The sequence below is a fragment of the Populus nigra genome, chromosome 11 (assembly GCF_951802175.1).
Source record: "Populus nigra chromosome 11, ddPopNigr1.1, whole genome shotgun sequence".
NCBI lineage: Eukaryota > Viridiplantae > Streptophyta > Magnoliopsida > Malpighiales > Salicaceae > Populus > Populus nigra.
This window is the reverse complement of record NC_084862.1, coordinates 14,141,917-14,279,190: the sequence shown is the minus strand read 5'-3', so window position 1 is coordinate 14,279,190 and position 137,274 is coordinate 14,141,917. Positions and strand designations below refer to the sequence as shown.

Genomic DNA, 137,274 nt, shown 5'->3' with positions numbered 1-137,274 from the left:
TTATTAATCCAATTGTATTGAATAATCTCTCAAAATGAAATACCTTAAAAGAATATCATTTCAAAGTTGGATTCCTACCGGTCTCTCCTGGGTGGCTCTATGAGATTCCATGTGTTTTCCTATGCTTTTAATATGATGAAAATTTAGCACATGTTGGTTTTCTAGTCCTCCACAATATTTGACCAAAATATTAAAAGACCTAGCTCTAATATTTCAAATGTAAAAAAATAAAATAGAAATTTATATGTATTTTTTATATTGCAATAGAAAAAGGGAGTTTTTATAATTAAGCTATTCTATTACAAGGAGTCTGAGTATAAAAGAAAAACTAAAAATAATTACAAGAAAATTATATTAAATAAAATATATTCTCTTTGAAAGAACATATATTTCATAACACTTAGAGCATTCTCAATCATTTTGTCCCTGCTATAAAACAAATGGTTGCCTAGATCGGTTTTCCTCCACCACTTGAATATAACAGTGAATATCATAATAATGAGGGATAATTCAACTAGTTAAGTCTTGGGTTTGTTTTCTAATGAACACGAGTTCGAGTCTTCTCAAGATCACTGAAAGTTTATATGATCATTAACTTAAGACCCGTGAGATTAGTCGAGATACATGTAAACTGATCCGGATATCCAAATTAATTAAAAAAAAACAGTGAACATCATAAGTTCAAGCAACAGCAAATGCATTGTGAAATGGATTGTTGAAGGACTAAATTGTGACTATTCTCATTGTTCAGGAGCAAATATTTACTTTACCCTCAAATCATAATCCAATAAAGCAGTCCTGAACAACCAAATTAAAGTAAGGCCGCGTTTGGGAACATGGACACTACTTCCCAAACAGAGTCTAAATCAAACACATCTAAGCATCTTGTCAACCATTTTAAACAAGCAGGAATAAGCAATGTATCACATGTTTATACATCGCTATGAATAGCAGAGATTATTAAATTCTTATTGATTGTTTTATGTAATTATCTTAACTGTGTTATTTAATAATTTTGATGAGTTAATATAAGAAAAACATTATTGATAAAAACAAATTTTTAAAATTAATAAAAAATTATTTACTTCGCCAAGCCTAAAAGGCTGATTGTTTCCATTATTATTATTATTATTATTATTATTATTATTATTATAATAATAAGACACTAAAATGGTATACAAAGTCAAAAGATCTTAATTAATACAAAAAACAAATTATAGCTACACAAAGAAAAGAATTGAAAGAAGTTTTTATAATTAAAAAATATTTTAAAAAAACTAAAATACCAAATACACAAAGCATTGAGAGAAGTTTTTATATATTTTTAGCTGAAAAATATTTTTGAAAAACCAAAATATCCTTCCATTAATGCAAGGAGATCATGTTCCTTGCCTTCCAGCTGCGAAATCACAAGTCCATAGCCAGATTCACAAAAACCTGCCATAGGCTGGTATGGAGACAGAAGGACAATAATGCATGAGACGTCGGCCAGTAGGGACTCAAATCTTTCAACTGATCATGCTTGTTTGATTTTGTGTTATATGATTTTTAAAAAATATATTTTTTAATAAAAAATATATTAAAATAATTTTTTTTATTTTTTATATTAAAATATTTAAAAACAATTAATTTAATATTTTAAAATAAAAAATACCCCATATCCCTGATGGCTATTGACTTCTATTGACTTGGTACAAGCGTTCAGATAAGTCTTGTCAATGCTCTCTAGTTAGGTGACATATAGAGTAATTAATGTTTGATTAATCTTATTCAAAAAATTAAATGAATGATTGATTTATCTGTGCAATATTTAAAAGATTTACTTTTTCAATCATTAAAATAGTAATGAGATTTTCAAGGTGTTTGTTCATGTGCTTGAACTGAAGTTTTAAAAAAAAATTTATAAAAATTGTTTTTAAATCATTTCGATTTACTAATATTAAAAATAAATTTAATAAATAAATAAATATATTTTTAAATAAATAATATTTTTAAAAATAATATTTATTACTGTTTCAAATATCCCCTTTGTCATTTCTTTTTAAACGAGGATTAAGGTTTCCAATTTTAGTTGGGAAAATAAGAGATATATAGATAACAACATCATTTTATTATTTTATCCTCCTAGCTCTATCTTCTTCTTGGAATCGTAAGTTTTGATTTGTTTTGAAAGAACAAATAAAAGTAAAAAGAAGTTATTCTAAGCTCCTAAAATAATATTTAATTGGGAAGGTGTTGATATTGCAAGTTAATGGTCATAGTTTGAATAATAGGTGCAGTGATTAGAGTTTTTTTTTTTAATTTAGGATGGTGAAAGGAAAAAATAACACAATTAGAGTAATTAAAAATAAACATAATTTAATAAGCTATAAGCATATTAACCCGCACTTAGAGTAGCTCATTAACAAATTTTTTTCACATATAAAATCAATATAAAGAGTATAGAAAATATTTTAAGTGTTTTGAGTCTGATGACTAATCCAGATCCAATAGACTTGGGTCTGGCAGTCATGTCAAGCCAAAATGTTATTGGATCTGACTGCGGAGCCACACTCAATAGCATTAGGTTCTGCGGGAATGCTAGACCCAATAGTATTGGGTCTGCTGCCAAGCCAAATCTCATATTCTTGGATCTTGCTGCCTATCGAGGCCCAATATCCTAGGGTCTGGCAACCGAGCCAGATCCAATAACTTTGAATCTGGTTGCGGAGCCGGACCCAATAGCATTGGGTCTGAAATTGTGGTGCAAAATATTTTTTTAAGAGTATTTGTTACTTGAAAATAATTCAGATAATTTTTTTTATTTTTAACAACAACACCTCAAAATTAAAAAAAAATACTAAAAAAATATATCAAAATATAATATTGTTTCAAGATAAATACACTTTTAAAATACAAAAACAAACAACTTTTAAAGCAAATATGATAGAAAACATGATTAAGTGTGTGTGTTTTAAAAAAAAAACTTAATCACATTTTCCATATTAATTAAAACAAATATGCATTGGGTCAGAAAATGTAAAAATTGTATATATAAAAATATCATTAGGTCCGGTTGGACAGCTAAGCCCAGCCAGATCCAATAGCATTGGGTCTGGCTGTCGAGGTAGGCCCAATATTATTGGATTCGGTTAGGTAGTCAGACCCAAGGTTATTGGTAGTTGGATTCAATTGCATTGGGTATAGCGGTCAAGTCAAATCCAACAACACTTTTTGACTAAAAAACAAAAATATAGTAGCATTTTTTGACTAAAAAATAGAAAAGACAACGTCCCCTGATTCTACAATATTGTCCACAGTGTAAATAATCCATGTCTATAGCGTGGTCTATAGTATAATAAATTTATGTACACAATAATTGTACAGTGTTTTTCCATGCATTTTAAAGTATAGTATAATAATAATGTCTTATTTGTGACAGAAAAGGCCTCTAAAATTATAAAAATCAATCTATAAAAGTCCAATAAGCTTCATAAAATAGATTTGTTATTTGTGAGATTTGTTTTAAATGTGGTCAATTGTCGTGTGGTCCCTCGAAACTATACAGCCAAAGCTAAAATAATGCGAACAGTTGTCGGTTTAACAAGTGGGCTAAAGGTCTCAAAGTACCATGAAAGACAAACAAGAAAGAAGATGGTTTTGGAAAAAAGTACACAAACCATGTGTATCATTATCATTATATAGATGTTATAGTTGTAGTGATAAACATTACAATAGCAGCAACCATAACTTTCGGAATAATCACAATAGAGTTTAAGTTTAAACCTAACAGAGTAAAGTTTGAAAATCAAGTATCCTGGTTTGTAGGGAGCACGGGATTGATATCCAACATCTTCCCTCAAATTAGTGGGTAAATAACAAACCAATAATTTATCGCACAGAATACAAAAATGATCAGCAGTGTGGCCCTTGGTGAAGATATCTGCAACTTGATTGCAGGTGTCGCGGGGCGTGCGATGTCATCTGGCGACGGTGGAGGCTCCCTGTCGTGCCTCCTGTTGTGAGGTGTTGTGTGTTGGGAAGAGTTTTTGGATTTAATCATAAAATTATGATTAATGTTTAGGAGTCGCCACCTAGTATTATGGTCACTAAGAACCTATGGTCTGCGAGAGTCTGAGTAAGGGATTTGTTGTGCAAGGGGAAGACGCATCACCCCCGGTGCACCCTACCTAAGGTACGCTGCATTGTTATTTGATTGTTTTTTCTAAGTCGGGTTTCTATTCGTTGGTCTTTTCTAAGGTTCAAGGCAGATCTCTCTTAATGAGAGAGTGTCTACCTTATTGGGTTAAATCCTAACCGTTCTAAAGTCTGAATTTTAGCATCGCATTTATATACCTTGTATCTTTAATATCTGAGGGTGTACTTTATCGTGTAATTTTACACCCTAAAAATATTAAAGTCTACATCTGGATCCTAAAAAAGGATTGGAAAAAGATTTTTGACATGTTGGCCAAATCCTAATGGATAATCATAAACTGGTTACGATATCCATTTTTTAAAAACATGAAAAAGATGCAATTTTTGTTTTTGTTTTTTTTTAATGAAAAATATGCTTGGAAAAAATTTAGGATTTGGCCGTATGCAACAAAATATTTTTTTCTTTTTGAAGATGTTTTGATTTATTTTTTTTAAATATTTCGGAGAAAACCAGGTATTTTAATACCGGATTTGTATTTTACAGTGTAAATATACAACCTGATATTATGCAAAATTGGTAGAAAAATATTTGAGAAAATCACAATTTTTTTGAAAGGATTTTTTTAAATATTTTTGGAATTTTTTGTTTTTGTTTTTTTTTAAAAAAAGAAATATATAATATTATATTATATATTAAATAAATATTATTAACAGATGGGCCGGGCTGGCCCAGATGACTGGGCCAGGCATAAACCCAGAAAACAGTGGGCTGATATCGGCCCAAAATGATTGGGCTGATATCTGCCCAACATACTTTCTTCCTCTCCTTTTTGGGGGCCGGGCCAGACCCAACCAAACATTTGGTCTGGGCCATAAACTGGCCCGGCCCAAGTGCGGGAGGAATTAATTGCAGAACGTGAATAGTAAGTTCACGTTCTGCATGCAACTTTGCAGTTGCAGACGGTAGAGTGAAGTGGGAGGCAACCTTGCGGGGTGGGGGGGGGAAGCAGTTGCTGTCACCGGCCTGGAGTGAGGTTGGAGGTGGTCTGTGTAGTCGCCTTGAAGTTGGTGGCGGCGTCTGTGGAGGACTCGGTGCTGCTGCTGCCGATACTGGAGAAGGAAGAAAACGAAAATGGTGGGGCTGATGGGCTGCAGCCGCTGTGGAGGAAAAAAGGAGGAGCTTTCGGTGGAGAGGGATAAGTGTGGTGGAGAGGGTGGAAGACGAGCTGGTGGCAGCGTGGCTTGGAGTTGCTGAGAGCACGGTGGAGAGAGAGTGTAGAGAGAGAGACTTGTTGCAGAAAAACTGAGGAGGCTGGTTTTTTCCGATTTTTAGACCCGATTTTCTCCTCCTCCAGGCAATCAAACCCGCCTCAATTTATAGGCAGTGGAAGAGGGTAATCTCTTCTACACCTGGGTAAAATTTCAGCCATTGATTCTGTTGGGAGAGATCCCAACAGTTGGCTCAAAGTAGGCATAGTGCACTGTCAAATCTGCAGAAAAGGCTGCCTGAGTTGGCATGTTTAGGCCTCCGCCGGAGCCGATTTGTTGTCATTAAGACTGAACTATTCACATGAAACTCTAGAGAAACAGAAGAGGATCCTTTTCGTGCAAGTTTGGTGAAATTTGGTTGACGTTAGGTGCATTAAATGCACCTGCAAAATAGGTAACCGGACCAGCCTTCTCAGAAAAAAATGAAGAAGATAATGAACAGTGCTGAGTTCTGTTTTTGGCCAAAGTTCATTTCAGTCCTCCATCTTTGAATTGCTATCAATAGAACCCCTAATTGACCCTAAACTTTTGCAATTAAGCCCCCTGATGAATTGCAATTGGAACCCTGGATTTACGCGCCTTTTGCACATTAGTCCCTCGTCTCGGATTTTTGCAATTTAACCCCTAATTGACCATTAAACTTTCAATTTTTTCAATTTAATCCCTGGTTTTTGTCAATTAGGCCCCTATATTCCGGCGCCTTTTGCAAATTGGTCCCTGGTCCCTGGTCTCGGATTTCTTCAATTTAACCCCTAATTGACCCCAAAACTTCAATTTTCTTGCAATTTGGCCCCTAATTTCAATCAAATAACTTGGTGAAAATTAAATTTGATCTCTTAAAATTCCAATCTCCTCAATTAAGCTCAAATTATGCTCCCAAACTTAATTTTTCACCAATTAAGCCCCAAATAAAATTAATTTGACCCATTTAAAGTATAATTAAGTCCTTGTACTTAATTAAATCCTCCAATTGGACCCAAATTAATTCTTAAACATAATTAAAATTTAATTTGGCCCATGATTAAATCAAATTGGCCTATTAAAAATTTAATTATGTCGTTGGACTTAATTTTTATGCAAATTCGTCCAATAATCATTTAATTTGACCTTGAATTTGCATTTTTTCCTCCATTTTTGGGCATAATGGGGTACAATTATCCTTGAATCTCCTTCAAAAATTACAGCTTGATTTCTCGGCCTGCTTTCTCCACATTACCAGCCTTTATTTTATTTTTTTGATTTTGATTTTGAAAAAAATGAATTTTCGGGGAATAACCCATGTCGCACGACAAAAAAATCCGCGCGGCGTCGGCTGGCGATTTTATCGTTGTTATTGCGTTTGCTTGAATTTGATTGGTTCGTTGGAGTCGCCACCTAGTATTTAATTGAGGGTTACTAGGAAACCGGATATACTGGTCTTGTCAGAGATTCGCGGGTAAGGGACTGGTTGTGGTTAGGGAAGGTATTAGCACCCCTAACGCACCCTACCTGAGGTAAGCTGCTTCGTGACTTTGATGTGTTAAAGAAGTTTTAATAATTGTATTTTCATCGGATATTAGAAATACAACTTACATGTAAGTTAATAAATCTTGACCGTGATCCAATCAAAATATTAAATTCTTCTTTAATCTTTGCAATTTCATCATAAAAAAAAATAAAACAAATACAAACACACACATTCACTCTTACTATATTTTGTTTCTTTTCTTTTCTTTTCCTTTCTTTTGTTGTTCTTTTTATACATCATATTACAAAATTATAAAAAATTAAACACTAAACAAAAATTACATTACATAATTTAAAATTACAAAATAGTCCCTAAACTCCAGAAATTGCAGGGAAACTCTTCTGCCACCGCAGGAATAGTGGCAGCGCGTTTTCCCACGCGCCACCGCCACTAGCAGCGCGTGGGCTCACGCGCCGCCGCTGGAAGCTCAAACAAACAGGGGATCTGCAATGTCCTCTTCCCCTCCGTCTTCCCACGCCGGCGGTGAGGAACACCACTACCTGCAATAACAGAAAACGCACAACACAGTCGATTTTAGTTTTTTGGTTTTCTTCATGTTTTGCAGATCTGCTTCGCTCTTAGCAAGATCAGTTTCTTCGTTTCCCCTTTGTTCTCTGTTTCAATATGGGGTTGTCGGCAGCTGTGCTTCTGTTGAGTCTGGCCGGCTGTGGGAGATGAAGACTTGGTTCGGTCGGCGGGTTTTGTGATGATGGGGAGGAGATCGCCGGGTCTGTGCAGTGAGCGGCTGGAGGAGCAGAGGGAGGAGCGGCGGACCGATCTGGGTCCGTGGGGGAAGTTGCTGCTGCTGTGTGGCTTGATGGAGGGAAATCGGAGAGCTTGAGAGAGAGGGGCTCTCGGGTGAAGAAGGAGATGGGGCGATGGGTGTGTTGCTGGAAAAGAGAAAATGGAGTTGCTGTCTTGGAGAAGGAAGGCTTGTGCGGGGAAGATGAAGAAAGTTGTGGCCGGCTGTGTGGTCGGCTGAAGAGGTGAAAATGAAGGCAAATGTTGATGGGAAGGGAGATCAGGTGAAGGGCTGAACTAGGTTGTGGTTGTTGCTGCTGGGGTTGTCTAGATTGCCGGCTGTCACTGGTTGAGGGAGAAGAAAAATTCCAAAGCCTGGAGGGGGGCCGGCGGCTTCTTCTTTTTGGGGTTAGAGATAGGTTTAGGTTTAGGTTGTTTTTTTTTGTATTTTTCTGATATTTCCAAAATTGACCCCCCTCAAACAAATCAGTGTAGCTTAGTATTTATAGGAAAAGTTTTGCTAGGTTTTCAAACTAGTCCCTCAACTTTTCCTTTCCTTCTCTTTTCCTCTTTTTTTTGTAAATTTTGATTTTTCTTATTTTTTTGTATTTTTGAAAGCGAGCAAATATCAACATCGACTCAATGCGGAAAATCAATGATTTTAAAAATGACGCGTGAAAAGTTGAACGCGTTCCAAATATCTTTGAAAATTTAAATTCTTTTGAGACGATGCTAAAAATAATAAAAACGATGCAAATGTATTAAAAACGTATTTTTTTGGATTTTCAATGCTTTTCACTATTTTTGGATTTTTCTGAAAATTTATTAAAACATGGGTCAAAAATTGGGTAGCAACAGATGCCCCCTCTTTACAATGCTTACGAAGCAAAACTCCTCAATGTTTTGCATAGTAAGCTTTGTAAAGAAAAACTTGTCTTTTTGTCTTCCTAACTTGCTCAATATCCACTCATCTAAAGACCTTACTTCTCTTTTTTTTTTCTATTTCTTTCTGTTTTCCTTCTTTTTTCTCTCTCTCTCTTTTCTCTCCTTTTTTTTTCTTCTTTTTTCTGTTAATCTGAGATCCCATCGGGCGATCTCCTTGAACCAAAACCAAAATCTATGTGGTTGGGCTAACCTGAGATCCCGTCCGGCGATCCCCTTTAACCAGAACCAATATCCTGTGTGGTTGGGCTAACCTGAGATCCCGTCCGGCGATCCCTTTTAACCAGAACCATTATCCTGTGTGTGGTTGGGCTAACCTGAGATCCCGTCCGGCGATCCCCTTTAACCAGAACCAAAATCCTGTGTGTGGTTGGGCTAACCTGAGATCCCATCTGGCGATCCCCTTTAACCAGAACCATTATCCTGTGTGTGGTTGGGCTAACCTGAGATCCCATCCGGCGATCCCCTTTAACCAGAACCAAAATCCTGTGTGTGGTTGGGCTAACCTGAGATCCCATCCGGCGATCCCCTTTAACCAGAACCATTATCCTGTGTGTGGTTGGGCTAACCTGAGATCCCGTCCGGCGATCCCCTTTAACCAGAACCAACATGAGATCCCATCTGGCGACCTCGTTAAACCAAAACTAAAAAATGTGTGTAGCTCGGTCAACCTGAAATCCCATCTGGCGATTCCCTTTAACCAAAGCTACATGAGATCCCATCTGGCGACCTCATTCAACTGGAACTTAAAAAAATGTGTGGTAGCTCGGTCAACCTGAAAGCCCATCTGGCGATTTCCTTTAACCAAAGCTACATGAGATCCCATCTGGCGACCTCATTAAATCAAATAAAAAATGTGCAAAAAGTGGTCTCATTGTAATGGGTGACCTACCTAGGTGGAAGATAGAAAAAATATGAAGTGGTCTCATTGTTATGGGTGACCTACCCAAATGAAAAGAATGCAATGTGCGGTCTCATTATAATGGGTGACCTACCCAGATGGAAGATAGAAAAAATATGAAGTGGTCTCATTGTAATGGGTGACCTACCTAGATGGAAGATAGAAAAAATATGAAGTGGTCTCATTGTTATGGGTGACCTACCCAGGTGGAGGATAGAAAAAATATGAAATGGTCTTATTGTTATGGGTGACCTACCCAAATGAAAGATGTGATGTGACAAGTGTGAAAAATAGGACTTACCTGGCGAAGTCCTGAAGGGATGATAAAAGAAGGGCCGGAAAACTTGGTGCTTCTTGATAATCCTTGATCGCAGGGTTTGAAAACTCGATGCTTTCTGATTGCAAGGTTGATCTTTTCATTTCTTTGAGATTTTCCTAACAGTAAGGCTTATCTCATCTTCTTCCCGTTCCAAGGTCACAACCATAATTCTCTGTCATTATCAGCTCAATGATTATCCATTTTTCCTTTTTTTTTTTGGTCCCCAATCTTGCTAAGCTACATTGAGGATTTTTCCTGCAAAAAAAATAAAAATATGTACAATGTTTTAACGTTAGCTGACATGCATGCATCCTTACCTGATTCGAAATATAGGTCCCCCCTCTTCGATGTTCCATCATCACAGGGTGCCTTTGTTTGCATTCCAAAGCTTTATTTGTTCTTTCGATGCATTGGCTCATTCCTGGGCTGTCTTTGACGGTTACTGCTCTCGCTGTTTATCAAGCTTGACCATGCCCCCAAGTGTGGTGTTGCTTGATTCATCATGAATAATTTTCTCTTTTGGATTCTTCTGAGAATTACCCTCTGATTGATTGTGTGCCTCATGCCAACACCCATCAAGATTGTCAACCAGTCATAAACTTGCCTCAAGTTGAAACAATACTCTTCAAGTATATGTTATCACCAGTCTTCATGGAAATCATCTAGTCGTCCAGACATACATCTCATACCTTGCAGTAAAAGGCTCATCGTTGTAAGCTCCATGTTCTTCTCCATGGATTCCTCTCAGCTTGTCAAATCAGATCATGAAAGGAAATGCGTTGGCATCATCAATGATGTTCATCACCCATATTCATGCGGTGAAGTGCGCATTTGAGCTTCAGAATAGATGGTCCCACAGTCAGTCTTGGTGGTGCATCCTTCCAATATTCCTTCAAATACAACTATGCGATAACATCGTTCAAAAGTCATAGCCATGTTGGAGATGATAATATGACGTTATCCTTCAAGTACAACATTGTTCCACAATCAATCTTGGTGGTGTGCATCTTTTCACCATTCAATTACATTTATTCATGTATCCTCATCGATTGCTAGCCATGTTTCAAAAGATGATGCTATGAAGATGTGCTTCAGGTACATCTTTGATCCACCGTTAGTCTTGGTGGTGTGCATATGTTAGATGTTCATTCAAATGCACTCACTTGGTAACATCTGTCAGGAGTCATGGCCATGTTTTAGAGGGTAACCCAAGTTGACGATAATAAAATGCCCTTCAAGTGCAGCATTGCTCATCAATTACTGTTGAAGCTCACTAAATCACTGACTGTCTTTGAACAACATTGCCCCCAGTAATGATCCGAATGCTTGTTCTGCTGATTAGCTTTCTTTAAACGCCATTGTCCTCGGTGCATTGATTCATCATTTGATCATCTTTAATTGCCCCCAGTTGATTTGAATACTATTTGTTTTCCTACTTAGGATCCACTGTATTGCCCCCAGGTGGTCAACTTTTCAAGGAGTGTCGAGAAATGTTGATGTCATTCTTGTCAAGGATTTCACAGACTCAATCGATGTTCTTCTTTGTTCGACAATCTTTGTTGTTCTGGAATCAAATCTCATATTTCAACGGTCATGTCTATTCAAGTCTAATTGTTGAAATGAAATAAAAAAGATGTCAATTTTTGAAAGTGTTTTTGGAAATCAAGCTTCTTTGGTCAAAGACCCAACACACACTATTCAATGTAATCTTTTGACTGTCTTGTATTTTGAAAACAGAAATGACCCGTTGTAAGATTAAAATGACTTTTTTCATGGTTCTTTGTATTAGTTTTAATCTTTGATCTTGGGTATATCTTTTGATGGTCTGCGATGAGGTGACCTTCTGTTAATTTCCAGGAAAACAAGAGTCTCAAGTCAAAACTCGAGGATTTATCAAGAAATGGTTGCTTTTCTTTTGAGCACCAATTTTATCAACATCCATAATAATCAGTAGCTTAATTCATGAAGTCACGACCCTTATGGAAAAACTTTTCAAGTTTTGAGAGCGCCATTTATCGGTTCAGATTGCTTACTTGATCAAAAAGGGCTTTTAAGAGCACGTAATGCAGGCTATGGTTCATGGCTATGAAAGAAAGGAAAATTCAGGTTCAAAAGGTGTTTGAGGGTTTCAAAGACCTAGGATCAACATCAAACTATTCATCAACTCTTTTTCTATTGTTGTCATTGTAGAGAAGTGACATTTGACCTTGTTAATTTCAAAGATCAGAATTCTCTTAACATAAGTCATAATGCAAATCCACTTTTTCTTTGATGAATAATCAATCTAATCTCTTTGAAGACATTAGAGGCTTTATCATGAAACCTCTTTTGCCCCTCTTAGAATTGATAGACATTCTCCTTCAATTCCACTTTTTCTTTTTCATAGCCTTCCTCACAGTTTTCTTGGATGACCCTCAAACTATGGCTTCTCTTGTTCTAGCCCATTCTCAATCATTGGACTTTTATTCTAAGTCTTTCTTTTATCCATTAATCCTATCAGTGTCTTCAAAATATCTCTCATTTGCCCCCAGTGTAGGGTGTGATCCTAGTCAAGGTTTCTTTTGAAAAGAAATATTCTATCAGGCTCAAAATGGGACCGCAAGGGATAATATTTCAAGAAATGTGAAAGGATAACAAAAATGGCCTTTTCTCATCTCAAGCAAGGTTGGTTAGAACCGATAAATTTTGACCTCATCTAGTGTAATGATTAAAACTTGTAAGAGTCATGATTCACGAGTCCATAACTATTGAATCCACTACATGTCATTATGCATACTGCTAAAATTTAGCTACAAGTGTGGTTCAGTTTCAGGAGGTATGAGTTCAAAATTGTTTGGTCACCTCATGTAATTTTCAAGCATCGAGTCATTTCCGCAATCAAAACACTTTTAATGTTCAGGATTAAACTTTGCATGTTGGAGTTTGATCAAGCATCTTTTGTCAAAATACCCTTTGAAATAAGCATCTCTTGATTTCAAAACAACAGGAAGATAAAGGAAAGACATGTTTCGTTCAAGGATGAGATGTGACCCCAAAACAAAATGCAAGATGGCAAAATTCATGACAAAAATGATTGACAATTCAACACCATTCTTGGATCAGCTTTTCTGGCAATATTTGTGTTTGGCCAAGCATTTCTGATCACTCATCATTCTGAGGATGTTCTGGTGACAAAATGATCGATGACATCATCTTTCACAAACTGAGCTCGATTCTTGAAACTCTTGCATTTGTTGAACTGAAATGGCCGAGGACCCCACCATGACAACACATCTCTTGTTTGGATTGAACCACCTAGAAAACGGTGGTTGCACAGGTTTTGTCGGAGTCAGGCAAAATTCTAGAATCTAGCAGATGCTAGTCGACAAACTTAAGTGGCAGAGGGATGTCAATCCTGACAAAGGTACTTGAGCAGTTGATGCTATAGTGAGACCTGGCTAAACCACATGAATAAGGTTTTCCACCTTCAGAGTTATCTTCTTATTCATTTCTCTTCATTGTTCTGGAATTCATGGCAGAATCTTCAATCTTTCACTTCTTCATGGCTAGCTCAATTCTTTTGGCAATCCACACAACTTCATATCAATATTCCAATGTTGTTGTGGTCGTTTGTGGATTGTTGGAAACCTTCCAACAGCTAGGTAATCTTGGCAGCACCCAAAGACTTGCAGCATTGTCACTGCCGACGTGTGGGATCACGCGTTGTCTCAATTGGAAGAGAAACTGATGAATCTGAAACCCTTTTTGTCTCCTCTTTGATTCCTCACTGACGGTGCAACAAACAACCACCTGTAGAGGGAGTTCTGCTCTGTGAAAGTTTCAGCCTTCTTCATGTTTTTCAGTCTAGGCATGTCTCTTCTCTCTACTTTTTCATTTTAATACTGACACTGTAAGGAGGAAAATCATAGATGATCTGAAACTATTATATTCTTTCTTGAATTTCCCACTTGCAGATCCATAAACAGATTCCTGTTAAGAGAGCTCTGCTATGTTGAAGTTTGATGCTTGCCCCTGTTTTCAGACTAGGTCTGGCTTTTCAACCCACTACAGTGTCTTTGTACTGAAACTGGTGGTGTAAATTTTCATATCATCTGACACTACTACATCCCCTCTTGCATTCCCAACTTGCAGAGCCACAAACGGGTTTTTGTGGAGGGAGCTCTGCCACGTCAAAGTTCGATGACTGCTCATGTTTTCAGACCAGGTCTGACTCTTCTGCCTACTACAATGTTTTGTTGGTGCCACTCATGAGAGGAAGTTTTAAAGCATATGAAACTACTACACCCCCTCTTGCGTTCCCCACTGGCAGATCCACAAATAAATCTCTACAGAGAGAGCTCTACAACGTAGAAGTTCAGTGTCTAATCATGGGTTTTTTTTTCGGGGTTTTTTTTTTGTTTTTTTGTTTTTGTTTTTGTTTTTTTTTTTTTTTTACATCTTGCGCCGCTGAATTGGAATTGAGCTAACAGTTGGGGTAACGTCAAAGAAGGCTAACGCACCATGCATAGAAGGCTAGCAGTTATTTGGTGCCATTGAAAGATGTGGAGGCGATGAACAATTAACATTGCATTTGACCAAGAACAAAAGTTGTCATTAGTTGATGACTGAAGGCATTGTTGTCGTTGTTCATGACTGAAAAGGAGAGGTGTAACTTCAATGGGACATGAACAAGCAGTGTTCCCACAGAAGACTGTGTAGACATTCCCTTTCCCTTTGATGCTCTACACTTGTTCAAGCAGATCTGATTCTAGCTACTTCACCTCTGATGCTCTCAACTTTCTTTTGACAATGAGCCTCTCTCCGACAACTTTCTTTGCTTCTATCATCTTTCTTCATTCGCGTGTAACACAGCTTGTGTGGGGGAACCTATCTTTCAACCCGGTACATGCATGATAAATATATGAACATGTAAACTATATGAAGAACTCGCCCTTCGAGGGGTGAAAATATGGTCGTAACTCTTGTATGATGAAACAAGAATCTTGATTCTTGCCCAAACTCTACAATGAAAATATTCTGAGTGACGGTCATTGTGTCACCCACAAGTCTTGAGTTCAAGATGCTTCAAGAAGGGTTTGCCCCGATGCAAATAAAAAATAGCACATACAACCTAAGGACAAGTTCTATTCATTATGTGATCATGGGTAGGTTTTCTACCTGGTCTCAAAAGGGTCTCATATCAGCCCAGTGATGATCTTCGTAAAGACAGTATGGGGGCGTTGCAAGGAATAGTTAAGGTACGTCTACCCACCATTACCAAGCAGGCACTCAGACATGAGTTCGGTTTTTCACGCATCTGAACCCTGACCAATAGTCATAGGGCAGATCGCTAATTCACCACCTAACTTAGAAGCTTGTGTGTGCTTTCAAAAATAAATAGAGGTGATGCATGAAACAATTCTAAAAATACATGGATAAAACAAAAATAAAACAAGACAAAAATGAAAAAACTTAAACATATCAAATACACAAAGCTTAGTTCAATATTTTCAGAAACAATACCTTCCCCAGCGGAGTCGCCATTCTGTCGCACGTCAAAAAAATCTGCGCGGCGTCGGCTGGCGATTTTATCGTTGTTATTGCGTTTGCTTGAATTTGATTGGTTCGTTGGAGTCGCCACCTAGTATTTAATTGAGGGTTACTAGGAAACCGGATATACTGGTCTTGTCAGAGATTCGCGGGTAAGGGACTGGTTGTGGTTAGGGAAGGTATTAGCACCCCTAACGCACCCTACCTGAGGTAAGCTGCTTCGTGACTTTGATGTGTTAAAGAAGTTTTAATAATTGTCTTTTCATCGGATATTAGAAATACAACTTACATGTAAGTTAATAAATCTTGACCGTGATCCAATCAAAATATTAAATTCTTCTTTAATCTTTGCAATTTCATCATAAAAAAAAATAAAACAAATACAAACACACACATTCACTCTTACTATATTTTGTTTCTTTTCTTTTCTTTTCCTTTCTTTTGTTGTTCTTTTTATACATCATATTACAAAATTATAAAAAATTAAACACTAAACAAAAATTACATTACATAATTTAAAATTACAAAATAGTCCCTAAACTCCAGAAATTGCAGGGAAACTCTTCTGCCACCGCAGGAATAGTGGCGGCGCGTTTTCCCACGCGCCACCGCCACTAGCAGCGCGTGGGCTCACGCGCCGCCGCTGGAAGCTCAAACAAACAGGGGATCTGCAATGTCCTCTTCCCCTCCATCTTCCCACGCCGGCGGTGAGGAACACCACTACCTGCAATAACAGAAAACGCACAACACAGTCGATTTTAGTTTTTTGGTTTTCTTCATGTTTTGCAGATCTGCTTCGCTCTTAGCAAGATCAGTTTCTTCGTTTCCACTTTGTTCTCTGTTTCAATATGGGGTTGTCGGCAACTGTGCTTCTGTTGAGTCTGGCCGGCTGTGGGAGATGAAGACTTGGTTCGGTCGGCGGGTTTTGTGCTGATGGGGAGGAGATCGCCGGGTCTGTGCAGTGAGCGGCTGGAGGAGCAGAGGGAGGAGCGGCGGACCGATCTGGGTCCGTGGGGGAAGTTGCTGCTGCTGTGTGGCTTGATGGAGGGAAATCAGAGAGCTTGAGAGAGAGGGGCTCTCGGGTGAAGAAGGAGATGGGGCGATGGGTGTGTTGCTGGAAAAGAGAAAATGGAGTTGCTGTCTTGGAGAAGGAAGGCTTGTACGGGGAAGATGAAGAAAGTTGTGGCCGGCTGTGTGGTCGGCTGAAGAGGTGAAAATGAAGGCAAATGTTGATGGGAAGGGAGATCAGGTGAAGGGCTGAACTGGGTTGTGGTTGTTGCTGCTGGGGTTGTCTAGATGGCCGGCTGTCACTGGTTGAGGGAGAAGAAAAATTCCAAAGCCTGGAGGGGGGCCGGCGGCTTCTTCTTTTTGGGGTTAGAGATAGGTTTAGGTTTAGGTTGTTTTTTTTTGTATTTTTCTGATATTTCCAAAATTGACCCCCCTCAAACAAATCAGTGTAGCTTAGTATTTATAGGAAAAGTTTTGCTAGGTTTTCAAACTAGTCCCTCAACTTTTCCTTTCCTTCTCTTTTCCTCTTTTTTTTGTAAATTTTGATTTTTCTTATTTTTTTGTATTTTTGAAAGCGAGCAAATATCAACATCGACTCAATGCGGAAAATCAATGATTTTAAAAATGACGCGTGAAAAGTTGAACGCGTTCCAAATATCTTTGAAAATTTAAATTCTTTTGAGACGATGCTAAAAATAATAAAAACGATGCAAATGTATTAAAAACGTATTTTTTTGGATTTTCAATGCTTTTCACTATTTTTGGATTTTTCTGAAAATTTATTAAAACATGGGTCAAAAATTGGGTAGCAACAACCCAGAATTGGGTTATGACAGCAGGTGTTAATATATCGAACAATCACATCTTTGTTAACCACCTTCTCTCAAATAAAATGATAATCAATTTCAATATGCTTAGTTCGCGCATGGAAAATAAGATTAGAAGCCAAAGACATAGAACTGAAATTATCACACCAAAGTGTAAGTGGTGTAAATTAATGTGCAACTCTCGCAAAAGCATACAGATCCAATATACTTTAGCTGTCATTAATGCCAAGCTTCGATACTCTACTTCAGTACTAGACCTGGAGACAATAGGTTGTTTCTTAGAGGACCAAGAAACTAAACATTGTCCAATATAGATGTCATAGCCACTTGAAGAATGTCTATCAGGATTACCCGCCCGGTCTGTATCATAGAAAGCATGTAAGGCAACAATACTTGGCTTATAGTGAAGACCAAAATCAACAGTATGCTTTAAGTAACAAAGAACTCTCTTGGCTAAAATCCAGTGGGTACTAGTAGGTGCTTGCATATGTTGACATAACTGATTGACGGAGTATACGATATCAAGACGTGTAATGGTAACATACTGGAGGGCCCCAACAATATGCCAGTATTCAGAGGGATCAATCAAGAGATCACAATCAAATTTTGACATTTTCGACCTAGAAATGCATGGGGCCTTGTAAGGTCGAGCACCTACCATATTAGCACGATCAAGAAAATCAGCAATTTATTTAGATTGACGTAAATGTAACCCTGTATGATCACGTGCAACCTCTATCCCTAAAAAAATAGCTCAAGTCACCTAAATCCTTCATCACAAACTTAGATTACAGTTATGAGATAATAGAGAAAATTGTCGAATCATCATTGCCAGTAATGATAATATCTTCGAAATACACTAATATATAAATATGCAATTTATCTCTATGAAGAGTGAAGAAAGAGTAGTCAACATGTGAACCAAAGAAACCAGGATCAACCAGTGCATGTGAGAGGCGAGTGAACTAAGCTCGTGGTGCCTATTTAAGGCCATAAAAAGAGCGATGCAATTGACATACAAAGGTAGGATGTTCATCACTGATAAACCCTTTTGGTTGCTCCGTATAAACTTCCTTGTCATTAAGATATCCTTGGAGAAAAGCATTTGAAACATCTAGCTGCCATGTGGTCCATCAAAACTTTACAGCCAAAGCTAAAATAATAGGAACAGTTGTCGGTTTAACAATTGGGCTAAAGGTCTCAAAGTAGTCGACACCAAACCTTTGATCAAATCCTTTGGCGACTAACCTCACCTTGTAATGATCAATGGAGTCATCAGGTTTCTGTTTGATCTTGTAAACCCATTTGTTGCGGACAATATAATGGGAAGAAGGTCGTGGATAGGGTGACCATGTATCGTTGTCCAATAATGCCTTGAACTCAGATTCTATAGCTACACGTCATTCCGGTTTTGGAGACTGCCTCTGTAAAAGTGTTAGGCTCAGGATGGATGACAGCTGTATGGAATAGGTGAGGTGGATGTTATGAGGAATAATGTGTCACATAGTCAGGAAACTGGCGAGGCCGAGAATGCCCTGTTTGTAAGCGAGTAACAATATGGGGAACAGGGGAGTGCTCGACAGATGGGTTTGGATAAACTAAGGGATCAGACGATTCAATGGTAGTGGGATAGGGTGAAGAATTATGGGGCACAGTTGAAATTTGAATAGATGATGAGATGGGTGACACAGGGGAATCAAGGGGCTCATGAGGTTGGGGTAAAGGATGTGAAGTTGTTGCAGGTTGATTTGCAGAAGAGTTTATTCATAGGTAGGTGGTGAACCCAAAAACTTAGGGGAAGTTGGAATTGGAAGGGGAGAAGAAGACGTACCAGTAGATCTGGTAGGTGGTGAACCCAAAAAATTCAAAGAAATTGGAATTTGAAGGGGAGAGGAAGACATACCAGGAGGGATCACGACACCAACAGGGAAGTGATTTGAGATCTTTATTTTGGATGGAAAATAGTTTTCATCAAGCACAACACTGCGAGAGATGTAAACACACTCACTTACGGAATCAAGGTGCCTATAACCCTTTTGACTGGAGCAATAACCAATAAAAATGCACGCGATACTACGATATAACAATTTGTTTTCAGCATATGGACGTAACAAAAGATAACATCTACATCCAAAGTTTCGTAGAAAAGAATAATCAGGTGCATTTTTATATAGTTTGAAGAAAAGGAGTATCATTATTTAGAACTAGCGTAGGTAACCTATTGATTAAATATACGACAGTTAAAAATGATTTAACCCAAAATTTCTTAGCAAGGCCAGATTGTGCAAGTAAAGTGAGGCTCATATCAACAATGTGGCAATGTTTTCATTCTACAACACCATTTTGTTGAGAAGTATATGGACATGTTTGTCTATGAAAAAAACCATTTTATATGAGATACCGAGTAAAAAGTGAGGAAATATATTCTCCACCATTATAGGTTTGTAAACGTTTAATAAGGGATGAAAATTGTTTTTCCATAAGTAGCCGAAACTGAACAAAAGAATTGAAGACATCGGATTTATTTGCAATTGGATACAGCCATGTAAATCAACTGAAATCTTCAATAAACGTTAAATAAAATTTAAAACCACTAGGCGAGATAAGAGGTGCAACCTAAACATCCGAGTGGACCAGATCTAAAGGACCTGATGTCTCACAATGAGAGGAGGAAAAAGGTTGTTGAATGGATTTTCCAAGTTGACAAGATTCACATACAAAGCTCTTTTGCACTGAACCAACAAGAGGTAAATTAGAATTAGATAAGACATGACGCAAGACAGACTCAGATGGATGACCTAAGCATTGATGCCAAAGGGAGCCGGGTACCTTGATTCCCATAAAGGCAATTAACCCTTTGTGCTTATTATGTGATAAGTTGGCGAGATTGATAGGATAGAGCTCATTTTCACTCGGACCCTGAAGAAGCATGGTTCCTATCTAATGGTCCTGAACCAAATAGGCATTATGTGTGAGATGAAAAGTAACATCATTATCGACATAAAATTTGTTAATAGAAAAAAGATTAGTAGCAGCTTGAGGACAATGAATAATATTTTTAAGAAGAAAGCGATTGTTATGAGAGTGGACAATGGATGAACTAGTATTTTTAATAGACAAACTACCTACACCGACAATCTCATTACCATCAAACGGGCATTTGGAATCAAGATTCTCAACATTATTAAAGCAAATATGACAAAGAAAACGTGATTAAGTTTTGTGTGTGTGTGTGTGTGTGTGTAAATCCATATTAATTAAAACAAATATGCATTGGATGAAAAAAAAGCAAATATTATAAATATAAAAATGTCATTGGTCTGGCTGCCGAGCCAAACCCAATATTTATAGGTCTGGTTACCGAGCCAAATCCAATGTTATTGGATCCAGCTAGGCAGCTAGACTCAAGGCTATTCGTAGTCGGACCCAATAGCATTGGGTTAGCAGTCAAGTCAGACCCGACAACACTTTTTAACTAAAAAAAGAAATTCTGCAGTATTTTTTTTATTAAAAAATAAAAAAGACAACGCCCTCTAAATGTTACAATGTCATCCACAATGCAAATATTCTATGTCTATAGTGTTGTTCATAGTATAATAATAAATCTATGTATATAGTACTGCACAATGTTTTTCCACACATTTTATTAAAGTATAGTATAATAATAATAATAATATGTATTATCTGTGACAGAAAAAGCCTCTAAAATTATAAAAATTACTCTATAAAATTCCATTAAGCTTCATAAAATAGATTTGTCATTTGTGAGGTTTGTTTTAGATGGGTCAAATGCAAGTCCGTACTTCTATCGTGAAGCCTCTAAACTGCATATAGTCATGGGTTTATTGTAATGTGCATAATTATTAAACCTGCTTAATATGACATATTAACATGGAAAACTTAGAATCTGACCCAAGTTTTTTTTAATTAAATTAATCAATTTAACTAAATTTAAATTCAACCACAACTATATATATATATATATATATATATATATATATATATATAATAAAAATAAGAACTCCATGGACCCATTATCTTGTAAAAACGGGCTAAGGAGAAAATACAATAGGAACACATGGGCTTTGCCTTTCACCATTTTTTTCCCTTCAAAAAGGGTTAAGAGTTTTTGTATTTCCAGCATATAGTTGTAAAGCTTTCTGTGATTTTTTTTTTAAAAATTGTTTTTTGTTTATTTATATATATAATATTATTTTAATATATTTTTTATTAAAAAATATTTTACACTACAATACTAAACATATTTTATACTAAAATGATTTTCAGATTTATCTTAGAAAATTGCAGTGCTTGAATTAGATTAAATTTTAAATTAAATTGAAAAAGATATTTATCATATAAAAATCAATTGATTTTATTGAGCTTCCCTGACTTTATAAAAATTCAAAACTACAACGTTTTAATAAAAATATAAAAATAATTGCTCCGGCTTGACTCAATGTTCCAATAACTCAGGACCTTTTCCATATCAATTCTCTTAGGCATTGGGGGTGCTGATCCTGAACTTGTTTAAGCACAAGCAAGCAGGGCAACATCGAGTCTTTAATGATCCCAATAGTTGGGAAATGAAACGTTGAATAATAAAATTTAAAAAATATATATATATAAAAAATTTCAAAATAGAAAATATCAATTAAAAAAAGAGTTAAAATCAAAATAAAAAATAAATTATAGGGCAACAATAAATTTTCACTTTGAGAGTTAAATTGAAAAGAACAAAAATATTAACAAATAAAAAAAATTAATCAAAAGAATAAGGACCAAAATGAAAAAACAAATACACTATCAAATTGGATTAAAGGGGAAAATTAAAAATAATAAAAAGTTTACAAAGAGGTTAAGGAAAAAAAAATAAAAAATCATAAGAATAAGGATCAAATTGAAAACATCAATACATGATAAAAAAAAAAATAAACTTGTAGTATTTTTCAACGTGTTTTTTTATATTAAAAAAATCATAGATGTAAATCAAAAAATTTATGCACGCATTAAATTAAATAAATCATGAATTATTATGTAAATAAATAAATAAATAAATAATTCATTAATGATAAATAAAAACATAATTGAAAAATTGAGAAATAAATATAGATCAAGATATTTAATATCTCAACATGGGTTATTTACCTAATTGTGTTTAATGAATTTGTTTATTAAAATTAATTTTTAATAGAAATCGACACACATATAAAATTTATGGAAAATATTATGCAGGGCTGCACATATTAAAAATATTATAAAAAATAAATATATAATCTTTATAATATATATATATATATATAATAGATGCATTATAATAACCTTTTAAAAAATTAAACACACTCAATATAATAAAAAAACATTATCGCTATTTAAAAAAGGTTAAATAAGCCCCAACAAATCATTGAGAAGTACTATTAATTAATACATAAATTTAAAAATTATTTTAAAAAAATAACATAAAAAAGAGGTATTAATTAAAAAAAAAAGAATGAGGTCAAGACAAGAAAGGACAAGCGTGCGGACCTGCATGGTCAAGCTCACATGCGGGGGCCTTTAATCATTTTTCTTAAGTTAATAAGGGCAGACAACTTGTCATCTGTTCTAATTATTTGGAGAGAAAAAACATTTTTTTACTCAAAACACTTAGGAAAACATCCTATGAACCCTTGTTAAACCAATCTATGGCCTCCAAAAATGCAAAAAAGAGCCCTAAAACTCGAAATCAACCCAAAATCAAAATTCTTCTCGATCTTATATTTATTTTTGTAGATGTTTTCAAAGTAAAACAACACATAATCTTAACTTTTCTTATTATACGAAACTATTTGACACAAAAATATTATATTTTAGTGCTTAAAATCATCTCCATCAACAACTCTCTTTCTCTACGTTGGAATCCAACGATCCCCTCTCTCCCCTTCACCCAAAATGAACTGGAAAAAAAATTAAAAAAATGAAGTTTCGTATCAAAATTGAATTTTTGACAATTAGATAAACCAGTTACCTAATAGATAAAAAAAGACATGAGACTAAAATGAACTTCACAAACCAATTTAAAAGACATTATCTATTTTACCTATTTTTTTCACTTTAATCCTTTGCCTTTCAATTACCCTCCCTCCTAAAAAAATATGTAATTGGATTCTAATTTAAGTTAAAAATGATTCAATTGTGTAAAATGAACGTTCAAGGATCAGAATCAGAAATACTGAAAATAGCTTCCTATCTGGCAAAAGATGTAAAGGTTTGCAATAATGGAAATGTGTTGGATAGACTTCCCCACAGGTAAAGGATTTTTCTTGAGTCTATAAACTGTAAAGGTTCTGAGATTAGGGTAGAAGTATAAAATATAATTAAGGCTTCTTATGAATGATTTTATGTGGAGACTTATCACCGAATTGGATTGATTTTCAATGGGAACAATTGTTCCATGATAGATGGAAGCGGTGGTTAGGAATGCGATAGAAATCGTGTTTTTTAAAAATTTAATTTTTTTATATTTTTAGATTTTTTTGATACACTAATGCCAAAAATAATTTTTAAAAAATAAAAAATATTATTTTGATACATTTCCAAGCGAAAAATATTTTGAACCGCAACCACTATCATACTCTTAAATACTCTCATAATAAATAAGGAATCCAACTCCGGTTTAACTTAGCATTTCAGTAACATGTTTTTTTTATTATAATTATTATTTATTTTATATAAAAAAATAACATAATATATATCAGTCTTACAACTCTGACTATAAATATTTAAAAACAATGTTTTAATGCAATAACTATAAATACTCATAATTATAACTACTTTATAATTTCATTTACAAAATATTTATGTTTCAAAATTTTATATTTACTCTAGATTTATTAATCAAACTTAAATAATTATTATTATAAATAAAAATATATATTTTTGCATAAATAAAGTCAATATTACATATAATCACTCCATTCACTGTAGGATATATACAGTAACGATTCACTGTAGGATATAAACACTAACTATAAAAATTACTTTTGTGACTGTTTAGTTTTAATCTGTTTCTTATTCATGATTTTTCATGATAAAAAATTTGTGGTTCGTGGCATCAGCTTTTACTAATTGGATAAAGATCCTGGGCTGATGAAGAGGAAGAAGCAGTCCACGGTCCCTCTGATGACTTCACGAGGGACTGAGTTTCACTTAAACTTCCATTGACAGAAGATTGAGCGAACTTGTTATGTAAGGCCGTAGCATACCCTGATGGATCACCCAATGTGCTTGGAACCATGACTAGTTCCTCGACATCAGTTTTTCCTTCAAGCATGCTCACTACTGTAGACATTGTAGGTCTAAGTGCTGGAGACTGATTTGTGCATAGCAGGGCTACATTGATCATTCTAACCACTTCTTTCTTGTTGAATTCAGACCCCAATCTTGGATCAACCATCTCCATTATGTCCCCATTTTTTTGTAAATATAGAGCCTGAAATAACCAAAAAAAAATTAGATATATATCTGACTAAGAGTAAACATGAACAGACAATTAAGAGACTAAATGGGCATAACTTACCCTATCTAGAAGGCATACAAAATTTTCATCCCTCCTAAATTTGACGTTGTTCATCCCAGAAACAATTTCCAACGCTACAACACCAAAGCTGTATACATCTGCCTTGTAAGTTAAGTAACCATATAATGCATATTCCGGTGCCATGTATCCCCTGCACAGAAAGAATAACTCAGAGACATTTTACTAGTTTGCCTCTCTAAAACATGTAAAAAATGCTAAATGTCTATAGTTTGTTTTTGTTTTTGATAGGATTTCGAACCCTGGATGATAATGTGAATAGTATATTCGTTTACCATTATATGGTTACTAGATAGGGCATAACTTACCCTATCTAGTAACCATATAATGCATATTCACTAAAACCTCTCCAAGGGTTAGTCTTAGAGGAACACAGCCATAGATGGGGAAACCCTGATCCATGAGAACCCTGCGGTGTGTGATTTGAACCCTAGATGCCTGCCCACCACATATTTTTAAGCTAACCCCTTCCATCGGCACTTGAGCCCAGTTACAGCATCATACTGTTTAAGACTAAAAGCTATCTTAGATAAATGACAATACTTGTGTGTTTTCCTTACAGTTTGTTAATGTCTTCTTTTCAGGATTTTTCATGTGTTAATATCAGAAACTCACATTGTTCCAGCAACTCTGGTGTCGATGTGGGTGTTGTCCTCGTCATCAAGCTTGGCCATTCCAAAATCAGATATCTTGGCGTTCATGTCCTTGTCAAGAAGGATATTGGTACCTTTTATGTCTCTATGAACAATTTTGAGTGTCGACTCCTCATGCAGGAAAACCAGACCTTTCGCTATACTTACACATATCCTCTGCCTTGTACGCCAGTCTAGCTTCGTTGCCTTGATTTCCTTTGTCCCTGTAATCATCATGCATAACCCAACCCATCAGTTTCTTCTTCACTAATTCTATCTATATGCCATTCAAAGAACTTGTTTTCTTTCTCATTACTTTATATAAGATACTATGGGGAAGTGATCAGAGGCCTACCGAACAAAACATGCGCAAGGCTATTGTTTTCCATGTATTCATATACCAGCAACAATTGCTTCCCCTCAATGCAACATCCATACAATCTAACAAGATTTGGGTGTTGCAAAGCAGAAATCATGCCTATTTCGTTCACAAACTCGCGATTCCCCTGTTTTGATTTCGCCGAAAGCTGCTTAACCGCAATCTGAGTGCCATCTGATAGTACTCCCTGCAATGAGAATAATTTTAGACAAAGAAAATAAGTTGCTGATTTGATAAGAGAAAATAAATAATATAGTGGATAAATAGCTAGACGAAAACAAAAATCTGTACTATACTTTGTAGACGCAGCCAAAACCACCTTCTCCAAGTTTGTTTGCTGGATCAAAGTCATTCGTTGCGGCTTTGATTTGTCTGAAGGTGAAGATACCAGTAAGAAGATCTAACCCAACAAGTTCTACCCAAGGAACAAAGAGGATATGTATATGTTAGTTGTTCTGCATGAATGATTCATCAAAGGAAGAACACAGATGGTTTTTGCAGTCCTACAAGTAAACCATTGCTAGAGAGTAATATAAAACCATTCCTTTAGCTTCGCCAAGCAGTTTAAACCTTTGGATTGAGATAATTCTTTGACAAATATATACATTCATGGATAGACATACAGCAAATAAGATGCAGAAAATTGCTTATTGCCGTGTTATTTTAGTGGCTGGATTCCTCACTAGAATTCGCAAAATCAAATAAATGTATCAACTGTACCTCGATCCCTCGATTTCCTTCCTCCCAAATAACCTTTCCACCAAAGAGTGGATAGAAGTATGAGAATGAGGAATAATGGCAAAACCACAGCTCCAGCGACAATGAATCTCTTCCTCCTGCCTTTAACAGGTGGCTTGAAGTCTAGGCAGAAATAGAATTGCAGCAAGAGCAAGTATTGTCAGATCACAGTACTAATTATTCCTTCATTACTATGTCATTCCATTATATGTCAACCTACCAGATTCCACATCAATGGCTGATATTAGAGGACCATATATTCCTTTTTTGGGAGACATTGTTGTTCCTTTCCCGGCCCAATGAAGGCGGATCTCTAAAGCTCCATTGGTTACAGGTGCTGTATAATTATAAATGTATACCTTATCCACCCCTCCCACTGCCTTCACTATATCAAAATCCTTCAGCACAACAATGTCCTGCGAGAACAATTCTTCAATTAAACTGTCACCTATTGCATAAGGAATGAATCTATGATCTTTTAATTAATAGATACCTGAATATAAACATCAAATATCCGTCTTCCTAGACTGTAGTAGGATCTGTTATCCCTGATTACTATCTCTGCAAAGTGCAGCTTGATTTTGTAATTCCCATTTACCAGACAGGGAACGTGGTATGTGAGAGACAAAGGAGTGAGGCGTGCATTTGTGTACAATACAGAGTTGTCCATTCTGAGCATGGACTTGTTTTGTGCTATGTAGTTATCCAAGGAAGCAGGAACATCCCAGATATGTCCTGTGGTACTTGTTTGCCAATCCTCTCTTTTGGACGCATATTTTGCTGCACCTCCTGGCTCATTATCTGCTTCGTAGATGGTGTTTCCAATGGTGGCTTCTGGTCCCCCACAATTTATGTGCACTGAATATCGCTCTATTCATAGAAATAAAAATGGTCATGGCCACCGATATGATTAAACAAATTATAACACAAGAAATGTTAGGATCAGACCGTACGCTAAATCGGAGCAAACAGAACAGAAACAATTAAGATTTTGTGATGCAGGAGCATCCTTTTCCTCCTAGAGTGGAAATCGTGGTGGGACCCACGATGTAAATGCCCACATAATAGGACCTTTATATTTATTATATAGTGAAAATAGGAATAAGTTTGTCCGTTAACATTTGTCTAGGCTTTTGGGATCAACTGGTTGTTTATTCCTACACCAGTTGAAGGTCTTAGATTCGATTTCTTTCCAGAGGAGGATGATGCAGAGCATCATCTTCCTCTTGGGATGGTCGGATGCATGATGGGGTAGCCACACGCAAAAGGACCATTGAGTTTATGACTGAGATGCTATGATCCAACGAAAATAGAAATAAATATATAGTCTAGGCTGACAGGTTGTTCCTGCATCATTTTTCTGTCTACTTCCAGGTGAAATGTAAAAGCGGATAGCTTTACAAATTTAAGAGTACCTTCAGAACAAGCACTCAGGCACTCAACAGGTTTCCTGGAAAGATTGGCCAGATAGAATCATCAGCTTATTTAAAAGAAATGACAGAGAAGAAGAAAATAAAATGATCTATGTTTTAGATATTTATCAAAGTAGAAGCTTACGAATAGTTCCCTCCCCAAGTACTTTTGAACAGATTTCTGGCAAGACAGGAAGAGTTAAGTTTTGTAGGTTATGAAGTGAACGGTGATGTGAAAAGAAGCAGACTTTCAAAATCAAAGGCAAGGCAAGGAAAATGAAATCAATCTTACAGTGTTTCTCTACATTTTGCTTCCGAAGTAAAATTGTTGTAAGAAAGATCGATTTCGCTGCACACAAAGATAGCTTCCTTAAACATTCAGCCAGTATTTCTGATTTGTTTAGAAAATTGCATGCACATGTTAGCTTTTGGTTGCTATCTCAATGCAGAAGAGATGAATAGACAGGAGATGAAGACAGTTGGGATATAAAGAACATGTCCTCACCTCACGTCTTTTCTGATTTTAACAGATAAAAATTCAATCCAAAACTATACAAATTTATTTTTATATCTTCATCTTCGTTACTGTAACAAAACACATTTTTGTCCCTACTGTATTTGTCCTTTCTTTTCTAGGACAATAACTAAATGAAACCTTGGAGATAGTTTGATCATTCATGCACGCTGTACTGAAAACTATCTGGAAACTTCTCATCAGTATAGCTCTTCAAAGACTAGGACATATTATTAAACCTACAGACACGCATCTGTTATAGGATAAGGGAAACCTGAAGTTGATGATTAAGTTTTTGGGTTGACATTGTTCCGATAAAGGCGAACTGAAGTTGATCATTTCTGTCTTTCAGGGGAGAGTTAATGGATAAAATATTCAATAATTCTAATTGAGTAAAAAGAAAATATATCACAAACAAAAATCTCAAAAATCATAATTTATATACAGAAATTAAGAAAAAACTAACATACTAGCGAGTATCTCTTTTCTCGATCCAATCTGGGATGGGCCCTGTAAGCATGTTCCTTGTAAGATACCTATGCAGAAAGTAAAAATTGTCATTTGGTTGAACATTTGTCCAAGGCTATCATTGTAAAAGACTGTCTAGAGGACAAGTTTATCATCATAATTGCTGTACTCTACCATGAGAATAACTTGAAAAAGATTGAGCTATCGGGTCAGCTCTGGTCAACATTTTTATTAAAAAAAATTAATTTTGTTCCATTCTTTCCACAAGATATAGTATAGTTACATTTTCAGAAGGTAATATAATATAGTATACTTACATTTTCTCCAAGCTTTTTAGGCCATCATAATTTGTTGGAAGTGAACCATTTAATCTGTTGAAACTGAGATCCCTGTTTTCGAAAAGAAGAGGGAAAAAGAGGGTAAAGACCATGGTTCATAATGCATTTTGAAAGTTATTTACAAATAATAATGTAGCTCATGTAGATGATTGACAGAATGGATGATATACAAGGGATAGAGTAAATTACAAAATTTTCAGCTGTGCCATTCTGGTCAAATATATAGGAAAATTTCCTGACAAGTTGCAGTTGCTCAACATCCTGCAATATACATTAATTTCATGTGAGCTAAATATATACTGTGTTGTAAATTAAATTGATCCTGGTATGAGAGTATCAGCTGCAAGAATAACTCACAGATACTTAATGCCTGCTATAGATTCTAGGTTGGGAAACTCTGAACCATCTCCAAGTAAGTTACTTATTTTTCTGCTCAATATTAGCCGACATATAAATGTGAGATGTTCAGGATTAAAGTTGTAACTGAGACCATAAATTTAAAACAAATATCTTACAGATCAGTTAGATTAGTCAAGAGAGATACGCTTGAAGGAATGGGTCCAGTGAAACCACCAGCTTGGATCTCTCTGTTAATACAAAATTAAAGGGGGATTAGGGTTCTGCTTCAGTGATGAGATTCGGAGCTTGTGGTAGAAACTAGCACGTACAATATATCAAGTTGTTTCCAGCTCTGAATAAAATCAGGTATTCCTCCAGTGAAGTTATTGCTGCTAAGCCTTCTGCTTTCGCCGAACGGAAAACACAGAATCAAGAAACTTTGAGAGTAAAGACATGCATCTGTAATATCAAATGCTGCAACTAATGAGTATGATACACAATAACCATGTGAAATGAGAACCTACAGTTCCTTCAATCCGGTAAGATTAGTGAGAGCCTGGGGTAACTCTCCAGTGAGATAATTGGCACTGAGAGTTCTGCAATCACAAAAGGAGAAAAACACTTAGCATTCAATAATCAGTTAGGACTTAATTTCTAATACAAAAGCTTGAATGAACTGACAGATTCTCCAGGTTAACCAAGCCTCCAAGCTCAGGGGGAACAGTTCCAGAAAACATATTGTTCTGAACGTTCCTGCATAAATGCCATCTCTCAGGATTACTCCTGACTAGACAATTGAACAGATTTAAATAAAATAAAAAAGACAAGAAATTGACTAGTAGAAAAATGCATACAAGGATCTAAGTGTGGTAATCCTTCCCAGAGAGCTAGGAATTTTTCCTGTCAAGTTATTCACGCCGATAGACCTGTTGTTTATACAATCTATTAATTATGAGTAAGCAATTCCTTGGCTAGAAAACATGAAAGCAGTATTTTCTTACAATATTTCCAGCTTGGTATTAGCCCATTCAGATGGTATATTGCCACTCAGGTAGTTGGCCCAGAGATCTCTGCAGAGCAGATAGAGTTCTAATAAAATCGAATCATACGATGCAAATTCACGGTACTCAATCTGTAGAAATGTAGTAATTTGAAGCACTGCTTACAGATGTTTAAGTTGTGGTAGTTTCTCGATAGCTTTTGGGAGACTGCCATCAAGATCTTGCCTTTTCAGATATCTGCATTGCAAGAACACATGGACCCATCAATTCCTCAATACAAGGTAAGAATTCAAAACTTTCAACCATTGCAAATCAACAATCATATGTCAAGAATACAAGACATAACTACAACAGCCATTGGAATAGAAAAACAAATTTTTGACTTATACTAAAAAATTTATACCGTTCTCTAACACACATCTAAAATGAAAGCCTCGAGATTTGAGATTCATACAACTTTATGCTTAATTTTTATCAAATAAAATAATAAAAGTGATAAGATTCGAACTCATCATTACTTGATCAATAAGACTATGTTATTACGTTAAATAATCATTTTAGCTCAAAAATTTAAACTATTAAATGAGATTCTAAAATAAGGTTTATATTATTTTCCGACAAACTCACCTTTTCTTCAAACTCTTAAGCCTAAACTTCTGACAATTGCTCAATTTTCTTTGCTGGAGATCCTTTCTTTGCTATTCACGACATTTTCAGCATGATTAAGTTTTCCTTGAGATCCTTATCATACTTGTTTTTAGATAATTTTACTGCTAATGAATTTATCCGAATTTCTTGATATAAAATTCAACTATCGAATGGGGTTTCTGAAGAGACTTTATACACCACAACTATTCCTCCATTCCCTGAACTGGCCCCATCAGAATCCTTCAGACCTCAAATTAAAATTGAAAATAAAAGCATGGAGTGGTAAGTGAAGAGATATACATGGCAATAACGCGGCACAAACCCCCAGGAAATGAGCAGTTGCAAACAACTTTATTGTCATCATCTGGCTTTGGAGGTAAAATTGTATCATTGCACAGTTTCATATTGCGATTCCAGCCTTTTTTGCCCAGTTGTGTTGCTACTTCAAGTAGAGCTTCCACTGCATAAATCAAAATTAAATCTCAACTTCTAATTCTGGGATGATTAGTTGGTGGCTTCTACAATGCCTTGCCAAGAAATGTTTGCAAAAAACACAGAATTCTGTAAGAAAATCACTGCATGATGCCATTACTAACATGGTTACAGAATCCGGCAATACAATCAAGTTTGATGACTGCATTATCGACGAGTATATATGATGCAGTGAGGATTTTGCAGATAAAAAAACTCCTGCTAGAAGAAGGCATTACAAGTGTATGTCTTCCTCTAAACATTAAGAATCTGCCCATCTGAACCAAATTAAAAATATATATATGTACCTTCATCAGGAGCAAGGCTCCCAACTTGGGCCTCCAAGTTAATTGCTGCCATGCAAAACATTAGTAGCATAAGCATAAGTAAGCTAGACGTGACTCTCAATATATCAGAGAGTGCAGTAGCCATCTTCCTTAGTCTGCAATCCACTTTAAGAGTTAGTAGGCTGCCTGGAGAGAGCTTTATGCATCATTATAGTTGACCTTTCAGGATGATGTGGGGTCTTTCTTAAGTTGTCTTATATATATATATATATATATATATATATAAGCCCACACTTCTTCAAGTATACCTTTGTCTGTACTAGACCACTTGTGCCCTTGCATTTTATCTCTTAGTCAACGGGAAGATTGGTAGGTCCAAAAATAATAATAAATATCATTGGGAAATTGGAGAGGAAGTATCCGACTATAAGAAAGAAGAATTTTACGTTCACATGTAATTCTTTGAATCCACAAAACCATCAAAGAGACTCATTGTATATAAAGATCTCATATTCGAGCCCCACTCGTTGTTTCTTAAAAAATGGTATATCAACGTTTTTTATTAGATAATATTTAATTATTATCTAATGATAATAGGAACAATAACAATAAAACTAAAAATATATTTAGTTAAAAAAAATAGCCACATAAAAATAAATTTGTCTCTAATATAATAATTTTCCAATGAATTTTTATATTTTTAAAATAGAAAATACAAAGAAAAAATAACATATTTTCAGAAACGATATTTTTTATTTCTTATTATTAAAATATATTTATTAATCCAATTGCATTGAATAATTTCTCAAAATGAAATATCTTAAAGAATATCATTTCGAAGTTGGATTCCTGGGTGGCTCTATGAGATTCTGTGTGTTTTCTTATGCTTTTAATATGCTTAGATGAAAATTTAGCACATGTTGGTTTTCTAGTCCTCCATAATATTTGACCAAAATATTAGCTCTAATATCAATGTAAAAAAATAAAATAAAAATTTGTATGTATTTTTTATATTGAATCTAGCTCTAATATCAATGTAAAAAATAAAATAGAAATTTGAATGTATTTTTTATATTGCGAGAGTTGTTATAATTACGCTATTTTTAAAATATATTTATTAATCCAAACTTTTTCTTTTCTTTTCATATCCTAGATCACGACAACTATAGTTGACATAACTCATGTGACCGTTTGGGATCAAAGAATTTACATGAATCTAATGCTTGACTGTTCTAGCTCTTTGCTGCGATTTTAAGAACTCCATGGACAATCTAATTTACATCAAATTGTTTTAAATTTTTAATAAATAAAAAATATTATTTTAATATATTTTTAAATAAAAAGTATTTTAAAATGTATTATTTATTATTGTTACAAATACCCCCTTTTTCTTTTCTTTTTAAATGAGTGATGACTGCATTATCGAGGAGTATGGTGTAGCGAGGATTTTGGGCTCGTTTGGGAACGCGGCTATGGCTGCATTCTTAAAAAATTTAAATTTTTTTTTTTTGCTAAAATTTAATATGATTAGTATGTTTTGGATCGTTTTGATGTGCTGATGTCAAAAATAATTTTTAAAAAATGAAAAAATATCATTGGCATGTATTTTAGCACGAAAAGTTATTTGAAAAACACCCGCAACCACACTGCCAAACACGCTCTTTGCAGATAAAAAAACTCCTGCTAGAAGAAGGCATCACAAGTGTATGTCTTCCTCTAAACATTAAAGAATCTGCCCATCTGAACCAAATTATATATATATACACACACCTTCATCAGGAGCAAGGCTCCCAACTTGGGCCTCCAGGTTAAATGCTCCCATGCAAAACATTAGTAGCATAAGCATAAGTAAGCTAGACGTGACTCTCAAAATATCAGAGAGTGCAGTAGCCATCTTCCTTTGTCTGCAATCACTTTAAGAGTTAGTAGGCTGCCTGGATAGAGCTTTATGCATCATTATAGTTTGACCTTTCAGGATGATGTGGGGTCTTTCTTACCTTGTCTTATATGCTTTCAGCCAGGCACACCACTATTAGGTATTACGTGTTGTTGGGCAGCCGACCTCATATTATTGAATTTTATTAGGCTGTTAGATATTTTTAATTTTATTTATTTTTTTAGATTTTTTTTGTTATAGGATAAAGAAAATAAATTTATATTACTGTATAAAAATTAGGTAATGATATTTTTTTTGGTTTGAAGTTGAGTTGAATTTTCTTATTAAAACATGATTGTTTTTGTCTTTTAAAATTAAATACTTTAAAAAAATTTTGAATTTTTGAATTTTTTTATTTAATTCAAGTTAATATATTATTTATATTTTTGTATTATTTTGATGTGATGATATAAAAAATCAATTTTAAAAAAAAATATATATTATCTCAATATATTTTTAAAAAATAATCATTACGTAATAATATATCAGTTAGCATATTGACCTGTGCTCCACAACAGGTTAATAACAATTTTTTTTCTAATGTAAAAATGTTTGAGTTAGGTTAAAAGCAAGGAATGTATTTACATTATCACTATCTCTAACTAAAGTATTTTCTACAATAGCATCATGAATAGCGCATAACAGAGCAGCACCCAGTATACTGACAACTAATTTGTTTCATCTTTAATTTTTTTAAGATATTTTTAATTTTATTTTTTTTCCTCTTTAAATTTTTTTATTTTCTCTTATTGATTTTTTTTATATTGTAAAAAGCAAATAAATTAATTTGATTTTTTTTTATATTGTATAAAAGTTGAGTGATGATAATTTTTTGTTATTTTTAGATTGGATTAAATTTAAAGCATGTTTATTTCTATGTTTTAAAAATATTTTAAAAAAATTAAAATTTTTTAATTTTTTTTAATTTAAATTAATTTTTTTTTATATTTTTAAAGTATTGTAATATAATGATAAATATAAGGACAGCAACCAGAACCAAGTCTCTGCGGAACCGGATTTAAAAGTATTGGGTGTGGCTCTGCATCTAGATTCAATGCATCCAAAATCAATGAATTTTATATTTTTAAAATAAAAGATACAGAGAAAAGATGCTATATTTTCAGACATAATATTTTTTATTTTTTATTTTTAAAATATCCTTATAAAATATATTTATTAATCCAATTGTATTGAATAATCTCTCAACATGAAATATCATAAAGAATAGTCTCTCTTGGGTGGCTCTATGAGATTCCGTGTGTTGGTTTTCCAGTCCTCCACACTAAATTAATTATAATTAACTCTAAATTAATCTTTTGGCCATAATCAACGTTAAAGTTAGTAGCAAAAACTTAATGAGAAATAGGTGCCAATTCGATGCATTAATCATCAATGATAATTGTAAATTGTCAAATAATCATGAAAACTACTTAAGTGTTATGCAAAATCTAATTAATGAATTTATATTATTTTTTAATATATTTTGTGAAATAAAACTCTATTAGAATAGAAATTTTTATTACTATTTTGTGTTTAATTTTATTAATTTAATCAAGAAAAAAATAGGATAATAAAATTAAAAAATAGGTAATATTCGGTTGTTAAAATTATATTATTTTGTTAAAAAATAACCTCAATCTAAGATTAAAACTACTAGATAAAACCCAACAAACATTTTTAATATGAGAAATATTATTAGGTCTAAATTTAATGCCTTCCACCATGATCATATGTCGAAAATAAATCCAAATACCGCAGGAATATCCAATAGCAGACATGATATCATTTACCAACACGTGTACAGTTAAAGTTGAAGCTAATGATTTTTTTGTCGACGACTGGTGCTTATAAATTTCTCATCAATAATTCAGTGCTCATGCCAGGACAACATATCCTCCTTCGATCTAAATTCATGATAACCATTAACAAAAAAAAAATTAAATAAATAAAAACTAAAAGATCTGTTTGGAAGTGTAATCTTTTTATATACTTTTTAAAAATATATTTTTCTTAAAAAATATATTTTTTGTTTTTTTTATAATTTTAATGTATAAATATTAAAAATAACAAAAAAAATAAAATATATACTTATAAATCTATGTTTTCCTATTCTTAATTAAAAATATATCATTTTAAGCAAAAATTATTTAACTGATATTCATGGATTTTTTTGTATTTTTATTATTTTTTTCATAATCAAGTTAATTTTAAAGTAATTTAGTCATCTAACAAATATTAATATTAATAATACAAAGTGATTCACATGTGAATTGCACATATTGTGTTTGACAATCAAACAATGTCTTCTAGGGAGGCACTTGAGTCATCTCGATAGCCTCTACATCCCTAGGCAAAGTGTATGGCCAACGGATCTTTGGATTGGCTCATTCATCTTTTTTTTCATTTTTTTTTTTAATTTTCAAAGCAACCATTTAATTTGATTTTCCTTTAAATTTTATTTATTTATCAAATTTGATCGTTGTTCTTTTGATTGCTATTTATTTTATTTGAGATGATTTTTAAAATTGATTTTTTTAGGATTTCATTCTCCTTCAGTTTTTTTTTTTACCTACAAAATTTGATTCATATTCTTTTAATTATTATTTTTTCTACTGTGATAAATCTTAAAAATTATAATGCGACGCCTAAACTTTAATTTATTCTAATTAAAGCCTATATTAACTTAAAAAATCAAATTTTCTTGCAATTAAACTTTCCATAAATTCAATTAAACCTTAAACAAATTCTAATTGGTTCCTTAAACATTCAATTTTAAATTTTTCTTCCTCAAATTGAATTTTCTTTATCAATAGAGCCTTCATCAATCGAAAATTTACTGTCAAATTTTAATTTTTGTATTTTTAAATTTCCTCAACCAATCTTTAGTCATTTTCTGGGTGCCATCGTGTCCTCTTTTCACTGCTATATATTTTTTTGTTTTCTTCCGACAATATTTTTTATTTTTTGATTTTTTTTTATGTGGAGATCTAAAAATAGATAATAACAAATCAAATTGAAAATTTCAAAAAAATCACTATTAAAATCCACGTTGATGAACAATAATTAAAAATAAAAACACTACAATAAAACTTCTTTCTTTTTTAGTTTATACTATAATTTTGGAAAGGAATTTGGTCCTTTAGGCCATTCTAGGGACGAATAATGCTGAGTATTTGGGCTGTTGAATGGTTAAGAAACTACAGGTGCATGTAGTCTTTATATATATGTACATGTGAATAGAGGGGATATATATATATATATATATATATATGAAAAAGTTAAGAAATCATTCCGTTTTTTTTATGAATATATATAGTTATTTCACGTAGAAAAGTTAAAAAAAATTCCATGAAAAAACATTTCATAGAGTTATAAGTTATAAATATAGTTATTCCACGTAAAAAAAATTAAGAAACATTTTATAGGGTATAGGCTATGAAAAAAAAAAAAAACGTGAGAACAAGGATTTGAAACTACCACCTCTTTGGATTTTGAAAGATTAGGATCTGTTGATTTGTAAAGCTCAAGGTTACTTGTCTTTTTAGAATATAAAAGCATGATGCCTTTTCCTTTGTCTTTGTCTTCCTGTTTAGATAGCAAAAAATTCTCTTCTTGAGGAATTCTAGCGGGGAATTTGAATTTTCTTTGATACATTCAATATCAGAATCGAAAATACATAAAATAGCTTGCTGTGTGGCAAAAGATGTAAAGGTTTGCAACAATGGAAATGTGTCGGATAGACTAAGGTAGAGGATTTTTCTTGAGTCTATCATGTAAAAGGCTTGCAAATATGGCTGAGATTAAGGTAGAAGTATAAAATATAATCAAGACTTTCAAGAAATCTTTGTAATTGCTTGTTATGAAGGATTTGATATGGGGACTTGTCACCAAATTGGATTGACTTTCTATGGGAATAATTGTTACTGTAGGTTTATTAATCAAACTTAAATAATTATTATTATAAATAAAAATATTTTTTTTTGCATAAATAAAGTCAATATTACATATAATCACTCCATTAACTATAGGATATATACACTAGCAATAATAAGTACTGATTAATGAGTAATGATTCATACCAGGAAACATGAATCACGAATAAAAGATAATAGCAATCTGTTTCTTATTCATGATTTTTCATGATAAAAAATTTGTGGTTCGTGGCATCAGCTTTTACTAATTGGATAAAGATCCTGGGCTGATGAAGAGGAAGAAGCAGTCCACGGTCCCTCTGATGACTTCACGAGGGACTGAGTTTCACTTAAACTTCCATTGACAGAAGATTGAGCGAACTTGTTATGTAAGGCCGTAGCATACCCTGATGGATCACCCAATGTGCTTGGAACCATGACTAGTTCCTCGACATCAGTTTTTCCTTCAAGCATGCTCACTACTGTAGACATTGTAGGTCTAAGTGCTGGAGACTGATTTGTGCATAGCAGGGCTACATTGATCATTCTAACCACTTCTTTCTTGTTGAATTCAGACCCCAATCTTGGATCAACCATCTCCATTATGTCCCCATTTTTTTGTAAATATAGAGCCTGAAATAACCAAAAAAAAATTAGATATATATCTGACTAAGAGTAAACATGAACAGACAATTAAGAGACTAAATGGGCATAACTTACCCTATCTAGAAGGCATACAAAATTTTCATCCCTCCTAAATTTGACGTTGTTCATCCCAGAAACAATTTCCAACGCTACAACACCAAAGCTGTATACATCTGCCTTGTAAGTTAAGTAACCATATAATGCATATTCCGGTGCCATGTATCCCCTGCACAGAAAGAATAACTCAGAGACATTTTACTAGTTTGCCTCTCTAAAACATGTAAAAAATGCTAAATGTCTATAGTTTGTTTTTGTTTTTGATAGGATTTCGAACCCTGGATGATAATGTGAATAGTATATTCGTTTACCATTATATGGTTACTAGATAGGGCATAACTTACCCTATCTAGTAACCATATAATGCATATTCACTAAAACCTCTCCAAGGGTTAGTCTTAGAGGAACACAGCCATAGATGGGGAAACCCTGATCCATGAGAACCCTGCGGTGTGTGATTTGAACCCTAGATGCCTGCCCACCACATATTTTTAAGCTAACCCCTTCCATCGGCACTTGAGCCCAGTTACAGCATCATACTGTTTAAGACTAAAAGCTATCTTAGATAAATGACAATACTTGTGTGTTTTCCTTACAGTTTGTTAATGTCTTCTTTTCAGGATTTTTCATGTGTTAATATCAGAAACTCACATTGTTCCAGCAACTCTGGTGTCGATGTGGGTGTTGTCCTCGTCATCAAGCTTGGCCATTCCAAAATCAGATATCTTGGCGTTCATGTCCTTGTCAAGAAGGATATTGGTACCTTTTATGTCTCTATGAACAATTTTGAGTGTCGACTCCTCATGCAGGAAAACCAGACCTTTCGCTATACTTACACATATCCTCTGCCTTGTACGCCAGTCTAGCTTCGTTGCCTTGATTTCCTTTGTCCCTGTAATCATCATGCATAACCCAACCCATCAGTTTCTTCTTCACTAATTCTATCTATATGCCATTCAAAGAACTTGTTTTCTTTCTCATTACTTTATATAAGATACTATGGGGAAGTGATCAGAGGCCTACCGAACAAAACATGCGCAAGGCTATTGTTTTCCATGTATTCATATACCAGCAACAATTGCTTCCCCTCAATGCAACATCCATACAATCTAACAAGATTTGGGTGTTGCAAAGCAGAAATCATGCCTATTTCGTTCACAAACTCGCGATTCCCCTGTTTTGATTTCGCCGAAAGCTGCTTAACCGCAATCTGAGTGCCATCTGATAGTACTCCCTGCAATGAGAATAATTTTAGACAAAGAAAATAAGTTGCTGATTTGATAAGAGAAAATAAATAATATAGTGGATAAATAGCTAGACGAAAACAAAAATCTGTACTATACTTTGTAGACGCAGCCAAAACCACCTTCTCCAAGTTTGTTTGCTGGATCAAAGTCATTCGTTGCGGCTTTGATTTGTCTGAAGGTGAAGATACCAGTAAGAAGATCTAACCCAACAAGTTCTACCCAAGGAACAAAGAGGATATGTATATGTTAGTTGTTCTGCATGAATGATTCATCAAAGGAAGAACACAGATGGTTTTTGCAGTCCTACAAGTAAACCATTGCTAGAGAGTAATATAAAACCATTCCTTTAGCTTCGCCAAGCAGTTTAAACCTTTGGATTGAGATAATTCTTTGACAAATATATACATTCATGGATAGACATACAGCAAATAAGATGCAGAAAATTGCTTATTGCCGTGTTATTTTAGTGGCTGGATTCCTCACTAGAATTCGCAAAATCAAATAAATGTATCAACTGTACCTCGATCCCTCGATTTCCTTCCTCCCAAATAACCTTTCCACCAAAGAGTGGATAGAAGTATGAGAATGAGGAATAATGGCAAAACCACAGCTCCAGCGACAATGAATCTCTTCCTCCTGCCTTTAACAGGTGGCTTGAAGTCTAGGCAGAAATAGAATTGCAGCAAGAGCAAGTATTGTCAGATCACAGTACTAATTATTCCTTCATTACTATGTCATTCCATTATATGTCAACCTACCAGATTCCACATCAATGGCTGATATTAGAGGACCATATATTCCTTTTTTGGGAGACATTGTTGTTCCTTTCCCGGCCCAATGAAGGCGGATCTCTAAAGCTCCATTGGTTACAGGTGCTGTATAATTATAAATGTATACCTTATCCACCCCTCCCACTGCCTTCACTATATCAAAATCCTTCAGCACAACAATGTCCTGCGAGAACAATTCTTCAATTAAACTGTCACCTATTGCATAAGGAATGAATCTATGATCTTTTAATTAATAGATACCTGAATATAAACATCAAATATCCGTCTTCCTAGACTGTAGTAGGATCTGTTATCCCTGATTACTATCTCTGCAAAGTGCAGCTTGATTTTGTAATTCCCATTTACCAGACAGGGAACGTGGTATGTGAGAGACAAAGGAGTGAGGCGTGCATTTGTGTACAATACAGAGTTGTCCATTCTGAGCATGGACTTGTTTTGTGCTATGTAGTTATCCAAGGAAGCAGGAACATCCCAGATATGTCCTGTGGTACTTGTTTGCCAATCCTCTCTTTTGGACGCATATTTTGCTGCACCTCCTGGCTCATTATCTGCTTCGTAGATGGTGTTTCCAATGGTGGCTTCTGGTCCCCCACAATTTATGTGCACTGAATATCGCTCTATTCATAGAAATAAAAATGGTCATGGCCACCGATATGATTAAACAAATTATAACACAAGAAATGTTAGGATCAGACCGTACGCTAAATCGGAGCAAACAGAACAGAAACAATTAAGATTTTGTGATGCAGGAGCATCCTTTTCCTCCTAGAGTGGAAATCGTGGTGGGACCCACGATGTAAATGCCCACATAATAGGACCTTTATATTTATTATATAGTGAAAATAGGAATAAGTTTGTCCGTTAACATTTGTCTAGGCTTTTGGGATCAACTGGTTGTTTATTCCTACACCAGTTGAAGGTCTTAGATTCGATTTCTTTCCAGAGGAGGATGATGCAGAGCATCATCTTCCTCTTGGGATGGTCGGATGCATGATGGGGTAGCCACACGCAAAAGGACCATTGAGTTTATGACTGAGATGCTATGATCCAACGAAAATAGAAATAAATATATAGTCTAGGCTGACAGGTTGTTCCTGCATCATTTTTCTGTCTACTTCCAGGTGAAATGTAAAAGCGGATAGCTTTACAAATTTAAGAGTACCTTCAGAACAAGCACTCAGGCACTCAACAGGTTTCCTGGAAAGATTGGCCAGATAGAATCATCAGCTTATTTAAAAGAAATGACAGAGAAGAAGAAAATAAAATGATCTATGTTTTAGATATTTATCAAAGTAGAAGCTTACGAATAGTTCCCTCCCCAAGTACTTTTGAACAGATTTCTGGCAAGACAGGAAGAGTTAAGTTTTGTAGGTTATGAAGTGAACGGTGATGTGAAAAGAAGCAGACTTTCAAAATCAAAGGCAAGGCAAGGAAAATGAAATCAATCTTACAGTGTTTCTCTACATTTTGCTTCCGAAGTAAAATTGTTGTAAGAAAGATCGATTTCGCTGCACACAAAGATAGCTTCCTTAAACATTCAGCCAGTATTTCTGATTTGTTTAGAAAATTGCATGCACATGTTAGCTTTTGGTTGCTATCTCAATGCAGAAGAGATGAATAGACAGGAGATGAAGACAGTTGGGATATAAAGAACATGTCCTCACCTCACGTCTTTTCTGATTTTAACAGATAAAAATTCAATCCAAAACTATACAAATTTATTTTTATATCTTCATCTTCGTTACTGTAACAAAACACATTTTTGTCCCTACTGTATTTGTCCTTTCTTTTCTAGGACAATAACTAAATGAAACCTTGGAGATAGTTTGATCATTCATGCACGCTGTACTGAAAACTATCTGGAAACTTCTCATCAGTATAGCTCTTCAAAGACTAGGACATATTATTAAACCTACAGACACGCATCTGTTATAGGATAAGGGAAACCTGAAGTTGATGATTAAGTTTTTGGGTTGACATTGTTCCGATAAAGGCGAACTGAAGTTGATCATTTCTGTCTTTCAGGGGAGAGTTAATGGATAAAATATTCAATAATTCTAATTGAGTAAAAAGAAAATATATCACAAACAAAAATCTCAAAAATCATAATTTATATACAGAAATTAAGAAAAAACTAACATACTAGCGAGTATCTCTTTTCTCGATCCAATCTGGGATGGGCCCTGTAAGCATGTTCCTTGTAAGATACCTATGCAGAAAGTAAAAATTGTCATTTGGTTGAACATTTGTCCAAGGCTATCATTGTAAAAGACTGTCTAGAGGACAAGTTTATCATCATAATTGCTGTACTCTACCATGAGAATAACTTGAAAAAGATTGAGCTATCGGGTCAGCTCTGGTCAACATTTTTATTAAAAAAAATTAATTTTGTTCCATTCTTTCCACAAGATATAGTATAGTTACATTTTCAGAAGGTAATATAATATAGTATACTTACATTTTCTCCAAGCTTTTTAGGCCATCATAATTTGTTGGAAGTGAACCATTTAATCTGTTGAAACTGAGATCCCTGTTTTCGAAAAGAAGAGGGAAAAAGAGGGTAAAGACCATGGTTCATAATGCATTTTGAAAGTTATTTACAAATAATAATGTAGCTCATGTAGATGATTGACAGAATGGATGATATACAAGGGATAGAGTAAATTACAAAATTTTCAGCTGTGCCATTCTGGTCAAATATATAGGAAAATTTCCTGACAAGTTGCAGTTGCTCAACATCCTGCAATATACATTAATTTCATGTGAGCTAAATATATACTGTGTTGTAAATTAAATTGATCCTGGTATGAGAGTATCAGCTGCAAGAATAACTCACAGATACTTAATGCCTGCTATAGATTCTAGGTTGGGAAACTCTGAACCATCTCCAAGTAAGTTACTTATTTTTCTGCTCAATATTAGCCGACATATAAATGTGAGATGTTCAGGATTAAAGTTGTAACTGAGACCATAAATTTAAAACAAATATCTTACAGATCAGTTAGATTAGTCAAGAGAGATACGCTTGAAGGAATGGGTCCAGTGAAACCACCAGCTTGGATCTCTCTGTTAATACAAAATTAAAGGGGGATTAGGGTTCTGCTTCAGTGATGAGATTCGGAGCTTGTGGTAGAAACTAGCACGTACAATATATCAAGTTGTTTCCAGCTCTGAATAAAATCAGGTATTCCTCCAGTGAAGTTATTGCTGCTAAGCCTTCTGCTTTCGCCGAACGGAAAACACAGAATCAAGAAACTTTGAGAGTAAAGACATGCATCTGTAATATCAAATGCTGCAACTAATGAGTATGATACACAATAACCATGTGAAATGAGAACCTACAGTTCCTTCAATCCGGTAAGATTAGTGAGAGCCTGGGGTAACTCTCCAGTGAGATAATTGGCACTGAGAGTTCTGCAATCACAAAAGGAGAAAAACACTTAGCATTCAATAATCAGTTAGGACTTAATTTCTAATACAAAAGCTTGAATGAACTGACAGATTCTCCAGGTTAACCAAGCCTCCAAGCTCAGGGGGAACAGTTCCAGAAAACATATTGTTCTGAACGTTCCTGCATAAATGCCATCTCTCAGGATTACTCCTGACTAGACAATTGAACAGATTTAAATAAAATAAAAAAGACAAGAAATTGACTAGTAGAAAAATGCATACAAGGATCTAAGTGTGGTAATCCTTCCCAGAGAGCTAGGAATTTTTCCTGTCAAGTTATTCACGCCGATAGACCTGTTGTTTATACAATCTATTAATTATGAGTAAGCAATTCCTTGGCTAGAAAACATGAAAGCAGTATTTTCTTACAATATTTCCAGCTTGGTATTAGCCCATTCAGATGGTATATTGCCACTCAGGTAGTTGGCCCAGAGATCTCTGCAGAGCAGATAGAGTTCTAATAAAATCGAATCATACGATGCAAATTCACGGTACTCAATCTGTAGAAATGTAGTAATTTGAAGCACTGCTTACAGATGTTTAAGTTGTGGTAGTTTCTCGATAGCTTTTGGGAGACTGCCATCAAGATCTTGCCTTTTCAGATATCTGCATTGCAAGAACACATGGACCCATCAATTCCTCAATACAAGGTAAGAATTCAAAACTTTCAACCATTGCAAATCAACAATCATATGTCAAGAATACAAGACATAACTACAACAGCCATTGGAATAGAAAAACAAATTTTTGACTTATACTAAAAAATTTATACCGTTCTCTAACACACATCTAAAATGAAAGCCTCGAGATTTGAGATTCATACAACTTTATGCTTAATTTTTATCAAATAAAATAATAAAAGTGATAAGATTCGAACTCATCATTACTTGATCAATAAGACTATGTTATTACGTTAAATAATCATTTTAGCTCAAAAATTTAAACTATTAAATGAGATTCTAAAATAAGGTTTATATTATTTTCCGACAAACTCACCTTTTCTTCAAACTCTTAAGCCTAAACTTCTGACAATTGCTCAATTTTCTTTGCTGGAGATCCTTTCTTTGCTATTCACGACATTTTCAGCATGATTAAGTTTTCCTTGAGATCCTTATCATACTTGTTTTTAGATAATTTTACTGCTAATGAATTTATCCGAATTTCTTGATATAAAATTCAACTATCGAATGGGGTTTCTGAAGAGACTTTATACACCACAACTATTCCTCCATTCCCTGAACTGGCCCCATCAGAATCCTTCAGACCTCAAATTAAAATTGAAAATAAAAGCATGGAGTGGTAAGTGAAGAGATATACATGGCAATAACGCGGCACAAACCCCCAGGAAATGAGCAGTTGCAAACAACTTTATTGTCATCATCTGGCTTTGGAGGTAAAATTGTATCATTGCACAGTTTCATATTGCGATTCCAGCCTTTTTTGCCCAGTTGTGTTGCTACTTCAAGTAGAGCTTCCACTGCATAAATCAAAATTAAATCTCAACTTCTAATTCTGGGATGATTAGTTGGTGGCTTCTACAATGCCTTGCCAAGAAATGTTTGCAAAAAACACAGAATTCTGTAAGAAAATCACTGCATGATGCCATTACTAACATGGTTACAGAATCCGGCAATACAATCAAGTTTGATGACTGCATTATCGACGAGTATATATGATGCAGTGAGGATTTTGCAGATAAAAAAACTCCTGCTAGAAGAAGGCATTACAAGTGTATGTCTTCCTCTAAACATTAAGAATCTGCCCATCTGAACCAAATTAAAAATATATATATGTACCTTCATCAGGAGCAAGGCTCCCAACTTGGGCCTCCAAGTTAATTGCTGCCATGCAAAACATTAGTAGCATAAGCATAAGTAAGCTAGACGTGACTCTCAATATATCAGAGAGTGCAGTAGCCATCTTCCTTAGTCTGCAATCCACTTTAAGAGTTAGTAGGCTGCCTGGAGAGAGCTTTATGCATCATTATAGTTGACCTTTCAGGATGATGTGGGGTCTTTCTTAAGTTGTCTTATATATATATATATATATATATATATATAAGCCCACACTTCTTCAAGTATACCTTTGTCTGTACTAGACCACTTGTGCCCTTGCATTTTATCTCTTAGTCAACGGGAAGATTGGTAGGTCCAAAAATAATAATAAATATCATTGGGAAATTGGAGAGGAAGTATCCGACTATAAGAAAGAAGAATTTTACGTTCACATGTAATTCTTTGAATCCACAAAACCATCAAAGAGACTCATTGTATATAAAGATCTCATATTCGAGCCCCACTCGTTGTTTCTTAAAAAATGGTATATCAACGTTTTTTATTAGATAATATTTAATTATTATCTAATGATAATAGGAACAATAACAATAAAACTAAAAATATATTTAGTTAAAAAAAATAGCCACATAAAAATAAATTTGTCTCTAATATAATAATTTTCCAATGAATTTTTATATTTTTAAAATAGAAAATACAAAGAAAAAATAACATATTTTCAGAAACGATATTTTTTATTTCTTATTATTAAAATATATTTATTAATCCAATTGCATTGAATAATTTCTCAAAATGAAATATCTTAAAGAATATCATTTCGAAGTTGGATTCCTGGGTGGCTCTATGAGATTCTGTGTGTTTTCTTATGCTTTTAATATGCTTAGATGAAAATTTAGCACATGTTGGTTTTCTAGTCCTCCATAATATTTGACCAAAATATTAGCTCTAATATCAATGTAAAAAAATAAAATAAAAATTTGTATGTATTTTTTATATTGAATCTAGCTCTAATATCAATGTAAAAAATAAAATAGAAATTTGAATGTATTTTTTATATTGCGAGAGTTGTTATAATTACGCTATTTTTAAAATATATTTATTAATCCAAACTTTTTCTTTTCTTTTCATATCCTAGATCACGACAACTATAGTTGACATAACTCATGTGACCGTTTGGGATCAAAGAATTTACATGAATCTAATGCTTGACTGTTCTAGCTCTTTGCTGCGATTTTAAGAACTCCATGGACAATCTAATTTACATCAAATTGTTTTAAATTTTTAATAAATAAAAAATATTATTTTAATATATTTTTAAATAAAAAGTATTTTAAAATGTATTATTTATTATTGTTACAAATACCCCCTTTTTCTTTTCTTTTTAAATGAGTGATGACTGCATTATCGAGGAGTATGGTGTAGCGAGGATTTTGGGCTCGTTTGGGAACGCGGCTATGGCTGCATTCTTAAAAAATTTAAATTTTTTTTTTTTGCTAAAATTTAATATGATTAGTATGTTTTGGATCGTTTTGATGTGCTGATGTCAAAAATAATTTTTAAAAAATGAAAAAATATCATTGGCATGTATTTTAGCACGAAAAGTTATTTGAAAAACACCCGCAACCACACTGCCAAACACGCTCTTTGCAGATAAAAAAACTCCTGCTAGAAGAAGGCATCACAAGTGTATGTCTTCCTCTAAACATTAAAGAATCTGCCCATCTGAACCAAATTATATATATATACACACACCTTCATCAGGAGCAAGGCTCCCAACTTGGGCCTCCAGGTTAAATGCTCCCATGCAAAACATTAGTAGCATAAGCATAAGTAAGCTAGACGTGACTCTCAAAATATCAGAGAGTGCAGTAGCCATCTTCCTTTGTCTGCAATCACTTTAAGAGTTAGTAGGCTGCCTGGATAGAGCTTTATGCATCATTATAGTTTGACCTTTCAGGATGATGTGGGGTCTTTCTTACCTTGTCTTATATGCTTTCAGCCAGGCACACCACTATTAGGTATTACGTGTTGTTGGGCAGCCGACCTCATATTATTGAATTTTATTAGGCTGTTAGATATTTTTAATTTTATTTATTTTTTTAGATTTTTTTTGTTATAGGATAAAGAAAATAAATTTATATTACTGTATAAAAATTAGGTAATGATATTTTTTTTGGTTTGAAGTTGAGTTGAATTTTCTTATTAAAACATGATTGTTTTTGTCTTTTAAAATTAAATACTTTAAAAAAATTTTGAATTTTTGAATTTTTTTATTTAATTCAAGTTAATATATTATTTATATTTTTGTATTATTTTGATGTGATGATATAAAAAATCAATTTTAAAAAAAAATATATATTATCTCAATATATTTTTAAAAAATAATCATTACGTAATAATATATCAGTTAGCATATTGACCTGTGCTCCACAACAGGTTAATAACAATTTTTTTTCTAATGTAAAAATGTTTGAGTTAGGTTAAAAGCAAGGAATGTATTTACATTATCACTATCTCTAACTAAAGTATTTTCTACAATAGCATCATGAATAGCGCATAACAGAGCAGCACCCAGTATACTGACAACTAATTTGTTTCATCTTTAATTTTTTTAAGATATTTTTAATTTTATTTTTTTTCCTCTTTAAATTTTTTTATTTTCTCTTATTGATTTTTTTTATATTGTAAAAAGCAAATAAATTAATTTGATTTTTTTTTATATTGTATAAAAGTTGAGTGATGATAATTTTTTGTTATTTTTAGATTGGATTAAATTTAAAGCATGTTTATTTCTATGTTTTAAAAATATTTTAAAAAAATTAAAATTTTTTAATTTTTTTTAATTTAAATTAATTTTTTTTTATATTTTTAAAGTATTGTAATATAATGATAAATATAAGGACAGCAACCAGAACCAAGTCTCTGCGGAACCGGATTTAAAAGTATTGGGTGTGGCTCTGCATCTAGATTCAATGCATCCAAAATCAATGAATTTTATATTTTTAAAATAAAAGATACAGAGAAAAGATGCTATATTTTCAGACATAATATTTTTTATTTTTTATTTTTAAAATATCCTTATAAAATATATTTATTAATCCAATTGTATTGAATAATCTCTCAACATGAAATATCATAAAGAATAGTCTCTCTTGGGTGGCTCTATGAGATTCCGTGTGTTGGTTTTCCAGTCCTCCACACTAAATTAATTATAATTAACTCTAAATTAATCTTTTGGCCATAATCAACGTTAAAGTTAGTAGCAAAAACTTAATGAGAAATAGGTGCCAATTCGATGCATTAATCATCAATGATAATTGTAAATTGTCAAATAATCATGAAAACTACTTAAGTGTTATGCAAAATCTAATTAATGAATTTATATTATTTTTTAATATATTTTGTGAAATAAAACTCTATTAGAATAGAAATTTTTATTACTATTTTGTGTTTAATTTTATTAATTTAATCAAGAAAAAAATAGGATAATAAAATTAAAAAATAGGTAATATTCGGTTGTTAAAATTATATTATTTTGTTAAAAAATAACCTCAATCTAAGATTAAAACTACTAGATAAAACCCAACAAACATTTTTAATATGAGAAATATTATTAGGTCTAAATTTAATGCCTTCCACCATGATCATATGTCGAAAATAAATCCAAATACCGCAGGAATATCCAATAGCAGACATGATATCATTTACCAACACGTGTACAGTTAAAGTTGAAGCTAATGATTTTTTTGTCGACGACTGGTGCTTATAAATTTCTCATCAATAATTCAGTGCTCATGCCAGGACAACATATCCTCCTTCGATCTAAATTCATGATAACCATTAACAAAAAAAAAATTAAATAAATAAAAACTAAAAGATCTGTTTGGAAGTGTAATCTTTTTATATACTTTTTAAAAATATATTTTTCTTAAAAAATATATTTTTTGTTTTTTTTATAATTTTAATGTATAAATATTAAAAATAACAAAAAAAATAAAATATATACTTATAAATCTATGTTTTCCTATTCTTAATTAAAAATATATCATTTTAAGCAAAAATTATTTAACTGATATTCATGGATTTTTTTGTATTTTTATTATTTTTTTCATAATCAAGTTAATTTTAAAGTAATTTAGTCATCTAACAAATATTAATATTAATAATACAAAGTGATTCACATGTGAATTGCACATATTGTGTTTGACAATCAAACAATGTCTTCTAGGGAGGCACTTGAGTCATCTCGATAGCCTCTACATCCCTAGGCAAAGTGTATGGCCAACGGATCTTTGGATTGGCTCATTCATCTTTTTTTTCATTTTTTTTTTTAATTTTCAAAGCAACCATTTAATTTGATTTTCCTTTAAATTTTATTTATTTATCAAATTTGATCGTTGTTCTTTTGATTGCTATTTATTTTATTTGAGATGATTTTTAAAATTGATTTTTTTAGGATTTCATTCTCCTTCAGTTTTTTTTTTTACCTACAAAATTTGATTCATATTCTTTTAATTATTATTTTTTCTACTGTGATAAATCTTAAAAATTATAATGCGACGCCTAAACTTTAATTTATTCTAATTAAAGCCTATATTAACTTAAAAAATCAAATTTTCTTGCAATTAAACTTTCCATAAATTCAATTAAACCTTAAACAAATTCTAATTGGTTCCTTAAACATTCAATTTTAAATTTTTCTTCCTCAAATTGAATTTTCTTTATCAATAGAGCCTTCATCAATCGAAAATTTACTGTCAAATTTTAATTTTTGTATTTTTAAATTTCCTCAACCAATCTTTAGTCATTTTCTGGGTGCCATCGTGTCCTCTTTTCACTGCTATATATTTTTTTGTTTTCTTCCGACAATATTTTTTATTTTTTGATTTTTTTTTATGTGGAGATCTAAAAATAGATAATAACAAATCAAATTGAAAATTTCAAAAAAATCACTATTAAAATCCACGTTGATGAACAATAATTAAAAATAAAAACACTACAATAAAACTTCTTTCTTTTTTAGTTTATACTATAATTTTGGAAAGGAATTTGGTCCTTTAGGCCATTCTAGGGACGAATAATGCTGAGTATTTGGGCTGTTGAATGGTTAAGAAACTACAGGTGCATGTAGTCTTTATATATATGTACATGTGAATAGAGGGGATATATATATATATATATATATATATGAAAAAGTTAAGAAATCATTCCGTTTTTTTTATGAATATATATAGTTATTTCACGTAGAAAAGTTAAAAAAAATTCCATGAAAAAACATTTCATAGAGTTATAAGTTATAAATATAGTTATTCCACGTAAAAAAAATTAAGAAACATTTTATAGGGTATAGGCTATGAAAAAAAAAAAAAACGTGAGAACAAGGATTTGAAACTACCACCTCTTTGGATTTTGAAAGATTAGGATCTGTTGATTTGTAAAGCTCAAGGTTACTTGTCTTTTTAGAATATAAAAGCATGATGCCTTTTCCTTTGTCTTTGTCTTCCTGTTTAGATAGCAAAAAATTCTCTTCTTGAGGAATTCTAGCGGGGAATTTGAATTTTCTTTGATACATTCAATATCAGAATCGAAAATACATAAAATAGCTTGCTGTGTGGCAAAAGATGTAAAGGTTTGCAACAATGGAAATGTGTCGGATAGACTAAGGTAGAGGATTTTTCTTGAGTCTATCATGTAAAAGGCTTGCAAATATGGCTGAGATTAAGGTAGAAGTATAAAATATAATCAAGACTTTCAAGAAATCTTTGTAATTGCTTGTTATGAAGGATTTGATATGGGGACTTGTCACCAAATTGGATTGACTTTCTATGGGAATAATTGTTACTGTAGGTTTATTAATCAAACTTAAATAATTATTATTATAAATAAAAATATTTTTTTTTGCATAAATAAAGTCAATATTACATATAATCACTCCATTAACTATAGGATATATACACTAGCAATAATAAGTACTGATTAATGAGTAATGATTCATACCAGGAAACATGAATCACGAATAAAAGATAATAGCAATCTGTTTCTTATTCATGATTTTTCATGATAAAAAATTTGTGGTTCGTGGCATCAGCTTTTACTAATTGGATAAAGATCCTGGGCTGATGAAGAGGAAGAAGCAGTCCACGGTCCCTCTGATGACTTCACGAGGGACTGAGTTTCACTTAAACTTCCATTGACAGAAGATTGAGCGAACTTGTTATGTAAGGCCGTAGCATACCCTGATGGATCACCCAATGTGCTTGGAACCATGACTAGTTCCTCGACATCAGTTTTTCCTTCAAGCATGCTCACTACTGTAGACATTGTAGGTCTAAGTGCTGGAGACTGATTTGTGCATAGCAGGGCTACATTGATCATTCTAACCACTTCTTTCTTGTTGAATTCAGACCCCAATCTTGGATCAACCATCTCCATTATGTCCCCATTTTTTTGTAAATATAGAGCCTGAAATAACCAAAAAAAAATTAGATATATATCTGACTAAGAGTAAACATGAACAGACAATTAAGAGACTAAATGGGCATAACTTACCCTATCTAGAAGGCATACAAAATTTTCATCCCTCCTAAATTTGACGTTGTTCATCCCAGAAACAATTTCCAACGCTACAACACCAAAGCTGTATACATCTGCCTTGTAAGTTAAGTAACCATATAATGCATATTCCGGTGCCATGTATCCCCTGCACAGAAAGAATAACTCAGAGACATTTTACTAGTTTGCCTCTCTAAAACATGTAAAAAATGCTAAATGTCTATAGTTTGTTTTTGTTTTTGATAGGATTTCGAACCCTGGATGATAATGTGAATAGTATATTCGTTTACCATTATATGGTTACTAGATAGGGCATAACTTACCCTATCTAGTAACCATATAATGCATATTCACTAAAACCTCTCCAAGGGTTAGTCTTAGAGGAACACAGCCATAGATGGGGAAACCCTGATCCATGAGAACCCTGCGGTGTGTGATTTGAACCCTAGATGCCTGCCCACCACATATTTTTAAGCTAACCCCTTCCATCGGCACTTGAGCCCAGTTACAGCATCATACTGTTTAAGACTAAAAGCTATCTTAGATAAATGACAATACTTGTGTGTTTTCCTTACAGTTTGTTAATGTCTTCTTTTCAGGATTTTTCATGTGTTAATATCAGAAACTCACATTGTTCCAGCAACTCTGGTGTCGATGTGGGTGTTGTCCTCGTCATCAAGCTTGGCCATTCCAAAATCAGATATCTTGGCGTTCATGTCCTTGTCAAGAAGGATATTGGTACCTTTTATGTCTCTATGAACAATTTTGAGTGTCGACTCCTCATGCAGGAAAACCAGACCTTTCGCTATACTTACACATATCCTCTGCCTTGTACGCCAGTCTAGCTTCGTTGCCTTGATTTCCTTTGTCCCTGTAATCATCATGCATAACCCAACCCATCAGTTTCTTCTTCACTAATTCTATCTATATGCCATTCAAAGAACTTGTTTTCTTTCTCATTACTTTATATAAGATACTATGGGGAAGTGATCAGAGGCCTACCGAACAAAACATGCGCAAGGCTATTGTTTTCCATGTATTCATATACCAGCAACAATTGCTTCCCCTCAATGCAACATCCATACAATCTAACAAGATTTGGGTGTTGCAAAGCAGAAATCATGCCTATTTCGTTCACAAACTCGCGATTCCCCTGTTTTGATTTCGCCGAAAGCTGCTTAACCGCAATCTGAGTGCCATCTGATAGTACTCCCTGCAATGAGAATAATTTTAGACAAAGAAAATAAGTTGCTGATTTGATAAGAGAAAATAAATAATATAGTGGATAAATAGCTAGACGAAAACAAAAATCTGTACTATACTTTGTAGACGCAGCCAAAACCACCTTCTCCAAGTTTGTTTGCTGGATCAAAGTCATTCGTTGCGGCTTTGATTTGTCTGAAGGTGAAGATACCAGTAAGAAGATCTAACCCAACAAGTTCTACCCAAGGAACAAAGAGGATATGTATATGTTAGTTGTTCTGCATGAATGATTCATCAAAGGAAGAACACAGATGGTTTTTGCAGTCCTACAAGTAAACCATTGCTAGAGAGTAATATAAAACCATTCCTTTAGCTTCGCCAAGCAGTTTAAACCTTTGGATTGAGATAATTCTTTGACAAATATATACATTCATGGATAGACATACAGCAAATAAGATGCAGAAAATTGCTTATTGCCGTGTTATTTTAGTGGCTGGATTCCTCACTAGAATTCGCAAAATCAAATAAATGTATCAACTGTACCTCGATCCCTCGATTTCCTTCCTCCCAAATAACCTTTCCACCAAAGAGTGGATAGAAGTATGAGAATGAGGAATAATGGCAAAACCACAGCTCCAGCGACAATGAATCTCTTCCTCCTGCCTTTAACAGGTGGCTTGAAGTCTAGGCAGAAATAGAATTGCAGCAAGAGCAAGTATTGTCAGATCACAGTACTAATTATTCCTTCATTACTATGTCATTCCATTATATGTCAACCTACCAGATTCCACATCAATGGCTGATATTAGAGGACCATATATTCCTTTTTTGGGAGACATTGTTGTTCCTTTCCCGGCCCAATGAAGGCGGATCTCTAAAGCTCCATTGGTTACAGGTGCTGTATAATTATAAATGTATACCTTATCCACCCCTCCCACTGCCTTCACTATATCAAAATCCTTCAGCACAACAATGTCCTGCGAGAACAATTCTTCAATTAAACTGTCACCTATTGCATAAGGAATGAATCTATGATCTTTTAATTAATAGATACCTGAATATAAACATCAAATATCCGTCTTCCTAGACTGTAGTAGGATCTGTTATCCCTGATTACTATCTCTGCAAAGTGCAGCTTGATTTTGTAATTCCCATTTACCAGACAGGGAACGTGGTATGTGAGAGACAAAGGAGTGAGGCGTGCATTTGTGTACAATACAGAGTTGTCCATTCTGAGCATGGACTTGTTTTGTGCTATGTAGTTATCCAAGGAAGCAGGAACATCCCAGATATGTCCTGTGGTACTTGTTTGCCAATCCTCTCTTTTGGACGCATATTTTGCTGCACCTCCTGGCTCATTATCTGCTTCGTAGATGGTGTTTCCAATGGTGGCTTCTGGTCCCCCACAATTTATGTGCACTGAATATCGCTCTATTCATAGAAATAAAAATGGTCATGGCCACCGATATGATTAAACAAATTATAACACAAGAAATGTTAGGATCAGACCGTACGCTAAATCGGAGCAAACAGAACAGAAACAATTAAGATTTTGTGATGCAGGAGCATCCTTTTCCTCCTAGAGTGGAAATCGTGGTGGGACCCACGATGTAAATGCCCACATAATAGGACCTTTATATTTATTATATAGTGAAAATAGGAATAAGTTTGTCCGTTAACATTTGTCTAGGCTTTTGGGATCAACTGGTTGTTTATTCCTACACCAGTTGAAGGTCTTAGATTCGATTTCTTTCCAGAGGAGGATGATGCAGAGCATCATCTTCCTCTTGGGATGGTCGGATGCATGATGGGGTAGCCACACGCAAAAGGACCATTGAGTTTATGACTGAGATGCTATGATCCAACGAAAATAGAAATAAATATATAGTCTAGGCTGACAGGTTGTTCCTGCATCATTTTTCTGTCTACTTCCAGGTGAAATGTAAAAGCGGATAGCTTTACAAATTTAAGAGTACCTTCAGAACAAGCACTCAGGCACTCAACAGGTTTCCTGGAAAGATTGGCCAGATAGAATCATCAGCTTATTTAAAAGAAATGACAGAGAAGAAGAAAATAAAATGATCTATGTTTTAGATATTTATCAAAGTAGAAGCTTACGAATAGTTCCCTCCCCAAGTACTTTTGAACAGATTTCTGGCAAGACAGGAAGAGTTAAGTTTTGTAGGTTATGAAGTGAACGGTGATGTGAAAAGAAGCAGACTTTCAAAATCAAAGGCAAGGCAAGGAAAATGAAATCAATCTTACAGTGTTTCTCTACATTTTGCTTCCGAAGTAAAATTGTTGTAAGAAAGATCGATTTCGCTGCACACAAAGATAGCTTCCTTAAACATTCAGCCAGTATTTCTGATTTGTTTAGAAAATTGCATGCACATGTTAGCTTTTGGTTGCTATCTCAATGCAGAAGAGATGAATAGACAGGAGATGAAGACAGTTGGGATATAAAGAACATGTCCTCACCTCACGTCTTTTCTGATTTTAACAGATAAAAATTCAATCCAAAACTATACAAATTTATTTTTATATCTTCATCTTCGTTACTGTAACAAAACACATTTTTGTCCCTACTGTATTTGTCCTTTCTTTTCTAGGACAATAACTAAATGAAACCTTGGAGATAGTTTGATCATTCATGCACGCTGTACTGAAAACTATCTGGAAACTTCTCATCAGTATAGCTCTTCAAAGACTAGGACATATTATTAAACCTAGAGACACGCATCTGTTATAGGATAAGGGAAACCTGAAGTTGATGATTAAGTTTTTGGGTTGACATTGTTCCGATAAAGGCGAACTGAAGTTGATCATTTCAGTCTTTCAGGGGAGAGTTAATGGATAAAATATTCAATAATTCTAATTGAGTAAAAAGAAAATATATCACAAACAAAAATCTCAAAAATCATAATTTATATACAGAAATTAAAAAAAGAACTAACATACTAGCGAGTATCTCTTTTCTCGATCCAATCTGGGATGGGCCCTGTAAGCATGTTCCTTGTAAGATACCTATGCAGAAAGTAAAAATTGTCATTTGGTTGAACATTTGTCCAAGGCTATCATTGTAAAAGACTGTCTAGAGGACAAGTTTATCATCATAATTGCTGTACTCTACCATGAGAATAACTTGAAAAAGATTGAGCTATCGGATCAGCTCTGGTCAACATTTTTATTAAAAAAAATTAATTTTGTTCCATTCTTTCCACAAGATATAGTATAGTTACATTTTCAGAAGGTAATATAATATAGTATACTTACATTTTCTCCAAGCTTTTTAGGCCATCATAATTTGTTGGAAGTGAACCATTTAATCTGTTGAAACTGAGATCCCTGTTTTCGAAAAGAAGAGGGAAAAAGAGGGTAAAGACCATGGTTCATAATGCATTTTGAAAGTTATTTACAAATAATAATGTAGCTCATGTAGATGATTGACAGAATGGATGATATACAAGGGATAGAGTAAATTACAAAATTTTCAGCTGTGCCATTCTGGTCAAATATATGGGAAAATTTCCTGACAAGTTGCAGTTGCTCAACATCCTGCAATATACATTAATTTCATGTGAGCTAAATATATACTGTGTTGTAAATTAAATTGATCCTGGTATGAGAGTATCAGCTGCAAGAATAACTCACAGATACTTAATGCCTGCTATAGATTCTAGGTTGGGAAACTCTGAACCATCTCCAAGTAAGTTACTTATTTTTCTGCTCAATATTAGCCGACATATAAATGTGAGATGTTCAGGATTAAAGTTGTAACTGAGACCATAAATTTAAAACAAATATCTTACAGATCAGTTAGATTAGTCAAGAGAGATACGCTTGAAGGAATGGGTCCAGTGAAACCACCAGCTTGGATCTCTCTGTTAATACAAAATTAAAGGGGGATTAGGGTTCTGCTTCAGTGATGAGATTCGGAGCTTGTGGTAGAAACTAGCACGTACAATATATCAAGTTGTTTCCAGCTCTGAATAAAATCAGGTATTCCTCCAGTGAAGTTATTGCTGCTAAGACTTCTGCTTTCGCCGAACGGAAAACACAGAATCAAGAAACTTTGAGAGTAAAGACATGCATCTGTAATATCAAATGCTGCAACTAATGAGTATGATACACAATAACCATGTGAAATGAGAACCTACAGTTCCTTCAATCCGGTAAGATTAGTGAGAGCCTGGGGTAACTCTCCAGTGAGATAATTGGCACTGAGAGTTCTGCAATCACAAAAGGAGAAAAACACTTAGCATTCAATAATCAGTTAGGACTTAATTTCTAATACAAAAGCTTGAATGAACTGACAGATTCTCCAGGTTAACCAAGCCTCCAAGCTAAGGGGGAACAGTTCCAGAAAACATATTGTTCTGAACGTTCCTGCATAAATGCCATCTCTCAGGATTACTCCTGACTAGACAATTGAACAGATTTAAATAAAATAAAAAAGACAAGAAATTGACTACTAGAAAAATGCATACAAGGATCTAAGTGTGGTAATCCTTCCCAGAGAGCTAGGAATTTTTCCTGTCAAGTTATTCACGCCGATAGACCTGTTGTTTATACAATCTATTAATTATGAGTAAGCAATTCCTTGGCTAGAAAACATGAAAGCAGTATTTTCTTACAATATTTCCAGCTTGGTATTAGCCCATTCAGATGGTATATTGCCACTCAGGTAGTTGGCCCAGAGATCTCTGCAGAGCAGATAGAGTTCTAATAAAATCGAATCATACGATGCAAATTCACGGTACTCAATCTGTAGAAATGTAGTAATTTGAAGCACTGCTTACAGATGTTTAAGTTGTGGTAGTTTCTCGATAGCTTTTGGGAGACTGCCATCAAGATCTTGCCTTTTCAGATATCTGCATTGCAAGAACACATGGACCCATCAATTCCTCAATACAAGGTAAGAATTCAAAACTTTCAACCATTGCAAATCAACAATCATATGTCAAGAAAATACAAGACATAACTACAACAGCCAATGGAATAGAAAACCAAATTTTTGACTTACGCTAAAAAATTTATACCATTCTCTAACACACATCTAAAATGAAAGCCTCGAGATTCAAGATCCATATAACTTTATGCTTAATTTTTATGAAATAGAATAATAAGAGTGATAAGATTCGAACTCATCATTACTTGGTCAATAAGACTATGTTGTTATGTCAAATAATCATTTTAGTCCAAAAATTTAAACTATTAAATGAGATCCCAAAATAAGATTTATATTATTTCCGACAAACTCACCTTTTCTTCAAACTCTTAAGCCTAAACTTCTGACAATTGCTCGATTTTCTTTGCTGGAGATCCTTTCTTTGCTATTCACGACATTTTCAGCATGATTAAGTTTTCCTTGAGATCCTTATCATACTTGTTTTTAGATAATTTTACTGCTAATGAATTTATCCGAATTTCTTGATATAAAATTCAACTATCGAATGGGGTTTCTGAAGAGACTTTATACACCACAACTATTCCTCCATTCCCTGAACTGGCCCCATCAGAATCCTTCAGACCTCAAATTAAAATTGAAAATAAAAGCATGGAGTGGTAAGTGAAGAGATATACATGGCAATAACGCGGCACAAACCCCCAGGAAATGAGCAGTTGCAAACAACTTTATTGTCATCATCTGGCTTTGGAGGTAAAATTGTATCATTGCACAGTTTCATATTGCGATTCCAGCCTTTTTTGCCCAGTTGTTTTGCTACTTCAAGTAGAGCTTCCACTGCATAAATCAAAATTAAATCTCAACTTCTAATTCTGGGATGATTAGTTGGTGGCTTCTACAATGCCTTGCCAAGAAATGTTTGCAAAAAACACAGAATTCTGTAAGAAAATCACTGCATGATGCCATTACTAACATGGTTACAGAATCCGGCAATACAATCAAGTTTGATGACTGCATTATCGACGAGTATATATGATGCAGTGAGGATTTTGCAGATAAAAAAACTCCTGCTAGAAGAAGGCATTACAAGTGTATGTCTTCCTCTAAACATTAAGAATCTGCCCATCTGAACCAAATTAAAAATATATATATGTACCTTCATCAGGAGCAAGGCTCCCAACTTGGGCCTCCAAGTTAATTGCTCCCATGCAAAACATTAGTAGCATAAGCATAAGTAAGCTAGACGTGACTCTCAATATATCAGAGAGTGCAGTAGCCATCTTCCTTAGTCTGCAATCCACTTTAAGAGTTAGTAGGCTGCCTGGAGAGAGCTTTATGCATCATTATAGTTGACCTTTCAGGATGATGTGGGGTCTTTCTTAAGTTGTCTTATATATATATATATATATATATATATATAAGCCCACACTTCTTCAAGTATACCTTTGTCTGTACTAGACCACTTGTGCCCTTGCATTTTATCTCTTAGTCAACGGGAAGATTGATAATAATAAATATCATTGGGAAATTGGAGAGGAAGTATCCGACTATATAATTCTTTGAATCCACAAAACCATGAAAGAGACTCATTGTATATAAAGATTTCATCTTCGAGCCTCACTGGTAGTTTCTTAAAAAGATAGTGTATCGTTTAGTTATTGTCCCGTGATAATAGAAACAAAAATAATAGAACCAAAAATATATTTAATTAAAAAATAAACATATAAAAATAAACTTGTTTTTAAAATAATTTTATAGTGAATTTTTGTATTTTTAAAATAAAAATATAGAAAAGAGATGCTATATTTTCAGAAACAATATTTTTTATTTTTTATTTCTAAAATATTTTTGTAAAATATATTTATTAATCCAATTGTATTGAATAATATCTCAAAATGAAATATCTTAAAGAATATCATTTCAAAGTTGGATTCCTACCAGTCTCTCTTGGGTGGCTCTATGAGATTCCTTCTGTTTTTTCTATGGATTCTTAAGCTTTTACTATGCTGAGGTGAAAGTTTATCACATGTTGGGTGGCTCTATGGAATAATAATATAAACCAATGTTTATTAAAAAAAATTGAAGTTTAAAAAGAGAACTTGTTAGTGAGTTTTAAAATAATTTTTTAAATTATTAAGTTTAAATTTTTTTTAATTGAAATAATTATTTGATACATAAATTATATCATAAAAAAATTAAATAATTAATATAAGACTGCAAATCTTTTGACTCTGATAAAAAACAAATTAACATAGGCCTTAAAATGCAATCTAATTTCCAATTCGAGGAGGCATGCAAAATATGAGGCAATAACTCGATGCCTACATCAAAATAGAAGGGGTATCAGAAATGTTTTTCATTAATTAATGATTAATTAGAATTTAGTGTTTATTGTTTATTAAAATTAATTAATTAATCGCTGTCATATAAAAAATAATTAAATCATTAATGTTTTAGTGTTTACCATGTTTAATTTAATAGTATTTTATTTCAGAAAATGCCTTTTATTATCAAACTTTCTATCCTAAGTACTTATTTCTTAAAATAAAAAATCAAAACAAAATGAAAACGAATATGGCATGGACAAAAAGGATGAAATTATAAATGAATATAAAATATTGGGATTAAATAATTATTTCTAAAAATTAACCACGAAGATTAACTAATTGTTTTTATTAAACTACAAAAACTAAATTATAATTAACTCTTAATTAATCTTTTGGCCATAATCAACGTTAAAGTTAGTAGCAAAAACTTAATGAAAAATAGGTGCCAATTCGATGCATTAATCAATAATGATAATTGTAAATTGTCAAATAATCATGAAACTACTTAAGGAGTTATGCAAAATCTAATTGATGAATTTATATTATTTTTTAATATATTTTTCCAAATAAAACTCTATTAAATTAGAAATTTGTATTATTATTTTGTGTTTAATTTTATTAATTTAATCAAGAAAACAAATAGGATAATAAAATTAAAAAATAGGTCGAAAATAAATCCAAATACCGCAGGAATATCCAATAGCAGACATGATATCATTTACCAACACGTGTACAGTTAAAGTTGAAGCTAATGATTCTTTTTGTCGACGACTGGTGCTTATAAATTTCTCATCAACAATTCAGTGCTCATGCCAGGACAACATATCGTGCTTCGATCTAAATTCATGATAACCATTAACAAAAAAAAATTAAATAAATAAAAACTAAAAGATCTGTTTGGAAGTGTAATGCTTTTATATACTTTTTAAAAATATATTTTTCTTAAAAACTATTTATATTTTTTAGTATTTTTTATAATTTTAATATATTAATATTAAAAATAACAAAAAAAATAATACGTAAAAATATTATTTTAATATGTTTTCAAAAAAAAATCAGTTTTTAAAAGGTATGATACACTACATCATCAAAGAGGTAATGTTTTTACTTTATATCATCTCACAAAATTAATATTTTCTTTTGTTATTTTGTCCCTTTATTTTTTTAAAAAAATCTATATTTCCCTATTCTTAATTAAAAATATATCCTTCTAAGCAAAAATTATTTAACTGATATTTATGGGTTTTTTGTATTTTTATCATTGTTTTTTTCATAATCAAGTTAATTTAAAAGTAATTTAGTTATTTAACAAATATTAATATTAATAAAACAAAGTGATTCACATGTGCATTGCACATATTGATGTTTGGCAATCAAACAATAGCTTCTGGGTAGGCATTCGAGTCATCTCGATAGCCTCTGCATCCCTGGGCAAAGTGTATGGCCAACGGACCTTTGGATTGGTTCATTCAACTTTTTTTTCAATTTCTTTTTTCTTTTCTTCTTGGTTTCCATGTCTAACCCTTCAAATTTTCAAAGCAACCATTTAATTTGATTTTCCTTCCAATTTGGTCCATCTTTATAGAATTGGATTTTTTTTCAATTTCATCCTCCTTTAAATTATTTTTATCTATCAGATTTGGTCATTATTTTTTTTATTGCTATTTATTTTATTTGAGATGGTTTTTAAAATTGAATTTTTTAGGATTTCATTCTTCTTCAGTTCTTTTTCCTACAAGATTTGATTTATATTCTTTTAATTGTTATTTTTTCTACTGTGATAAATTTTTTAATTTGATTTTTTTTCAATTTCATCCTTCAACATTAAATTGGCTGGAAATTGAGCTTATTGATTAAGCATGGGTTGAGGATTTCATGAGTTGCGGATTTTGAAGATTAACTCAGGTTTAGGAGATTCTCTAGAATTTGCTTGGTTGTTTTTTTCAATTTTTAAGCTCATGTTTTTTTTAGTTTCATCCATTGATATTTATTTAATTAGAGATTAGACTTCGTTATTTTTTATTTTCTTTCTATATGAATTTTCACCGGGTTTGAAAATGACCAGGGTTTTTCTTTCTTATAGGATATATAGATGGTATTATTATAGGATTCCAATTCATCCCATAGTTGTTTTTTTAGTTTTCTGTATTAAGCCGCAACAATCATATGACCTTAAGTAAGGTAAGAAATATCTCATTCAATTTGAAAAATACAAAGAGCATTGCCTTGTGAAAAACGATCTCTAAGGTCTTTCTATACTTCTTGTGTTGTGGTTGAAAAAATAACATTGTCTGCAATGTCTTATGTGAGTGAATTAAGGATAAAAAAATCATATTATTGTATTTTTTTCATAAGGCATATTCATCTAGCTTGTTTGTTTCAATGACATGGAAATGGTTCCATTTATAAAACCTAGCTTGGATTTGGCATTCAACAAAATCATCGTGGTCTTGCACCATATCTAGATGATCTGAATGGTACAAAGAATATGGATTGTTGTTTAATGGTTGATGTTCTCCATGATGATTGATAGTAGCAGGAAAAAAAAAAGAATTACTAGAAAGGTTAGGGTATTAAACCTAACTCTAATACCATGTACAGAAAATAAAATAGAATTTTATATGTATTTTGTATTAGGAAACATTTACTTTATATAAGAGAGTTGCTATAATTATGCTTTTTTATTATAAGTAGTCTAAGTGTAAAAGGAAATTAAAAATAATTACAGGAAAATTACATTAAATAAAATATATTCTCTTTGAATGAACATATATTTTCTAATACACAGAGCATTCTCCATCATTCTATACTGCTATAAAACAAATGGTTGTTTGGATTAGTTTTCTTTTACCACCTTAACATATAATAGTGAACATCATAAGTTCAGGCAAGCAAACACATCAGAAAAACTGATGGGATTAGAGAACATCAACACCATAACAATTATAAGGCAAACCAAACACCAAGCAGTTTATCTTAGATAGGGCGTACTAGGGGTGCTAAAATCTTCTCTTTACGCAACTAGTCCCTTGCCTTAGAATATCTGAAAGACCAGTTAGGTTTCTTAATGATTATAATACTAGGTAGCGACTCCCTTTTTCACAAAACAAAGACCCTGACATCATTCCCTGCTCTCGGGAAGGGTCGCCGCAACGCCGCGCTCTTGCGATGGTGCGACAAGGGGGAAAAACCTTCTTGTCCTGCCTGCAACGCGTCTAGGTGAAGAAGATGGCAAGTAGTGCCATCAAAATGGCATCGTTTCGTCTGTCTTTTTTTATAACAGTGAATGAAACGACGTTATTTTGTACAAAATGTGTTGTTTAATTTAAAAGAAAATGACGCCAAAAAATCTTTGTTTCCAAATCAGTCCTCAATTAAGATTTTGGTTTTAATAATCAATTCAATTGCATCCCAGCCAAATTTAAATGTTAGCTTTGAAGTTAGTTCCCTTTTTCACTTTAATCCTTGGTTTTGAATTTGTGTATTTTGACCCTCAATTGTTCAACAAACTTTCAATTTCTTCAATTTAGCCCCTGATTCAGTCAATTTCAGCCCCTATATTAGCGTCTTTTTCAGTTTGGTCCTTAGTTTTGGATTTCTTCAATCAAGTCCCTAATTGCCCATCAAATTTCAATATTTACACAATTAAGTCCTCGATTTGACCAAATTAAATCTTATTAAATATTAAAAATTGTGATGCGACCCCTAAACTTTAATTTCTTCCAATTAAAGCCTAAATTAACTTTAAAAAATCAAATTTTCTTGCAATTAAACTCTCCATAAATTCAATTAGACCTTAAACAAATTCTAATTGGTTCCTTAAACATCAAATTTTAAATTTTTCTTCCTCAAATTGAATTTTATTTATCAATAGAGCCTTCATCAGTCAAAAATATAATGTCAAATTTTAATCTTTGTATTTTTGAACTTCCTCAACCAATCTTTGGTCATTTTCTGGGTGCCCCCGTGTCCTCTTTTCACTGCTATATATTTTTTGGTTTTCTTCCGACAATGTTTTTTATTTTTTGAATTTTTTTGTGTGGGGACCTAAAAATAGATAATAACAAATCAAATTGAAAATTTCAAAAAATTCACTATTAAAATCCACATTGATGAACAATAATTAACAATAAAAACACTACAATAAAATCTCTTTCTTTTTTAGTTTATACTATAATTTTGGAAAGGAATTTGGTCCTTTAGGCCATTCTAGGGACGAATAATGCTGAGTATTTGGGCTGTTGAATGGTTAAGAAACTACAGGTGTATGTAGTCTTTATATGTATATGTGATCCTCCATGAAAAAGTTAAGAAATCATTCTGTACTTTTTATGGATATATATAGTTATTCCACGTAAAAAAATTAAAAAAAAATTCATGGGAAAATATTTCATAGAGTTGTAAACTATAAATATAGTTATCCCACATGAAAAGATTAAGAAACATTTTATGGGGTATAGGCTATAAAAAAAATATATGAGACCAAGTATTCACAAATTAACTTTATATTTCTTGGGTTTATTAAACAAAAATATAAAGAAAAAAAAGAGTTCAGGTCTCACCCGGGTTATACCGAGTCACCCGAGTTTAAACTATTTAAAACCTGGCCGAGGCCCCGGATCGCCTGGGTCTCACTTCAACTCCCGGGCTAGGTCGGGTTTTATATTTATGGGTAAAACTCATGTCAAATCTTTTGAAAATTGTTTTATGAAAACTATTACTGAAAATTGTTTTGCTTTGGAAATTATTTTGAGGAGTTTTTGATATCACCGCCTCTTTGTTTGGGAAAACGGTTTGAAGAGGAGCATCTGGATTCGAAACTAGCACCTCTTTGGATTTTGAAAGATTTGGATCTGTTGATTTGTAAAGCTGAAGGTTACTTGTCTTTTTAGAATATAAAGGCATTGGGTCGTCTTCCCTGCAAAAACTACATAAAATAGCTTGTTATGTGGCAAAAGATGTAAAGGTTTGCAACAATGGAAATGTGTCGGATAGACTAAGGTAGAGGATTTTTCTTGAGTCTATCATGTAAAAGGCTTGCAAATATGGCTAAGATTAAGGTAGAAGTATAAAATATAATCAAGACTTTCAAGAAATCTTTGTAATTGCTTGTTATGAAGGATTTGATATGGGGACTTATCACCAAATTGGATTGACTTTCTATGGGAATAATTGTTAACGAATCTTTAACTTAGTTTTTTAGTAACGGTTTTTAATTATTATTATTATTTATTTTATAAAAAAAATAATATAATATATATCAGTCTCTATAACTTTGGTTATGAAATTTTAGAAACAATATTTTAATGCAATAAAAATACTTATAATTTTATTTATAAAGTATTTATGTGTCAAAAATTTTATATTTATTCTAGATTTATTAGTCAAACTTAAATAATTATTATTATAAATAAAAAAAATATTTTTGCATAAACAAAGTAAATATTACATATAATCACTCCATTAACTATAGGATATATACCAGGAAACATGAATTGCTAATAAAAGATAATAGCAGTAGTGTAATTTTGTGACTGTTTAGTTTCAATCTGTTTCTTATTCATGATAAAAAATTTGTGGTTCGTGGCATCAGCTTTTACTAAATGGATAAAGATCCTGCGCTGATGAAGAGGAAGAAGCAGTCCATGGTCCCTCTGATGACTTCACGAGGGACTGAGATTCCCTTAAACTTCCATTGACAGAAGATTGAGCAAACTTTTTATATAAGGCCGTAGCATACCCTGATGGATCACCCAATGTGCTTGGAACCATGACGAGTTCCTCGACATCAGTTTTTCCTTCAAGCATGCTCACTACTGTAGACATTGTAGGTCTGAGTGCTGGAGATTGATTTGTGCATAGCAGGGCTACATTGATCATTCTAACCACTTCTTTCTTGTTGAATTCAGACCCCAATCTTGGATCAACCATCTCCATTATGTCCCCATTTTTTTGTAAATATAGAGCCTGAAATAACCAAAAAAAAAAAACTAGATATATAGCTGACTAAGATTAAACATGAATAGACAATTAAGAGACTAAATGGGCATAACTTACCCTATCCAGAAGGCATACAAAGTTTTCATCCCTCCTAAATTTGACGTTGTTCATCCCAGAAACAATTTCCAATGCTACAACACCAAAGCTGTATACATCTGCCTTGTAAGTTAAGTAACCATATAATGCATATTCCGGTGCCATGTATCCCCTGCACAGAAAGAATAACTCAGACATTTTACAAGTTTGCTTCACTAAAACATGTAAAAAAATGCTAAATGTCTATTCTTTGTTTTTGTTTTTGTTTTTGTTTTTGTTTTTGTTTTTGTTTTCGATAGGCAAAATTATATTTCTTGCAGCCTAAACAGGATGTCGAACCCTGGATGATAATGTGAATAGTGTATTCATTTAGAGGAACACAGCCATAGATGGGGAGGCCCTGATCCATGAGAACCCTGCAGTGTGTGATTTGAACCCTAGATGCCTGCCCACCACATATTTTTAAGCTAACCCCTTCCATCGGCACTTGAGCCCAGTTACAGCATCATACTGTTTAAGACTAAAAGATATCTTAGATAAATGACAATACTTGAGTGTTTTCCTTACTGTCTTCTTTTCAGGATTTTTCATGTGTTCAATAAACCCCGTGTTAATATCAGAAACTCACATTGTTCCAGCAACTCTGGTGTCGATGTGGGTGTTGTCCTCGTCATCAAGCTTGGCCATTCCAAAATCAGATATCTTGGCGTTCATGTCCTTGTCAAGAAGGATATTGGTACCTTTTATGTCTCTATGAACAATTTTGAGTGTCGACTCCTCATGCAGGAAAACCAGACCTTTCGCTATACTTACACATATCCTCTGCCTTGTACGCCAGTCTAGCTTCGTTGCCTTGATTTCCTTTGTCCCTGTAATCATCATGCATAACCCAACCCATCAGTTTCTTCTTCACTAATTCTATCTATATGCCATTCAAAGAACTTGTTTTCTTTCTCATTACTTTACATAAGATACTATGGGGAAGTGATCAGAGGCCTACCGAACAAAACATGCGCAAGGCTATTGTTTTCCATGTATTCATATACCAGCAACAATTGCTTCCCCTCAATGCAACATCCATACAATCTAACAAGATTTGGGTGTTGCAAAGCAGAAATCATGCCTATTTCGTTCACAAACTCACGATTCCCCTGTTTTGATTTCGCCGAAAGCTGCTTAACCGCAATCCGAGTGCCATCTGATAGTACTCCCTGTCATGAGAATAATTTTAGACAAACAAAATAAGTTCACTGAGGCCATTCCTTGATGCTTCGATAAGAGAAAAGAAATAATATAGTAGATAAGTAGCTAGACGAAAACGAAATTCTGTACTATACTTTGTAGACGCAGCCAAAACCACCTTCTCCAAGTTTGTTTGCTGGATCAAAGTCATTCGTTGCGGCTTTGATTTGTCTGAAGGTGAAGATACCAGTAAGCAGATCTAACCCAACAAGTTCTACCCAAGGAACAAAGAGGATATGTATATATTAGTTGTTCTGCATGAATGATTCATCAAAGGAAGAACACAGATGGTTTTTGCAGTCATACAAGTAAACAGCATTGAGATTGATAATTCCCATTGAAAAAACCATTGTTAGAGAGTAATATAAAACCACTCCTTTAGCTTCGCCAAGCAGCTTAAACCTACTGGATTGAGATAATTCTTTGACAAATGTATGCATTCATGGATAGACATACAGCAAATAAGATGCAGAAAATTGCTTATTGCCGTGTTATTTTAGTGACTGGATTCCTCACTAGAATTTGCAAAATCAAATAAATGTATCAGCTGTACCTCGATCCCTCGATTTCCTTCCTCCCAAATGACCTTTCCACCAAAGAGTGGATAGAAATATGAGAATGAGGAATAATGGCAAAACCACAGCTCCAGCGACAATGAATCTCTTCCTCCTGCCTTTATCAGGTGGCTTGAAGTCTAGGCAGAAATAGAATTGCAGCAAGAGCAAGTATTGTCAGATCACAGTACTAATTATTCCTTCATTACCATGTCATTCCATTATATGTCAACCTACCAGATTCCACATCAATGGCTGATATTAGAGGACCATATATTCCTTTTGTGGGAGACCTTGTGGTTCCTTTCCCAGCCCAATGAAGGCGGATCTCTAAAGCTCCATTGGTTACAGGTGCTGTATAATTATGAATGTATACCTTATCCACCCCTCCCGCTGCCTTCACTATATCAAAATCCTTCAGCACAACAATGTCCTGCGAGAACAATTCTTCAATTAAGCTGTCACCTATTGCATAAGGAATGAATCTATGATCTTTTAATTAATAGATACCTGAATATAAACATCAAATATCCGCCTTCCTAGACTGTAGTAGGATCTTTTATCCCTGATTACTATCTCTGCAAAGTGCAGCTTGATTTTGTAATTCCCATTTACCAGACAGGGAACGTGGTATGTGAGAGACAAAGGAGTGAGGCGTGCATTTGTGTACAATACAGAGTTGTCCATTCTGAGCATGGACTTGTTTTGTGCTATGTAGTTATCCAAGGAAGCAGGAACATCCCAGATATGTCCTGTGGTACTTGTTTGCCAATCCTCTCTTTTGGACGCATATTTTGCTGCACCTCCTGGCTCATTATCTGCTTCGTAGATGGTGTTTCCAATGGTGGCTTCTGGTCCCCCACAATTTATGTGCACTGAATATCGCTCTATTCATAGAAATAAAAATGGTCATGGCCACCGATATGATTAAACAAATTATAACACAAGAAAATGTGTTATTATCCTCCTAGAGTGGAAATCGTGGTGGGACCCACAATGTAAATGCCCACATAATAGGACCTTTATATTTATTATCTAGTGAATATGGAAATAAGTTTGTCCGTTAACATTTGTCTAGGCTTTTGTGATCAACTGGTTGTTTATTCCTACACCAGTTGAAGGTCTTAGATTTGATTTCTTTCCAGAGGAGGATGATGCAGAGCATCATCTTCCTCTTGGGATGGAAATCCTAGTGGTCGGATGCATGATGGGGTAGCCACACGCAAAAGGACCATTGAGTTTATGACTGAGATGCTATGATCCAACGAATATAGAAATAAATATATAGTCTAGGCTGACAGGTTGTTCCTGCATCATTTTTCTGTCTACTTCCAGGTGAAATGTAAAAGCGGATAGCTTTACAAATTTAAGAGTACCTTCAGAACAAGCTCTCAGGCACTCAACAGGTTTCCTGGAAAGATGGCCAGATAGAATTATCAGCTTATTTAAAAGAAATGACAGAGAAGAAGAAAATAAAATGATCTATGTTTTAGATATTTATCAAAGTAGAAGCTTACGAATAGTTCATTCCCCAAGTACTTTTGAACAGATTTCTGGCAAGACAAGAAGAGTTAAGTTTTGTAGGTTATGAAGTGAACCGTGATGTAAAAGGAAGCAGACTTTCAAAATCAAAGGCAAGGCAAGGAAAGGAAAATGAAATCAATCTTACAGTGTTTCTCTACATTTTGCTTCCGAAGTAAAATTGTTGTAAGAAAGATCGATTTCGCTGCACACAAAGATAGCTTCCTTAAACATTCAGCCAGTATTTCTGAATTTTTTAGAAAATTGCATGCACGTGTTAGCTTTTGGTTGCTATCTCAATGCAGAAGAGATGAATAGACAGAAGAGATGAAGACAGTTGGGATAGAAAGGACATATCCTCACCTCACGTCTTTTCTGATTTTAACAGATAAAAATTCAATCCAAAACTATACAAATTTATTTTTATATCTTCATCTTCGTCACTGTAACCAAACACATTTTTGTCCCTACTGTATTTGTATTTGTCCTTTCTATTCTAGGACAATAACTAAATGAAACCTTGTAGATAGTTTGATTATTCATGCACAGCCGTACTGAAAACTATCTGGCAACTGGGAAGGATAATCTGATTTCCAGCTTCTCATCAGTATAGCTCTTCAAAGACTAGGACATATTATTAAACCTACAGACACGCATCTGTTATAGGATAAGGGAAACCTGAAGTTCATGATTAAGCTTTTGAGTTGAGAATGTTCGATAAAGGCGAACTGAAGTTGATCATTTCAATCTTTCAGGGGAGAGTTAATGGATAAAATATTCAATAATTCTAATTGAGTAAAAAGAAAATATATTACAAACAAAAATCTCAAAAATCATAATTTATATCAGAAATTAAAAAAAGAACTAACATACTAGCGAGTATCTCTTTTGTCGATCCAATCTGGGATGGGCCCTGTAAGCATATTCCTTGTAAGATACCTATGCAGAAAGTAAAAATTGTCATTTGGTTGAACATTTGTCCAAGGCTATCATTGTAAAAGACTGTCTAGAGGACAAGTTTATCATCATAATTGCTGTACTCTACCATGAGAATAACTTGAAAAAGATTGAGCTATCGGATCAGCTCTGGTCAACATTTTTATTAAAAAATAATAATTTTGTTCCATTCTTTTCACAAGATATTGATCCGATCAGGTTTGGACATGGTTTGGCCAGGTTGAATAGGTTTGACAGTTCAATGTCTTGTATGGTTCAATCCTGAATTTTCTTGGACTAGTTGTCTTACTGGTTTAGGTTTAATAATTATGCTTTCATATGGCAAACATTAATTTCAGAAGGTAATATAATATAGTATACTTACATTTTCTCCAAGCTTTTTAGGCCATCATAATTTGTTGGAAGAGGACCATTTAATCTGTTGAAACTGAGATCCCTGTTTACGAAAAGAAGGGGGGGGGGAAGGGTAAAGACCATGGTTCATAATGCATTTTGGAAGTTATTTACAAATAATAATGTAGCTGCAATCTCTAAGTATCCATGAGATTCACACTTCAATCTTCATGTAGATGAATGACAGAATGGATGATATACAAGGGATAGAGTAAATTACAAAATTTTCAGCTGTGCCATACTGGTCAAATATATGGGAAAATTTCCTGACAAGTTGCAGTTGCTCAATAGCCTGCAATATACATTAATTTCATGTAAGCTAAATATATACTGTGTTGTAAATTAAATTGATCCTGGTATGAGAGTATCAGCTGCAAGAATAACTCACAGATACTTAATGCCTACTATAGATTCTAGGTGGGGAAACTCTGAACCATCTCCAAGTAAGTTACTTATTTTTCTGTTCAATATTAGCCAACATATAAATGTGAGATGTTCAGGATTAAAGTTGTAACTGAGACCATAAATTTAAAACAAATATCTTACAGATCAGTTAGATTAGTCAAGAGAGAGATGCTTGAAGGAATGGGTCCAGTGAAACCACCAGCTTGGATCTCTCTGTTAATACAAAATTAAAGGGGGATTAGGGTTCTGCTTCAGTGATGAGATTCAGAGCTTGTGGTAGAAACTAGCACATACAATGTATCAAGTTGTTTCCAGCTCTGAATAAAATCAGGTATTCTTCCAGTGAAGTTATTGCTGCTAAGCCTTCTGCATTCTCCGAACAGAAAACACAGAATCAAGAAACTTTGAGAGTAAAGAGATGCATCTGTAATATCAAATGCTGCAACTAATGAGTATGATACACAATAACCATGTGAAATGAGAACCTACAGTTCCTTCAATCCGGTAAGATTAGTGAGAGCAGGGGGTAACTCTCCAGTGAGATAATTGGCACTGAGAGTTCTGCAATCACAAAAGGAGAAAAACACTTAGCATTCAATAATCAGTTAGGACTTAATTTCTAATACAAAAGCTTGAATGAACTGACAGATTCTTCAGGCTAACCAAGCCTCCAAGCTCAGGGGGAACAGTTCCCGAAAACATATTGTCCTGAATGTTCCTGCATAAATGCCAACTCTCAGGATTACTCCTGACTAAACAATTGAACAGATTTAAATATGAAAAAAAATGACAAGAAATTGACTAGTAGAAAAATGCATACAGGTAACTAAGTGTGGTAATCCTTCCCAGATAGCTAGGAATTTTTCCCGTCAACCGATTCACGCCGACAGACCTGTTGTTTATACAATCTATTAATTATGAGTAAGCAATTCCTTGGCTAGAAAACATGAATGCAGAATTTTCTTACAATGTTTCCAGCTTGGTATTAGCCCATTCAGGTGGTATATTGCCACTCAGGTAGTTGGCCCAGAGATTTCTGCAGAGCAGATAGAGTTCTAATAAAATCGAATCATACGATGCAAATTCACGGTGCTCAATCTGTAGAAACGTAATAATTTGAAGCACTGCTTACAGATGTTTAAGGTGTGGAAGTTTCTCGATAGCCTTTGGGAGAGTACCGTCAAGATCTTGCCTTTTGAGATATCTGCATTGCGAGAACACATGGACCCATCAACTCCTCAATACAAGGTAAGAATTCAAAACTTTCAACCATTGCAAATCAACAATCATATGTCAAGAAAATACAAGAAATAACTACAAATTTTATTATTTATTGTTTTTATATAATTTTACTGCTAATGAATTGCATCTGAATTTCTCAAAATAAAATTATTTTTTAACTTGAAATATAATGCATATTAGATGACATATTTTTAAAATATTTATACGGTGATATATTGGATGATATAAATTTTTTTCAAATATTAAGACAATGATATATTGAATCGATCTTAGTTAACATTTCAAATTTGTAACTAAGGATTATGTTAACCTTATAAAAAAAATCAAAATAAATTATGAAGATCAATTACTAATCAATTTAATGTTAAATGATAAAATAAAAAAAGCTACCCAAGTCAACCACGGTCAACCTCCAAACCCACAACTCGAGTCATGAGATCGGAATAACTCAAAAAAAAATTAAAAAAAATATGAAGCTCAATTTCTAACCACCCGATGTTGAAGGTTGAAATTGTACAAAAAATCAATTAAAAAATAAAAAAAAACCTAAGTTGATCGTGCTAATCTATTAAACCTGTAACCTGGGACAAGAGATAAAATAACTTCATAAAAAGCAAAAAAAAAAATTACAAAACTCTATTTCTAATACATCTAATGTTGAAAGTTGAAATTAAAAAAGAAAAAAACCAAATCATTTAAACCGAAATAACTCAACAGAAATCAAATTGAAAAAAACTAAAAAAACTCGATTCTCAAAAAGCCTAAGAGTGGAGGATAAAATTGAAAAAAAAATTGTTGTTGAAGGGTTAAATAAAAAAATAATTAAAAAATGACTAAAAAATGAACCGAATCAATCCAAGTTTACCTATCAAAGCCATGATCTAGATAATAAGATCGAGATAAATGAAATAAAAAAAAATGACTAAGCCCAATTAAAAAAATATTAAATTTAAAAAAGATAAAAAAAATTAAAAAAGTAAATTCGAGTTAATCTGTTAAACCTGCAACTTGAATCATAAAATTGAGATAAATTCATAAAAATATATATAAAATACCACTACCTGACCTATTTAATGTTGAAATAAAAAAAAAATATACATGATATTGGTATATAAATTAATAAAAGGAATCGAGCAAAATTATGAGTGTGCCTGCTTAGCCACACAGTTAGTAATTTGTTAATTCCCTGGACTGGCCCCATCAGAATCCTTCAGACCTCAAATTAAAATTGAAAATAAAAGCGTGGAGTGGTAAGTGAAGAGATATACATGGCAATAACGTGGCACGGTTCCCCAGGAACTGAGCAGTTGCAAACAACTTTATTGTCAGCATCTAGCTTTGGAGGTAAAATTGTATCATTGCACAGTGTCATATTGCGATTCCAGCCTTTTTTGCCCAGTTGTGTTGCTACTTCAAGCAAGGCTTCCACTGCATAAATCAAAATTAAATCTCAACTTCTAATTCTGGGATGATTTGCTGGTGGCTACTACAATGCCTTGCCAAGAAATGTTTGCAAAAAACACAGAATTCTGTAAGAAAATCACTGCATGATGCCATTACTAACATGGTTACAGAATCCTGCAATACAATCAAATGTGATGACTGCAGTATCGAGGAGTATGATGCAGTGAGGATTTTGCAGGTAAAAAAACTCCTGCTAGAAGAAGGCATTACAAGTGTATGTCTTCCTCTAAACATTAAAGAATCTGCTCATCTGAACCAAATTAAAAATATATATATATATGTACCTTCATCAGGAGCAAGGCTCCCAACTTGGGCCTCCAAGTTAATTGCTCCCATGCAAAACATTAGTAACATAAGCATAAGTAAGCAATCCACTTTGAGTTAGTAGGCTGCCTGGAGAGAGCTTTATGCATCTTTATATGTGACCTTTCAGGATGATGTGGGGTCTTTCTTACCTTGTTCTTTTATATATATATATATATATATAAGCCCACCCTTCAAGAATACCATTGTGTGTCCTAGACCACTTGTGCCTTTCCATTTTTTTTTTATATATTTTATTAAAAAAAATTTTAAAAAATTAAATTAATATATTTTTAGTATTTTTAAATTATTTTGATACGCTGATATCAAAATTATTTTTTAAAAAATAAAAAAATATTATTTTAATATATTTATAAATAAAAAATATTTTAAAAAATAATCACACCTCAATAATTCTTAAGTCGAAGGAAAGATTGGTAGGACAAAAAATAATAATAAATATGATTGGGAAATTGGAGAGGAAGTATCCGACAATATGAAAGAAGAATTTTACGTTCAAAAAGGGACAAAAGATAGGCTATATAATTCTTTGAATCCACAAAACCATCAAAGAGACTCGTTGTATATAAAGATTTCATATTCCATGCAGGCTCCCTCGTTGTTTCTTAAAAAGATGGTATATCAGCGTTTTATTATATATTATTTAATTATTATCACGTGATAATAGAAACAGTAACAAAAAAACCAAAAATATATTTAGTTGACAAGTAAAAATAAATTTGTCTCTTATATAATTTTATAATAAATTCACTACTAGAAAATTGATAAATATAAATAAAATTATCGGAAGAATATTTTTATCGGTAAATTTTTTTTATTACCAATAGACTTACAGACAAATAAAAAATTACCGATGAAAGATTTACCGACGGAACATTTTCGTTGATGATCTTGTTAATAAATTAATTATCAACAGTATGATAATTCAAATACCGATAGAAAAATCTGTCGGTAAATATAAAGATTGTGGTAGTGATTTTTGTATTTTCAAAAAAAAATTAAAAAAATAACATATATTTAGACATAATATTTTTTATTTTTTATTTTTAAAATATCTTTCTAAAATATATTTATTAATCCAATTGTATTGAATAATCTCTCAAAATGAAATACCTTAAAAGAATATCATTTCAAAGTTGGATTCCTACCGGTCTCTCCTGGGTGGCTCTATGAGATTCCATGTGTTTTCCTATGCTTTTAATATGATGAAAATTTAGCACATGTTGGTTTTCTAGTCCTCCACAATATTTGACCAAAATATTAAAAGACCTAGCTCTAATATTTCAAATGTAAAAAAATAAAATAGAAATTTATATGTATTTTTTATATTGCAATAGAAAAAGGGAGTTTTTATAATTAAGCTATTCTATTACAAGGAGTCTGAGTATAAAAGAAAAACTAAAAATAATTACAAGAAAATTATATTAAATAAAATATATTCTCTTTTAAAGAACATATATTTCATAACACTTGGAGCATTCTCCATCATTTTGTCCCTGCTATAAAACAAATGGTTGCCTAGATCGGTTTTCCTCCACCACTTGAATATAACAGTGAATATCATAATAATGAGGAATAACTCAACTAGTTAGGTCTTGGGTTTGTTCTTTAATAATCACGAGTTCGAGTCTTCTTAGAATCACTAGAAGTTAACTCAGGACCTGTGAAATTAGTCGAGATACACAACTCGAGTATCCAAATTAATTAAAAAAAAAACAGTGAACGTCATAAGTTCAAGCAACAGCAAATGCATCGTGAAATGGATTGTTGAAGGACTAAATTGTGACTATTCTCATTGTTCAGGAGCAAATATTTACTTTACCCTCAAGTCATAATCCAATAAAGCAGTCCTGAACAACCAAATTAAAGTAAGGCCGTGTTTGGGAACATGGGCACTACTTCCCAAACAGAGTCTAAATCAAACACATCTAAGCATCTTGTCAACTATTTTAAACAAGCAGGAATAAGCAATGTATCACATGTTTATACATCGCTATGAATAGCAGAGATTATTAAGTTCTTATTGATTGTTTTATGTAATTATCTTAATTGTGTTATTTAATAATTTTGATGAGTTGATATAAAAAAATATTATTGAAGCCTAAAAGGCTGATTGTTTTCGTTATATAATAATAATAATAATAAGAAGAAGAAGAAGAAGAAGAAGACACTAAAATGATATACAAAGTCAAAAGATCTTAATTAATACAAAAAAAAAACTTCATAGCTACACAAAGAAAAGAATTGAAAGAAGTTTTTATAATTAAAAAATATTTTTTAAAAAAACTAAAATACCCAATACACAAAGCATTGAGAGAAGTTTTTATATATTTTTAGCTGAAAAATATTTTTGAAAAACTAAAATATCCTTCCATTAATGCAAGGAAATCATGTTCCTTGCCTTCCAGCTTCGAAATCACAAGTCCATAGCCAGATTCACAAAAACCTGCCACAGGCTGGTATGGAGACAGAAGGACAATAATGCATGAGACGTCGGCCAGTAGGGACTCAAATCTTTCAACTGATCTTGCTTGTTTGATTTTGTGATGTATGATTTTTTAAAATAATATTTTTTAATAAAAATATATTAAAATAATATTTTTATTTTTTATATTAAAATATTTTTAAAACATTTAAAAACAATTAATTTGATAATTTAAAATAAAAAATACTTTAAAAAAATACCCCATATCCCTATCCCTATCCCTGATGGCTATTGACTTCTATTGACTTGGTACATGCGTTCATATAATAATTGTTCGGTGTGAGATATTAATCTGAGTCTTGTCAATGCTTTCTAGTTAGGTGACATATAGATTAATTAATGTTTGATTAATCTTATTCAAAAAAATTAAATGAATGATTGATTTATCTATGCAATGTTTAAAAGATTAAAATAGTATTGAGATTTTCAAGGTGTTTGTTCATGTGCTTGTACTGAAGTTTTAAAAAACAAATTAAAAAATTGTTTTTAAATTGATTTGATATACTAATATTAAAAATAAATTTTAATAAATAAAAAATATTATTTAATATAATTTTAAATAAATATTATTTTAAAAAATATTATTTATTACTGTTTCAAATATCCCCTGTCTTTTCTTTTTAAACAAGGATTGAGGTTTCCAATTTTAGTTGGGAAAATAAGAGATGTACAGATGACAACATCATTTTTTTATTTTATCCTCCTAGCTCTATCTTCTTCTTGGAATCGTAAGTTTTGATTTGTTTTGAAAGAACAAATAAAAATAAAAAGATGTTATTCTAAGCTCCTAAAATAATATTTAATTGGGAAGGTGCTGATATTGCGAGTTAATGGTCGAAGTTTGAATAATAGGTCAAGTGCTTAGAGTTTTTTTTTTTAAAAATTTAGAAGGGTGAAAGAAAACAAATAACAAAATTAAAAAATATTAAAAATAAACATGATTTAATAAGCTACTAGTATATTAGCTTGTGCTTCAAGCAGGTCTATAACAAATTATTTTTTAAATGTAAAATAAATGTAAAGAGTATAGATAATATTTTAAGAGTTTTGGGTCTGGCAGCCAAGTCAGACTCAATATCCTTGAGTTTGGTTATAGAGTCAAATTTGATAGCCTTAGATCTGACGATCATACCAGACTCAAATGATATTGGGTCTAGCGAGAATGTCAGACCCAATAACATTGATTTTATTGCAGAGCCAGGCTTAATATCATTAAGTCTTTCTGGCATAGTTTTGAAACCCAGACCGGCCCGAAGGGTCGACCCGGGACCCGGCTGACCCGAGCCTGGGACCGGTCTGGGTCTAAGTAAAAACCCGCCAAGGAGTTAGCCTGCCGAAACCCGGTCGAGCTGGCAGATCGACCCAGAACCCGGTTGACCCGGATAAACCCGGCTGAGACCCGACTACCTTCTTTTTTTTTATCAAAACAAGTATCCCCTGCCTCACCTGAAAACAAGAAGACAACCCTCCTTCAACAGCTAGATATCTTCAATCTGTACTTCAATATCTCAACAAAAATCTTGCAAAAGTTTTCAAATATTCTCCAAAATCCTCCAGCAGAAACTTCTCATATATGATCGAGTTCTTGTTTCAAAGTTCTGAGGTTCTTATTTCAAAGTTCAAGTTTTTTTAAGTTTTTGGTCTTGGGTTTTGAGAGACGATGAAGAATTTGAAGTGGGGTTTGATGGTTATTGACAAGAAGATTCGAAGCAAAGAATGAAAAGGCAATAGATTTTACGGTCACTTATTAGTTTAAAGTATGATAATTGTTTTTTTTGTTGACCTGGTTTGACCCGGGTCAACCTATCTGACCCGTGAATCGATCATTAGGTCGGGTCGACCATCAGGTTGGGTTTTAAAACTACACTTTATGGCAAGCCAAACCCCATATGCTTGGGTCTAACAGTCAAGTTAGATCTAATATTGGGTTTGGCTTATGAAGAGAGCCCAATAACCTTGGGTCTTACTCTGCAGTCAAACCCAATGCTATTGGGTCTGGCTATAAAGCTGAACTTAATAGCTTTGAATTTGAAATTGTTGTATAAAATATTTTTTAAGATTATTTTTTACTTGAAAATAGTTTAAATAAGTTTTTTTTTATTTTTAACAACAATACCTCAAAATTATAAAAAACAAATTACTAAAAAAATACATTAATATAATGTTGTTTCAAGATAAATATACCTTTAAAATAAAAAAAACAAACAACTTTTAAAACAAATATAACAAAGAAAACGTGATTAAGTTTAGTGTGTGTGTAATCCATATTAATTAAAACAATTATGCATTAAGTGAAAAAATTGCAAAAATTATAAATATAAAAATATCATTGGTTTGGCTTAGGTTTGGCTGCTAAGCCAAACCCAATATTTATGGATCTGATTGTCAAGTTAAATCTAATTTTATTGGATTAGCTAGAGTCAAGATTATTATTGGTAATTGGATCCAATAGCATTGGGTTGGCCAAGCCAGATCCAACAACATTTTTTTACTAAAAAAAAAATCAGAAGCATTTTTTGATTAAAAAATAATAAAAAAAAACAATAATTTCCTAGTGTTATAATGTCATCCACGGTACAAATATTTTATGTTTATAGTATAGTCCATAATATAATAATAAATCTATGTATACATGCATAATGTTTTTCCACATATTTTATTAAAGTATAATATAATAATAATAATATGTATTATCTGTGACAGAAAAAAACCTCTAAAATTATAAAAATCAATCTATAAAAGTCCATTAAGCTTCATAAAATAGATTTGTCATTTGTGAGGTTTGATTTAGATAGGGTCAAATGCAAGTCCATACTTCTATCGAGAAGCCTCTAAACTGAATATAGTCATGGGTTTATTGCAATGTGCATAATTATTAAACCTGCTTGATATGACAAATTAACATGGAAAACTTACAATCTGACCCAAGGTTTTTTTAATTAAATATATGATTAAACTAGTTTATCCTCATCAGGTTTTTAGTAATTCAATTAATCAATTTAACTATATATATAAATATATAATAAAAAAAATTGACTTAATAACCTCGGCGCAAATCCAAACTTTTTCTTTTCTTTTCATATCCTAGATCACGTTTGACAACTATAGTTGACATAACTCATGTGACCGTTTAGGATCAAAGAATTTACATAAATCTAATGCTTGATTGCTCTATCTCTTTGCTGCGATTTTAAGAACTCCATGGACCCATTATCTTGTAAAAACGGGCTAAGGTGAAAATACAATAGCAACAGATGGGCTTTGCCTTTCACCATTTTTTTCTCTTCAAAAAGGGTTAAAAGTTTTTGTATTTCCAGCATAGTTGTAAAGCTTCCTGTGCCTTTTTTTCTTTAAATTGTTTTTCGTGTATTTACAAGTATAGGGGGTGCTGATCCTGAACTTGTTTAAGCACAAGCAAGCAGATCAACATCGAGTCTTTAATGAGAAATTATGTAAATATTATATGTGTTTATCTAACCATTTTCTACTTACAATGTTTTAATTTAATCTTAAAACTAAAATTTTGATGATGGATTATTTTAAAATGAGCCATATCTCGTGGAACTCTCCTTGTGAGTAGAAAGCCAGAAAATGCAAGAAAAAAAACTAAAAAATGTGCATAAAACAATCTATGTTGATATATAATCTAACAAATTAATAAATCAATCCTTCCACATGGAGATATAAAGATGTCAAACAAGCTGAAATGAAAAGAAAAATCAATGTGTGAGAAAACAAGAGAAACAGACTCACAAAAGCAGCAGCGAAAGTACCATGGCAACCACCACATCACAGCCTTTACCCTGAAGTGTCAAGATCTATAGCTAAAATCACACTTTTGACATTACTTCCAAGACCTCAAGGAGTCTCTTCAGGTTTTTTCTGATCTCCTAATGTTTCAGTAGTTTTGGGCTCTGCTGCTGCTGCTGCTGCTGCTGCGACTTCACTTGTTACTTTTTCTGTCTCTACCTTTACAGGAGCATTTACATCTTTTGGTTCAATTACCACTACAGGTTCTTCCTTCACTGTTGATGATTCTTCTTCAGGCACTTCTGGCTCAGTAGGTTTTTTAGTTTCTGAAGTTTCTGGTTTGACTTCACTTGTTACTTTTTCTGTCTCTACCTTTACAGGAGCATTTACATCTTTTGGTTCAATTACCACTACAGGTTCTTCCTTCACTGTTGATGGTTCTTCTTTAGGCACTTCTGGCTCAGTAGGTTTTTTAGTTTCTGAAGTTTCTGGTTTCTCTTGTTCTGCTGATGCCTTGTCACTTTCTTTTGGCTCCTTCCCTTTTTCATTCTGCATAGCATGCAATTTTAACCATAAGATATCGCAGAATATACAAAATCTAACTAATGTGTTCATTTTACCAATGGCATTGTAGCTTATGGCAGCCCTGCAAAGCAAGAGAAGTGAGGGCTCAGGCTTGAGCCCCCTGTCCATGTCCCCCTCTTAGGGTGCAGTACTAGTTATATACAAGCAATGGAGACTCTATAGGTTCCAACGGGACACCATCAATAATTCTCTACTTCTGGGGCTGGTTGTGTCAGAATCATAGTTGTTAACCTTAGAAAGAGTTAGGCCGAAGAATAACCTATCCAGTTGGCTGTTGTGTGAACAAGGCGATGCAAATGTAATTGTGTGTATGGACTTGCATTGCATAAAAATAAAGTGCAGGGAACATAGCTAAGAGGCTGAAAGAAACGTTCCAAAATCAACGAAGAACACCCCACAATCTGACACGATTTAATCGAATTGGTAGGAAACAAATGATCAGAATAATCCAAGCCCCAACAACCAGTACAGCTAGATACAAGTCTTCTATGGATGTCAAGTACATTCAGCCATAAACCATCAATTTTGCCACGCTTTATGGCGCCCACCATCATTAGGGCCATACATATCCAGCCTATGTTGCTCAATAGTTGCTTTCCATTACTGTCAAGATTTAACATTCCTACCTAGATCCTTCATCATCACAAGATTTTCTAGATATATTTTTCTATCCCTCAATATTTTTAATTATATCACCTTTCTCACATCAAAACTAAGTTATCTAACTATGCAAACTCCGTTTTTTAATATATATTTGATACTGTTAATGCATGTAATTTTTAAAAATATTTTTCACTTTAAAATATATTAAAATATTTTTTTTTTGAATTTTTTTTGTTATGTATATAAAAATCATAAAAAAAAATACTAAAACAAATATAAATTTAATATTTTTTAAAGGAAAACATGTTTTTAAAAAGTACCAAAAAATAGAAGCTAATAAGATCGCATTAAAATAATAATATACTAATACCTTCTCACTATTAATATATAAATCTAATGTGGCAACAATTAAAAAAAAATTATCTCATTCAACTATTAAAGGGTATGAAAATGAAATCACAGAAAATATTGAGGAAAATCATGGAAGAACCAAACAAAAAATGGGTCCTTGATCGATAAGAGTTAATTTGTTTGTATGTCATCAAATGAATATGCAAAATAACAAAGTTAAAGATACCTGACCCCAACTTTCCTGTTCAAAGAAACTAAAGCTTTTAACTTTATTGCTTATAATATCCCAACAAATAAAATAAACCTAATACAAATAGCTGCATATACTTGAGTTTTTCATAGAGAAAGTGGGCTCAAGGGAAAAGTTTTACTTGAGCTTTAAACTTTATTGCTAAAGAATGTCTTAGAATAAAATAAAATCAAAATCTTTCATTTATGGTTGCACAAAAAATAAAATTAAAATTAAAAAAAATTGTATGGAAAATCTTGATATAAGAAATAAAATATAAAATAAATACCTCCTTGAACAAATTACTTAGAGATCGTCTCTTGTTGTCATCAACAATCTCAGTCTCCTCCACCTTATCACCGCCAACATCACCGATATCTTTCTCAAAGACGACTTTCTTTTCCTCTTCATCCACAGCGACAACCTTATCTTCAACCTGAACATCACCACCTGTTGCCACCACAACTTCCTCCTTGGCAGGCTCAGGAGTCTGACCCTCCTTCAACACCTCAGGCTTGGTGGCACAGGCTCCCATATTATCCTTCCTTCTCTCCCTTTAACGAGTAACTATTATCCTTTCTTTTGGTGTACGTTAAAGAAAGTTAAAAGAAAGATTCAAGAATTGTAGACAGACAAAGAGAGGAAAGAAAATATGGGAAACTTAAATATAAATTAAAGAAGATGAAGGAGAAACGCGGGATGCTATTTTTTTGGCTCCGGCATCCACTCTGTGATGGAGGGAAGCGTGTGTGTATATATATAGACAGAGAAGAAAGAGGAAGAAAAGAAAAGAAAGACGGAGAGACAAGAAAAACTGGTTTGAAAATTAAGGGTTTTCAATGTTTTTTTGGAAGTTTGGTTTTTGTGAAATATTTTTTAAGAATTTTCTTAATTTGGAATTACGGTAGAACAGGTGTCCCAGGCTGTGAGAGGGAGAGGGAGAGGGAGGGTGTTTCCGAGAAGAGTGAGGGAAGGGAAGGAGAGGGAGGCAGAGAAGGAAGGAAAATGGATGGTTTTTTCTGTTTAAGCGGGGAATTTGAGGGGTTGATAATTCATTTATTGCATTTAATTTAAATTTTATTATTCATTTATATTTTTGTGTTTTGTGTGGGTGTTAGTGTGTGTTTGGTATTGTAAAAGATTTTGTGGTTATAGTTTAAAAAAACAGATTAAAAAAATATTTTTAGTTCCAGTTTTAAAAAATAGGTTTAAAAAAATATGTTTTGTAGAAATTATTATGAAATTAATTTTTGTATGTAAAATAAATGAAAAACATGTTATTTAAATTTTTATATATCAAAATTTAAAATATAATTATGTATGGAATTCAATGTAAAAAAAAAAAACTATTGGATTGATGAAAGGGTTTTTTTAATTGGATAAAAATCTGAAGTTATCAGTATACCACATTACAAAAAGCTGTGATATTAGCTTTTAAAGTATTAATAAACACTTAAAAGCAAAAATCATGGTTAAAAGCTAAAGCCACATTAGTGATTCCCAGACAAACACTTAAGTTTTTGTGCTTTTGTGTGATGTTGTGTGGATGTTTTTCATTGATTTAATTTTCTAGTAATTTATAGAAAGAAAATGGGACAATTGAGTTGGCTATGGTAATAATGTAGGTCCCAATTACAGGTTGGCTCGACGACTCTTGATTTCACATAATAAAACCTACGTTTAAATTAGGGTTTCTTTTTGGGTTTTTGATAGTTTAAATATATGATTTATTAGAAATAAAAAAGGGTTTTTAAAATAATATGTGCGTTTGTTAGTTGTTCTTGAGATATATTTAATGGTTATCAAATCTAAATAGATATTTGAGTGGTGATGCATATTTAGAAATTTCAAAAGCAAAGAGAAATTAAAAAGATAGAAAATTATGTTTTTTGTCAAGTAAGAGTAAGGTTGTCAATTTTGTTCCATTTCGTCCGGAATGACCGAAACATTTCATACCAATTCAAAAAATAGAATAATTTTCATCTCATTTCAAATATCGGTCCGTACTGGATTTTTCAGCTAAATTTTGACTGGAATATTTCAGTTTTATTCCACATGTTCCATTCCGATCTTGAAAATCCATTGAATCAAATTAAACCTAGTTTAATGGTGATCAAATAATATATACGTGTGTATTAATTGTTTTTGAGATATATTTAATGGTGATCAAATCTAATAAATATATATATTTAGAAATTTTAAAGGCAAAAAGATTTAAAAAAAAAATCAAAGATTATGTTCATTGTCTAGCAAGAAAGAAAAATCAAGAGAAAAGTAGGGAAATTTGAAGACAAAAAAAATTTTGAAAGATGCAAAAAAGAAAGAATGTAAAGATAAAATTTGATTGTGGATTTATTTGGAAGGTAATTACAGCAAGAAAAAAAAAGTCAAAATTAGTTGAATTTTATTTTTATATAAATTGATAAATCATTTTTTTTTTTTTGTAGAGGTTTTGAAGAAAACAAAAAAAAAAAACCTCTTGCTAATTATGATCCCACCAACACAACTTTTTAATAATTTTGGTGCTTCAAATTCAGAACCCTATTGAAGTGCCAGAACTAGCATATCTTAATTAAAATTCTTATTTTACTAGTAAGAGGAGGGCACATTCTTGCATCCATTCATTTTCATGGAGGCCGAGCTAGAGACGTGGAGAATCTAGAGAAAGCCAGAATCTGGGCGAAGTTGTTTTGTTTTTGGACGGCCAGATTCGGTCTGTATTTATTTATATTACATCTGATTAAGCCTGGCGGGTCAATTTGTAATCTAAAAAATATTTAAGAGTTTGGTAATGGTTGTTTTTGAAGTATTTTTTGCTTCAAAATACATCAAAATAATTTTTTTATTTTTTTAAAAAATATTTTTATGATAAACATATCAAAATAATCTGAAAACACTAAAAAATATTAATTTAAAGTAAAGAGAAAAATAAAAATAAAATTAAATCTTTTCAAAAACGCTTTTAAAATACAAAAATAAATAAGCTCATAATCATGTCTTAAATTAAACTAAATAGAAATTAACCCGATCAAATTTAATAAATCGACTCACAATTCATAACCTGTTTGATCCAATCAAAAGTTAATATAATTTTTATTTTAAAAAATTAAAAAACAATGTTGTTTTAATTTTTTTTTAATCTAGAAACCATTTTGTCTTCAACTAATTTGGATCGATTCGAATTGTTCCATTCAACTCATGAACCGAAAACTTAACCCGACAGAGTTTAATAACTTTTTATATACATAATATACAGGTGGTATCAAAGATGCTGGTAGTTTTAGAAAAAATATAAAAAATAAAAGCAAAGAGCACTATTTCATGCACGCAGAGGTAGGGCAGTTGTGGTGCCCATATAGTTTCATCGTGTTGGCCATTAGAGAGAACTGTTCTATCATCAAGAAGTGTTTTGCAAGGTTTGAGTTCATTTTAATTATTAATGCTCTCTTGATCTTGAGACTATCCTTCCTTGCAATCACATCTTGTATCTATGTACTGTGGGGCCATCACGATTATTTAAAAAAGGGAAAATTAATCTGTGGTAATAGCAGAAAGCTAATTTTAAGCTCATGGATGGGTTGATGTTCCCACTCCACCTCTTGACATGACCACACTTGAATTTGCTTGGCAGTAATGTTAAATACGTCATTTATTCTTGGACCACGTCTATTCTATTCCTTCCTGTGATTTAAAAATATATTTTTTATTTTTATTTTAAATTAATATTTTTTTTATATTTTCAGATCATTTTTATATATTAATATTAAAAAAATTATTTTCATACTATTCTAAATAAAAATCAATTTAAAAAACAATTATTATTGCAATTTCAAATATACTTTTTATCTATTAGTTATTTTAATTAATTTGATTGTTACATTTTATTAGTTAGGGTTATAAATTAATACGTGTTTAGTATTATGATAATGATGCATATTTTTTTAAAAAAATAAATTAAAACTAACACATTAAAATATACTAGTTTAATTTTTAAATGAAAACAATTTGAAAAGGCAGGTTATAACACAAAAAACACTGATTTTGCTGGGTGCAGGGAAAGGTTTTTTTTTTAAAAAAAAATCTAATTCAATTGTACATAATTTGCTTAAACCTAATAAAAAAGAATTTAACTATAATTCATGAAAACTGCCAAGAAAAATATTGTATCTTGTGTACATTTATTATATTCTATTGAAAAATTATTCATGTGCAAATTTTTATATTAAAAAGAATTCATACGAATTGATATATCAACTAATAAATAGTAAAATAAAGATTCGATGAATTATCTAGCCTCCCATTCTATAATCACTTCCCAAAATTATTTTTCCTTTCCATATGCATGTATTTCTCTTCAACAGTGTAAAGGGGTAGAATAATAAATATAATTTAATCCTTATCACAAAGTTTTAAGACACGGCCCGGTCTAAGACCCAGGTTCCGGGTTGTGGCCAGGTCACCGGGTTTGACTGGATCGGCCGGGTCAATTTTTTTTTTTAAATCAAAACGACGTCGTTTTAGTAAAAAAAAAACAAAAAAAACAAAAGTCAACGGGTTTGTCACCGGGTCTTGCCGGGTTAGCCAGGTCACCGGGTCGACCCGCCGGGTCAGCCGGGTCACGCCGGGTTTTTCCTTCCCTCGTTTTTTCATCAACCCGGCCCGGTTCCGACCCCGGGTAGGCCGGGTCCCGGATTGACCCGCCGGGCCGGGCCGGGTTTCAAAACTATGCCTTATCAGAATAAATAGTAACATAAATTATATCAATCACAGATAAAAAAAAAAAAACTTTATTGTGAACTACGAAATGCCCAGATTTAATGTGAGGTGTGTCACAGATGTAAATGCAATGCACACAACTAACGGGTATTATGCTTTCTATACTAAAAAACTTGTGTATAGTGTATTTTTTATTATTATTAATGTGGATGTCCGAACCAGTTTGTGCGCACCTCGATTAATCCAACGGGTCCTGAAATTAACGACCATGTAAGTCTCTAGTGACCTTGAGATTTGTAAGATTCGAACTGGTAATCTCTAAAGAACAAACCTATAACCTGACCAGTTGAGTTACACCCCTCGGAATTGATATAACATATTTTCTTCACTAAGTTGATGGCTTCTTTCTTTTTGTTTTTGCTTTGTTTTCTTTTTCTCTCTCTTTATTTTTAGTTTTTTTTTAATTTTTTAATTTAATATTTGCTTGATTTTGAATTTATCTTCATAAATTATTTTGATTTTCTTTCTATTAGATTATTACAATCTTAAATAAATATTTTAATATTTGATTTACACTCAATTTTATAATAATCTATTTTTATTATTGTTTTATTAAGTAAATAATAATTTAAAAAATAAAATTTTTAAACTCAATAAAATTCATAATCTAGATAATGAATTTAGCTAATTAAGTTGTGAGTACCTTATTTAAAAGTCATTTTAATTTTTAAAACAGTTAAATCATATTTTTTATTAATTATTCGTGTTGATTGATTTTGAACTCTTCAAGTTGACTAAATTGGAAACAACTTCTGCACGAAATTTTCAACCATTGCTTTCTCTTGGGGTCTGTTAACATCGGCAACTTTTATCTTTATTTGGGCCTGAATTGTTGGGCCACATGGACCTAATGAAAAGTTATTGGGTTACACCAAACCTCTCAAGACTATTATTACATGGGCTTACATGATAAATTAAATTTGGAATAATGATAAGTGGGCTGAGCATTTAAATCCAATGCTTGATCTTTGCTTAGCCCACCTTGTGATTATTATTATTTTCGGGTTTAAAATTTAGGATTTTTTAAAGTAACACAATGCACTAAGAAATAATGATAAAAGGAGAAATTTTTATTTTTTTTTCCTATTATATTTTCAAATTTTGATTTTTACTCTCCGATTTCTTTTCAAAATTATCAATATAAAGTATCCAATGACACTTGTATATTTATACAGTTTTGTGGGGGGGAAAATAACGAGTATAAAAAAAATATTTTTATATACTTTTATTTTTTAAAAATACAGAGATTTACTATAAAATTATCTCAGATTAAATTTATTTTATCTTGTTATTTTTAATTTTATTTTTTTAACTGGACAATTTTTGTATCCTCTTAACTTATCCCTTGCATTATCAGACATTAACCAAATTGCAACATAAGACAAAAATAAATTCGATATAAAACCAATGAACCACCCCCTAAACTAATTTAGTTTGAATCGTTGAAGTATATAAACCAATTAATCTTGAGTTGAAGTTGTCATAACTAAGCAGATGTAATTGATTTAGCTGTATTAAGTATTATGATAATTTTTGTGATTATAATTTAAAAAATTTACAAAATCTAATTTTTTTAATCAAGGTTTTAAGATAAAATTACCAATAAAATCATATAAATCTATAAAATATATTGATTAATAAAGTACTTTCGAAACAAAACATATGAGAGCCTTGGTGAGTTCATATGAATCTTCTAAAAATGACATTTTTTATTTGAGAGTGTTTGGTTTGAAGGGAGTTTTTGATATTTTTTATTTGAGAGTGTTTGGTTTGAAGGGAGTTTTTGATATTTTTTATGAGATGCACATAATAAATATATATTTTTAATTTTTAAATATTTAATTTATATTTTTAAAAAATTATAACTTAAAAAAAAAAAACAACACACCTCCGAACCAACAAACTTAACCATCGGTTTATTAGAACACAAATCCTCGTTTATTTAGTTATTCTGTTAAATAAATAATCTTTTTGAACGCGGAAAAAAACACACTCTTATTTCAACCGTACCATTGGGCAAGGAGAGGGCTTCGCCGACGCCCTCACTTACCTCGCTAATCACCGATGCACAAACTCTCACTTTCACTCTCTCTCTCCCCCGCCTCGTTTTTTCGTGACACAAGAACATCACTTTCCTCCGTATAACAATAGCTCAATTACAAATAAATTCAGGAAAGCATTGAAATATTGTTTTTAGTCAAGAGTTGTTTGTTTTCCTATGATTATGCAAATGCCCAGATGGAGAAACGTGATTTTACTCAAGAATTCTTTGGTACCAGCTTCATCACAATCAATAACAACAAGGACCCATTTTGCTTCAATTCATTCTACACCTATTGCATGCGAGAAACGGAAGAGCAAACGGGTTGATGTGAGTTCAAATTCATTTTCTTCTTTGCAGTTGTGGTTTTATGTGGGAAATGTTTAGATTTTTTTATGAATTTTGGGATTTTCTTATTTGTTTTTGTAATTCAATTTTGGGAAATGTTAGTTTTTGTGTCCTTTTAGCTCAATGTGTGTGAATATATTCATTGGGGTTGTTTCTTTTTGAAATTCAAGATTGAAACTTTATGTTTTGTTTGTTGCTTATTAGTCATAATTCGTAATGGGCCAGCTGGATTCTACTGAAAGATCCCTATTTGTATTGGGTTAGAAATTAGAACCTATCTTCATTATGAACAATTGTCTTGAATGTTGGAAATTGGGAGCTATGCGATTGCAGTAGGTTATTATGAACTAAGTGGACATGTTCCATGTTCTGTGTCCCATGCTATGAACTGAACCACATGTCTTTAGGTGGGGAGGAATCATGAAGCTTTCAACAAAATGAACTGTACTATGACTATTACCTTGAGTTGAAATATGGAATGGGGAATTTTTCCTTGGGTTGAAAATGATTAAGTGGAAAATTTCTAGCAGTTCAAAAATTTCTTGGAGCTGAATATATCTAAGTCCGAAAACTTCTAGGTGTGCTAACTTGTTCTCGTAAAATAAATCTTGAACTCTTCAAACTCTTAGCAACTATAGACTCGAATGAAACTACCCAAATTCCCATGGATTCTGGTGAAATTTCGACAAAATTATGACAATATTCTGTTCTACAACCAAAAACTGTTGCCATTGACTTTCCCGTTGTCGCACAGATTCCAAAAGTATGAATCTTTCATCATTTAGATTTTAGATAAAAATTGTATAAAGTGTGTTTCTCATTTATCCCTGAGGAAATTATGAGATTTTTACATGCCTCTGATAAGCTGCTAGAAGCATATTTGGGTTTCTCTTGTTTGGGAGCATCATATGGCCAAACCAAATATTGGGACGGCAAATAACCAATTTTAAATCTGAATGTTCCTTTTCCAGTTTTTTGAATGTATTGGCCCACATGAAACAGGGAGATGATATTTTCTGGTATACTATTTCTCTTTGTAGTTAATTTCTTTATTAGATGTAAGTTAGAGATTCGTCATTGTTTTTGCTTGTTACATTCTTCATCTATTTGCTTATTTTCTTACAGCTGTGTGGATACTAAAGATTGCCTATGAGAAAGACTAACATTGTTCCTTGGCCAGGATAACAGAGGATCTCAAAAGCCATCTAAGGTAAAGAAAAATGTTGCAACTTCTGGTCAACAACATATGTTACTGTTTCTCTCCCTGCTTAGAAATTGAGATGCTAAAATTTACTTTTCACATAAATTTCAAAAGTCATAAAGCTTTTCTTGTGTCTCCTATCTTGATAAAATTTGCTTTTTTACCCTTTACATTTAACAAACTTTGTATGCACTTCCCTTTCCTGTCAGTGTATTTTATTCATTTAGTTCTCTTTTAAAAAAACAAAATTGTGACATGCAAATATAACTTCAGGATTACATAAAATTTGTAAGACGCCAAAAACGTGCTGATGAGAAGAGAGCATTGAAAGACCTTCTCTACAATAATGGACCTCTTAGAATATTTCAGGTAAACTTTTCTGTTACTTTGTCTGAATTAACAGAAATCCTTGGTGCAAACGTACATTATTGCATTGACATTTTACAGAGCATTTTAATTGGAGAACTCTATGAACAAGCAGTCAATCATTCTCAATAACTCAGTTTCACTGGTATAGCCTAGATTGCTTAAGAAGTCTTTTATGTGACTGTATATTGCATCCAGTTTTTGTCTTTGCAGAAAGGATTTACTTGACGATTTTGCAATGAGTGTATGGATACAATCAGTGTCTTCTTGATATGAACCTTCTTTTTCTAGTTTTATATCTATCTAACTCAAATTCTAGTTGTTTAATGAAAAGGTGCAGCATCATCATATCAGTCGTGTAGTTTTTTGGAATGGCAATCTGAATCATGAATCTGATTCTCCATTTTTTTCTTGACCAGAAACAAAAGCCATGAATTGTTCCCTGTTTGTTTATTATGTGAAGCATATCTATTTTCTCAGAGACAGAGCATGTACCTCAACCTTTAATTCTCTTTTTTTTTCTGGTCAAAAGTTTAGCTTACATGTTTTACAAGTGATACTGATTTGCATTTTTTATCCAGCACAAGGACCCAGTATGGTCATCCGATGCAGAGCCACCATTTGGCTCCAGAAAAAGGAATGAAAAGGCTTATGCTCGATCTGCTAAGAAATATCACCAAGACAAAATAAGAAGTGGGCTTTTTCCTTTTCCTTTCCTTTTGTTTATTATTTTCAGCCAACTAGCCATAGTACAATGTGAATTCCTCGCTTCTCACAAAAGGATGGACTCCTGACTTCATGAAATGACCAGGTAAGCTAAGAAGAGAGAGTTCTGCAGAGGACTCTGGCGATCCCGAGACAGTTTTTCATGCAACATTTGGAAACAGATGGTATACGTGGTCTAATAAGTCTTTCCAAGGAGAACCATCTGGATTTGAGTGGAGAGAGCCTCCAAAGTGGAAGGACCAAAGATACAAAGAATGGGATGCTAATCGAGAAACAGAGTCTGGCAACGCATCAAATTCTTTGGGATCACATTCTGACAGAACAATCCTTGGTCTGCCTCTAACCGGTCCTTTAAAGATTGAAGATGTTAAGAACGCGTAAGTGCTTTACTGCTTTTCTTGACCATAAAAGTAAGCATATTTTTTTTTCTTTGATTCAGCAAATCTTCCTCATTACACCATTATTGATCATTTCTGCCTTAATTATGCCTGCAGTTTCCGCTTATCAGCTTTAAAATGGCATCCGGATAAGCATCAAGGTGCTTCACAGGTCAGTTAATAAATTTATCCCTCCACCCATACCAGTATCCAGAAAATCGTGTTTAGTTTTTCCCTCATTAGACTTCGTTGTTTCTTGATCAACCAAGACATTGCCCATCTATAAGCAGGATATGGTATCAAATCCTCATTGCATCACTTTCTGATGATTATAGGGCACACCTATATCTATCAGTTTGTCTTGTAAGTAGTGTGTTTAGAAGTGCTAAGGTTTACAAAGGCTAGTTTGAAATAAGTATGTAGAAAACAAGACAAGGATTCTCTACAATGACATTGTAGACCAATTGAAAGGGATGCAGTGCAGCTTGACAGCGTGTTTGTTTTGGGTACAAAATATCACAGGTTCAAATCCTGTCATCCCTACTGACAGAGTTCTGATAATATGTTTTTGGATGCAAACATGACTTGAAGATGCCTAAACTTATATTAATGCAATCAAGTTTTTATAGAAATTAATTTGACATCACAAAAATGAATTTTATCCAAAATTATTTTAATTGCCAAAAATTCATCATCCAAAATAGCTTTATTGCCGAGATTTATGCATGGTGAAAAATACCTCATGAAAAACTCTTTTAACAAATGTTTTGGTATTTTCACTCAATTGTTTTAAAATGAAGAGCATGAACTTGATGACATGTGCTATTACACTTTTAATCATCAAAAAGCTTTTTATTCATTTCTAGCTAAAAAGACTTTATCACATGAGTTTTCGCATTTTTTATCCAATTTTAGCTAAAATAGTAAACTTGTAATTTTTGAATGAGTTGTACGTAACACTTTTTACACTAAAGAGGTGACAAGTGCTAACTGTCTTAAGAGATCAACTTATTTTTTACTAAAGCTTTTGCAACAACTCTTTTTCTTTCAAAAATAGAAATGTAGCCGTTTCTAACATAGATGGAAGAACACATCAAAAATCAAAATATTTTAACCCCATCTTGTTAGTGTGAGTAACAGCCACGTGTGGCCTTTTTGCCTATAAATATCACTCTTTCACTTTAAGTGTAGAACACACAACTCTATTTTTACAACACTTGATGCTTACAAATTCTGGTATCTAAAAACACTTTAATTATTTTCATAATATTTACAAAGCTTTCTTTGCATCAAATCCCTGTTTCATGTCAGATTACATTCATAAAGACTTGAACTCAATTTACTTTAATTTTCTTTTCATTGTAAGGTGTGAAAAATCCTCGGGGGAGATACCTATTGTAAAAGTGTAAGTGACACTTGAAAGACTTGAAAAAAACTTTGGTTGTGAGTCATTGAAAGGTTTAATCTTAAGCCTTGAAAAAGATTGTGATTGAAAGGCTTGATCGTTGAAAAAGATTGTGAGTGAAAGATTTTCTAATCTTGATCCTGTAAAAAGATTAGTGTATTGGTAAGGTCTTACTCGTTAAGAAGACCGTGAGTGGATAGTGAATGCTTGAATGAAGGTTTAAAGAATATAGTAGGTGATTGTATGAACCACTATAAATTGGTTTCTCTTACTCTCAATCTCATTTTATTTGTCTAGCGTGTTGTAGCCAAAATTGATATGTTAAATTTCTTGAAGCGTCAAACTTTTAATTGAATATCTAATTCACCCCTCGCAGGTGCTATTTTAGACTTTCAGGTATTATTAGCTTCAACTTCGATTTTTTTTTCCTTGTTTTTCTTCCTTTAAGCATTTATTTTCATGAATATTTGCAGGCAGCTGCCGAAGAGAGATTCAAACTTTGTGTTAACGCATACAAATCATTATGTGATGCTCTCGCCTGAGTTTAAGCACCAGGCTGCAACTGAATTCCTCACTGTTAGTCGCCACCTTTTTCTTACTGGAAGCAGCAATAATGGAGAAGAGGTGTACTATATCATTTACTTATATTTTCTTCACATTATTATAAACTAATTTTTTTGATTTTCTTTTTCGCTCTACCAACCAATTCCTTAACCCATTTTCAATAGCAAGGGTTCAATTTGAGATTTTGATCATATTAGATAAATGGACACAGATGGAATTTTTTTTAAGCTTTAGAGAAGCTTGAAATAAATAAATAAATAAATCCATGCTCTAAAATTGTTCATATTCGATGCCTTTGATTAAAATATATAAATATAGGATGAAATGGATAAAATTAATTGATTAGGCATTAAAAAGAGAATATCCCATTAGAGATGATAGAAAAATTTTTCCAAAAACATTTCTAGAAGATTCATCGAACTCCAAAAATATTTCACTTTTACCAGTTCTGCAGTAGAAGGTCATGTGAATAAAGAAAAAAAACAATAAATTATTTGATTTGATTTGGATTTGGCCTTCAATAGAAGAAGATTATCTTTCAAAAATAATATTCCATTTTTCCATATAAACAGCCTTCTTACATTGTAAAAAGCAAAGGCGTTCTTCGTTCTATAATCCATGTGGGACCCTTTAATTTGAACATAAGCCCTGAATAGTTTACTTGTGTTTGAGATACTGTGGGAGTAATTATTCTATAAAGTAGTTTTTATTTGAATACATATTAAATAATATTTTATTATTATTTTTTTAAATTATTTTTAATATTAGAATATTAAAATTATAAAAAAATTAAAATTTAATAAATTACCGTTTAAAATGCAATTTCAAACTCCATTTGATTCATCAAAGGATTCTAGCCGTGTTTGACTGAAGAAGTCAATTGTGATAGCATGAAATAGAAGTAAAGTCTATGACGTTGCTCAAATATGTCAAACATGTAGTTAATTTTAACAAAAAATAATCAAAAATTTAAATTCAAAATAACTATAATTTTAAACCCAATATTATTTTGATCTTATCACTATATTTTCTTGTTTCTATAATCTTCTCACTTGTGAATTCCATATTGGTTCTATTTATATATTTAGTTAATATATGCGGTTGAAAACATAGTTCTAAAACCCGGCCGACCCGGAGCTGAAACCGGGCAGAGTAAAAAAAAAAAATAGGGTAAGAAAAAACCTGGTAAGATCCGGTCAAAAACCCGGTTGCAACCTGTTAACTTTTGTTTTTTTTTACTAAAACAACGTCGTTTTGATAAAAAAAACAAGAATTGATCCGGCCGACCCGACAACCTGGTCAAAACTCGGAACCCGGACCTTGGACCGGGCCGAGTCTGAAAACTATGGTTGAAAGAGAGTTCCATTCCCTCCTTTTCTATTTTAGTTTTGTTTTTTTTCTTAATTTTATCTTTATTTTTTTAATTACATATAGTATTTTTAAATCAACTAAGTTGATTCAAGGACATTAAGATAATTTTTATATAATTTAATTTTAAATTTGAGTTAAATAAAGAGATGGGTCAAAAAAAAAAATTTGATAATTTTATTTTTAAAAATTTTATTTATCTATTTACGGAGTTGTTTTTTAACCAGCCTAGTCAGCTATAAATTTTAAACCCATGAATACTCACTTTCTGGCTACAAATTTTCAACGGGTAGTTTTCCTCCTCCATTCAAATTTCAAACTATAAATATTAATATTAATATTAACACAGCTGCATCTATTTATAGATAAATAAAAAACTTGAGTTTATTTTACTCTATTTTCTGTCTCCTTGAAATATAAAAACTACAATGTCACTAGAATAGTAAAAACTTTATTTTATTTTTAGTTTCTATGGTTTGGTAATACTTAAAAATTAATATCTAAACCCTTTATTTTATAATTATTTAAAAAAAAACATCAATTTATAGCTTTTGAACTACAATCAAAAGCCACAATCACAGCTAAAAATCATAACTTTTCTAAACAAACTCGTATTAAATTTTTAAAAACTTCATTAATCAGATCAAATCCAATTCAAACCCAATTAAGTCAAAAACCAACAGAAACAATTGATCTTCTCTCTCCCTGAAATGGGTGTAAGAAGTAGACACCTATTGATCTTACCCCCACAAAAAGAGAGAGTGTAAAAAAAAGGTAGCAAAAGTATTCATAATATATCTCTCAAAAGCAGTCCTCATCATGAGCAGTCATCATGCCCAAGACCAAGCTGCTAGCATCTTTGAATGACAATAAATAAATTATTTCCAAAGAGAATATTAAATTAAGTATATCTACTATGAGTTCCTCTCTTGTTTTTGGGTATGCAAAAAAAAAAGAAAAAAAAAAAGGGGGAAACAATAGCTTAGCATTAAAACCAGTCAAGGAAACAGAAAAATGGGATTCCAATTTCCAAATTGTAATTGAAATCAAGAATTTAATTCTCAAAAACGAAAACAAATTCTTTCTCACATCAAATTACTGAGATTTGAAGCTATTTCTTGCTCAACCTTCTAGCACTAAGCTTACACTTCTAAAAGACAACATGAATTTGACCAACAAGCAAGGTACTAAAAGCAAAGAAGCACAACTGAAGTGGATACCATGAAGGCATAGATGAAGATCAAGAACCCAAAATGCAAAGCCCAGTTCCTCTTGAACTTACCGAAGTAGCTCTCAGGCGGTTCTTGATAATGAATCTCAAGCTCACCCTCATCACTAACAACAACGTGATCGTGGCCATACTCGTTGCTAGCACTAGCTGTTCTCATCTTCAACTCCCTTAACTTCTCAGTAGCCAAGCCAAGAGTGAGCTTGTGACACCTTCTTTGGTACTTGAAACCATTGATGCACCTAAGGGTCTGAGCCACGGAGACATAGAAGATGAGGTGTGATAAAGAGAGGAGGATAATGGGTGCCCAACAATGGCGGCATTGAAGGCGATTGGGCTGTGCTTCAGCCATGAAAATGAGAGAAAGGAAGATGAAGAAGAGGAGGAAAAGCTTGTGGAGTTCTTTCTTTTGGAGGTCTATGGCTCTTTTCTTTTCAAGGGTCTTCTCAAAGTGGAGCTGGATTATGGTGTTTATAGCTTGGAAAGCTGTTTCTTTTGGGATTTGTTGGTGGTGGTTGCTCTGGTGGTGGGTTTCATAATCTGCCATTGTTGAGAGAAGGGGCGGTAGGGTGGGGGGGGACTCCTTGTTGTATGTGGCAGGGGAGGGCTATGGGGTTTGTGGAAAAGGCAATATTTTATAGTAGCTGTAATCCAATGGGACATAAAATTCTTGTAAGTATGTTCATCAACTGTTATAATAATGGGAAATTTGGAGCATTCAATTTATGATTTGTTAATTTTGTTTTCGAAGTGAGGGTGTCCGAATTGTTGAGGGAATTGGTATTAAACTCGGGGATGGATCATGATAAGGTTGTAGCTGTAAGTCGGGAGTACTAATTCCTATTTTATTTATTTATTATTATTATTATTATTATTATGATTGTTTTGATACACGCATCTCAATTAATTTTACTGATTATAAAATTAATAATCATATAAGTTTTCAGTAATTATGAGAGGACTCAACTCCTAACCATTAAAAAATAAACTCAAGACCTGACCAGTTAAGCTATCTTTTAAAGTTAATTCATTGTAATCTAGAAGGGTGATAGTTTTTATTTTTTTAATATTTTTTTATTTTTGTTTTTAAAAAATATTAAATTAATATTTTTTATGATTTTAATATGCTAATATTAAAAAATATATTTTAATATATTTTCAAGAAGAAAATATTTTTGAAAAGTACTTTATTTCATAATAAGAAACAAAATTAATTCAAAAAAGCATATATATATATATATATATATATGTATATATATTTAAAAAAAACAACATTATTTAAAAAAAAATCAACAATATTTTTAACTGTTCACATAGTCAACTTAGATATTCGATCAGATTCCGAATTAACTTCGTTATTATTATTATTTTATGAAAGTGAAATCTAGTTTAATACTTAAAAAAAAACATCAATTTAATATTAAAAAAATAATTTAAAAACCAAAAGCTATAATAATGCTAAACGGACACTAAACCACTCATTAGTTTGAGTTGACATGAAAGACTGAGTATAAAAGAAACTCGGTTCTTAATACAATCAGTAAAACTTGTCCAAATTAGCAAAAATCTTGCCAAAGATTGAGTTTAAAACAGAAGGGGGAGATGGTTTAGCCTCTTTTGATATAGTGATGTGAGTTTCTGGTCTCTTATTATATCTTTAATTGTAATAATTTAATCTCTAAATAATTTATTTTCCCTGTCATTTTGTCTGTTTCTTCATCTGAATTAGCATAAAAATCATATGATTTATGCATAATATATTTTGATATAAAAAATATCCCTTACTCTTAATATGATAAGTAATTTATATGTCTTTATATTTTACAAATTGTGTTCAATAACCCTTATTATTTTTTCTGTATAAAATTAATTTTTATTTATGTTTTTAGATCGTTTTAACATGCTGATGTTAAAAATAATTTTTTAATATATTTTTAAATAAAAAATATTTTAAAAAACAATCATTACAATCCTCCCAAAAATCACACTAAAATTTGGAAGGATTGGTAAAATTTCTTCAAGAAAATGTTTCAGTACTGGCAAGGAGTGCATTTGATTTTGGTAATCTACCATTTTCACAAAAAATACAAGAAAAAAAAAACTCAGTAATTTACCAGGGCATGGCCCAACTTTATAATATAAACTAAGCTCAATTTCATGGGCCAAAACCTAGCGTCATCTGTTAAGCTGCACTGCTGCATGTAATTCCTCGGAGGCTGAAATCTAATCCCATGTATACTCAGTCACATAATCACATAGGACAGGGAAGCCTGGAATTTTTTTATCATATAGTATAAGAATTAGCTGATGATCCTAATTAAAATATTTTTCCATTAAATCTTCACCATCTTGTTGCTGACATAACAATTTTCAAATCTTTGTATGACCAATTTGTAAGGTAATATTTAGTTATTATTTTGGATATAGAGATAATTATAATAATAAAAAAACTTGTTATTTAGTCCTTTTTATTTTTAAAAATAAAAATTTATTTCAAAAACTTATTTATTTTTATATTTGTTCATGTAACCAAAATGTTTTTATCCATTTTGTCAATATTAATCATTCTTCACATGCTTGATGGTGATCTCTGACTTCTTTAGCAAATTGTTAGCAGTGTTGAATACTTTACAAAGATTTTGTTAAGGGAGCCCAAATTAGTAAAGCTCATCTTCATGGCCAGTCTTCACAAGACTGGAAACCTCCTCATATCTTGGCATTATCAGAACTCTGACCTTCACACACCCCTTTCAACAGGAGTGTCCATTTTTCTCTACCATGATCACCACGGCAGCACCAATTTGCAGCAGTGAAACTTTCCAAGATCAAGAATGTTACACACATATGCCTAGCCTGTGGCACTGAAGTGGAAAGCATTTTTCTTCCAAGCTTCAGGATTGGAGGCCTGCCAAGGCCAAGATACAAGGATGGATAGGAGATGGCAGGAGTCAAAAGGTACTGCTTTTGCCAATCACACCAGATTAGCTTGCGCACGGGTGATAATGATAGGCACTAGTCAAAAAAGTGAATCACTTTCAACGTAGTGTTAGTGATGAGGGCAGTCTGCCATTTTTTTTCTCCCATAGTTTATCTCCTCTTTACCTGCTCCATGGACTGGTCCCTCCTACACAAAAATAACCGAACTATTTGCAATTTGTCATCTAAAAAAGTGATGCTAGACTGCACTGCTCATGTAACATTTGATTGATACAAATATGAACAAACATTTTCCCACCTTTGCATACATGTGTGAGCTTTCAAAAGCTAAAAAAGTGAAGTGTAAACTATTTTAGTACATATTAACCTACTACTAATTTCAACCTCTATATCTCTTGACATGTTTATTCAACAAATGATGACCATATACACTATACATATGCAAGGATGCCGCTTTCTATGAGATGTATTCCTAATTGGTTCTTGACAATAAGGTCTTCGAAACCGGAAAGTTCATGGAACCATGGAAGAACTCCATAATCACTTTGACCCACATCTCAGAATAAGGCAAACTAAGTTTAGCTGTGGAAAGAAATTCGTTGTCTAATGACTCCATAATTTCCTTTGAAGAAGGATCAATAGCTACAATTCCCTTACTCCATAATTTCCAATGAGGAGGGATCAATAGCTACAATTCCGTAACCATCTCCATCTTCTTTGCCTCTATAGTCTACTTGAATCTGATCAACATTTTCGCTTTCTCTGTCTTCTGTTGTGGCAGAATCTGGCAGTTGTTGATCTTCTTGGCCACCCATCATATGCATTAAAAGTTCTTCAGGCTTCAACTCGTAACTGGGATTATCAACCCTCCTAGTCTTCTCTCTGTATAGAGCATCTAGCTGCTGAAAATAAGGACAGGTCTTAGAATCCCCAGGTCTTTTTTTATTGCTATCTTTTACCCTCTTGAAGTACTTGTTCATATTCTCCCATTTCTCTTTGCACCTCTTTGCACTCCTATCATAACCGAGATTTTTCATTGATGTTGATATCTCCTCCCACAGCGGCCCTTTTGGTCCATTTTCTTGATACTGGAATTCAAGATAAGTTCGTATCTTGATCAAAGATTCAATTTCTTCTTTAGGCCATCTTGATGAGCTCATGTTGACAAAACTCTCAACACTGCTATTTTCATGTGTCTTCACTACATTCTCCACTGGAACTGCTTGGTTCTTGGACAGTTGCGCTGGAGATGTTTGATTGTCAGGAAATTTCATCGGGACTGTAGGGTTGTCAGGCAATTGCACCGGGATACCTTGCTCAGAGAACTTCTGTAAGAATGCAAGCACAGCTGCATCTTTCGCAGCTGCAATTGCTCTTTCGTGAACTAAAAGCTCTTGTTCTCTCTTAATCCTATCCAATTCTTGCATCTTCCACACTTCTTCTCTAGCTATCCTTTCTTGCTCGCATTTCTCTATTGCCTCTAGAAACTTATTTTGCAAATTCTCTTGCTTTTCTATCACTTCCTTCATCAACCTCTCAAAAAAATCTGTTAATCTCCTCTTCTTCTTTCTTGTTCCTTCTGATTCCTCACTCGAAGTAGATGCAGTTGAAGTAGAGGTGGCGTCAGTGCAATTCATTCTAGGACTCTGGATAGAACATGGAACATCATTTGGGATGAAGCTCACTGGGTTTACCGAGGCCGAAGGCATTAAACAATGATCTTTATCTGACGATGTAGGTGACACTAATGCATTGGTCTTATCTAAAGCTTGTAATTGTTCAAAAAACCTATATGTCTTGCCATTCGGCCTACCGGACTGACTTCCTTTGGTTCTTCTATGATACTTGTAAATATTTTCAAACTTCTCTTTGCATTTCTTGGCACTTCTGTTATACCCAAGCTCATTCAATTTCCTGATAGCAACAGTACCAATAGGAAAAAAAATAAATTCAATGGTCTCACTAACGGCTTAAACTTTGAATAAACCAATAAAAAATATCAAACATGATTCAATAACTAAAAAAATTGACAGACGCAGTAATTTGAGCTAAAAAGCCATCCTTATTAGACCCTTTTGACACTATACACAAAATTTAATGCTAATTAACTTAGACTATAAAAAATGAACACAATAGACAAAAAGAACGGTAATTTTGCAATTCTGCTCAGATGGGTACCTCGAGATTGATTATTATGCAATAATTTGCTAAAAACAAGGTCTTCTCCACCATTTTCTCAGCAACCAAACGTAAAATGACAAAAAAACATAAAGCTCAAAACTTTACGTCATTTTCTATCAAACTCTCCAGAAGAAGCTAAAAAACTCACCTTGAAACCTCTTCCCAAAGAGGAGCTTTAACAACAGAGTCTCTAAATGCAACATCCATATTAGACCTTATCTCCAACAAAGCTAAAGTCTCTTGCTTTGGCCACCTGTTAGCTGTTGAGCACTGCACACCCTCTTCAGCTTGCACCCTCATCCCCTCATCGCCTTCCTCGTCCTCCCAGTCACCGGCGGCGGCGCTTGAATTTTCCAGGAAAGTGTTTGACGCTTCCATGATTTTGATAGGATAAAGAAAAATTACAGCTTTAGACAAGAAAGGTGAATTCTTGGAGTTAAATTTTCTTTCCTTCTTTTTGGGTTTTTGTTTTTTAAAATAAAAATGGGGTTTTTAGCTTCTCTCTTACTGCTACTACCTACAATTCTACTTTGTGGTTATGGTTCAATACAATGGTGGTGAAATTAAATTAGGGTTTTTGGTTTTTATAAAGGGATAAAGCTGGGAAGGTGCAATCAAGTGGTGGGTACAACAAAATAACAAGCTTGATTTTTTTGACATGTGAGTTTTGGAAGTATTTTGGGGTTAAAGGAGATGGAGCTGGGGGTTGACTTTTGGTAAAAAATAGGAGGCTTGCAAATAATTAAAAAATTAATAGAATTAAAGGGTAAAATCGAAAAGTAAAAGGTAAAAGAATATGGATATGATTGTGGTGGCAAGTTGTCTGTTCTTGTCTTAATTGCTAAATAAGAGGCCTACCAAGCCCATTGTTTTCCCTTTTCAGTGTCTCCATTTTACATAATGAGACTAGAGAGGAGGAATCCATGCCTTTGGATAGATATAAAAAACAAATTGATGTTTAAGTTGTAATTATTAATATTTATAATACTAAAAGAAAGATAAATATAAAAGAAAGAAATATGAGAGAGGAAATCACACCCAATTTTAAGAATTCATTTCTCATATTTTTCACTCTTAATCCAAAATCTTGATAGATTTTGTATATCAATATTAAGAAAGTTAAAGAAATTAAGCATAAGTTTGTTTTCATATTTATCTAATCTTCTCATCTCAATAGCATAATTAATTTTTATTTGAAAAAATATTAAATTAAAATTTTTAGATATTTTTTTGATGATTTTAATGTGTTGAAATTAAAATTCTAAAAAATATTATTTTAATATGTTTTAAATTAAAAAATACTTTTAAAAACTACTCCCAATATAATCTAAAAATCATGTATTATATATATATATATATATATATATATATATATATATATATATATATATAAGGGAATGGAAAATGGAATCACATAGAGAGGCTGAAAATATTAAAATAAAATGAATGCTTGTGGGTGTAGACGAGGCTCCATGTCATGATGCCAGGTTTTCGAGATAAGCTGCATGTCACAATGATCCAGAGATCATTAAACAATTAGATTTGACAACTTTGCATAGGAAATTAGGACCTTACTTTTACACCAAGGAATATGAGTGGAATACAATATAATAGAATTTGCTCATCCTAATCATGCAAAGCTGGTGAGAAAAATTAGTTTTTTTAATTATATATATATATATATATATATATATATATATAAAAAGTGCTAGAATGGATTACTCAAAGTGTCTTTTTCATAATACTTGCAGGCTGATTTTACAAAAATATTTATAATTTTTTTTAATTTTTAACACACTAGTATATCAAAACCGTTAAAAAATACGTTAAAAAACATTAATTTAATATTTTTTATAAAAAACAATTTAAAAACCAAATCGAAACACAGGAAAAACCAACTCGGATAATCCTGGATGCCTTTTCATAGATACCAAGCAAGCAACTACACGAAACAACTCACAAAAGTCCAATTTTTCAACCATAGATTAAGGTGGTGAAATTGTGTTCTTAAACCACCAATGTATGTAGATAAATGGGACCTTAATTTGTGAGCGTGACCATCCATTTTTAGAGACCTTTTGTCCTCTACTTTGCTTCAAAATATCTTGAATGGATGCTTGCTGGAGATTTCGTAGTGTCAAAATTGAAGTAAAATGGAAGTTATTATCATGGCGCCATGCATGAATGTTTCAATTCTACAAGTAACTCTCTATTCTTGATGAAGACGTCGTGTTAATTTCTAGCATTTGATTGTGGTTTAAAATACATAATTACTCTCTTCTTGCGTGAGGGACTTCACTTTGTCAATAATTTCAACTAGCACCTATGTATGTGATTGTTACGAGGTAAAGGGGAACTTCTAGCTAGGGTGTTTTTTATTTTTATTTTTATTTTTATTACAGAAAAAATAATTATTTAAAAAATAACATCTAGAAAGTTGAATGACCTTTATATAAAAATAAAATATTTGCGTTATGTTATTATTAAATTTAAAGAAGAAACTAAAGCAAGTGGAAGAATTATTGTGAATCCTCTTTCATTTGTTTGCGCATTTTATTGTGTAGTATTGTGTTAATAATTGTTTTTTAAAATATGTTTTTATTTGAAAATATATTGAAATAATATTTTATTGTTTTTTAAAATTTATTTTTTATATCAACCATCAAAATCATTTAAAAATATGTAAAAATTAATTTTATTTTTTTATAATAAAAATACTTTTCAATCACAATAAAGTAAACTAGATGTTGTGTTGGCTTGGTGGCAACTTGGTTTCTTTGACTTTGACGATTTCATCTCAAATGCTTAATGCGGTGTTGGCTTAACCTAAAAGAGTATAGAAGATTTACCCCTTTTCCCCTTGTTTTTTAGTGTGTGTCATAATTTTTATTTTAATTTTTTAAAAAATATATTTAACTTATAAAAATAAATTAATGTTATTTTTAGTTTTTTTTATAGTTTTATAGTTTTAAGTAAAAAACATTTTTAAATGAACTCTACATCACAATAACATATACTCACTTAATCTAACACTCACCTTTTTTTTTTTCCTTTCACCTCACATTTAAGACCAATAAATACATGAAAAATTTTATGGTATTTAAGCTGTAATTAGTAATATCTTATAAATTACTAGATGAGATTTACTTTGAAAATAAAGACAGACACGAGTGAGAGAAAGAGAATAAAATTTATAACCTATCAAAAATGATAAAAATATCTAATTCTTCTATGTATATTTATTAATTTACTATAAAATGAATTCAATTAAGTAACTAATAGAACACTACTAGCTACAGCTTAAGCACCATAAGATTTCTCTATAAATACATGGTAATCTTTTCAACTTTTAAATTTTGATATACTTTATATTATGATTTATTAATACCCATAATTTCTCAACACTTACCAAAAAATTTAATATTTCATCCATTGATAGTACTTTCTTTAAAAATTCAGAATATTGGTATTGATGTAATTATGATGTGTTTATATCATTATATTCAAATAAAATAGTAAGAAAATATTAAATTTAAATCCAAAGTCAAATACTATCCTTAAAAATCTTATCTCTTAACATTTTTTTCTTAAATGTATTTCGATGTGCATATCAAACTTTTTTTATTATTATTATTAGAGAATTTTATGGATTGATAATAAATCAAAACGAATTTCCAAGTTCTTGGGCTATTTTCTCTAGACGCTTTATTTATTTCAGTGGAAATTCCACAAACAATTTTGGAATTTTGAAGAGAATGGTGACCTTATAGGACAAAGTAGTTGTTATGAAGTTTATCCAAGAGTCACTTTCCATGGCAGCAAGAAGGGAGTTAGCTGCCTCTTTCGCAAAGGAAAGAAATCCAGCTTACCTAATTAAATCATACATGTAGGTCAAGTTCAAATTTCTACCATGGAAAGTGAAAAGCATAGCTATCATCAACCACATGGAATGGAGGATGGAGGGTGAGAAGTATGCATATGAATGTGAAAGCTTCGAGGCTAAAATAAGAAAGGATTAAACTCAATGTATGTAATTATGTCTAGTCTCTTTTTTAAAAAAAAACACTGTATTAGATTCGAGTGTATTTGACTTGAAAAAGTATTAAATTAATTTATATTTTAGTGATTTTTCATAGGTCTTTGAAAGTATAATAAAAATTATAATTTAAAATATTTTCTGTTTATAAATATATCAAAATAATATTTATAGAATGAAGAATGGAAGATACAGCGTGAAAGGAAGTATATGAATGTTAAAGCTTTGAGGATAAAAAAAAAAAGGGTTAAACTCAATGTATGTAATTATGTATAGTATCTTCTTCTTTTTTGAAATTGTATTCGAGTGTTTGACTTGAAAAATCATCAAATTAATTATTTTTAGTGATTTTAATAATTTTAATATATTAATATTAAAAAAAATATTTTAATATATTTTTAAATGAATAATACTTAAAAAAAAATATTTTTCACTGTAAATAAAAGCACACACTTACGAAATCTAATGATTGAGGAATTGCTTCAAAGGTGGGTAGAACGCAAAAATTGGTTGGTAATCCTCAATTTTTTTTAATCAAAGTTTCAATAAGGGATAATTAAAAAAAAAAGTCTCGAATAGTTTGTTGATTCTTTTACTTTATCTTTATTTTATTTTTTTAAATTACACTTTGCATATTAAATCAATTTAAATTTTTAAATCAGATAAAATAATCAAATTACCGTTAAATATATAAAGCACAACTTCTACGAGCCCCAATTTAAGAATGGAGCTTGAAAAATTATCACAAAACTAAACGCCCTCAAGAGCCCAAAAGATTCAAATGATCACAAACCCCACCGTCATCCTTGTAAAATTATAGCTCAAAAACAGACATTATCACACTTTCAAACGAGGTGCGAAAGAATTACTCTCCACAATCCCAACTGTAAAATTAGTTCTCGGGAGCCATAAATGGAGAGATGACTCACATGAACCCCACCAAAGAATTCAAATGACTCGCATGAACCCCACCAAAATTCATTGTTTTGCAATCATTTTGTCAAGAAATTGATTAAATTCTGGGGCCAAACCACTCATCTTCTTTGCCAAGCCTTGCAAATCGAATCTGGCGCCCGAGGCAGGAGAGGGCGCCCCCAATAACTTTGTCATGTCCAAAAATAATGGCTTCAATTATTTCCAGTGGGCTTGATAGAGATTGACAAGAAAAGGAAGAAGAAAAAAAAGAAGCTAGCTACGATAGTGGTTAGAGTTTTTTGAGGTCATTGACAAATCTATGATATTAGAATTAAATGGGTTTTTTAGTTATTAAATCAAATATAATAACAATTATGTGTTGATTTTTTCTTGATTCGCTGACTTGAGAATATAAACTATAATATAATTTCTAAAAAAATAGACGCAAAGTAAAAAAAAAAAAAAAGTAAACTATATGATTTTTTTTGTAATCATCTCTTTTAATAATTTTAATAGCATTCCTTAAATATGTTTCCCTGTCATCCTAATTATTTTAAAAATACAAAAATTCACTTTAAAACTTTATAACTAAATATGTTTTCATATCCCAAACAAACCTTTTTTATAATTTGTTATGCACATTGTTTCACTAACTATATGATATATTTGTTTTGCTGCCCGGGAAACAATGACAGTGGAGGTAAAGAGGACATGTCACAATATCCTTTATTATTATTATTATTATTGTTATTATTGTGGATGTTTGATTCAATTTGTTCAGATTTTAATTAATTTTATGGGTTCTAAAATTAATGATAATGTAAGTCTCAAGTGGCTTGTAGATTTATAAAACTCGAACTGATATACCTCTAAAAAATAAATTTAAAACTTGATCAGTTAAGCTATATCTGAGAAGACATGTATTTGCTTCAAAATTATCTCGTTTGTATGTGTGTTTTTTTTTAAAACTATAAGACACTAACAAAACACAACCTAGAAGAACATGTTCTAGAAAAACTACTATCTTCTGCTCAACATCTTGAATCTGGATGGTTGGCTCGAGATCGCATATCCTTCTCGGCATTCGAATTCACTATTATGAATTTGCTTAGAAGAACACTCTTGTTTTAACTTTGTAGCTATGTGGTGGCGAAGAAAGCATTAATTGATCCTTGATTTGGTGAACACAGATCAACACTATTATGAATTTATTAAGATTTGTTGATGATAACACGAGGATAAGGAGAGATGGCAGTGGCAATAACTTCGTACCGAGAGAGAGATCCCGAGAATTTGAAGCTTATAGAGATCAAGAGTTGTTGCCATGAGAGCAAGTTCATTATTTTAGTGACACAATCTTCCAGAATTGTGCTGATTTCTTCATTGATTTCAGTTGGAAATTGACTCATTGCAAGCACAACACATGTAACATATCCCATTCTGGAAAAAACCAAATTCATCACTGTTAGGTTTTTACAAGCAAGCAAGAGATTGTCTCTGCAAACTATTGAAAAGGAAAAACCAGCCCAGCTGCATTGCACAAGGCAGCAAGAATTGCCTAATTGCTGTTATACGCAAATTTCCTCACCACACGCATCTTCTTTACAAAAATGAAATAATCAAAGTGAAAGATCATCGACTTTTTAAGGGTTTATGAGGAAAAAACTCTAAAACTTGTATACCCACACAATTCTCAATTACTTCTTGATCACAGAAAGTGATCCTAAAATTAATATTTGTATCTGTCAAATGCTAGAATGAACATTACATGCAATTGGTCTTCGATAGATCAGCAAAATAAATGAAAATGTACCATGATTTTGTCATAATCAGTAAATTCCAATCCAAGATGACAACATTATAAATGAACAATGATAGTTTGAGAAAAAAAAGAACCCACATATCACAAATAGAACCGTTAAAAAGTGTATATGAAACAAACTTACCAATCAAACTAACATCAAACTTTAACCTTACATCAATCGAAAACATAGTTTTTTGGATTCAAGAAATTAAACTAAAATGTAGTATCCTTACTGTAGACAAAATTTGGAACTTGAATTGTTGGGGGCCTACACAGAGGAGAACCCCTTCAAAAATAGAGGTACGCCGTTATCAATGGAGAGCACACGGTATTCTTTAGTAAAAGGCGAAAGAATAGTTCGCTCTGTGCTCACCACACGGCTCCATGGTTTCTGGAAAGGGCGATATGTTTTGTTATATAGAGATGAGGGCTAGCTGTTGTATGTTCCTTTTGTCGATGTGGGACTTGTCTTTTTGTTTCAAAACATTACGTAACTCCTCAACTATGCTTTCTTATACCGTTTAATCATACATCATCTTTTATATCTCATTTTAACCAGTGACATTTTAAATTTATTTTCTATAAATTTTCATTTGAAAATTTATAAATCTCAAGATTATTAAAACTTACATGGTTATTAACTTTTAAAACTTATAGAATTAATTAAAATACATATAATTAAAAGAAAATACATTTTAAGTATTAAAACATAGTTTAGAATGATTGCTGAAAGATACCAACTGGGTAAGTGTACTTCGTTTATAATTATAAAACCTGATGTGACCTCACAGTTTTACTTTTATCTTATGACTTGCTGACCGACCTTGTGTAAGGTCAGTGGAAAGGAATTAGGGAGAAAATATATAAAGATAAGTACAACCTTGTAATTAAAGTTGAAGAAAACAACCTTTGAACCTAATTCCTTTCCACTGACCTTACACAAGACGTAACAGCATTCTACGTTGTGAAGAAAACGAACCAGCAACGATTTGGTCTTTGGAAGAAGAAAATCAGCAGCTTGTAACAGACTCGAGGCAGCAGCAAGACTCCTAGAACATGACAGTAGCAACGTTGCAGTTGTAGGAAATTACAGTTGCAGAATCACGTTGGCTGCAGACTCATAGCAATAGAGTCTCCACTGAAGTAGTAGAAAAATCAGTTGCAGCAGTCATTGATTCCAGCTTCAGTTCCAGCAGAAATAAACAAACAAAGCAGTAGCTTTTCACGTGACAGAAAGTCTACAGCAGTCGCAGCTTGGAGCGCCAGCAGCAGCAGCAACAGACAAAAAGTTCAGCAGCAGTTGATTGCAGAAGCAACAAGTCAGTAGAACACACAGTCCTGCAGCAGTAGCATCAAAATTTTTGGTTTTCAAGTAGCCAAAACAACAGTAGCATAGGCAGCAGCAGACATGGGAAATCTTCAAATTGTTATCGGGATCAAAAAGCTTAACAATCAGAATTACACTACGCGGTCAACATGCATGATTTCTTACAATATGCTAAGCCAAGATCTGTGAGAAGTGGTCAACTGCAGTGAAAACACATAACCAATCGAAGATACTAATGGAGTCTTGCACAAGTGGTAGATTAAAGTTAGTAAGGTAATGTTTGCCTTGAAGACCACAATTGAAGAAGATATACTAGAAACATATTTGTGATGCTACAACGCCAAAAGAAGCCTGGGACACCCTTACTAGTCTTTTATCAAAGAAGAATGATGTCAGATTGCAACTTCTTAAGAACCAAGTTATTGTCGATGACACAATAAGACATGACGATTTCTCAGTACTTTAATAAGGTAAAATCAACTTATCATGAGATTTTTAAGTTATAACATGAAACGGCTGTTAGTGAAATAAAATGAAAAGAATAATAATTCATGGTTTAAAACTCGAATATCAGAGTTTTGTTACTGCAATACAAGGATGGTCTGCTCAACCATTATTAGTTGAGTTTGAGAATTTGTCTGCAAGTCAAGAAAATATAGCTAAACAAATGGCAGGAGTCTCATTGAAGGGTAATTAAAGAGTAAGCACTTCACAACAACAATGGCAGGAATAAGCAATGACGTACTCACGAAGATAGAAACGACAATTGCCACATTGATGGTGAATCCAATAAGAATGATTTGAACGTGGATGTCATAATTACGAAAAACATGGTCTCATGAAGAAAGATTGTTAGTTTAAGAAGCTCATAGAAAACAATGTTACTATTTAAGTTTAAAAAATCAGATTGAAGATGAAGAATTGGCATCGACAATGATAATTAAAGATCAAATCAATTATGTCCTTTATGTCTTGTTTGATGTTTAAAGAACTGCCAAATATTTAGAGCTTGAATTGTTGGGGGTCTACACAAAGGAGAACCCCTCCAAAAATAGAGGTACGCCGCTATCAATGGAGAGCACACGGTATTCTTTAGTAAAAGGCGAAAGAATAGTTCGCTCTGTGCTCACCACACGGTTCCATGGTTTCTGCGATTAGCGATATGTTTTGTTATATAGAGATGAGGGCTAGCTGTTGTATGTTCCTTTTGTCGATGTGGGACAGTCTTGATTTAACTTTAAAAAACATTTTTTAAAAAAATATATTAAAACAACTTCTTTTTAGATACATCATGCTGCTTTTTAAAAAAAAAGAAACAAAAATGGAGTTTTATATGATTTCAATTTATTTCTATATCATTTTTTCTGCAATACTCATTCTATACTGTGTTGCTACTACTTGTTTACCTTATCTATAGGATTGTGCAAATGGATCTGCAGTTCCCTCCAAAACCATTTGTCTCTTCTGCTGCAAAGGACCTTACTACTCAGGGAGCCTAGCGTGCTTGTGATCTGCGCTCATGTTCTCTTGTTTTTTTTCTCTCTTTGATCAATAGATGTTTGCCAGGGATTCTGTAGAGAGATCACCGCTGCATAAGCTACCTGAGCATCCCTGGATTGTTCAAAAGGTTGATCCCTCAGGGCATCTTTAGGGTTTGATTTGTCTTTATAAGATGCTTTGCTGCTTCAAGGGAATTGATGGCGTAAGATTTTGGAGAAGAACGCGAAGAACCTTCTGGCAAGTTCTATGAATTTATGAAGAACCGGATCACACACTTTATAAGAGTTCAATATTGCCCATGCTGTCTCCAAGCTCTGTAGAACTAAGAAATAAAATTGGTTTATTGAATTTATTTCGATTCAATTTTATGTTGATATGGAGCCCGTGTTCTTTTCTTTTAAGATCTCCTATTTCCATTTCTAAATCATACACTTTCTGCAACACCATGCCTGTTTCTTTTCCATTTTCAAACATCATGAAACAAAGACCTTGAGATTGTGATGGATTCTAGATATATGCCTGGTAAAAGTATTATTAATGCTAAATATAAATTATCAAGATATTTTTGTATTATTGAATATTCAAATAAACATAAATTAATTTTTAGATCCATATAAATATAAAATTTATCACTTGTTAAATTTTCAATATGGAGGACATCCGAGAAGCGAAGAACATTCACGCATGCACACCTACCGATATATAATGTGATTAAATGTATTTTTAGAAGGTGAAAAAAAATATTAAAAAATTTACAAAATATGTCCACTTCACCTTATAAAACACAAGATAAAATTATTGTTGTATCAATGATACTACATAACTACTATATAAAAAAAAAAAAGTCTAAGATGATCACATATATTTATAATTAGATCGTCATTTAAAAAATTTTATACCCAGTACTATTTTAATCAATGTTATGTAATGTTCATAAAGTCATGCAAATCATAGACCAACCTAAATAGATGATGTTGATGATGAGATTGAAATAATTAAACTAATTTATATTTAAGGATATTTATAAATAATAATAATATTTATATTCTTACTCGGATCAACTTCGCATTGATACATTTATTGTTAGTTTATTTTTTATATAACTTTAAATAACTATAGGTTCATTTTAGTTATTTTATTATCAATTGTTTTAATACAACTAGTAGCAACAACAAAAAAATACTTTTCTTGAACTTATTTTTTTCAAATCACAATGCCAAACACACACTTAAGTTAGTTTAATAACCTTGCCTTGGTTCATGCTAATTGATTTCAATGTGTTTTATTGTTTCTTATTGATTTCAATAGAAAAGCAAAGGCAGAGAGCGTTAGTCTAATATTGAAGTCATTTTGGCAATCGCTTGCTTTCTTTCATTTGCTTGTCTAGAAACAACAATCCTCCTCCCCTGTGGAACAACATTCGAATAGTGGTATTATTTTGTCATTTTCAGTTCATTTTTTCTCTCGATTTGACCAGTCAACTAAAAATAAAAATAGCTATCACAGTCATCCAAGTGGAATCACTTCGACCAAGCTGATCTCAAGTCAAACACCGCGGTATCCAACTACTAGTCCTACCAAACATAGCTGTCAGCCCCCAGTCCGACTCCAGGACCGCCCCTAAAAACACTGGGGTTATTAGAGCACTTTCGGCCAACCCCGCCAAGCCAATTTTGGTGTTTAGTAATGTACTTCAAAAACAAAGATTAAATTTAAAATACAAATGTATTTTTTTATTTTTTATACCATCGAATCGAATTGAACTGCCGCAGGATACTAAAAGAACCTCTGTCTAATTCCAATTGTGAAAATCTGTTTTGTAATATAATGCAGCGTTAGTTAAAACCATGATTTTGAAAACATTTTTAAAACCTTCATTAAAAAAAAAAACAATTTATAGCTTTTGCAAAAACTAACACAACACCATAACTCAATTTACCGCCAATCAAATGAGGTTGAAAGGCAACAGAAACTGATGACAAATTATGGATTGGATGCACCCAATCATAAATGGCACCAAGTATCAGCCTTTATAAACAGACGGGCTTTGTACGGGAATAATTATTACTAAGCTACATTAAAATTAGATACTTCTACTAATTATGTCCTGACAGGCAAGCCGGCCTCTTATACAGGAGACAGACATGATTAAAAAAACAAAAAAAAAACCCCGCAGCCGTGTAAAACGAACCAACAAAGATATTCTAGAAAGGACCGAGAGATCCGTTCAAAATTCAAACAGAGAATTAAGTACGATTTCAATAGGGTTTATGAAAGCAAATTGACACTAACACAAAATTTCTCATACAATAACTATTAACATTAATGTTCCCAAGGAAAAAAACACCTTCAAATGTTGAGATGGAAAAAAAATAAAAATAAAAAAGCATCATCACAACCACTCTCCGTCTACAAGCATCCTCCTACTAAAAAGACGCAAGGTTGAACCACAGATGATGTGAAGGAAAGCAAAGAGCTTGACTACCAAAGTGTCTGACCACCACATCGAGAGGGAGGACCATTACAGTTGCGCATCTTAAAAAGCAGCAATAACAACATCGAATCACAAGCCTATTCGATACATTGAATATCAGAATGTTCCCTCCTTCAATGACCCCCACCTCAACAAATTCTCCATATCAACTAGGACTTTGAGTTCATGACACCTTGACACGAAAAAAGCCAACTAAATAGAAAGAAAGAACTCACCATCACCGCACTGTTCGGAACTTAGAAGCACTTCCTGTGGACGATGGATGGGCCAGACTCGTCGTACTCACCCTTGGAAATCCACATCTGACACAACACAGGCCATGCACGTCAGTGTCGATCAAACACACATCCACACACTCAAGATATAAAGCAAAAGATAAAACGTTATTGAAATGAAAAATCTTCACCTGCTGGAAGGTGCTGAGAGATGCAAGGATTGACCCTCCAATCCAGACACTGTATTTTCTCTCTGGTGGTGCAACCACCTTAATCTTCATGCTGCTTGGGGCAAGGGCAGTGATTTCCTTGCTCATACGGTCAGCAATACCAGGGAACATGGTGGAACCACCACTGAGCACAATATTACCATATAGATCCTTTCTGATATCCACATCACACTTCATGATAGAATTGTAAGTAGTCTCGTGGATACCAGCAGCTTCCATTCCGATGAGAGATGGCTGGAAGAGGACTTCCGGGCAACGGAATCTCTCAGCTCCAATGGTGATGACCTGACCATCAGGTAGCTCATAGTTCTTCTCAACAGAGGAGCTACTCTTGGCAGTCTCAAGCTCCTGCTCATAGTCAAGGGCAACATATGCAAGTTTCTCCTTCATATCACGGACAATTTCCCGTTCAGCAGTGGTGGTGAACATGTAACCTCTCTCGGTGAGGATCTTCATCAAAGCATCAGTGAGATCACGACCAGCAAGATCCAAACGAAGGATGGCATGTGGAAGGGCATACCCTTCATAGATGGGCACAGTGTGAGACACACCATCACCAGAATCCAGCACAATACCTGTTCACATGAGTAGCCACTCAATACCAAAATCATTTACCCAACCAAAACAAATACAAAACAGATTTCAATAGAAATAGATACGAACCAGTTGTACGACCACTGGCATACAGGGAAAGGACAGCCTGGATGGCAACATACATTGCAGGCACATTGAAGGTCTCAAACATGATTTGAGTCATCTTCTCTCTGTTAGCCTTGGGGTTAAGAGGAGCCTCTGTAAGGAGGACTGGGTGCTCCTCAGGAGCAACACGAAGCTCATTGTAGAAAGTGTGATGCCAGATCTTCTCCATATCATCCCAGTTGCTAACAATACCATGCTCAATAGGGTATTTCAAGGTCAAGATACCTCTCTTAGATTGTGCTTCGTCACCAACATAAGCATCCTTCTGCCCCATTCCAACCATGACACCAGTGTGTCTTGGTCTACCCACAATACTTGGAAACACTGCCCTGGGAGCATCATCCCCAGCAAACCCAGCCTGCAAACATTACAACACAATATAACTTATTTAATCCAAACAAATTAAGAGTGATAAAATGCAAAACCGAATTTTCACAACTAGTAAAGCAACCAACCCACCTTCACCATTCCAGTTCCATTGTCGCAGACAAGGGGCTGAATATCCTCAGAATCGGCCATTTTCTACAAGTTCTGTGCAAAAAGTCAATAAATAAGTAAAAGAAACAAACTTCACACCAGAAAAATACATTCTACATAATTTACAAATACGTCTACATATCTATGAAGCATATAATCAAATACAACATATCTAGTTCCTCCACTATTTACAAATCAAAATAGACTAGCCAGTTAACTATTCCAAATCATTAACCATCCAAAGCTTAATCCAATCAGCATTATTATCTTTCGTTATCATTCCTGCTATAATAGAATCCAAATATCCATCGAAAATCATCTATTTTAAGCTTAACACGCAGAAATGTAACCTAAATCTCAATCAATTACCACATCATTTCCAATTTACCAATATCTTCTAATTCACACTGGCAGATTATAATCTAACAATGACCAAACGAAGTAGGTCAAAATCAAACAGATCTAATAACTTGTCACAAAAACATACAGATCTAGATTCAACACAATCAGATCAAGCTCTCAAATCAAACGATCCAAATCAAACCACCAAAAACCTCTAGATCTAACCTTCAACAGCACAAAAATCATAGATCGGAAACAAAAAAACGATAAAACTTACCGATTCCAAACCAGAAACAACAAAAAGACGGCGTTTAACCAAAACACGATCTAAAAAGCCCAAACCAAGACGAAGAGATAGAGAAAGGGATCCTTTACTTACCTTAATCAGAGAAGTATAAAAGAGAATGATCAGAGAACGAACCAAGCCAAATCTAGCTATAGACGTGGCCTGGCCTAAATTGCTTGTTTGTATTGCGGTTGCTGTTGCGAGAGTGAGAGAGAGAGAGAGAGAGTAAGGGTTAGCTGAGGAAAGGAGACGACGATTTTATATATAGTGAGAGAGAGATAGAAAGGAAGGGATTTTTGAAATGCAAATGAAATTAAGACTAAATTTTTAGGCAGAGGAATCATTTCCACCACGAGAAAAGATAGGGTGACCTGGCTGGCTGACAGCCTTTTTTTATTTTATTTTATTTATGACTTCACTTGTGTTACCTACATGTTCTGGCCTTGAGAGCTATGGACTCTTTCGGCTTTTGCAGACTTGGTTTTTGACTTTTGTTTCCTTATAATTTCAGCCGTCGGATCTTTATTTGGACGGCTTTGGCGGCTGGGATGGTTGGTTTGTTTTTTTCTTTTTAGTTTAACATTGGTTGGTTTGTTTTTTTTTTTTTTTTTTGATTATCTTGGGTGTCCGGGCCAGCTTGCGCGCACCTCGACTAATCCCACGGGTCCTGAAGTTAACGACCATGTAAGCCTCCAGTGGCCATCATATGAGCAACCACATGGTTCGAACCTGAGACCTAAGAGGGAGCAAACCCCTTAGTCCCACGCTCTTACCACTGAGCCACCACCTAGATGGTTTGGTTGGTTTGTTTTGAATGGTCGGGTCGGGTATGATTGGACTTCTATTTGAGATATTGTGTTTGTTTACGCGGCTTACTATGTTTTTATAAATTTTAATTTTTTTAAAATTAAATTTTTTATATGTTTAAATAATTTTAATATGTTGAAATTAAAATTAAATTTTAAAAATAAAAAATATATTATTTTAATATATTTTTAAATAAAAAATATTTTAAAAAGCAATCATTACTACAATACAAAACAATAAACATTTTATAAACCATTTATTTTTAGTTTTAACTTATTTGGTTGTAGATTGATTTTTCATAGTTTTATATATAGCTGTTAAACTTATCTTGATATGACAAGTTAATTTAAAAATTTATAATTAAAATGGATTTTAAATTAAAATATTTTTGACATTAACTCAGATAATTAAATTTAATCTGAACTTAATCAAGTTAGAACTAATAATAAAAACAAATAAAAATAATAAACTTAAGTTAATATAACTATCCTGGAAATGTCGAAACCTCCTACCAAGTTTAGTAATTATAATTATATTTAGATAAAAAGAAAACATAATAAATTATCTATAAAAACATGCAATTCATGATTTTTGTTCCAATTACATTAGCAATCATTTTGTAAATAAATTTATATTTATTTATAGGGTTTTATATTCTATTTTAGTGTGCAATAACTTGATACAGATTATTTACCTAAAGAAATTGGTTTTAAGGCACCCTCTTATTAAAAACAAATATGCAAAAAATATTTATGAATCAACATCTATTAATAGACATGTAAGATTTGTTTCTTTATAAAATTTTATTTGTTTTTATTAAATCAAGTAATCTTCCAACTTTCCTAAATCAGTCCAATTTTTACATATTTTCAATAAATAAAAATAAATGCTGCCAAGTTGAACGGTTTTATGACTTATAATTCTTTAAATATAAAAATATTTTACAATCCACCACCAACTAAATCTAAATAAATTTTATTATAAATATACGTTATAATAACTCTTTGCAGCTATTAGAATCTCTTTTTATAATTATAATTGTTTTTCAAAGTATTTTTTACTCAGAAATATATTAAAATAATATTTTTTTATTTTTTAAAAATTATTTTTTACATCAACATATCAAAATGATCTAAATACATGAAAAATTATTAATTTAAAATTAAAAAAATAAAAAATTTCAATTTTTTTAACTAAATCTAAATATAATTTATTATAAATATACGTTACAATAACTCTTTGCAGCCCTTAAGAGTACAAATCATCATTAGCAGCCCTTATAAACTGCAACAAAGTAGCCACTTCAAGCTTAGGAAAAAAAAATCGAATCAATTCCATTTCAAATAAAGTTGATGATATTTTTTTACAAAATTCTAGATTTTCATATTAAAATATATAATTGATCTAATATCTCATAATAAAAAATATTGATTCACTCCCTTTGTTAGATGCATAGTTAAAAAATTCGACCTAACCCAAAAGCAAGAATTATATAATGAGTCAGACAACCCATGGGTCAACAACTTAATCAAAGTTTATTATTATTTTTTTAAATCAAAACGTTATCATTTTAAATAATAATAAAAAGTTAACGAGGTGGGTTAATCTAATAAATATCATGGTTTGATTGGGTCAATTATATGAAAAATTTAAAAAACCAATCTAAGATGTGATTTAAGTTACCGGGTCATCGGGGTAGCCAAGTTTATTTTTTTTTTTTAAATTCAAACGTCATTATTTTAAATAAAGAAAAAAAAAAGTTAATGAGATGATTTTGGCAGTGGATTAACATTTGTATGTGTGTGTATATATATATTAAATTTTTGCCGTTGCATTTATTATTAAGCAGGGACACGAGGAGTCGAGTCTCAAAAATGGCAAGCCTGGGGTCGGCTTGGGCAGGCTTGGCTTACAAGTTTTTTTTTTTTTTGTCAAAAACTCGAGAATCTTTTATTTCTTTTTGGCATTTAATATTTTCTCTGATGTCATTATTGCAGACAGTGAAAAATCAAAATCAGAGGGAAAAAATGTAAGAAAAATTCATGCAACAGAAAATAGCTTGACATTTGGACAAAACCATTTCATGTGTATTATTGTCTTGTTTACAATTTGTTGTCATGAAACATGTAACCTGCGCACTTCTTTTCTTTTATCTGACACATTCAAGCGTTTGCTGCTAATTGTAGTTTTTGTTTTTTCCTCCAACTGCATATAAAAAAAACTGTTTCATGAGTTAAATAGTATACCGGGCTTTATATATAATTGTATTTTAAATTTTAATTTTGTAATAATTAAAATAGAATATTTTTTTATTGAGATTTATTATTTATTTATTTTACATGTAAAAATTCATCTCATGACAATTTTAATTAAATATATATTGTTTTAAATCATAACTAAAGATATTTTCTATATATTTTTAAAATTATCCAAATGCCTCACTTGAGCATTTGGATAACAATTAGGGTGCGCTCCCTGAGAATTGAAACTTCTAGCAATGTTGTGAGAAATCGGACTTGGAAAAGAGTTTGTATTACCGGGTTAATTTATATGATTTTGAGTTAATGTGGATTAATTATTTTTATTAAAATAATATTGTTTTATTTCGTTTTTAATTGTTGATCTGATTGGGTTTTGATTAGATTTGGTGTGTTCAACTAAGTTAGTACAAACACAATTGGTTAATATTACTAGTTTAAATCATCGTTGAAAGCAATTACAAATCTTGATGGATAATAGTCATATATCTATACGTATAATCGGATTATTAAAATAATTTTTTTTATTAATACACAAATTTATTTGTTTCAATTTAGAATTTTTTATAACTTTTAAGAATAAGTTTCAAAATTGTTAAATCGAAATCATAGAACTACCATGCATTATAATACAAGATATATAGCTATATGTGGCCAAAAAGAAATAATAATAATAATAATTGTATTTCGTGGTCCCTAAAATTTAATATGTAGCTCATTACACCCTTATACTTTAATTTTGAGCACCAAACATTCAATGGACAGTCAGACATAGTCCCTCCGGACGGACTACTCATGCTTGTTATTCGTGCTTACTGCTTACCACATCTACATATAAGAAGACGAAGAAATCACATGCGTCCACAAATTGAGAGCTCCAGGGTTTGCACAGCTATATCTAAAGGTTTAAAGTGATCAAAATCTAAGACTTTGAGCACAACAAGTGTAATTCACTCCCTTTGTTAGATGCATATTGCATAGTTAAGAAATTCAGCCTGACCCAAGGGCAAGATTTACATAATGTGTCGGTTAACCGTGAGTCAACGACTTCACCCAAATTTATTGTTTTTTTTTAAATAAAAAATCATAATGTTATCATTTTAAATAATAATAAAAAAAGTTAACGAAATCATTTTGGTTATGTGTTGATCCATCAAGTACTATGGTTTGATCAGGTCAATTATATAAATAGTTTAAAAAACTAATTTAGGACACGATTTAGGATTTAGGTTAGTGGGTCATCAGATTAGTCAAGTTTATTGTTTTTTTTAAATCAAAACATTATCATTTTAAATAAAGAAAAAAAAGCTAACAAGGTCATTTTAGTAGTGAATTACCCTATCAAGTACCATGATTTAATTAAGTCAATTATATAACCGGTAAAATCAATCTAGAACACAATTTAAATTAGTAAATCATCGGATTAACCAGTTAAACTAAACTAGATTTCATAACCCTAATTAGGGTACTCGAGAACATGTAAGAAACGAGGGAAAAAGTAGATGTAAATGGATCTCAAATATTTTCTGATTTGCCTCCAAACTTGCATGTGCTTACATGTGCAAATGCACAACTATTTCTTCCTAGACAGATTATCAATGAAGTTAGAGGGGGGAGCTGGGAATGGTCGGGGAGGCACATAAAATAATAGTGAATGTCAGGGGATATTGCTTGGGATTTCAGGATCTGCAAGAATATTAATCAAATCAAGGTGTTGTTGATCAATGCATGTTTGCACTGTCTAAATGTGACCTTTTTTGGCAGCCACATTTCCACACTAAGGAAGAAGAACTTTCGTGTGCTCTTAGTGGCATGCCATTACAGGGAATCGTGAATATTTATTCCTTGTGATAGAGCTTCCTCACGTGGATAATGTCGACATTACAAATCCATTTCCATTTTCCTTGTTTTTTTTATTTATTTCAGTTTTACTGATGGAATATTTTATTAACAACTCAAGTTCAAGCATTTTCGAGGTTTTTGTGTGTTTGATATTATACCACGAGTGTTTTTTTAATATTTTTAATTAAAAATATATCAAAATGATATTGTTTTAGAATTTTTATATTAGTACATTAAAATTATCGAAAACACTTAAAAAAACATATTTTTTTATACAAAAAACACTTGGAGAGTATTTAGCAGTGTGGTTGCGGTTGCTTTTCAAATAATTTTTTGTGCCGAAATGTATGTCAATAATTTTTTTTTTAAAATTATTTTTGACATCAGTACATCAAAACAATCTAAAACATACAAAATATATTAAATTTAAAAAAAATTAAATTTTTTGGGAACGCGGTTTGCACCGCGTTTCCAAACGTATTATTGAAAAACAAAAACTATAGCAATATGCTTATGATTAAAGAAGTATGCATCATCTCATGGTGTAGATAATCATGCATCCTCTAACAAGAGTTTGCAATTGTGTATTGATTTTGCTTTACAATTATTTTACATGGAATCACCAGGAAAAAAAAAAAAAGTGGATTCCAAGCAAAGACTCAATTATCACTTTGGGAATGTATGTCTAGTGTAATTCAATGCAATGTCAAAAAGTAAGGGTGTAAAATCAGTTCCTTGATCTCTACTCACCCACACCGTAACCTAATCTTGTCCGCTACCTAAGGAATCGAAAACAGAAGCTATCACCGCAATGCATTTTCCCACATTTGGTAGATCTAGTCATTTATGAGTCACCGAAAGCTTTATTGAGTTGCTGTAGCCTTGTATGGTGAGGATCAATCATCTATATATAGGTTAGAAATGGTGATTTAAGGGGTTTATATCCCAGATACGGTTTGTTTTTACATTTTAAAAATATTTTAAAAAAAATAAAAGTTTTATTTTTTTTATTTTAAATTATTTTTTTATATATTTTTAGATTATTTTGATATTTTAATATTAAAAACAATTTTAAAATAAAAAAATATTATTTTAATATATTTTTAAATAAAAAATATTTTAAAAAATAACCATTATAATTGCACGTGGCAAAGCCACAACTCCCAAGTAGATTTTAATTACAGGCATTGACTACGTGGATTAAAAAAAAGAAAGCAAGACTAGGCACTACTTGTCAAGAAATTCAAAAGTCGGTGCAGAAGTCCTGTGGTCATGTGTACTCTTCAAAAAGACTTGGATGTCATCTCTCCTTTCACAGTAGTTTTTTTTTTTATATATAAAATATTATTTAATATTCCTTAATTTTGAATTTCTCTTTATAAATTATATTAATATATTTTTTACTAAGTTATTACAGTTTCAGTTAAATATTAAGATATTTGATTTGTTCTTGATTTTATAAGTGATTATTTGTATTATTATATAATTAAATAAAAAAATTTTAAAAAATAAAATTCTCAAACCTATTAAAGTTCATAACTAGGATCATGAATTTAACAGGTTAAACAGAATCGACGTCTCAATATTAAAATAACAATATTATTTTAATTCTTTCTAAAATCAAATAATAATTTACACTAGCCATTTTTATTGTCTTAGAACCCGCTACTCAACTAAATTATATTAGAATAATTTTTATATAATTTAATTTTAAATATATTTTTTAAATTACTCAAGCAATAAAAAATCCATTAAAACTAGTTTGTACTATTTGATGAATCCCATGAGTGACAAAAGCCAAACAATCTAATTAGAAGTGTGGTTGAAGTTGTTTTTTAAAGTGTTTTTGCTTGAAAATGCATTAAAATAATTTTTTTAAAAATTTATTTTTAATATCAACACATCAAAATGATTCACAAACACATAAAAAATTTAATTTGAAAAAAAATCAAAATTTACTAAAATTCCAGTGCAAACACAGCTTCGAACATGCATTTAAAACACGTCATTTTCAACCCTGTTTTGGGGTTGTGGTTCAACCTGTTTTTCATTAAAATTTGAATTTTTTTTCGTGGCTTTAAATTAACATTTTAGTGTTATTGAATATGTACTTATATATAAAATGAATTTTAAAAAATAAAAATAAATATTATTTTAAAAATAACTTATAAAACTTCTCCCAAACACCCCCAAATAATATTTTTATCCCAAAAACGTGTAAACGTGTCAGAATCATCGAAGTAAGAGCAGATCTTTCACAATCAATGATGACTAGTGGTGAACATACCGCCATGTTAATTTGAAGAAGAGATGGTAAAGCAGACACCACACCATTTAAAATTCAAGCATTAGTGGTGGTGGAACTGGAGGCAATGCTACCCAACAACCGCGAGCCATGATTAACATATTTCAAACAACAAATATATCAAATGAAAACTCTCGTTTTATACTTCAATGCATGCGCAATTAGTAGTATAATTATTAAATCTAGACTTATCTGGGTAAGTTGATTTGATAACTTATTGATTTGAAGAATAATTTAAGTCTTATTTCATTTTAAATTAGTTTTGAAATTGACCCAAACAAATTAAATGATACCCAACCAAATCAATTTCAAGAATATTTTTGAAATTAATTATTTTTATATTTTTAATTCTGGTGGAAACACAGCTTCTAATATGCATTAAAAACATATTATTTTCAACTCCGTTTTGAGGTTTAAGATTGATTTTAAGAATTATTTTTAATTTTTTTATATTAAAAACATTATTGTTTTAAAGCTGATTTGACATACTTGCTTAATATTAAATAAAATTTGAATTCAAATGATAACATTAATAAATTAAAAATGAATCAGGAACGGCCCTTGTTTTTACATACAAGGTCAAGAAACTTAAACACCATCCTCACTGAACGACATGGGAGTTCGTGGAAGCCTCTACCTAACAATGGAGCCATTATGGCTAGTTGTGTCTACGATTGGTTTTGTTTGGCTACGAACTATTTGGACCAACTAAAGTTCTCCTTCACACTTCAAACCTAGAGACTAGAGTGGGTTATTTTGTGAGACTTGGTCTTTAATTAGACTCTCTACATGAAGCACATTTACTACTTTAGGTGTTAAATAGAGGGATAGACATAGATTGTTTTTCTAAATATTTTTTATTTAAAAATATACTAAAATATTTATCAGAACAATCTAAAAGTATTAAAAAAATATTAATTTTAAAAAAATTTAAAATTTAACAAAATAGTAATTACATCACGTAGCGAAACACTCCTAAATTCAAAATATAAGATCATCCACCCCGCATGGAGAAGGAAAGACCAAGGTCTCACGATCCCATTTGTTGCCTAAAAATAATCTTTTTGCTGGCAATTCTTGAATGTGGAAAAGGTTCAAAAAATCTTTGAGGCAAAAACAAGCAATCACTTGATATGAAATACCAATAGGGACGTAGTTTGGTAGTGGATTACCAGCTAACAGAGTACAAAATTGATATTTAAAGAGAACCTTCAAAAAAATCAGCGTAATTGATAAGTTGATTTTCAAAAAAAAAATAAATTTAGCGTAATTAATAAGTTGATTTTCTGCTTACGTTATAATTCAAGGTTTGGACCCTAAGAACGTACGGAGACAATAAAATAAATGAATATACCAACCAAGCTAAGATGCTTTATGAGAAATCTTGCCAAGAATGTAAAAGTAGTTTTGGAGCTTGAAAGCTGACTCAAGAATATTCTTATTGATAAAAAAACAAAAAAAAAAAAAATAGTTATGTTAAGATTTTTTTGGAGATTGTGGTATAATATATTTTTCAATAGAAAATATTTTAAAATAATATTTAATTTTTTTTTGATATTAACAAATTAAAAACATTAAAAATCACTGAAAAATATTAATTAAATGTTTTTATAAAGTTACCCTAAATATTTATTTGTAAAAAAAAAATTAATAGCAGAATCACTCTTGATTAGCATACAACTAAGAAATGCAAGCTTTTTTTTTACTATGAATATAATATATATATATTTTTGTTAATCATGAGTATTCAAATCAATTTACGCGTATCTCGATTAATTTTTTGACGCTCTAAAGTTAACGATCATGTAAGCATCTAATAGCCTTGAAGTGTGTGGTATTTAAATTAGTAATCTCTAAAAAACAAACTCAGAATCTGACCAGTTAAATTACACAGGATTATAAATATAATATTTTTCATCGATTAAAAGGCACGATTATTACTCACCGAATCTCATCCATTCTAAAAAAAGAGATATAAATTGCAAGAATTCATAACTTGAAAGATTGATTTGGACTCGTTGCCATAGTTGGAGGATCGATTTGTACATTGCCCTTACACACGCACACAACTAGTTTGAGCGCCACTATCTTTCGAATTAGGGTTTGGTGAGAGGAGGCCAGGGATTGTGGATTAGTGGTTCAAAATCAAGCGATACTCATTGGCTGGGACTTGATTTAGCTTCAACATCAAAATTTACTTTTGGATTTTCTCTTCGATTGACAAAGATGTTGCCATCACTTTCTCCTACAGGGCTTTGATTTGAGCCCCGATTATCTGCCGCCATGTTAAGGTGTGGGAGCTATCTTGAAGGCTGGTGCCATGTCCATCACAAGTTAAACTCTCATTTTCTAATCCCATGGAGTTCTTCAGCATGTTTGGTGACCACAATAAAAAAAGAAAAAAAGAAAAAAAAAAGGCATTTTAAGCTCAAAAGAAACGTCGCCGTCGTCAATGGCCCCCTTGCATCAGGCTTGTGTAATCACCAGCCTAGTTTACCTTCGTGTTTGGATCTCTTACGATATGCTCGCGTGTGGATGGAGTAGTTTTCACGGTTTTTTTTAAAATATTTTTATTTATGATTTTTGAAAATATATATTTAGTTAAAATTAATGAGATGGATTTTTGTTTACAAAATAAATAAAAAAATATTTTTTATAAATAAAAAATAAGTTATTTTAACTTTTATAAAATTAAAATTTCATATGTAATTATGCATGGTTCAGTGTAAAAAATAAAAAATATTGGCCGGGACTTGATTTTTTTCTTTGTAGATAGGCAAAATCAAATTAAAGCTACTGTAATATCTAAAAATATAAGATATTTTTTATAAAAAAAATCATCTTGAAACCATGTTTTTTTTATTAGAGGAAACAATAATTTTTTTTGATTAATTTATATGTAATTAAATCAGTTTAATGAGTTTTTGATTTTTTATTTGAGCACATGAGATTTGAAATGAAGAGGTTAAGTGAGAAAACAAGCTATTTTTTTAAAGGTGTTGGAGTTAATTCAAATGTTCGATGAGCTCTAAGAAAAGAATTTTTTTTATGAATAAATGAAATAAATAATTTAAATTTGGGTTGAAAATAATATATTCTTAATACATTAAAACTAATAAGATAATATAGGCATTAATATCAGAATTATATTTATGCAAGTTGGGCATATTGGTGAATTGGGCAAAGTGCTGGGCCCATTAAAAGTAAGCCCAGGTCCGTCCCATGAGATATTCAACACCACTGGGCATTGAAGCATAAATTGAGCTTCCCAGTGAACCAAGAATTTTCACCAGATATGCACATCTCATGTTGATTAAACTTTTCGTTTAATAACTTAAACTTTTCTGGATTTAAAGAACTTTAATAACTAATTTGTGAAGAGTTTGGATTTTATCATCTCAGATTCGTTCAAATTTCAAGTTCATAAAAAGTTTTATTAATTATGTGTTAATGAAAATATAAAATCATTCTCGAGAATTCATCAAATAACATGTTTCTTTGACAAGATGAGCGCTTGTCTACAGATTTTTCCCCCCTGATCACAATGTTTATCTGCACTTTCTCCCCCTATTCACCAGCTTCCGTTGTCTTTCTTTGTCTGATAGCAAGTTTATAATTTTCTTTGGTGCACTCTTTTGAACTGATAGCTGTCGACCTGAAGCCCCTCTGTGCTTCCTTCTGTGCCCTAAACATAAACATTCAGGCTTTTGCTTCCACTCTGGCATGGTTCTTATAATGAGTAGACCGATCCATCTCCATGATGATCTTGAATAAACTATGTTCTTGTGATTGGCTTGACTATCAGGTGTTCGTTTATGTCTACGTTTTTTTCCCGTTTTATTTCCCGTCTTAACTCTGTGAGAAAACGTCTAGAGTGACAAGGTGACTTTATAGACAATGTGTATGTATTTATATACATGAAATCTTTAATCTGTATAAAAAATCATATGATGTTCAATGACATTTATCTTTTCTAAAAAAGGTGTCTTGATCAGATGTCCTCTCTATGGCTTGATGATGCACCTTTATGGGCTAAAGATTAGATGATAATGTATCTTCAATAATTTAACAAGGCATCAAGAACGTGGAAGATCTTTGCTTCCTCGATTCTAGGCCTACCTCAAGTTGTAAACCTACCCGATCTTTGTTACTTGATGGCTTCAAGACTCTATACTTCATTTTGTTTTCTCGATATCGAACCTTAAATTTGTTAGAGGCATCTAATTATGAGAATGTTTCAGAAATTTTGTATTCACTGCAATGTGATTGCATTCTCCTTTGCGTTCACCGTGTTATAGTTATAAAACTCGATCTAAAAGCCTACTTGATTCAAGGCTTAGGAAACAGATTTGGGATTGACTCGGATCAACCTCATGAGGTTGATCTGCCTAGCCAGACCAGCCGAATCTTAACTAGTCACGGTGCCAATGCCTTAGCTTCTCTTTAGTGTCATTTAAGCATTACAGTCAATTCAAGGACCCACATTCAACATCCATAGCGCATTACATGATTCTTTGCAGCCAGGGAAGAGTGATTTTTCACTCTTCTCTACGAGTCGCTTTCATGCTAGTACTATGATACAAAACTCCCCTTTTATTTCATTTGGGAATATGTATTGCATTCATCCTCAGCTTCCATTGATCCTTGAAGCTCCTTTGATTGGATGAAAATATTGTTTTACACATTATTGCTATGTTTTTAAGTCTTTTCAAGTGCTCTTACAATGAGGCTGTTTCCCTTGCTGTTGATTGCTTTGAAGTAAAGCTAATGAAAACAATGAGCACTCGTAGTGGGTCAAGATTCTTGGAAAATAATTTGTGCTTGCTTACCATGAATATAGTATGAGGGATTTTCCTTTACTCTTTACACTCCCTCTTGACATTTACTCCTACGTTGAGCTGCTCCTATATGAATATTACTATATATTATACTGCTGCAATACCGTCCTTTGTAGGTCTAGCACTAGCACTAATACTGAGACTTGGCATTCTTTTATTATTAGTAAAGAGAAATCTTTAGCTAATTCACTCACCTTATTGGCCTTCCACATTAAGACAAGGGAGTTTTTCAGTGATTTTCCTTCTCAGTTTCCTATAGCCAGCATATTGAACCAGCTAGGTGTTTGAGGGATCCTACATGGTTCCAGGTCCTTCAAGTTCTGTTTTTGGCCTGTAATTCTGATTTCAGAACTACTGTTTAACACATTGTGAGGAAAGAAAAATTGTGCATTATGTAAGAATTTCAAACTGCTAAAAATTTACATGTTTACTGCACTTCTTGTGGATGGTAGCCTATAACCTGTGGCAAATTAAGGCCTTTTAAGTATCATCCTTCAAGGGGCAGGGCTAAACATATTATACAATAAAAAGTGAAAAAAAGAAAGGAAAATTCTTAGCTATTTGCCCTGTAATCTCGTATCAAACCTTCAGGTTCTAGTGGCAATATGCTCACAATGGTTTCTTGTACTGGTAGAGAAGGTCCTGATGTGCTAGCCTGGCTACATCCAATAATTTTTTGACATGTCTCTATCAGGCAGTGCCTGCATGTAGGGCAGGATGAGTGGGAGCTAAGCCACTTATCAATGCATTTGACATGGAATCCATGGTGGCACTTAGGAAGAAGCCGCACACGCTCACCAGGAGTGAACTCTGAGAGACATATTACACACTCTGTGTCAAGGCCAGGCAGGTTCAAGTCACTTGAGTAATTTACCACTGGGAAAGACTTTAATGCTCTTCGATTCACTCCAGTGTTTGCTGACTGAGTCGAGGGGTTCGCAGAAGATTCTGAAGCTGCTATGTTAGAGCACCTTAATGCACACCTAATGATGGAATTTAGCCCCAGTGAGCAAATCAGTGCACACAACAGAACTGAAAGGACCATAACAACATTCGCATCAAAGCTGCTGCCAGTGCCAGTGGAAGGTTCAGATGGGGCACTGTTTCCAGGAGCTGGAGGAGTTGCTGTGTTTGTTGATTGGTAAATAGGGTTATGTAATAGCAATCTTCTTGAGTAGAAGTCCCCAAGAAAATCTTGAAAGAGTTGAGTAGTTGAAGTAGAAGCAGACATGTTCAGATAGCTTGGACTTTGGAGGGTTGAAGACAGAAATGTTTGTAGGTGGTTGCATATTGATGTTATATATATATAGGGAAAGTTGAAAGGATCCAATTTTCCACTTGATCTTTGATATAATATTCACAATTATTACACTAATGAAACTATAATTTCGAATATTCTGAGGGTTTTAGCACGCAACAAGTCATTATCTCTTATTTTATGTAGGTCTCTGACATGTGGATGCTCCACTGAACCTTTTGTATTTTAATGGGTTTTCTTATCAAACTGGGGCCATTCCACTTGCTTCTGTTCAGACAACTACATGTATCAATTTCATTTCAGGAATCAAAACCTCAAAATGCTGTCAGGGACCCAGAAAACTCCAGGAAGGACTCACGAAGGTTCCTTGGCTAAAGGTGACATGAAAAATATGATTTCGAAGTCAATTCAAATGAGCTTTCATACACTTTTTTATAAGATAGAGGTTCTAGTTTTTCATTTTCAATTTGATTCCGGAATTGTTTTGAGTCAGACACAACTCAATTTTGATTGAGCACAAATCAGTTAACAGATATGCAGCTAGTCACTAAACTCATTGGTCTCTCTGTAGCAAATTCACTTTGTTTTTCCACCCCCTTTTTGCTTGGCCTTTAGGATCTTAATTTATCCTTTTCAGTGTGCTGAATCAACCTTAGCTAATAGATTAGCTACTGAGTGGTTTGCCTCTCAAATTCTAACTAGCTGCAGTAAACATTCTGTATGAAACCTGCTAATAAGAAGTTCATAGTTTTTTCCTTCTCTTTTAGCATAACCTGAGTGATCTGTCTGCATCTCAATAATTATGTAAACCTCCACTAATTGGGAGGACATGACACTCCCAACTGTAAGCCACAACCTTGTGTTCAAGCTCCATTTCACATTGGTAGCATCATGGCTACATTCTTATTATTACACTAACCTCAACATTCTTATATATCTGTTATATATATTGTCTAGATGGGCTACTGCGCGTCACCAGCCTTCGATTATACTTCGATAAGTATCATAAAAGTTAGATTTGGGAATGGTACTAAAGATCCCATGTTTTGTTGGTCTGCAAGCTGTGATCTTTTTCCACACAAGTAGGTTGATTGTAATCCAAATATGTTCTATTTATTAGCTTCTTCATGTGGCTGCAAATTAAAGCAATATTCTTAACTAGATCTTCAGCGAATCTGTGGTAATATAAAAAGTCATGTTAGTGCTTGATGAGAATGTTAAAAATTTGAAGGCTAATGTTAAGGCTAGTGTGAACCTATTTTGCATATTGCATTAAAATGCCAAAAAAGAAGCGACAAAAAAAACAAAAAAACACAAATTTGCAAAATCTACGTGTCAAAAGATAATCTGAACTGAAAAAGACTGCATGACCCAGGAAGATCCAAGCTAGGCCACAAAGTCACAACTTCTAGTCATACCTTGTTTTGCAAAACCATCAGCCATATGGTTAGTATCGTGCCAAACACGAGAGAAAGATACCGATCCCAAATATGAAGAGAATCTAGACGCAGAACTGTTATTTAACAGATACAATACTTTTAGGATTGATCTTATAGATTTATGTGTACAAAAAGTTGCTCGAGGGGGCCAAGAAAGCAAGTGGGGGAACACTTTCCTCTTTCTTTTAGCTAAATGGCAACAAGAGAGATACGCTGGCTTAAAGGATTTCTTTTGATTTTCTTTGTACATGAACTACCACTACTATGATCCTCATCTCTTTTACAGTTGAATTTTTTTTAAATAATAATATAAATTACATTTTAAAATTTTAATTTTTAAATTAAGATGATTATTAACATTAAAATCTTGTTGATCAAACGATTATGAGTTTAAATTTTATTACTCTTATTTTATTTGATAAAAATTAAGTATAAAATAAAATAAATTTTTGTAAGTTTCAAGTTTAAAAGGTTTTTATTTAAAAAATATAAATTATATATTAATATCTTATCTATACACTTAAATTTCTAGATTAAGACATTTTTTAACAGGTTTATTAGGTTGTTGTTGCATTGTCGTCCAAAGAAGTAGAGCTGGAGAGGTGGATCATCATGTTCTCTGATGCACGTTCTGTTCTCTTACTTGGGGCTCACAGTGATGAGCATTGATCTTGTTTACTTGATTGTTGGTTCTATGAATGTGGAAAGCAAAATTTAAGTGGGAAAGTTCTATTAGCAAACATTCTTGCATGCCATGTTTGAAATTGCTACGTTTCAAAGTGTCTTTTAACTCAAAAACTATAGGATTGATGTTCTTTTCATTCTAAATTAAGTTTTTTTCTGGATATTTTTTAATAATCTTGATATAAACATAATCATAAAAAAACCCTAAAAGTATTCTACTTGCATTATGTTATCAAACCTACAAAATTATACGTGCAAAGTTAGCAGTAGATATAGGGTAATTTGTTCTATTCTCTCATAGAGGTAGCTTTATTGAAACTTGAAACCTTATCTCTGTGTATAGGATGTCTAGATCATTATATAAAGAGTCCAAGGGATCAAACTTTTAGATCAGGCCATATTTTACAGCTGAAAAAAAAGTTGTCATAGTAAACAACAACAAAATGATTGAAAATTGTAAAATAACTAGAAATTGATCTTCAAATATATATTTTTTAAAATCTTTGAGGTTTTTTTCTAAATCCCAAGGAATAGGAGCAGAAAAATCTGAAACCATTCAAATGTGTTTATGCTTTTGTTAAATCTATTGTTTTCGTTGATGCCTTGTGATCCTTGACAAGGCAAAGTGTGTTGCAGTTTTAATGGAGATTGTGCGACTTGACAAATTTTTGGATCACTCTCTCTCTCTCTCTCTCTCTCTCTCTATATATATATATATATATATATATATATATATATATATCTCATGTGTTATTATCCCCATATTATAGCAAGACCTCTTAGTTGCATGCCCCGATCCAATGAGAAAATTTTGCTTGAAGGACTTGGCAAGAATATTAAAAGGAAGTAAAACATTTGTGCTGCAATCACCTTGGCTAGCTCTAGTTCGCTTGCGCCACCACAGGTTATGGGGGAAGATTTCATTGCATGTTAAGCTAAGAACAAGATCATGCATCACAGTCACAGATAACATGGCAGCCCACTAAGTTAATGGGGGTCAAACTTCATGCATGGCTGACATTAATTATTAAGTGAACAAAAACAGCTCAACAGAGAAGATGGGGGTTGACTTTTGGAGAAGACGAGCAATGAGCTGAGGTCCCTCCATGAAGACATGAATAGTGAGTCCATGCGCTGAGGCAATTAAATTGATAGGGCAAGTATTTGTGAGTGCTTGAAGTTTTAGAACACTTGATCGAATTATGGTTTTTGTGCTCTTAATCACATCAGCTAAAGTAGAACACAGAGATTGAAACAAGGAATTATTGGAATATATCTTTCAAGCTTTTATTAATCCGAGGCAGGATTCATGGCTTGAAATCTATCTCTCGTCCACCATCAAGCTTATCATATTGAAGGTATGTTCTTCAGTGGCGCACACCATGATTTTTCCAGTCAACAGAAGGGGATCTGTTGCTAGTTACTATTCCTGTAGGATTTTTTCAACAAAAATAGAATCATAAAAAAGTATGTACACTTCAGTGTCACTCAAGTGTATGGTCTGACTTGCCTTTTGAATTCTTATAGTCAAGTTCAAAAAAGTATGTGCACCAACAGGAGCTAGTGCTCTTGGAACGAAAGGTTGGTTAGTCAAGCTATTTTCTGAATTGAGATATTGACCATGACCATGAATGTCAGAAAATTGACTATAACCATATCAGTCTCTCTGTTTTTTGGGTTGAGAGAAGGGATGCACTCATTAATAAAACCATATGTGGTGGTTTTATTAAGACATATTAACCCATGAAATTATTAGACTCGATTTAAAAACTCATCTAAAAAAAATATAGACTTTTGGGTCACTAGGTAAATATATAAATATCTAAATCAAACCAAGTTAATTTTTTTTTTTTTATCAAAGTAGTGTGGTTCTACTCTCTCTACTTTTTTTAAAAATTATTTTCTTGATATTGACTCGACTGTGTCTAAACCAGGTTTAACCTGATTAATCAGATCCCAAATAAATCAAGTCGTGTTAATCAGGTTTCATCATATCAATAACTTTTCAATTCAATTTGAAATTTTATTTTTTTAGATCAACCTATCAAGTCAGGTTAGATTTAACAATTATATTAATTCTTATAAACAACAAACTAACCCTTATAATTATAGAATTGGTTAGAGTATTGATTAGAATTTTTTTTTTGGGATATTAGATAATCAAATCAACCTGAATTAATTATTTTTATTAAAATTATATTATTTTGTCCTTATCCTTTTAAAATATAATAAATTCTATCAATGTGGATTTAGATCTAAGCTTGACCACCAAATCAACCAAATCGGGTTAATATATTTTCAATTCAACTTTAAACTCTTGACCAAAAGAAGTTTAAATCAATTCACCAAAATTGAGCCAGGTGGGAATTTTTGTCTATAGTCATTCTTTGGATGTTTGCTTTCCATGGAATACATTATTCACTCTTCTTGTTAATGGTTGACTTTGCAATACTTTTTTATTCATTCTACAATGCCTTAAAAGCTTATAATATATTACTCCTTTCGTCCAAATATGTTCATCCATATTTCTTTTTGGGGATAAAAACTTGTCCTTCTTTCTATTTTGAGATATCCCACAACTAATTATGGCATATAAATATGTAAAAATAAATACAAAAACCAATGCATGAACTAGGATTCAACTTAATGGTAAAATAAACTCTTGACCATGAACTTTATTACATTAGTTTAATATGCATTTCATTCTAAAATAAAATAAAAAAATAACATTGAAAAGTAGTTTGAAAACAGATGATATCATACGCAATTAATTGCATTTTTTTAATAGAGAGAGTAATGTTTGTCTATTTTTCAAATGAAGCATATAAATTTTTGAGATTATTTAATTAATCACCGCTCTATTTCAAGAAATATTCAATTCTGATCAGACTATAATATCTTTGAGATTATGCACATAAAGCAAATAGATGAAAATTTTAATAAATAGATGGAAATCAAAGCGTGGACAAACTCAATGGGAGAAAATGGTAGGAAGATAGTATATTGGGTGTGTTCGGTAATGGGTTTCAATTGTTTTTTAAAGTTATTTTTAAACTATTTTTTCACAATAAAAAAATATTAGATTAATATTTTTTTTATAGCTTCGATGTGATTCTATAAAATAAGTTTATAAAAATAATAATATTATTTTAATATATTTTAAATTAAAATATAGTTTTAAAAAATACTCTGAATCACGTTATCAAAACACTATCAGAACATGCACTCTTTATTGTATAGTTGATTTAAAGGGTGTTTGAGAGTGTAATCCATTCATTTTTTAAAAAAATTTAGAATTTTTTTTGCTTAAAATTAATTTTTTTAATTTTTTTTAATTATTTTAATATACTAATATCAAAAATACACTAAAAAAATAATATCTACCACTGCTCCATGCCCCTCTTTATTTACGAACTAGCATGTTAACATTCCTACCACTATCAATCAATAGGCGAACCCACTAACATGTGTCTCGCTACAATAATACACTTCTCTCCCTTTTCATTTTTAAGGATTTGAAAAGTTTATAATTTAATTAATTTGTTACATGTATGTGGTACCAAAAATTATCTTAAAATCATATGTTTTGTGATGCCTCGAGTGACATTATGAAGTAGATGGATTCTCTCAATAAATGCCCCAACATGTAGGCCTAAGATTAAATATGGAGGAATGGGATTATGGGCTTTATACATAATGGGCATCCTTTAATGATGATGTTTTCTCTTACATTTATTCCCTTATTAAAACTCCAAAAATTATTTAATATACTTTAATTTTAGCTGGATTTTGGGGTCCAATTAGGAGCTAACATACCAGACTTTGGAATAAGACTTTTTTAAAAGTATAGAAAGCAATATATATTGGTGCGACCACTTGCCAGCCATCTTAGCTATCTCCTTGGTGCCGACAATTGATGATAGAAAGTCTCTATAATAAATTGGGTGAATAGGAGATAAACGTGTATTTCCCAGATTAGTGGAAAAAAAAAACTGAGTCTATATTTTTTTTTAACTCAAAAACTTATTTTTAATCCAATTTTAACCTAAAGCACCAAGAAAAAAGCTTAAAAATATTGGAAAATCCATAAATAGTCTTAAAAAACATAAAAAAATCAAAACAAAAATCTAAAATCAACCCGAAACAAAAGCTCTTTATGAGATTAGATCTGGTATTTAAAACAATTTTAAGGTAAAAACAAATATATAAGTTTAACTCCTCTTATCAAATAGAACATCATAACACCAAGATCGACCATTTTGATGGTTAGAATAAGTGTGAATGTTGATTTTTTCTCTTTACTGTTAGAATCTGGTGTCTTCTCTTTTCTTTCAATTGAAGGATTAAAAATAAAGAAAAATGAACTTTTATTCTAAAATTGAATTGAAAAACTATTGATGATCAAAAATGGGTAATTTGTAAAGTTTGAGGACTCAAGTATATTTTTTTATGATAACTTTGAAAGCATCACCCATTTGCGATGCATTTTTTTCACTTTGATATATCCTCCTTCTTTCAATTTTTTCTTTAATCAACAAATTTGTTTTAATTTTTCTTTAATTGTGCCAAAAAAGGATGCAATCATGCAAATTAAAAGTTTAAGGATCAAAATTAAAAAAATTTAAATAATAAATTCATAATAAAATATGAGAAGGTGAACAATGCATGCTTGCACAATGTTATTATAACATAACGTGTAGTCTTTGTAATAAATAAATGTTAAAAAAAGTACTTCATGGCCAAACCTGGCTTCATTGCCTAGGTAAAATATATGTTCTTGTTAAAGTTATTAAACTTGATGTGGTTTATGATATTGTTAAAGGTTCGGGTTATGAGTTGAATGGATTAATCTAGTTCAATTAAAATGATGTCATTTTATTTTTTTAATAGTTAAAATAATGTTGTTTTGATTTTTTTTTAAATCAAACTAGGTTTTGAAAGGATTGTAGAATGACTCACTAGGTTTGCCCTAATTTAACCGAGTCAACTCCTACTTTGTTTTTTTGAAACCCAACTCAGGTTTTAAGTGCACATGATCTTAGGTTGATTTATCGGGCT

The 137,274-nt window shown here is 32.4% G+C and overlaps 9 protein-coding genes, 2 non-coding genes and 1 pseudogene across 17 annotated transcripts; 1 reads left to right on the top strand and 11 right to left on the bottom strand.

The window, feature by feature from the left end:
• Positions 1-24,188: 24,188 nt before the first annotated feature.
• On the bottom strand, positions 24,189-32,162 carry LOC133668486 (probable LRR receptor-like serine/threonine-protein kinase At1g07650). Of its 3 annotated transcripts, XM_062088362.1 has the most exons (24): positions 32,005-32,162; positions 31,526-31,685; positions 30,743-30,814; positions 30,578-30,646; positions 30,431-30,502; positions 30,258-30,329; positions 30,101-30,172; positions 29,906-29,977; positions 29,753-29,824; positions 29,595-29,666; positions 29,427-29,498; positions 29,217-29,288; positions 28,902-28,967; positions 28,210-28,266; positions 28,063-28,098; positions 27,921-27,955; positions 26,999-27,375; positions 26,726-26,921; positions 26,488-26,628; positions 26,064-26,182; positions 25,744-25,954; positions 25,372-25,612; positions 24,739-24,889; positions 24,189-24,651 (listed from the first exon to the last, which is right to left on the bottom strand). In XM_062088362.1, exons 1-24 carry the CDS (start codon positions 32,126-32,128, stop codon positions 24,274-24,276), a joined length of 3,009 nt encoding a protein of 1,002 aa, XP_061944346.1. In that variant the 5' UTR covers positions 32,129-32,162; the 3' UTR covers positions 24,189-24,273. The 3 variants fall into 3 exon arrangements, with proteins under 3 accessions (XP_061944346.1, XP_061944347.1, XP_061944348.1); XM_062088363.1 differs by lacking the exon at positions 28,902-28,967; XM_062088364.1 differs by lacking the exon at positions 30,431-30,502.
• A 5,860-nt stretch (positions 32,163-38,022) lies between these two features.
• LOC133668185 (probable LRR receptor-like serine/threonine-protein kinase At1g07650) lies at positions 38,023-45,974 on the bottom strand. Of its 2 annotated transcripts, XM_062087930.1 has the most exons (24): positions 45,817-45,974; positions 45,338-45,497; positions 44,555-44,626; positions 44,390-44,458; positions 44,243-44,314; positions 44,070-44,141; positions 43,913-43,984; positions 43,718-43,789; positions 43,565-43,636; positions 43,407-43,478; positions 43,239-43,310; positions 43,029-43,100; positions 42,714-42,779; positions 42,022-42,078; positions 41,875-41,910; positions 41,733-41,767; positions 40,811-41,187; positions 40,538-40,733; positions 40,300-40,440; positions 39,876-39,994; positions 39,556-39,766; positions 39,184-39,424; positions 38,551-38,701; positions 38,023-38,463 (listed from the first exon to the last, which is right to left on the bottom strand). In XM_062087930.1, exons 1-24 carry the CDS (start codon positions 45,938-45,940, stop codon positions 38,086-38,088), a joined length of 3,009 nt encoding a protein of 1,002 aa, XP_061943914.1. In that variant the 5' UTR covers positions 45,941-45,974; the 3' UTR covers positions 38,023-38,085. The 2 variants fall into 2 exon arrangements, with proteins under 2 accessions (XP_061943914.1, XP_061943915.1); XM_062087931.1 differs by lacking the exon at positions 42,714-42,779.
• A 5,860-nt stretch (positions 45,975-51,834) lies between these two features.
• LOC133706310 (probable LRR receptor-like serine/threonine-protein kinase At1g07650) lies at positions 51,835-59,799 on the bottom strand (annotated as a pseudogene).
• Positions 59,800-66,191: 6,392 nt separating this feature from the next.
• Positions 66,192-74,977, bottom strand: LOC133706309 (probable leucine-rich repeat receptor-like serine/threonine-protein kinase At3g14840). Its single transcript, XM_062131816.1, has 24 exons — positions 74,900-74,977; positions 74,420-74,579; positions 73,042-73,113; positions 72,877-72,945; positions 72,730-72,801; positions 72,556-72,627; positions 72,399-72,470; positions 72,204-72,275; positions 72,051-72,122; positions 71,893-71,964; positions 71,725-71,796; positions 71,476-71,547; positions 71,028-71,093; positions 70,303-70,359; positions 70,151-70,186; positions 70,010-70,044; positions 69,144-69,520; positions 68,871-69,066; positions 68,633-68,773; positions 68,175-68,293; positions 67,838-68,048; positions 67,466-67,706; positions 66,859-67,009; positions 66,192-66,768 (listed from the first exon to the last, which is right to left on the bottom strand). Exons 1-24 carry the CDS (start codon positions 74,973-74,975, stop codon positions 66,391-66,393), a joined length of 2,961 nt encoding a protein of 986 aa, XP_061987800.1. The 5' UTR covers positions 74,976-74,977; the 3' UTR covers positions 66,192-66,390.
• A 6,063-nt stretch (positions 74,978-81,040) lies between these two features.
• LOC133667884 (flocculation protein FLO11) lies at positions 81,041-83,973 on the bottom strand. Its single transcript, XM_062087572.1, has 2 exons — positions 83,232-83,973; positions 81,041-81,723 (listed from the first exon to the last, which is right to left on the bottom strand). Exons 1-2 carry the CDS (start codon positions 83,475-83,477, stop codon positions 81,283-81,285), a joined length of 687 nt encoding a protein of 228 aa, XP_061943556.1. The 5' UTR covers positions 83,478-83,973; the 3' UTR covers positions 81,041-81,282.
• Positions 83,974-89,714: 5,741 nt separating this feature from the next.
• On the top strand, positions 89,715-94,868 carry LOC133668032 (uncharacterized). Of its 3 annotated transcripts, none has more exons than XM_062087770.1 (8): positions 89,715-90,089; positions 91,288-91,317; positions 91,582-91,677; positions 92,256-92,367; positions 92,486-92,777; positions 92,895-92,949; positions 94,559-94,578; positions 94,656-94,868. In XM_062087770.1, the coding sequence occupies exons 1-7, from the start codon at positions 89,937-89,939 to the stop codon at positions 94,568-94,570; spliced, it is 750 nt and encodes a 249-aa protein (XP_061943754.1). In that variant the 5' UTR covers positions 89,715-89,936; the 3' UTR covers positions 94,571-94,578; positions 94,656-94,868. The 3 variants fall into 3 exon arrangements, with proteins under 3 accessions (XP_061943754.1, XP_061943755.1, XP_061943753.1); XM_062087771.1 differs by lacking the exon at positions 94,559-94,578 and adding an exon at positions 94,144-94,182; XM_062087769.1 differs by lacking the exon at positions 94,559-94,578 and having other exon boundaries at positions 89,716-90,089.
• Positions 94,869-97,081: 2,213 nt separating this feature from the next.
• On the bottom strand, positions 97,082-98,073 carry LOC133668315 (uncharacterized). The gene has a single exon (XM_062088096.1). It carries the CDS (start codon positions 97,887-97,889, stop codon positions 97,302-97,304), a length of 588 nt encoding a protein of 195 aa, XP_061944080.1. The 5' UTR covers positions 97,890-98,073; the 3' UTR covers positions 97,082-97,301.
• Positions 98,074-100,518: 2,445 nt separating this feature from the next.
• LOC133667962 (trihelix transcription factor DF1-like) lies at positions 100,519-103,094 on the bottom strand. Its single transcript, XM_062087680.1, has 2 exons — positions 102,609-103,094; positions 100,519-102,193 (listed from the first exon to the last, which is right to left on the bottom strand). Exons 1-2 carry the CDS (start codon positions 102,836-102,838, stop codon positions 100,933-100,935), a joined length of 1,491 nt encoding a protein of 496 aa, XP_061943664.1. The 5' UTR covers positions 102,839-103,094; the 3' UTR covers positions 100,519-100,932.
• A 6,386-nt stretch (positions 103,095-109,480) lies between these two features.
• On the bottom strand, positions 109,481-109,597 carry LOC133668868 (U5 spliceosomal RNA). The gene has a single exon (XR_009833822.1). It is a non-coding gene; the product is annotated as a U5 spliceosomal RNA (small nuclear RNA).
• A 1,966-nt stretch (positions 109,598-111,563) lies between these two features.
• LOC133668859 (U5 spliceosomal RNA) lies at positions 111,564-111,681 on the bottom strand. The gene has a single exon (XR_009833813.1). It is a non-coding gene; the product is annotated as a U5 spliceosomal RNA (small nuclear RNA).
• Positions 111,682-114,323: 2,642 nt separating this feature from the next.
• On the bottom strand, positions 114,324-117,079 carry LOC133706182 (actin-7). 2 transcript variants are annotated; one of them, XM_062131658.1, is made up of 6 exons: positions 116,879-117,079; positions 116,140-116,211; positions 115,645-116,038; positions 114,943-115,556; positions 114,752-114,838; positions 114,324-114,577 (listed from the first exon to the last, which is right to left on the bottom strand). In XM_062131658.1, exons 2-5 carry the CDS (start codon positions 116,197-116,199, stop codon positions 114,773-114,775), a joined length of 1,134 nt encoding a protein of 377 aa, XP_061987642.1. In that variant the 5' UTR covers positions 116,200-116,211; positions 116,879-117,079; the 3' UTR covers positions 114,324-114,577; positions 114,752-114,772. The 2 variants fall into 2 exon arrangements, with proteins under 2 accessions (XP_061987642.1, XP_061987641.1); XM_062131657.1 differs by having other exon boundaries at positions 114,324-114,838.
• A 12,122-nt stretch (positions 117,080-129,201) lies between these two features.
• LOC133668828 (RING-H2 finger protein ATL78-like) lies at positions 129,202-130,209 on the bottom strand. The gene has a single exon (XM_062088844.1). The coding sequence runs from the start codon at positions 130,064-130,066 to the stop codon at positions 129,389-129,391; it is 678 nt and encodes a 225-aa protein (XP_061944828.1). The 5' UTR covers positions 130,067-130,209; the 3' UTR covers positions 129,202-129,388.
• Positions 130,210-137,274: the final 7,065 nt, after the last annotated feature.

Bases quoted from the DNA above. Each gene is read 5' to 3' on its own strand.
- LOC133668486 (XM_062088362.1), bottom strand. From the start codon at position 32,128: ATGGCTACTGCACTCTCTGATATATTGAGAGTCACGTCTAGCTTACTT. The intron at 26,183-26,487 runs GTACAGTTGATA...TTCCTTGGGTAG, and splicing joins AAGGAAATCGAGGGATCGAG to AACTTGTTGGGTTAGATCTT. The intron at 25,955-26,063 runs GTATAGTACAGA...TTCTCATTGCAG, and splicing joins GTTTTGGCTGCGTCTACAAA to GGAGTACTATCAGATGGCAC.
- LOC133668185 (XM_062087930.1), bottom strand. From the start codon at position 45,940: ATGGCTACTGCACTCTCTGATATATTGAGAGTCACGTCTAGCTTACTT. The intron at 43,311-43,406 runs GTGAGTTATTCT...TGTATATTGCAG, and splicing joins ATAGCAGGCATTAAGTATCT to GATGTTGAGCAACTGCAACT. The intron at 39,995-40,299 runs GTACAGTTGATA...TTCCTTGGGTAG, and splicing joins AAGGAAATCGAGGGATCGAG to AACTTGTTGGGTTAGATCTT.
- LOC133706309 (XM_062131816.1), bottom strand. From the start codon at position 74,975: ATGCTTATGTTACTAATGTTTTGCATGGGAGCAATTAACTTGGAGGCC. The intron at 72,471-72,555 runs GTCAGTTCATTC...TTGTGATTGCAG, and splicing joins TTGGTTAGCCTGAAGAATCT to AACTCTCAGTGCCAATTATC. The intron at 67,010-67,465 runs GTGAGTTTCTGA...CTTTCTGTGCAG, and splicing joins ACCAGAGTTGCTGGAACAAT to GGGATACATGGCACCGGAAT.
- LOC133667884 (XM_062087572.1), bottom strand. From the start codon at position 83,477: ATGGGAGCCTGTGCCACCAAGCCTGAGGTGTTGAAGGAGGGTCAGACT. The intron at 81,724-83,231 runs GTATTTATTTTA...CATGCTATGCAG, and splicing joins TAAGTAATTTGTTCAAGGAG to AATGAAAAAGGGAAGGAGCC.
- LOC133668032 (XM_062087769.1), top strand. From the start codon at position 89,937: ATGATTATGCAAATGCCCAGATGGAGAAACGTGATTTTACTCAAGAAT. The intron at 91,318-91,581 runs GTAAAGAAAAAT...ATATAACTTCAG, and splicing joins GATCTCAAAAGCCATCTAAG to GATTACATAAAATTTGTAAG. The intron at 92,950-94,655 runs GTCAGTTAATAA...GAATATTTGCAG, and splicing joins AGCATCAAGGTGCTTCACAG to GCAGCTGCCGAAGAGAGATT.
- LOC133668315 (XM_062088096.1), bottom strand. From the start codon at position 97,889: ATGGCAGATTATGAAACCCACCACCAGAGCAACCACCACCAACAAATC.
- LOC133667962 (XM_062087680.1), bottom strand. From the start codon at position 102,838: ATGGAAGCGTCAAACACTTTCCTGGAAAATTCAAGCGCCGCCGCCGGT. The intron at 102,194-102,608 runs GTGAGTTTTTTA...TGTTGCTATCAG, and splicing joins CTTTGGGAAGAGGTTTCAAG to GAAATTGAATGAGCTTGGGT.
- LOC133706182 (XM_062131657.1), bottom strand. From the start codon at position 116,199: ATGGCCGATTCTGAGGATATTCAGCCCCTTGTCTGCGACAATGGAACT. The intron at 116,039-116,139 runs GTGGGTTGGTTG...TAATGTTTGCAG, and splicing joins ATGGAACTGGAATGGTGAAG to GCTGGGTTTGCTGGGGATGA. The intron at 114,839-114,942 runs GTGAAGATTTTT...GTGTTGTGTCAG, and splicing joins CTCTCAGCACCTTCCAGCAG to ATGTGGATTTCCAAGGGTGA.
- LOC133668828 (XM_062088844.1), bottom strand. From the start codon at position 130,066: ATGTCTGCTTCTACTTCAACTACTCAACTCTTTCAAGATTTTCTTGGG.